The following is a 144,179-nucleotide window of genomic DNA, read 5'->3' as shown; positions in this document are numbered from 1 at the left end:
GCGCTGGACGCAGCAGAACCCAAACTGTCCTCTGTGCAGGTCAGTGACGACTGGCGTCTTGTTCTCGGAGGAGTCGGACGACGACTATTTGACGTTTGACGTCCCAGGCGCTGCAGAGCGATCAGCTGAAAACCGCCAGGACGAGCAGGGGGTTGCTGGGCGAGTGCCCGGGCCTCCAGTGGGCGGCTTCCTTCCTGAGGTCTGGGCGGACTTTTTCAGGAGCAGCCCAGATAACATCAGGCCCCTGCTGCCGTGGCTGCGACAGGAGATCAGGGTGCTCTTCGAGGACCAGTGGTGGGAGGTGGCTGCAGTGGAGGGCAACACTGTGCTCCACCTGTGCCTCTGGGGCCTGGACAAGGAGGTGTTGGTGCAGCAGCTGCAGGGCTACCTACAAGAACACACACGGACATTTGTCACCTGGCTCATCATGACCGTCATGCGCTTGTGCGGCAGGAAAATCCGCTGGCACGTGGAGCAGCAGGGCACCCGCGCTGCCGTGGGGGAGGACAACAGACCAGCAGCCCCCACCAGCCCCACCACCTCCCGGGGACGGACTCCCGCCCCCCACGCGGCCTCCTCCAGCAGCTCTGCAGGCTCCGACAGGGAGGACCAAGCCGGCACGTCGGAGGCCGCCATCCGTGGGGGTCCCGGCCACCCCCCATCTGCGCCCGTCCCTGCAGAGCAGGGGCCGCCCCAGGAGGAGCCGGGGGAGGCGGTGGCAGCAGGTCCCTCTGCCCAGGGCTGCAGCCGCAGCCCCTCCGCTCCCGGCCCGGGCAGGGACCGCTCACCCACGGGGCCCCGGCGTCCCCCAAAGAGGAAGGCCCCCGATCCCCAGGACTCTGCCCAGCCCTGCAAGAGGCCGCCCCGGCGGCAGCACTAGTGGGGCTCCAGCTTCCATTAGTTGAAGAAAGGGGAAAAAAGAAAAAGGGCCCCCGAAGAAAATTCCCTGCCAGCGCTAGCTGTTCTTGCTGTCCTTCACATGCTCTGCTTCCTCCAAGGTGCACTGTGATCCCAGCTGTAGAACGGGTCTCATCTAGGAAATTGAGGCAGTTCGAGGAGGGCATAATTTGCAGAGGACTGCTGCAAAAGAATGATGTTTTACTTACAGAGCACCAGGGATCTGGCTGTCCTTGTGAATGCCTTGCCTTTGTGGAAGGGCTCGGATTAAAATCGTTCTCTTTCCCTGGAAATAAGGTGAGCTAGCAGCAGGCTACAAGCTCTCAGCCTTGTAAAAAGAAATGCTGAGGAGCAATATAGCCACGGCGTCTGGCAAACGCAGGTTGGAACAGGTTGAGCAAGAAAAGGCTACGATCTCTCGGTGATGAAGCCTGAATGCATCGTGCTAAACACTCACGCTCTCCACTCTGCATCCTGGAGGAGAAGATGCTGCCCTACAAGACAGCTGGGCGAAAGGGAGTCTAGGGTCACTGTTCAGCCACTGCTTCCCTCCCTCTACTTGGCCTTATGATAACCGCTAGACTTCACAGGAAGGTGATGCTGACTTTTGTTGATGGAAATGAAGCCCCTGAATACTTGTGTGTGTTCAGTCCTTAAATGCTGCGTTTGTCTTCCTGCCTGCACACTGGGTACGAGTGTGCCTTCTTGCCATCCTCTATTTTATCCCGGTTAGACTGCAGGTTCTTTACCACACTCCCCCTCGCAGGAGACCTCTGCAAGGCATCAGGAGTGGTAACAAGATACACAGCCACGGGCACGTGTTGCAGGCGACCAAGCTAGAGCGGCAGGGAAATGTAGCATATGAAAACAAGAAATGATATGTTCTTTTTGCTCCTGATGCTGTGTGCCTGCAGGGCTGCAAGGCCCGCTGTTGCATCACCGAGTGGTGGAAGGTGACGTCACCAAGCAGTGGGCGGTGATGGCACCAAGCGGCGGACTGTGACATCAGTGAGCGATGGACTGTGACCTCACATCCCTTGCCGCTTATCTTGGGCCACCGGCAGAGCCTGGCCCAGCCTGGCTCGTGCCTGGACTCCCTCCGAGCGTGCCTGCGAGGTCTGGAGGGTCGAGCGAGGCTTCTGGTGCTGGGTGGTGCTTTGGGGGCTGCCCTCGGCAGCTCTCGGTGCCCGTGCCGGAGCCATCCCCTGTGTCTCCCCGGCCCTGCCTGGTTCAGGCAGCCGGGCACCGCAGGGTGCACTTGCAGCAGCACAGGTGAGCTGTGTGGGGAAACGTCACCGCGGGGAGGGCGATGGGGCTCAGGAGCCGGGAGGGTGTCCTTCTCGAGGGGCCTGGGCATTTCTTCCTCCCCTCCACTCCCTGGGACAGCGAGTGACCACGGCCTCTCTCCGTTTTGCAGCGCACGCCTCCCACTGCTGCGGTGCCAGCGAGAGGGAGCAGCTCCTCATCCTCAGCGCTCCCCAGCCCACCACAGCGTGCAGAGAGCATGGCGGCTGAGAGCGAGTGGATCTGCCCCGTCTGCCACGACAATGAAGAGGACATCGTCTACATGTCACCTTGCCTCCACCAATTTTGCTTAGGCTGTGCACTGCGCTGGACGCAGCAGAACCCAAACTGTCCTCTGTGCAGGTCAGTGACGACTGGCGTCTTGTTCTCGGAGGAGTCGGACGACGACTATTTGACGTTTGACGTCCCAGGCGCTGCAGAGCGATCAGCTGAAAACCGCCAGGACGAGCAGGGGGTTGCTGGGCGAGTGCCCGGGCCTCCAGTGGGCGGCTTCCTTCCTGAGGTCTGGGCGGACTTTTTCAGGAGCAGCCCAGATAACATCAGGCCCCTGCTGCCGTGGCTGCGACAGGAGATCAGGGTGCTCTTCGAGGACCAGTGGTGGGAGGTGGCTGCAGTGGAGGGGCAACACTGTGCTCCACCTGTGCCTCTGGGGCCTGGACAAGGAGGTGTTGGTGCAGCAGCTGCAGGGCTACCTACAAGAACACACACGGACATTTGTCACCTGGCTCATCATGACCGTCATGCGCTTGTGCGGCAGGAAAATCCGCTGGCACGTGGAGCAGCAGGGCACCCGCGCTGCCGTGGGGGAGGACAACAGACCAGCAGCCCCCACCAGCCCCACCACCTCCCGGGGACGGACTCCCGCCCCCCACGCGGCCTCCTCCAGCAGCTCTGCAGGCTCCGACAGGGAGGACCAAGCCGGCACGTCGGAGGCCGCCATCCGTGGGGGTCCCGGCCGCCCCCCATCTGCGCCCGTCCCTGCAGAGCAGGGGCCGCCCCAGGAGGAGCCGGGGGAGGCGGTGGCAGCAGGTCCCTCTGCCCAGGGCTGCAGCCGCAGCCCCTCCGCTCCCGGCCCGGGCAGGGACCGCTCACCCGGGGGGCCCCGGCGTCCCCCAAAGAGGAAGGCCCCCGATCCCCAGGACTCTGCCCAGCCCTGCAAGAGGCCGCCCCGGCGGCAGCACTAGTGGGGCTCCAGCTTCCATTAGTTGAAGAAAGGGGAAAAAAGAAAAAGGGCCCCCGAAGAAAATTCCCTGCCAGCGCTAGCTGTTCTTGCTGTCCTTCACATGCTCTGCTTCCTCCAAGGTGCACTGTGATCCCAGCTGTAGAACGGGTCTCATCTAGGAAATTGAGGCAGTTCGAGGAGGGCATAATTTGCAGAGGACTGCTGCAAAAGAATGATGTTTTACTTACAGAGCACCAGGGATCTGGCTGTCCTTGTGAATGCCTTGCCTTTGTGGAAGGGCTCGGATTAAAATCGTTCTCTTTCCCTGGAAATAAGGTGAGCTAGCAGCAGGCTACAAGCTCTCAGCCTTGTAAAAAGAAATGCTGAGGAGCAATATAGCCACGGCGTCTGGCAAACGCAGGTTGGAACAGGTTGAGCAAGAAAAGGCTACGATCTCTCGGTGATGAAGCCTGAATGCATCGTGCTAAACACTCACGCTCTCCACTCTGCATCCTGGAGGAGAAGATGCTGCCCTACAAGACAGCTGGGCGAAAGGGAGTCTAGGGTCACTGTTCAGCCACTGCTTCCCTCCCTCTACTTGGCCTTATGATAACCGCTAGACTTCACAGGAAGGTGATGCTGACTTTTGTTGATGGAAATGAAGCCCCTGAATACTTGTGTGTGTTCAGTCCTTAAATGCTGCGTTTGTCTTCCTGCCTGCACACTGGGTACGAGTGTGCCTTCTTGCCATCCTCTATTTTATCCCGGTTAGACTGCAGGTTCTTTACCACACTCCCCCTCGCAGGAGACCTCTGCAAGGCATCAGGAGTGGTAACAAGATACACAGCCACGGGCACGTGTTGCAGGCGACCAAGCTAGAGCGGCAGGGAAATGTAGCATATGAAAACAAGAAATGATATGTTCTTTTTGCTCCTGATGCTGTGTGCCTGCAGGGCTGCAAGGCCCGCTGTTGCATCACCGAGTGGTGGAAGGTGACGTCATCAAGCAGTGGGCGGTGATGGCACCAAGCGGCGGACTGTGACATCAGTGAGCGATGGACTGTGACCTCACATCCCTTGCCGCTTATCTTGGGCCACCGGCAGAGCCTGGCCCAGCCTGGCTCGTGCCTGGACTCCCTCCGAGCGTGCCTGCGAGGTCTGGAGGGTCGAGCGAGGCTTCTGGTGCTGGGTGGTGCTTTGGGGGCTGCCCTCGGCAGCTCTCGGTGCCCGTGCCGGAGCCATCCCCTGTGTCTCCCCGGCCCTGCCTGGTTCAGGCAGCCGGGCACCGCAGGGTGCACTTGCAGCAGCACAGGTGAGCTGTGTGGGGAAACGTCACCGCGGGGAGGGCGATGGGGCTCAGGAGCCGGGAGGGTGTCCTTCTCGAGGGGCCTGGGCATTTCTTCCTCCCCTCCACTCCCTGGGACAGCGAGTGACCACGGCCTCTCTCCGTTTTGCAGCGCACGCCTCCCACTGCTGCGGTGCCAGCGAGAGGGAGCAGCTCCTCATCCTCAGCGCTCCCCAGCCCACCACAGCGTGCAGAGAGCATGGCGGCTGAGAGCGAGTGGATCTGCCCCGTCTGCCACGACAATGAAGAGGACATCGTCTACATGTCACCTTGCCTCCACCAATTTTGCTTAGGCTGTGCACTGCGCTGGACGCAGCAGAACCCAAACTGTCCTCTGTGCAGGTCAGTGACGACTGGCGTCTTGTTCTCGGAGGAGTCGGACGACGACTATTTGACGTTTGACGTCCCAGGCGCTGCAGAGCGATCGGCTGAAAACCGCCAGGACGAGCAGGGGGTTGCTGGGCGAGTGCCCGGGCCTCCAGTGGGCGGCTTCCTTCCTGAGGTCTGGGCAGACTTTTTCAGGAGCAGCCCAGATAACATCAGGCCCCTGCTGCCGTGGCTGCGACAGGAGATCAGGGTGCTCTTCGAGGACCAGTGGTGGGAGGTGGCTGCAGTGGAGGGCAACACTGTGCTCCACCTGTGCCTCTGGGGCCTGGACGAGGAGGTGTTGGTGCAGCAGCTGCAGGGCTACCTACAAGAACACACACGGACATTTGTCACCTGGCTCATCATGACCGTCATGCGCTTGTGCGGCAGGAAAATCCGCTGGCACATGGAGCAGCAGGGCACCCGCGCTGCCGTGGGGGAGGACAACAGACCAGCAGCCCCCACCAGCCCCACCACCTCCCGGGGACGGACTCCCGCCCCCCACGCGGCCTCCTCCAGCAGCTCTGCAGGCTCCGACAGGGAGGACCAAGCCGGCACGTCGGAGGCCGCCATCCGTGGGGGTCCCGGCCGCCCCCCATCTGCGCCCGTCCCTGCAGAGCAGGGGCCGCCCCAGGAGGAGCCGGGGGAGGCGGTGGCAGCAGGTCCCTCTGCCCAGGGCTGCAGCCGCAGCCCCTCCGCTCCCGGCCCGGGCAGGGACCGCTCACCCGGGGGGCCCCGGCGTCCCCCAAAGAGGAAGGCCCCCGATCCCCAGGACTCTGCCCAGCCCTGCAAGAGGCCGCCCCGGCGGCAGCACTAGTGGGGCTCCAGCTTCCATTAGTTGAAGAAAGGGGAAAAAAGAAAAAGGGCCCCCGAAGAAAATTCCCTGCCAGCGCTAGCTGTTCTTGCTGTCCTTCACATGCTCTGCTTCCTCCAAGGTGCACTGTGATCCCAGCTGTAGAACGGGTCTCATCTAGGAAATTGAGGCAGTTCGAGGAGGGCATAATTTGCAGAGGACTGCTGCAAAAGAATGATGTTTTACTTACAGAGCACCAGGGATCTGGCTGTCCTTGTGAATGCCTTGCCTTTGTGGAAGGGCTCGGATTAAAATCGTTCTCTTTCCCTGGAAATAAGGTGAGCTAGCAGCAGGCTACAAGCTCTCAGCCTTGTAAAAAGAAATGCTGAGGAGCAATATAGCCACGGCGTCTGGCAAACGCAGGTTGGAACAGGTTGAGCAAGAAAAGGCTACGATCTCTCGGTGATGAAGCCTGAATGCATCGTGCTAAACACTCACGCTCTCCACTCTGCATCCTGGAGGAGAAGATGCTGCCCTACAAGACAGCTGGGCGAAAGGGAGTCTAGGGTCACTGTTCAGCCACTGCTTCCCTCCCTCTACTTGGCCTTATGATAACCGCTAGACTTCACAGGAAGGTGATGCTGACTTTTGTTGATGGAAATGAAGCCCCTGAATACTTGTGTGTGTTCAGTCCTTAAATGCTGCGTTTGTCTTCCTGCCTGCACACTGGGTACGAGTGTGCCTTCTTGCCATCCTCTATTTTATCCCGGTTAGAATCACAGAATCACAGAATCAGTACGGTTGGAAAAGACCTGTAAGATCATCGAGTCCAACCTGAAAAAAAAAAAAAAAAAACCCAACAAAACCCACGCCACACAACAACAAGCCACAACCCACCCAACACCACACAGCACCATGTCCATCAAGCTACATCCCACAATGCCACGTCCACACGCTCCTTGAATACCTCCAGGGAGGGTGACTCTACCACCTCCCTGGGCAGCCTATTCCAATGTTTCACTACTCTCTCAGTAAAGAACTTTTTCCTAATATCTAGCCTGAACCTCCCCTGGCGCAACTTGAGGCCATTTCCTCTAGTCCTGTCACTAGTCACTTGGGAGAAGAGACCAGCACCCACCTCTCTGCAACCCCCTTTCAGGTAGTTGTAGAGAGCGATAAGGTCTCCCCTCAGCCTCCTCTTCTCCAGACTGAACAACCCCAGCTCCCTCAGCCGCTCCTCATAAGACTTGTGTTCCAGACCCCTCACCAGCTTCGTCGCCCTTCTCTGGACACGCTCCAGCACCTCAACGTCCTTCTTGTAGTGAGGGGCCCAAAACTGAACACAGTATTTGAGGTGCGGCCTCACCAGAGCCGAGTACAGAGGCACGATCACCTCCCTGCTCCTGCTGGCCACACCATTTCTGATACAAGCCAGGATGCCGTTGGCCTTCTTGGCCACCTGGGCACACTGCTGGCTCATATTCAGCCGGCTGTCGATCAACACCCCCAGGTCCTTTTCTGCGGGGGAACTTTCCAGCCACTCATCCCCAAGCCTGTAGTGTTGCCTGGGGTTGTTGTGGCCGAAGTGTAGAACCCGGCACTTGGCCTTATTGAACTTCATCCGGTTGGCCTCAGCCCATCGATCCAGCCTGTCCAGATCCCTCTGCAGAGCCTTCCGACCCTCAACCAGATCAACACTCCCGCCCAACTTGGTGTCGTCTGCAAACTTGCTGAGGGAGCACTCTATCCCCTCATCCAGATCATCAATGAAGACATTAAACAAGACCGGTCCCAAAACTGAGCCCTGGGGAACTCCGCTTGTGACCGGCCGCCAGCTGGATTTCACCCCATTCACCACAACTCTCTGGGCTCGGCCATCCAGCCAGTTTTTTACCCAGCGAAGAGTGTACCTGTCTAAACCACGGGCCGCCAGCTTCTCAAGGAGAATACTGTGGGGAACAGTGTCAAAGGCTTTGCTGAAGTCCAGATAGACAACATCAACAGCCTTCCCCTCATCCACTAGGCGGGTCACCTGGTCATAGAAGGAGATCAGGTTGGTCAAGCAGGACCTGCCCTTCATGAACCCGTGCTGGCTTGGCCTGATCCCTTGAGTATCCTGCACGTGTTCCGTGAGCACCCTCAAGATGAGCCTCTCCATAACCTTCCCCGGCACCGAGGTCAGGCTGACAGGCCTGTAGTTCCCCGGATCCTCCTTCTGACCCTTCTTGTGGATGGGCGTCACGTTGGCAAGCCTCCAGTCATCCGGGACCTCCCCCATTGACCAGGACTGTTGATAAATGATGGAGAGCGGCTTGGCTAGCTCCTCCGCCAGCTCCCTCAGCACCCTTGGGTGGATGCCATCAGGCCCCATAGACTTATGAGTGTCCAGGTGGCATAGCAGGTCGTTAACTGCTTCCTCCTGGATCATGGGGAGCCTATTTTGCCCTCCATCCCTGTCATCCAGCTCAGGGAGACGGATACCCTGAGGATACCTGGTGTGGCTGTTAAAGACTGAGGCAAAGAAGGCATTAAGTACCTCAGCCTTTTCCTCATCCTTCGTGACAATGTTCCCCGCCCCATCCAGTAGAGGATGGAGATCCTCCTTGGCCCTCTTTTTGTTGTTAATGTATTTATAGAAGCTTTTTTTGTTGTCCCTCACGACCGTGGCCAGGTTGAGCTCTAGCTGGGCTTTCGCCTTCCTAATTCCCTCCCTGCATGACCTAACGAGGTCCTTGTATTCTTCTTCACTTGCCTGCCCCTTTTTCCAGAGGTGGTAAGTTCTCTTTTTTTCCCCAAGCCTCAGCATAAGCTCCTTGTTCAGCCAGGCCGGCCGTCTTCCCCGCCGGCTCTTCTTACGGCACATGGGCACTGCCTGCTCCTGCGCCTTCAAGATTTCCTTCTTGAAGAGGGTCCAGCCTTCCTGGGCCCCTTTGCCCTTCAGGACCATCTCCCAAGGGACCCTCCCGACCAGTGTCCTGATCAGGGCAAAGTCTGCCCTCCGGAAGTCCATGGTAGCGGTATTGCTCACCCGCCTCCTTACTTGGCTAAATATTGAAAACTCTATCATTTCATGGTCGCTAAGCCCAAGACGGCCTCCGACCTTCACTTCTCCCACCAGACCCTCTCTGTTTGTAAACAGCAGGTCAAGCAGGGCACCTTCCCTTGTAAGCTCGCTTACCAGCTGCATCAGGAAGTTATCTTCGACACACTCGAGGAACCTCCGGGACTGTTTCCTCTTAGCTGTGTTGTACTTCCAGCAGACATCTGGTAAGTTGAAGTCCCCCACAAGAACAAGGGCTTGCGACTGCGAGACTTCTGCCAGTCGCTTGAAGAACGCTTCATCAGCTTCTACGCCCTGGTCGGGTGGTCTATAACAGACCCCCAGCAGGATATCCGGCTTGTTGGCCCTCCCCCTCATCCTTGCCCATAAGCATTCAACCCCGTCGTGACAATCATCCAGCTCTATACAATCAAAGCACTCCTTGACGTACAGAGCCACCCCAACGCCTCTCCTTCCTTGCCTGTCCCTCCTGAAGAGCTTATAGCCCTCCATCGCAGCACTCCAGCTATGCGAGTCGTCCCACCATGTTTCTGTGATGGCGACCACGTCATAGCTGCCCCGCCGCACGATGGCTTCCAGCTCCTCCTGTTTGCTGCCCATGCTGCGTGCATTGGAGTAGATGCACTTGAGCTGGGCTATCGGTCTTGCCCCCGGCAATGGCATGCCACCCCTAGGCTCACCTCTGGGTAGCCTGGCTTCATCCCCTTCCCCCTTCGAGTCTAGTTTAAAGCCCTCCTGATGAGGTTTGCCAACTTACGGGCAAGGATTCTTTTCCCCCTTGGGGACAGCTGGACACCGTCCGCACTCAGCAGGCCCGGTGCCACGGAGACCACCCCATGGTCAAAGAATCCAAAATTCCTCTGGTGGCACCAGTCTCTGAGCCACGCGTTGACCATGTTTGCTTTCTTATTCCTTTCAGTGTTCCTCCCCGCCACTGAAGGGATTGCAGAAAACACCACCTGCGCACCCGATCCGTCAATCAGTCTCCCCAGCGCCTTAAAGTCCTTCTTCATCCCTTTCACGCTTCTTTGCTCTATCTCCTCGCTGCCAACCTGCAAAACTACCAGCGGGTAGTAATCGGTGGGCCGTACCAGACTGGGGAGTTTCCTCATGACCTCCCTCACCCGGGCCCCAGGGAGGCAGCAGACTTCCCTGTGGGTTGGGTCAGGCCGGCATATTGGGCCCTCCGTTCCCCTCAGGAGGGAATCACCTACAACAACCACCCTCCTTTTTGCCTTGGTAGAGGTGGTTGTGATGCGTGGGGCAGGCTGTCTCGCCCTAGGCAGCCCCGCAGATGGACTTTCGTCCATGTCCTCGTTAGCCTGGCCCTCAAGTTCCAGAGCCCCATATCTGTTGTGTAGGGGCAGCTGAGAAGGTGAGGGAGGCTGGGAGGGGATTCGCCTGCTGCCCCGAGCAGGGACCTTTTTCCATTCCCCTTCGCCTCCTAGGTCCCCTCCTTCTGCCTGGTGGCAAGAGGGTAAGGGAGTCTCTGCTTCTCGTGGAGCCTCCATCTGCTGCCTTTGCCTCAGGGACGGTAGGGCACGGCTCCACCAGTCTATCTCCCTCTCGCACTCCCTGATACTCCTCAGCCTCTCCACCTCCTCCTTCAGCTCTGCCACCAGGCCAAGCAGATCGTTCACCTGGTCGCACCGCACGCAGGCGTTGTCTCTCTGGTCCTCCGGCGCCAGCAACAGGCTCAGGCACTCTGGGCAGCCGGAGACCTGGACAGCCGCGTGCTTGGGCGGGAGCTCCGTCTGGGTCGCCGCATTCCTTCTGGCAATGGCTTTCGGCCGAGTGGAGACCATGGCTGGTCCTCTTCTGGGGGGGCAGTGACCACTCGTCCGGAGAGCCTTCAGAGCCAGGAGGGCAGGACTGCGCCCTGCCCGCTCGCCTACCCTGCTCGCCCTGCCTGCGCGAACTGACGCGCAAACTGACGCGCCACGCTCTTCTGACGCGCCACGTCCTGTTTGCCCGCCCTGGTCGCCGCGCTCCGGGTCGCCGCGCTCCCTGGGGGCTGCTCTTGTACCCGAGGGCATTGGAACGCCGCCCCTCTAGTCCCCGCCCACGCTGAGTCAGAGCTGCCGCTCGTCAGGAGCTCGCGCTGCCGGCTCGGGGGGGCGGTGTGGGGGCGGGCTGGGGCACCCTCTCTCTCCCTGAGCTTTCGCCTTCGCCGTTAGCCGCCCTAGGAAGGGTCCCCCGTCGCGATCCTCTGCTCCGGAGCCCTTCGCCTCGGTGGCTTCGCCGAAATGGCGGGCACTCTGGGTTTTAAACTGCCGCCGCCCCTCTAGTCCCCGCCCACGCTGAGTCAGAGCTGCCGCTCGTCAGGAGCTCGCGCTGCCGGCTCGGGGGGCGGTGTGGGGGCGGGCTGGGGCACCCTCTCTCTCCCTGAGCTTTCGCCTTCGCCGTTAGCCGCCCTAGGAAGGGTCCCCCGTCGCGATCCTCTGCTCCGGAGCCCTTCGCCTCGGTGGCTTCGCCGAAATGGCGGGCACTCTGGGTTTTAAACTGCCGCCGCCCCTCTAGTCCCCGCCCACGCTGAGTCAGAGCTGCCGCTCGTCAGGAGCTCGCGCTGCCGGCTCGGGGGGCGGTGTGGGGGCGGGCTGGGGCACCCTCTCTCTCCCTGAGCTTTCGCCTTCGCCGTTAGCCGCCCTAGGAAGGGTCCCCCGTCGCGATCCTCTGCTCCGGAGCCCTTCGCCTCGGTGGCTTCGCCGAAATGGCGGGCACTCTGGGTTTTAAACTGCCGCCGCCCCTCTAGTCCCCGCCCACGCTGAGTCAGAGCTGCCGCTCGTCAGGAGCTCGCGCTGCCGGCTCGGGGGGGCGGTGGGGGGGCGGTGTGGGGGCGGGCTGGGGCACCCTCTCTCTCCCTGAGCTTTCGCCTTCGCCGTTAGCCGCCCTAGGAAGGGTCCCCCGTCGCGATCCTCTGCTCCGGAGCCCTTCGCCTCGGTGGCTTCGCCGAAATGGCGGGCACTCTGGGTTTTAAACTGCCGCCGCCCCTCTAGTCCCCGCCCACGCTGAGTCAGAGCTGCCGCTCGTCAGGAGCTCGCGCTGCCGGCTCGGGGGGGCGGTGTGGGGGCGGTGTGGGGGCGGGCTGGGGCACCCTCTCTCTCCCTGAGCTTTCGCCTTCGCCGTTAGCCGCCCTAGGAAGGGTCCCCCGTCGCGATCCTCTGCTCCGGAGCCCTTCGCCTCGGTGGCTTCGACTGCAGGTTCTTCACCACACTCCCCCTCGCAGGAGACCTCTGCAAGGCATCAGGAGTGGTGACGAGACACACAGCCACGGGCATGTGCTGCAGGCGACCAAGCTAGAGCGGCAGGGAAATGTAGCATATGAAAACAAGAAACGATATGTTCTTTTTTGTCCTGATGCCGTGCCCCTACGGGGGCGCAAGGCCCACTGTCCGGGCAGTGCAAGGTGCGCTTGCAGCAGCAGCACAGGTGAGCTGTGTGGGGAAATGTCGCCCCAGGGTGGGCAATGGGGCTCAGCAGCCAGGAGGGTGTCCTTCTCGAGGGGCCTGGGCATTTCTTCCTCCCCTCCACTCCCTGGGACAGTGAGTGTCCATGGCCTCTCTCCGTTTTGCAGCGCACGCCTCCCACTGCTGCGGTGCCAGCGAGAGGGAGCAGCTCCTCATCCTCAGCGCTCCCCAGCCCACCACAGCGTGCAGAGAGCATGGCGGCTGAGAGCGAGTGGATCTGCCCCGTCTGCCACGACAATGAAGAGGACATCGTCTACATGTCACCTTGCCTCCAAGGCTGGAGGCTGGAGGCAAGGCTCCACAGTGGGTACGAGTGTGCCTTCTTGCCATCCTCTATTTTATCCCGGTTAGACTGCAGGTTCTTTACCACACTCCCCCTCGCAGGAGACCTCTGCAAGGCATCAGGAGTGGTAACAAGATACACAGCCACGGGCACGTGTTGCAGGCGACCAAGCTAGAGCGGCAGGGAAATGTAGCATATGAAAACAAGAAATGATATGTTCTTTTTGCTCCTGATGCTGTGTGCCTGCAGGGCTGCAAGGCCCGCTGTTGCATCACCGAGTGGTGGAAGGTGACGTCACCAAGCAGTGGGCGGTGATGGCACCAAGCGGTGGACTGTGACATCAGTGAGCGATGGACTGTGACCTCACATCCCTTGCCGCTTATCTTGGGCCACCGGCAGAGCCTGGCCCAGCCTGGCTCGTGCCTGGACTCCCTCCGAGCGTGCCTGCGAGGTCTGGAGGGTCGAGCGAGGCTTCTGGTGCTGGGTGGTGCTTTGGGGGCTGCCCTTGGCAGCTCTCGGTGCCCGTGCCGGAGCCATCCCCTGTGTCTCCCCGGCCCTGCCTGGTTCAGGCAGCCGGGCACCGCAGGGTGCACTTGCAGCAGCACAGGTGAGCTGTGTGGGGAAACGTCACCGCGGGGAGGGCGATGGGGCTCAGGAGCCGGGAGGGTGTCCTTCTCGAGGGGCCTGGGCATTTCTTCCTCCCCTCCACTCCCTGGGACAGCGAGTGACCACGGCCTCTCTCCGTTTTGCAGCGCACGCCTCCCACTGCTGCGGTGCCAGCGAGAGGGAGCAGCTCCTCATCCTCAGCGCTCCCCAGCCCACCACAGCGTGCAGAGAGCATGGCGGCTGAGAGCGAGTGGATCTGCCCCGTCTGCCACGACAATGAAGAGGACATCGTCTTCATGTCACCTTGCCTCCACCAATTTTGCTTAGGCTGTGCACTGCGCTGGACGCAGCAGAACCCAAACTGTCCTCTGTGCAGGTCAGTGACGACTGGCGTCTTGTTCTCGGTGCAGTCGGAGGATGGATATTTGACATTTGACGTCCAGGCCCAGCAGAGCCACCAGCTGAAGACCACCAGGACGAGCAGGGGGCTGCAGGGCCAGTGCCCGGGGCTCTGGTGGGCATCTTCCATCCTGAGGTCCGGCTGGACTTTCTCAAGAGCAGCCCAGATAACATCAGGCCCCTGCTGCCGTGGCTGCGAAGGGAGCTCAGGGTGCTCTTCGGGGACCAGTGGTGGGAGGTGGCTGCGGCGGACGGCACCGTGCTGGCCTACCTGTGCCTCTGGGGCCTGGACGAGGAGATGTTGGTGCAGTAGCTTCAGGGCTACCTACAAGAAGACACACAGACATCGTCCTCCGGCTCATCATCGCCGCTGTGCACTTGTGCAGCAGGGAGATCCGCTGGCACGTGGAGCAGCAGGGCACCCGCGCTGCCGTGGGGGAGGACAACAGACCGGCAGCCCCCACCAGCCCCACCACCTCCCGGGGACGGACTCCCGCCCCCCACGCGGCCTCCTCCAGCAGCTCTGCAGGCTCCGACAGGGAGGACCAAGCCGGCACGTCGGAGGCCGCCATCCGTGGGGGTCCCGGCCGCCCCCCATCTGCGCCCGTCCCTGCAGAGCAGGGGCCGCCCCAGGAGGAGCCGGGGGAGGCGGTGGCAGCAGGTCCCTCTGCCCAGGGCTGCAGCCGCAGCCCCTCCGCTCCCGGCCCGGGCAGGGACCGCTCGCCTGGGGGGCCCCGGCGTCCCCCAAAGAGGAAGGCCCCTGATCCCCAGGACTCTGCCCAGCCCTGCAAGAGGCCGCCCCGACAGCAGCGCTAGCGGGACTCCAGCTTCCATTAACTGAAGAAAAAGCAAATAAATTCCTACTTCCCTGACACAGTCTGTGGGTGCTGTTTTCTGCCCCTTCTCCTGGTGCCTCTCCCTGCCCCCTGCGCCTCACCCTGGGTGGCACCAGCCTGCTGGAGAGCTCATCCATCGGCCCCCAAGTCATGTCCGTGGTGCCTCATCCCGCAGGAAATCCTGCTGCTGTCGCACACCCGCAGCGCAGCAGATGCCTCTGGCAGAGTGGGCAGAAGGGGAAGCTGGTTTTGCCTCCGGTCCGATGGGGACCCAACTGGGCACCACCCCCGGACTCCGCTGGCACTCAGTAATTAAGGAGTTGGAATGCAATGTAACCTTGTCACCTCCAGCACTTATCTCCGCACCCCACAGAGTGTGACAAAGAAGGAACCTCTCCAAGTTGGGTCGATGGTTTTTTTGCTGGAGGTGTCTGTGCCTGTGCTGAGGCAGTTCATGTATGTGCATGCAGAGCTCAGTTCCAAGCGTCTTTGGAAACAGTGAAGAAGCCAGCTGTGGAAAGGAGTGACCTGCCGAGGAACGGGGTGAATAATACAGCGGGTTCCCCTGTTTCTAACGCTTCTCGGGTTCAACAGCTGATGACAGCACCAGGTCTTCAGCGCTCGCATCTCACGTGCTGGCACATTGGAGGTGTGACTGGCACAGCAATTTTCCCTGCCACATATGGCCTGTGGATTTGTGACGGTGTCATTGTGGAGAACTTTCACAAGAGGGTGCAGAGAGCAGATCTTTCTACTGCTGCTAGCAGTCACAACAGGGACACAGACGCAGAAAGCACTGGCATCACCAGCAGCCAGCGTAAATCACCCCCTATTTCCAGGCTGCAGGGCGTCACTGTTTCCATACTCTTAATTCCTTCCTGAGACACTTCCAGCTCACGGTGGGTGCCTTTGCCAAACCATCGCTGCCTCGATCACTGTCAGGTTAGGGATTTTTTCCGTATAAAATGTCTCATCCATCTAAAATGAATCTTTTCCTAAGATTAGTCTTACAAACAGTGTTGATGCTAGAGCGGTACACTCCAGACAGGTCCCCGGTAACATTTCAGAATACCAGGATCTCGGGGAACGGTTTCTGCACGCCCCTGCTCTTCTCTTGGTTGCACGGCAGAGGGAAGCACAAGGCCCATGGTGTGATGAACATGCCCTTCCCTCGTCCTTGAGAAACCACTGTGAAAACAGAAAAGAGGTCTGTTTATTAAGGACAGAACATTCTTCCACCGTACCACGCAGAGCCCCTGAAAACGGGTGGCAAAATCAAATATGTGAGGCAGAATATATGTGTCATAAAAGTATGGCGAATTTGAATCACTGACAGTAATGCCCCTTGACACCCAGGGGTATTGTGTTCTCCAAACACCAGAACAAAAGGCTGTGCCGTGCCAAATGCTCTTGTCTCGTATCAATACGTTAACATTCCCAAAGCCTTTTCCCTTATGTTTGATTTCTTCCAGAAAGAAAACGCTGGTCCTCAGTTCTTGATATCCTGCATATCAAAAATGCCAACATACTTTCTTTTTGGTAATTTATAAAGAATATTCATTTGCAGTAAGGAATGAACAAATCTGCTGTCCTTGGCATCAGGGAAATCTGTATACATAAATTTAGGAAAGAATAGTCAAGACAAGGATAGGAACTGATCACATCTCTAGTAAAAGGTTCTTGCTTAAACCAAGAATACTCCATGTGGAGACCTCTCACATACACAGCTGATCACTGACCATGCCCTGTCATACATGGCTTGCGGGAGGTTGTGACAACCTTCCTGTGGGAGCACACCAAGAAAACGCATTCAGCTGTGAAACATGTACCTGAACAATGCAGGCTGTTGAAGGAATGGCATCCTGCTCTTTCATGTCTCATTCGCTGCACTCCAATCTGGACAGTGTCTCAATAAGAGGTACAGGCTATGAGAAGATTTAGGAAGTCCTGTTCAATGGCCTCTATTGATAACCAAACGCATAACTAACAGCAGTGAAATTGAGGAATGTGGTGTTCCTATCAAGATTAATTTCTGCACTCTGATAAAACCACAATGCACATGACTCATCAGATGACTCTACATCTTGAAAACAGGAGGAATGCAACAAGGCTACAGCACACCCCATTGTCACTCCTTTTCCTCTTAGCCTGCCAGCAAAACAGCCTGTAATGCTAAGAAACATAAAACACAGATGCAGAAGGCAGTGGAATTGCTTAAAATCGCTGTGTGGAACACCGGTACTGACCAGGCCACTTGCATGTCCCAGTTCTTGGCACCAGGTTGGGGAAGAAAGCATGATGGGTCAAATCAATCTGCCTAGAAGTATCGCAAAGTAAAGTCAACTTACGCTTGCATAAGATCTTGCCCTGAGGTTTGTAACATGGACTTCTTAATACAAATAAGGAACCTTTTGAGAGCTACTGCTGTTGGGTAACCGGAGTATTTCCTAAGCTGAGGTGAGTCACCGCTTCCCCTCACATCTCACAATGCTTACTCAGTCAAGATCAGTAGCATCCTCAGTATGGACACACCGTAACTTCGCTTTTCTGCAACTTGATTTGACAGCTACAGATGTCAAGGGGAGGAATGTGAGAGAAAGACTTTGCATGTCTCATTTAAGGCCTGTGTTAAACTCTTGGTTTCATTTCACCCCTGGAGGACCGCTCCTCCACTGAGCTGTACAGAAAAAAAGAGTTGAATCTGTTTTTAACAATGAGAAATCACGCAATGTTGGAAGATTTTGATCACTTCAAGGAACATGTCCATGGTCTTACTGACAAGCAGAATTAGCACTCATCAGCTGTAATGCATAGAGACTACCTCAGTGGCTGAGGGAAGTAACTCAGTAATGCTAATGAGGATTGCCAGGACTTAGTTTTAAATAATCACTAACATTAGATGATTATGACGGAGAGAAAGACTTCACTATCAGGTTCAAATTAACAATTTATTTGAACTTCACTCACAGGTCCAATACGCGACTATTGCAGGTTCTTTTATGGATACAATGGAGGAATGCAGTATTGCAATTAAATACACAATTCACAAGCGCGCTAGATATTAATACCTTACAAAAAAGAGTGCGCTAATCACGATCTTAAAGCATGCCAAATACCATACGTATGTTTCTTAATCACTTACCCTCTCTCTCAGGTAAGGCCTCTTAATCCCTGGGAAGTTACCTTGTACAGCGTCCTGGACAAGGGGGAAAGAATCTCCTGCATGCCAGCTGTATCCTTGGAAAAAAGACTCTCTCCATTTTTCTGCCCAAACCTTACAGTTTTTATTCCCTGATTTGATGGGTGGGGGCAGGCTTATGCACGAATGTCTATCTCTGGTGCCTTTGTGGCTCACCTCCTTAGTCTGTATGGTAATTTAGTGATGTCTAGCACACAAAGTTACTGAATAGTGGTGGAATGGTACTCAGGGCATTTTGTTTGTTAAGGGATCATTCATGGCTCCATGCGGGTTTTGGCAGTGTTCAGGCAACCCTGGGCTGAGCCGTTTCCGCAGCTCCCCCCAGGTCATCTCTGCATAGATGAGGATTTGTCAAGGTGAGACAAAGCTGAGTCGAATCACAACTCCCTGCATCTCGCCTTTGTGCTCCGAAACAGATTTAGCCAGGTGATCCCATACCATGATCCCCTTACCAGTGGATTTCTCCATGAGTATTAGTATGGCTTCTTCCTGTGAAGAGCCCAATTAAGCAGAAAGCAAAGGCATGAAACTTAGCACATCAAGAATAATAATTAGGAAACACACTTCGATGGCACCTGAAGGTAAATTCACACAAAAGCCTTTGAAGTCAACAGCAACGACTCCACAGTTGTGTTCGACAATGTAAATCCAAGTTCTTGGTAATATGCAGTAAGCTTACTCTCCTTTAGCGTTGCAGAATACAACTATAAGCTGCAAAAAACCCACATTACTTAGGAAACTGGATTTGCATCACATGATGAACTTCATCCACATACCACGCACAGAACCTCTCCTAGAGTAACCTGGTGCAGTATACCAGCTTTCTGCACACTGATGTGTCACTCTAACTCCCCTCTCAACCGCAGGGTCAGGCTTTAAAAATTTCTTTAAATAATTGCTGCCATTGCTAAGTCATACAAAATCCAGATTGCGGTTCCCCTGCTGCTGTTGTGCCCTCAGGCAGTCTGGCAGTCCAAGAAACTGTTTAAAATGTGCTCTGGACCATTGCAACCCATTTCTACTTACTCCTTGATAAAAGCCTTCATCATCATACAAGTCAGCTGATCCGATGACATTCTTTTCACTTTGTCTAAGTTTTTTTTTTCCTGTAAGAGGATCAGCTTTCAGTGGAAAAGTGCTTCAGACTACAAGTTATCTTAAGCTACTTTCAAATCCTAAAAAAACCCCAGACAAGTACCAGACCATAACAGTAACACATCACTGAAAGAGCAGAACTTACCCATACTTCTAGACAAAAGCTTTTTTTAATCCAAGTACTGTGAATATTCTTGAAAATTCCTGAATGTACAGCAACAAACATACAAGAAAACACAAACAGGAAGAAAAAGCCATTTTGGAACATACCCACAGAAAGCAATGATGCCTGCTTTATCTGTTTTTTAAAACTTCACTGGTATGTGCTAAGATTTGGCAAGAAGCTCCACAGCATAAAATATCCCAAATCACACCTTCAGTTACTACATAGTATTTGAAGTTTACATCCTATCATTAGACAACACTAATTGGATGCACCTGTCTAGCTCATCCCACATGAACCTTGTATCTACAGAATTAGTGTGAAAAGATACAGTAGGTCCCAAATCATTCCTGGCATCTGTAGTCAAATACTTTGAATTCCACTCCAACAGGAACAGATTTATGAATATAACTGCCTGCACTGCTAACATGCTGAGCAAAGAGCCAGTAACCACACTATCTTGCTGAAACTTGAGTTTTTCCAGTGACCCAAAAGCACAGCTAATTATGAACGGCAATGATCCAGTACACTTCTTGATGTACAGCAACAGAAGTAATGAACAAGTGTCAAGTGGTTGATTAACTGTAATGTGTTAAAATACAAGTTGACTACTCAAATAGTTATTCAAAGCCTTTTTGAAGAATAATGCTCCCCCACATGCAAACAAAACAATCAGACCACATTCATATATTAATTTTTATTTTCCCATACAATATTCACAGGGTCTGCTTTTTGTCTTATTCAAACTAAACTTTTTTTTTCCCCCTGAACTAAAACAAGAACTGACATTTCAGGACATGAAAAGAAGTTCTGTAAACATAAAACATCCAAGGAATAGCTGAAACCCAGGGCCTTTAGCAATTAAATACAGTTATATCCCCTTTAACGCAGGGCATTTACTTGTGTATCACACCATTAACCAAACTGTTCTTTTCATATATTAAAAAGATGCAGCTTCAATCAAAAGTCAATGCATTTCTTCACCCACTGCGTGTTAGCATGTGTTTTATTATACCCTATTCAGTCACTTATTTTAAAAACTATATACAGCTATGTTTAAACATGTGTATTTGTGCCATGTTTTTAGTAACACAAAAATAAAGGCATTTTTAAGCTACTGCTGCATATTACGCAGCAGGATACCAGAGGATTGGTTCGGATACCTAACTTCAATGCAGAAGTCAAGTCCACTAAACCTCTGCAGTGGGAGTAATATTGAGCTGAACAGTCCCACTTCACACATTCAAACATTATGAAAGAATAGAGAGACATGTACATGATGGCCGACCATTATCTGTTTTACCCCATTGTTTACCAATTTTGACAGCACACAGAACAACTCAGTGGAAAAAACCCAATGTTTCGATCTTTAAAACAAATGCTTTTGTCGTGATTAAAGTTACACAAGTGATATTCAAACTCCAGAAGATAATAGTGGACACAATCAAAATTAAATCATGTTTTCATACCACACTTGCACCGAAGTGTACCACTTGCTTCATTATTGTGTGCAATGCAGCACAAGAAGTACAGAACATCAGTTGCTGAAACACAAGAATAAAGCATATAGGTACAGTCAAGAATATTGTGTGCAGGCACAGATTTGTATCTTAAGAAGAAAGCACTAGTTTTTTTGCTTTCTGATGTGAGTCTAACTATTTCCGGGAAGCTTGTATCCCAAAATGGGACTGCAGTTTTTAAAATTCATTACAGGATAGAAAAACATTGCATATAATCCTGCATTTTATATATATTAATTTTTTTTAATATCCCTGTGACCTTTTAAATAATTTTTGAGGTGTTTGAGGTTTTTCTTCAGTTTCCTAAGGAGCAGTCGTTCAGTTCACAAGAGAGAGTAGGTGCACTTCTGTTTATTTTTTTCAGCCATCACAAGATTTTAAAATAAAGTCATTTTAGATCAATTTGTCAGACTGCTCAAGTGTCACCAGTACATGTAATTTCAAATTTTTGCTAGAAATAATACAGGCAATTAATAAGGGTTTAGCAGTCTTTCTCTGCTTGCTGAGAACTTGTTTATAGAGCATCTTTTGAATTAGCCAGTAATATATGACACATTTTTTCACCTTAGTTTAGTTTGTGTGCACTTAAGAATTGGTCAGTCTACTTATTCCTCCAGAGCCATTTGAAGGAGTTTAGCCTTATTATGACCAGCTCAATTCAAGCTACTTGTAGGTACATACATTTACTACCTTCCACATCCAAATAAAACAAGACTTTACAGTACATAAGCTACTAAAGACATGAGCAGTGGAAACAATGTAACTATAACTCTACCAAAACAATAACCTGAAATATTTAAAACATTTCCTGACCACTAGCAAAACAGAGTGGCAATTAGATGCACAAGGCCATCAAGTATCAGTGCACCACACACAGGAAAGTAAAATTTACAGCACTCGTGCAATGCAGTATCAATATCAAATTGGCCTCTTAATAGGAAAACAATTTAGTAAAAAGCTTCGTATGTGCCTAACACATAATATAACCTCGTCCAGTGCTGGTGCTGTGCTGCTTAACAAACCAAGCTAATTCTGGTCTTAAATCCAAAAAGCAGCAGCAACGTATAGCAAATATAGAAACTGTACAATTTCAGCAACAAAGTTACAAGATTCCCTATTTTATTGCATGTTTTTAAAATAAACTTGGAGATTTGGATTTTTGAATACAGAAAGTGGATTTCCTGAGTAGTGTCAGCTTATAATTTGTTCAGTGAAACAAACATTGTAAAAGAGGAAACGCATTTATTTTAATGTAGAAGAATGTATGTTTAAGCAAACATACTCAAGTATAAAATTTCATGAGTTTTGAAGGTGAAGACTTACCAGGCTGATAGAGAATTTACACCACGATGTAGTGTCAAGCTTGCAACAATTTTACAAATAAGCGAGGGGTATCATCAGATTATTTTTTTAACAGCAAATCAAAACAGTGCGCTACAGTTCATCACATTTGCCTTTTTATAATCCAATACATTCAGCCTGAAAATTAAAATAAAATCAAATTTTCATATATATTGGCTCTCATATCAGACACTAGACCGTTGGGTTATTTTAAAGTGTTATACTGCAGATGGCTAATCTTACTGGTAAAAATCAAACTCAGTTTGGATTGAAATCAGGAGAAATGGATTAAAATCAGTAAAAATGAAGATAGGCTGGTCACTGCCAGACACTGAGTACAGGAATCAGAAAAAACTTAAGTTCCGAAGTATTTTAAAATATTTCAAATCATGTGACCCTTTCATAACATTTTGGGTCTCTTTTGTGATTTTTAAGGGATGACGGGTAGACACATTTGAATGTTGCTTATATTCAGATCCTTTGTACCTGCAATTAATTGGAGAACAGTAATTTTTACAGATGAGTAGCACACAATGACCTGAAGCACTACCACTACTACCAGTTATGATCCAACACGGGTTGTTGTGGTTCTCTTATCTGAGAAGAAGCTTTTGAGAAGAAATACCTGCCCGATACTAACGACAAGAAGAATGATTGCCTCCCCTATTGACCAGTAGGCCACCCTTGTGTTTAAATCCTCTGCTCTGCTGCGGCCCTGCGCTTCCCTCAGGCGGAAGTGAGTCTGATAATCGATGACAGACTTCAAAGCTTCATGAATTGAAACACACGCAGACTCCATCTAGAGAAGCAAACAAATACACACCACTGAATTAAGAACCCTTCTAGTGCTTTTTCTGCAAAGTTTTGTGGTTTGATAGTTAATAGTAGGATCATGTAACTTTGCAAGCTAAGGATTAACTCACTCCATTGTCAGACTGAAATACTGTAAACGCAGTAAAATTTAACTTACATTGATCAAACTCTATATACCGGAATGCGACAGACTATTAAACACAGAAGCATGTAAAACTGCAGATCTAATAAAAAGCAACAGGATCTGAGAGCAACTGAAAAAATCTTAAACTCATGTATATTTGGATTCAAAATTAACATTAGAAACACTTTCGAAATGTCGGTGATCTCCCAGTTGTTAATTCCACACATATGAGGAAAACAAACAGTTGCTTATAACATTAAGATGCACAGTGTATATTAAATGCTTCTGTGTTTCACAAGTACAACATTGTTCATTGCATAATTCTCACTCAAGTTGTACAACAACCTAAAGATCTACATTACTGAACTCAACATGTTGTTTTGGCAAGAGACCCTTCTCAGCCATCTACATGTAGAATGGGTTAGAGAAATAAAAATTCTGTTACCTTTCAGTGTTCCTGAATGCTCATAAACATATAACAAATACTTAACAAATTGCCCAACTTCATTGTAATTTTTCATTAAAAAGAAGTATTACCAGTTTTTAAGCCCTAAATCATTTTTCACATAAACTTCTTCCACTTCCAGCTTATCTTCTGTAAGTAAAAGTCAGTATCCCTCACTCTGTTTTCATCACCAAGAGATTAATCAGTAGATCTTCAAAATACTTAATTTCTAATCAGTTTGTTTTTCTGTTTTATGGCTTAAAATTAGTATTTCCTGAAGATCAAACAGCACAACCTATAATAAAAGGAAATGTTTAACACCCTGATAGGGCCACTCTCAGTTACTTACATCTCTGTCTAACCATCTTTTCAAGTTGATGACTTTCAAGATGGGTGTCTGAACATATCTAAGGTACTGTTCTCAAGAAAATTCAGGGAGATGTTTTCCAAACTAGGTTCTGCCATTTGTCTCACTGAAAAATTATAGAGCTGTCCTGGTCTGCACAAGGGATTCAAACACAGTCACTCTGGTTTTAGGGGTTTACCTTTTACTCTCCCTGTGAAAGGCTACCCAAATTTGGTCATGCTACAAGCCTCAAGAAAACTGCAACAAGTACCTTCTTGCCAAAGATGTGTTGTACTCTGAAAATTAACCTTCCCTTTCCCAAATACCTTATTTGCATTTTGTATGCTACAACCCAGTGATAAACTTATTTTTTTACATATCTTCTCCCACAGGCTGCAATGGGCTGCAGAGATGCTACACCCAGGAACGGCATGTTCTGCGTTCTCAAAATCCCTCTGCAGATGCCAAGATAGCAAAAGAAAAAACAGACGTAACAGAACACGCAGACTGAACAGAATGAAGACTAAAGGAAAAGAGATGGAAAGATACAGGATCAAGAATCAGAATACAAAATAAAAGCAGAGCAGAAGAGTGACAAGAAGAAAGAGGTGAGAGCTGTAGTTGAATTCACAGCAAGTCATCTAGTCATTACATATCTCAGCTAAAGCAGACTTATGTGAATTCAAGTGAGACTGGCATTTTTGAAGTGGTATTTATACCGTTGAGTCCAGACTAGCAAAATAGCGACCACATCCAGCATTCTTTAATGGTTGTTTAAAGTGAGGTTTGGTGATGGTTATGATATAAAAACATTAGTGGGAATTCATGAAGCAAGTGTTCCAAGGGAATTTTTGATGGATTTAGATTGGGTAGAGGTGGTCCAAAACTGTAAAATCCTGAGAATATAATAATAATGGTCTTACACTTCACAGAGTCTTATAAAGGACACGTATCTAGAAGACACCTAAATATGGCTGATTTTGTTAATTTATTTTGCTAGAATTTTCTTCTCCATTTTAAAAAATGCAGTTACATGAGAGTTCAACTGAAGTCCTCAAACCCCCAAAAGCCTCTACCATTTTAAATATAAAAAAAATTCTCAAAGTTTCTCCAAAGTTTGGAAATTTTTAAAACCCTGATCCACCGATATTTACGGTTTGTGAAATCGACACTTCAAGAGGCATTAAAAAGAAGTTCCCTTAACAAAAAAAAAAACAAACCCAAAAGAAGATAGTGGCCTAAAGTTTCAGCTTTAAGTTACTACCCTAATTTTCTCTCACACACTTGATGATTCCTTCTCAGCTATGCTCTGTGTTCTATACATCGTATCTTCAGATTGAAACCTTATTTGTAGTAAATCAGATTATTTTAAAAGCTTCAATCCATTGATTCTTCAAAAGTGACAGACATTTAATCCAGCTGAATTTGAAAAAACATCGCCTCCACCTAACAGCTGCTGTCAATCACAACAGCATTTTACCTGGGTAAGTGCAGTTACTCTGTTCTCACTAGGAAACAGTGGGGGATCTTCTCCAACCTGGAAATCAAAGTACACAGTTTTGTGTGTGAAAGTAGAGAATTCGTTGCTGAAGCAGAATTTATATGTTCCATTTCTGGATGCAGTAAACGTGAAGCTATCGTATTGTTTCTTCATTTCTTTGTATAATACAATGCCATCAGGATCTTCCAACCGACAGTCAACATCATAATGACCTCCAGTGATCACCTGAAAACAAAAAAACCCAATAAATTGTCTTTTTAACAAAACAGACATTTATAGACATCTTCTAAGAAGTACGATTTGTCAAGCGGCACTGCAAAATTTTTTGCTTTAACAAATATTTTAAAATATAATGCATTAATTTGAAAAATCTTTCAAAGCAAGTCTGCAAAATTATTTTCTTATGGAAGACATTCAAAATACTTTTGGTTCAGAATATGTAATCTCAACTGTATTTTCAAATCGTTCACAAGAGCAATTTTAGTCACTTTGTTATAAATAATTTTAAAACAGCAAAGGCTAGAGTGGATGAAACCCGATGGGGCAGCAAAGACATTACTGTAAAAAAATCAACCTTTTGCTGTATCCACAAGTCCTCCATCGGAACTGATTCAGCTGGAGGAGATTGCTAACATGCAGTAAGCGGCTCCTCTCTGTACAGCCGAAAGAATAACTACCCTATTAGCTCAAGCTGCTTTAGGCTGCAAGAATGTCATTCAAGCAGTAGAACAGGTATTTCAGCCTGGCTCATCTTCAGGTGTGCCTGTGAACAGAGCAATGTTCTGGGGGGTCTGCTGCCTCCCTCCTGCACAGTTAGCCACAACATTTCTTCTGAAAACCAGCTCATCTGGATAATGCTTACAAGTGACTCAAAACTTCACATGATTGTCTCAAGGGTTTTTTTTCAGACTTTGATTATTGTTGGTCTACAGCATATTGCTCTGTCCCACCTCTACAGAAAGACTAATCGGTAGCTTAGGTATTCATAACTTGGGTGTTCTAATGACTCTGAGGCTAGTAGTTTTACACTTAATCCTTGCTCCAACCTTTTTGCTTTTAAGAAAAAGCATGCTGAAGGAGGAAGAAACATATCTAAAGGCATGTCCCTAGTATGTGTGCAGAAATCACAGAAATATTTTAGTATCTGAGTATCTGCACTTCAGTTCACATAGTATTATTTGAACTTACATCAGTTTATTTAGGTATCAAGTTATTAAAACGATAACATTAATGGTACAACCGAAATAACAAGAGATCTGAGCAGTACGGTTTCCAAAAATGTGATGACAGGATACAAAGAGCAAAAAAATTTTTTGACGTCTGGATCTCTGGATGTCTCTCCCTAGAGGTCTGCATCTGCTTGGGATTTTCATATAAAAATGCTTACCTGGTTGGAAGGAAAAACAAAAATGAGCCATTACAGAAAATCTTATTTTTGAAGTATGATCTCAAATTTGACAGGGGTGTGCTTTTTATCAATTGCATGAAAGTCGCTCACATTCAGCTGTATCACACATCCTGAAAGGGTCAGTTTAGATATACATGGTAAAGATTTGCCAGAGCTTTAAAGTTCCCCTAGAATTCCTTCCCACAGAGCTTGCTTGAGACTCCTCTCAGCTCTTGAGGCATACTGCAAAAGGACATGCACACAGCACTTCAGTCTACCGGTGGTTGGTCAAATCCAGACTGTACTTTTAACAATGCTAATCCTGTTCTGATCACCAACAAAAGTGACAACAGCAGGCTTATCTGTCCAGCAACCTCCAATGATATCCACTTCAAAACAGGGAGGGAAAGTACTGCACAGAAAAAGTCTTTATGAAAGTAACAGGCAGGGACAAAAAACATCTAGGTAGGGAAAAAGATACATCTAAGAAACAAGTAAAACATGTAGGACAGAGTAACAAGGGCTGGTATTGGAAGCAACACTCCCCAAAATACAAAGGGCAGGCCAGCAGCCGGGAAAGAAAAAAACATGGGAATCAACAAGAAAAGTTGGACCATAGAAGTACGTAGCCCCTTCAGAAGCTCCCACAGGTAACTGTGATTCCCATCATCAAGGATAACTTCTCTCTCATACTGCTGCTGTACTGTCAGTGAGTTCACCAGCTGAAGTGACAGACTGAAAGGTTCAAACTCTGCTGATGCACTCAAAGGCACCAAAACTGTCAGGGCTGTTTGCCCAATACATCTGAAAGCTGCACATGCTCATTAGTGATTGGGTGCATGTTCAAACTGCTGGAAACTGGGAAAAGCAAGAACTGTGCAGCCTCACTTAATACATGCATGTTAACCAGTCTTCAATAAGATGTCAGTTGCCTGCATGTTTTGTTTTTTGTGAGACTCGTGTCTTGCTATATGCTTGGGACACTTTGCTAGTACCGCATACCTATTTCATCACTTTCTTACTGTTTGCTACGTGACCCCCATTTTGAACCACACTCTGAAATAAGATGCATTAGCTCCTGAAGTTGTCATGCTCATCATCCAAATGCTTCACAAACCACAAGGAAATTACTTCCACAGCATCTGATTGGGCAGGGGCACTTTGGACATTCTCCACACTGTTCAGATGGGACACGGCATGACAGCAGTCAGGGTGAAAGACACCACCAATTTTCAGGGCCAACTTTATAAGCCTCGCTCAGCTCTGAACGAAAACTCATGCCTCCCTGCCGCTCCCGCAGAGTATAGGGCTGCCTGCGCTACTTCCTTAGCTGAGCTGGAAACGCTACATTGGCTTCAACTGCTGCTCCGGTGCCAGGCACTTCTCGTCAGTATTCAGAGACGCCCAGTAGCGCGCAGTAAGTGAACGAACTTGAAAGGCTCCCCCCACGAGCACAAGCCCCTCAGCCACCGCTGCCCGGCGGCGGGCCGGGCTCCGGGCTGGGGTCCAGCTCCGCCAGCGCGGCGCGGCGCGCTCAGGCCCGGGGCGGCGCTTCCCCGTGAGGCCGCCCCCGGCCGCCCGGCTACCTGGAACTCGAGGGTGCACTTGGTGCCCTGGGCGATCTCCTCGTAGAAACACTGCTTGGCGTTGTCGGGCAGCTCGAAGGTGATCTCGGAGGCCCGCGCGGCGCAGGCCGCCAGCACCACCAGAAGCAACGGCGGCAGCCGCCCCCACGGCCCCGCGGCTCGGGAACTCCGCAGCGGCATCGCCCGGCGCAGAGAGTGGCGATGGGGGACACAGAGCGAACCGGGGGGCGGGGGGAGCGGGCGGCCCGGCGGGAGGCGGCGGCGCCGGCGTGGCGGACAGGCCGAGCAGGGAAGCGCGCTACCACCCGGAAGCAACCGCGCGGGGCGGCGCCACCCTCCGGGAGCGCTTCCGGGTGAGCACACACACCCCACCCCACCCCCCCCCCCCGGGTGGTTTTGCAGACGTGGAAAGGGGCGGGAATGGGGCGGGGCGAAGCGGTGCTCCCCGCCCCTCCCGCGCGCGGCCGCCGAGGCGTGGGGCGGATGCGCGCAGAGCGCGGCCGCGGGCGCAGGCGCAGGCGCGGTGTGTTGCCGTCGGGGACGCGCGGTGGGCGGTGGTTTGTCGCGCGGAGCGTGGCACAGCCCAGGTTCGCCATCCTGGGGAGACTTTGGGCTCTGTGTCCTCTGCCTGCAGGTAGCCGGGGGTTACGTTGTCGTCAGGGTCCCTTGAGGCGTGATCCAGAGCTGAAACAGCGGGCTCGCGTCGCCGAAGGCGAGTGAAAAGCGACCTCAGTGCTCTCCACCTTCACGAAGTTGGATGCACAGGAATGAGTCTGAAGAGATCTGCTTCACGGGTCGTTAAACATTCATTGCTCCAGAGAGAGAAAATACCGATTAAAGGGCTCCCACTGACTCCAGGAATGTCAGCTTTAAGTTCTACTCCAGTAAATACGCGGTTACTTTTACAAAGTAAAACAGATTGAAAAGAAGGAATCACAGATACCCTCCATCCTTACATCCATTTTAAGTTCTGTGGTAAATCAGGCAGAGCAGGAAAAAGAAAACTCGGCTCCACTCTCCCAACTTGCAGCGGGGTAGGTCTGACCTCCCATTTCGCACCTCTGAGCAAGGGGCTAACCTGCACCAAGTACCTAATGCCAAAAGAGGCACCACGCCGGGATGCCGCTGGGTGATCCTCTGGCCTCCACAGGTGACTCCTGCATTAGCTCGCGGAGCCTGTGCAATTCATTCTCAGCGCTGTGCGAGTAGCCTGGGCATCTGTTTGAGGACTGTGGCTTTCACAGGACAGAGGTACCCAAAATTCACACCTTGAAGGCTCTGATAGATTTTGCAGTTGTGGATTAAAGTGAGTGGCAGATGCTTTACCAAGTGTACACCCCACCTCTGAGGCAGATGTTATCCACCTACAACTAACGCTGTTTTCATTTAAACACGCTGGGTTTATTTCAGATTGCATTTAAGTGTTGGCCGATAGTTGAGACAGCTCAAAAGCCGATTACGTATCTGTGCCGTAGGCAGCAGCTTCAGCCATTTTACTTAAATCGGTGACTACAGGCTTGTAGGACCTGTATGCCTGTGCAGAGTGCTCCCAATCATCTTCTTCATGTGGCAAGAAATACATTTCAGGAAGACTCACTCTCTTGATTTTTCACAGCAGCTGAAGTGATCCTGTACAGCTTACAGTTTCCTAGTTCACTGTTTCCAGCTATTTTCTTGAAGCCTCACTGAATAGGCAAAATCAAGCTTACCTAAGAAACGGCAATTGGAAACCTGTCACCAAATAACCAAACAGCAAAGCACAAGGGAAAAGATGCCTGGTAAAACCAAGATAATCCTGCAGAGCAGGCAAGAAGTGTGTCTGGTGGCACCTGCAGAATAAGCAAACCCCAGAACATGCCCTGATCCCCAAAATAAGTCATCAAGAGCAGATGAGATCACTGCCTTTTCTTTTGGATTGAGGACAGAGAGTATAAAACATCAACCAAGAAGAAGGATGGCAAACAGCCTGCAAAGAGCTCTAAAGCCTGATCACCTTGGCCCTAGTGACTGAGGACCACCAAGGAGCATAGCCATCAGCACTAGCTGCATAGCATCAGCACCACTGTGTTATGTGCTCACAGCTCATCTGGGATAGATTTGTTATGGGCTAATGGTTTTGTATATGTAGCGATAATGGTTGATAACAATTAAGAACTGTTAGCAACATGAACTGCTTATGAACATCAGTACTTCTTTTGAAGCTTGAAACTGGTTTGATTTGTCCATTTCCTAAGTATGCCTGTCACCATGATACGCAATTCCCTAAATGATATATGGAACTATATATTAATTTGTAACAGTAAGGTTCTGAGCTTGCCTCTTTTAGAAGAATATTGCATATGCCTTTGTACTTGTTGATTTCATTGTAATTTTCCTTGAGTTAGCCAGTTACTAATTGGTAATCCTTACAAGGAATAAAAAAAACTAATCAGGTTGCTGGTTTTCCAGGTTGCTGGTGCTGCTGTTACTGTTACCAGATTCTTCCCAGTTTCCATTGTTCTGTCTCCATGTGTAACCATTCTGCTTGTGAATTTCACATGTTGTCTTTATTTTATCTTACTGCACAAATAATATTTGACTGTTAAACCCAACATAAGTTCAATAAATATATTTTGGAGGCAGTCATATGAAAAGGCTTTTCTTTCCTACTGGACAATTTATTTCACTAGGGTGAGACTCAGTTTCAGATGCTTTTCAGCATAGTTCTTGCTTGAGAAAATTTCTTTTTTTTTTTTGGTCTATCATGACAGAATATTTGCAAGCAGAATTCTGAATTACAACCTTCCCCAACCGTGCATGCATAGCTAGATAATTTTATTAATGTGCTTTTTTACCGTATGTGTAAAATCAGAACATAGTTCTCAGTCAAAGACTAGAAAAAACAAGGATTCATTTTACTGTTAGATTAGTTTGACTTCAAGTTTGTAAATGTATGGTGTCACTTTCTGTCTGTGGGAAATGAAAATTGTGAAACAGCAAGCGTGTCTTGCGCAGGCATTAATTAAAACATGCTTTCCTGAAGAATGCTAATGAACCATAGTGGTACAAGCAGTTAATTTCTTTAGAAATACACAAGGAAGCAGCTACAAAAAGATTGAAGAAACCTGGAAAGTAGAGGAAACTCAGGTGTCTGTATTTCTTCTCTGCTTAGTAGCTGAGACAAGTTTCAAATCTTTTCTCCTGAGGTAGTTAGAGACCTTCTGCCCATATTAGAGGCTGTACATATGGATGTGATTTCAGGCAGATAAAATGAGATCTTATGGCTGAAATAACATTTCCTGTTATTTGAGTAGTAAAACAGAAAAAGCTGTTCTTCACCTTTACAGTCCTTCAATATGCAGTCCTCCCCACTGGAGGTTTTGAAAGGTGTTTTCATAGAATTCCTTTGTCTGTGTACCCATCATACCTGTCTAGAAATCTAGTTGTGTGTAACAGTTAAAAAAAAAAAAAATCCGCTTTACTGTTGTCATTTAATTCTCACTTAAAAGTACATTCCATGATATGCTTTATCTTGCTGCTCAAACTCACCTAACATGGTGAAGCTTCACCATTTTAAGTACCTCATCTTTAAAAATCTCTGCTTTGGGCTTGCTTTGACAGATTTTACATATATATAAAAATAGTGATAGCCAGATATTAATTCCTGCTTACTTGCCAGTACAGTGCTCAATTTTTGATAGATTGAAATGACTAAAATAAACTGGTCAGGTTATAATACAAATTAATGATAATTTTCACTGACCTTCATACTTGAAGAACCAGTCCTGAACAACTTTGGCACCTGCAAAACACTTGAAAGGCAGTCAAGTATGCTAACTACTAACACAGTTTCAGCCCACAGTTTCAGTGTGATTTGTGCAAAGTCATGCTGTGGAGGAAAAAACCACCAGACCTTAAAACTACTTGATTTTATCCTTTCTTTTAAGGTTCAGTGCATTTTCTAACCTCTGTTCTCATGTTTTCAAAATTGCAGTGAACAAGAAATGAGCTTGTTTATGTCTAAAAAGTCAGCGCGCTACTGCCTATGCACGCAATAGCTGATTACATAGAAGCCAAAACTCATCCAGACAGGACACCCCAAGAAAATAACACATTTAAATAAATGTTTTGGATGAAAAGCAAATTTAGCTGCAACAAAAATTAAGCATTTATTCTATTTCCACATGTACAGCTTGACAGAGGAAGAGGTTGAGAGCTGCTGCAGGACGAGGAGTTGGCCATTGTGGAGTCAGAAGAAGAAGGGAGATTATTGGGAAAGTTGTGACCCTTGTTACCTTCTGAAATAGCCCACATGCAGACTTGCAGAGTCTCAAGTCTTACTGACAAGAAGAATTTGTGAACCTATATTCGTGAAAACATAGTACTTTGATTTTTCAGCATTTTCTTAAAATACATATTTAAGTGAGCGGTTCAAATGGATAAGAATTTTTTTCAAAATGTCAGTTCTGTGGGAGTTTTTCCTTCTTTTTTTTAAGACAAATTACTGAAAAAAACATGACTGCAAATGTTGCGAAAAGTTTTTACGTTACAGAAGCGTACTTCCACCCGGCCACCACAAAGCTCAGGCACGGACCTCCTGCTCTTTCTGTGATACACAAGAGGGAGCTCTTGGTCAAAACAACTTCCCTTCCCCCGCCTCAGTTTTTGTTTAAAGTCTGTTCCGTGCCTTTAGCTTTTCTTACTTTCAAATTGGCTCTTTCAGTCCAGTAATAAATGGATATTGGAAAGCCAAAAAAAAAAAAAAAAAGTTGCAATCTTGGCCATACGTACTGTAGGCATAGCTCTAAGGAACGGGGTACAACACCCCAGGCTTACGCATGGGTCAGGCTTCCAGTTCAGCAGCGAAAGCCACACGTCCCTTCAGGTACCAAGACTCCCTTTACGTAACATACAGAGGTCTCCAGCTGTGAGGCTCACCAGCACCCACATCCCGAGCAGGGAGCTGCAAAACCTGCCCATGGGAAATGTCAGTGTGTTCTGACATCCGTGGCAAATGTGGCCTGCTCTCGGCAATAGGCAGGAATTCATCTCCGATTAACATTTGTAGTTCCCAGTCCTCTCCAGGGACAGGTGCCCACACATTTTGAAACATTTTGAAACAAATTCTTATCCATTTGAACTGCTTACTTAGAAATATATTTAAAAAAAATGCTGAAAATCAGCCCTGTTACAGAGCACGTAGCACTGGGGTGAGGCAGTAGGGACCATCCCCATTAATTCAATTTCTTTAGGACTTGGAGGGCTCAGGATGTGCGGAAGGCCAGTTCCCATCTGTTCTCTGGCTGAACCTGGATTTCAGTGGACAGATCTGGAGAAGGGCTGAAAAACCTCAGAAGGAGACAGACAATGAAAGGTTGGCTGCACTGAAGTAGATAGGATTCCCAAACAGTGCCCTGGCCAGATTTTCAGTGAAGACTCTGAAGAATCCAGGGATCCGTCCCACAGCACTCCTCCCAGTGGCTCACCTTTTGTTTTGTTTTGTTTATTCTCCCAGTCATGGCTGAATTTTGATAATGCTGTTACACTTACCTAATGAAAGACTGAGTTGTTCTTTCATATGTGCACTTTCATCCACCCAGATTTAAGGCACCTACAATATGCTATAAAACACTTAATAAAAATAGTCCACTCTTTACAACTATGTGTAGTTGGTCTAATAAAAAATATCATTCTCTCTACAGAAACTGTTTCAATTAAAGCATTTTAAGCAATGTTGTGGCTTCATAATTAATGGACAGGTTTTAAAAGATCAAGAACACCTTTACGCAAAAATAGTTCTATATATTTTTCTTTTATGTTACATACCTAAATGGTTCTTCCCCATTCGTAGTAATCCCAGCTATTCACGCTTAGGCTGTAGTTATGCATTGAAAAAGGAATATGTTGGTCTGTTACCTTCTGTCATGCGGTAATTGCTGCTTATAAGCAACAGTCAATTGAACAAATAAAGCCTTTAGCGTGACTGGCTCCCTAACACATATGCCACTCTTAGTATTTCCTGAGCAAAGCAATACAGAATTTCATATAATAAGGATACCTATCTGTTACACTATCTGGCTACCCAAGTGTAGTCTGTTGATTCAAAAAACATCTTTCTTAATCTTGGGTAAAAGAACACAAGATACTGTGTATTTAAAAGATAACAGATAAGCATTATTATCTTAAGTATCGTCAGTATTGTAAGCCAAAGGGAGTTTCCACATTTCATCTTAGACATAACCAACATAGCAACAGCTTGTTAATATCTTGGAAAGCAAAATAATCAGGTATGCTCTGAATTAGCTGGCATTTTGTTTTGTGGCTTTTCTCATTTGTTCTGTATGTTCTGTCGCTTTTAAGGTATTTGACATATTGGTACATTCAGGTATTCTTTCAGAAAATAGAAACATCAGGAAAAGCAATATATTATCAAGGTGTTTAAAAATAGGAGCCCAAGCCTGGATGTGGCAATTTGTAACAGATGAAGTCTAGGCAAAGATCATCCATCCATTAAATAAGTCTAGGAAAAAACCCATGTAACAGTGTCATGTGTAGATAACAGAGAAGAGAGAATCAAATGCGTTGTTTGAGGTGGAATGAGAATGGGGAAAACAAGATTGAGGGGAAAAGCAAGCATCTTAGGTGGGATTGAAAATAAGAACAACAAAGCTGCCACGCAGGAGTGCATAGCTGCTGTAAAATTGCCTTGCCATTATGCAGACAGGTGAATGTGCATTTTGGGACTTACTGTTAGATGAAGAAACATGGGAACTCTTTATAGTCCTCATTCTTCTCTCTTCTAGCTGCAAAAGAAGTGCGGGTCTGTAAAGTGCATATTGCAGCGGAAGTCACACTTACACAATTTTTATATGATTCACCAAAGCATTCAACAAAAATAGGTGGCAGGTGAAGACTGGCTAGAAATGCTCAGAACTTGTGTGACAGGGGATGACGACTTCTAACTGATAGACAGGAGGGGTTGTCTACCATCGTCACTAAGAAAGTGAGAGAGGTATGTTCTTTGAACAGTTGCACAAAATGCTTCACAAACATTACTCTGATATGAGTGTGTCCAAAAAATCTTGGTTCTAGAAAGGGCCTCAGTTTGGAAACTTCTGCAAACACCTTACAGGCACCATCTTCTGGAATTGGTAACAAGAGGAAAAAGCGGAAAATGAGCAGGAAAACCCACAAAATTATTTGGCCTCTTGCATGTCCACAAAAAGATGAGTAACATGCTGACTATTTTAGAGCACCGAGCAACCTTGGATTTCATGCGATGAAATCATGGTTGTGAGAGAAAATAAGCTGTTGAATCATATGTTCCTTTTTCAGAAAGAAAAATTTATGTGCACACCATCTCTTTCACCTATTTATATAGAAAAAGCAAAGGATTAATTAATAGGAAAGAGGTACAAGAACACAGTGTACCCCTCTGATTTGTTCCATAACTAGTCTGCATAAACAAATACAGACATAGAAACCTAAGAATGATCTTATCTGCGTCTAAATCCAAACCTAATTCGATGGAAATCTCAGAGAATATGCAAGTACAAGACTGATAATAAAGATCCTCTGCCCAGCACAGTGTCTTTCAGAAAATGGTTCTCTTTACTACAAATTGGCTCAGTCTAGGAGCCTGTAAAAAAAAAGCCTTACCACAGACGCATAAAGTTTTCTCAGTGCAGATTGCTCAAGACTTTGGGCTGGGAGCCTGGAGTCAAAACTGAACAAAAGCCTGTCTGCTTAAGAAGAATTTACTTCCAGCAACCTCTGTTCCACAATGGCAGAGCTCTGTCAGCCACATGAGGCACAGCAGGAGGAAGAAGACAATCCAAGAGGAAACTTGGCTTTGTACCTATTGCAGCTTTAGTCATCCTTTTTGAACAAAATTCAGCTGTCAGCCATGTGGAAGACAAACACCTGCAAGGAAGTACAGAAACAGCTGGTATTAGAGGTGATATTGCAACCAGCGTGTGCTGTGCTCTTTGCCAAGTCCCGCTGTTCTGCTAGATGAAAACAGTAATGCAAGTCCTGTCATAAGAACTAATGCATTGGGATGAATGACGACATCCAACAGGCAACTGGGGGGGAATTTTCTTTGAAAGAAAGAAAGAACAAGGATGATGCCATGTTTCTATGGCTTGATCGTTGTTGTTGCAGTTCTTTACTGTATCTTGAGCACAGGGAAATAGTAACATTGATGGATGATAAAACCTGCTCATTTTCTTCCTTTTAAGGCTTCTATTCCATACTCATAGTTTCTGTTTCAACATCCTGTAATTTCTCCGGTAATCATCTCATTTGGCCCTTGAAACGATATTTTCAAAGTATTTGCTTAGATAATCCACCTAAACTTGAGTTGTTTATTGTTTGTCTTTATAATGGACACTATAAAGTTCATGGGACGTATCACAATGATGTAAAACAGGTAGCTATCACTAGTTTAATAGATAACCACAGTTTACACCAGTACTGACTATGAAACCAGAGAGATCTCCATGCTTGTGTTTTGAATTGCATGTCGAAAGCTTTGATGTTGTATTAAATGTATACCCACGGCTGCCTTCAAAAGATCCTTCCAGTGACTTCTGTTGGCAGTTTTGCAACATACTTGCTCTCCCAGGAACTCACAGGTTCTTTCAGTACAAAGAGTTAATCTGTTTTGTTAGAGAAAGTGGCAAGCAGAGAATCTGACAAACCTGGTCTGGTGTGATACAGGCATTTTAAAGCAGATGGGGGAGAATTTTAAAGTGGCTGTGGAAGGGAAGCAAGACCAAGAACATAAGAGTTTGCTTCGACAGTTAGGTTTGCTTATGGGCAGAAGAAGAAAGGTGAGTTCACCACCTATTAAAGATGAGTGAGAGGCTGTAGCAAAAGTCAGTCTGCTAGGACAGGTATTTATTCTACATTCTTGAGTGCTTGAGATCTTCTTGGAGCCAGGAACTGCAGTTGTTCGTTTTTCAACTTCTTTTTACAACTTCTGATACTGTTACACATTTTCAGTAAAAAACCAAGATAGACTGAAAGCTGACTATGGTGTAAAAGTATGTAATAATTAAAGTTGTATATAGAAATAAAAAATGATTCTGGCTTAATGTTATAATATGTTTTTAATTTGCTTAATAACTTACCAAGGTACAGTCAGGATTTTGACAAGAACTTTTTCAAGTTAGTTGAAACAGAAAGCTGACATGAAGAAAAACTGCAGAGAAAATAAAGTTTCAAGGGATTCAGGGGCTTAACTTAGAATACTGATTCCATTTTTGAAAGTCACATGAGCCTGCATTTTAATTCCAGAGGACTTTAAAAATTGTACCTGTTATTACATTGCAAAATATTGATGTTGGTGTTAACGAACTTTGTAGAACGAGGCTGTATGGAGGTTGCAAAGAGTTCATGCTTTTTTCTGGAACTTACATGCTCAGAGTATACATTCTGCTCATTTGTTCAAGTTAGAATTTATGTCTCTGGGTTGACAGTATTAGTAACTAGTGAGGACTTTAAATTGTAGGGCTGCATCTGCAAAAAATATAGTAATCATCATTACTGCAGCCTGAAAGTCTGGACACCAATACATGTGGTTTTGGTGACAAAGAGAATAGGTAGTTTCTTTCATTCACAGATACCCTTTGTGTGTGCACATTTTTAATATACTAAAGGTTGCAAAAAAGTGGGAGAACATGTGAAAATAAAAATACTCTGGTTCCTTCCTGGAATAGTAGGCATGTTGTGTATTTGCATTCTTGAAGCAACTTTGGGCTTGGACAAGTGATTAGAACTGAGACTATGAGTAATGCTTTTCGTAAGAATAAGTTCACAAATTGGAGGAGGAACCTTTATAAAATTACTGCATTTTTTTTCCAATATATACTTCCTTTTCCTTTTTAAGCATATTGCTACGTCTCTGCAGATTATCACTAGTTGTTGATCATTTGTTAACTCTCTGTGTGTGTCAAAGGACATATATGCATTTCTTCCTTGTGTTCGTCTATTCAGAATATTAGCTGTAACTTAAGGAGAAGAGGAATCCAGCATAGCTTTCTTCAACAAGACTTTTCTATTTTATCAGTGTTACATAAAGAGTAGAGGAAACTCTTGAGTCCTGACTCATGTATCCAAGACAACAAAGGAATACAAGCAGGGAAAATAAACATATTATTTTTTCTTTCTCTAGCAATAGCTAATTCTTTCACTGTGAGATCATTTCTTCCCAGTCCAAAAGGATCACCTACCTGCGTGCGGAGGTATCCAAAGTTTACCATGGATCAATACATAATACCTCTAATGCAGCCACCTGATCACCTGTGCACCTGCACCTACAGGTCACCCAGCTGAGGGCATCACATTTTGTTCTCTGTTACTTCTACAGTAGAACACGAATGTTACAACTCAGCACATTTCTTAGAGAGTAAAAAGGTGAACCAGCTAACTGGGTAGAGTGTCATTACGGACAAGAACTATAGCACTGAACATGATATATTCAGCCAGAGGGTAGCGGCCTCTCAAAAATGAAGGTGTTCTCTGTCTTGTTTTCATATCAGTAGTTTTTTAAGTTGCACATTTATTCAATAAGTCATTTGCCACACTGACTGAAATAGGAAGCATACACGGTTATATAATGGGACATACGTGGTTGCAATTGCTAAATCATTTGCACCTGTGCAAAGGGAATGCAAAATAGAGCAGGTTTATGCTTGCTTTGCAAAATGGAAATACTAATAAAAGATTGGGAAATAGATGTAATCAGAAACGGTGAGTTTGGGCAAAGGAGGATCCAGCATTGCTCATTTCTAATAAAACTAAGTGGCTGGGAGCAGTGATTTTATAGACTGGTGTGCCTAAAGAAGGTTTGTCTCTTAATTTGTGCTGTAACATACTAATATGTTTGCTTCTAATGTTAAGAAAGTATTCCCCCTCACCCTCCCTCCACAAAAAGAGAGAAAGAACCACTGTTTATTTGGACAACAGAAATCGGTAGCACAGCTAGAAAACGGTGTGATTATTTACTTTAATGGAAAAACACAGAAGGACATTTGTTCCAAAACTCACTTAAGTAAATCAGTTTCCCCTGTGAAGAGATGCATTTCACAGGAAGATAGATTTGAATATGTAAGGTTAACATTTACCTTCCTGAAATTCCTCCATAGTTTAGCTATATCATTCAGGTACTCTTCCAACGTATCAAGTGTAAGGTCTCTGAGGTTTAGATGCTCATCTTCCTGAAATGATGCTCTTCTGTCCTGTTGATACAATTTTTGCAATTGTTGCTCCATACCTAGAAAAGACATACAAAGCTTTCTTTCAAAACTTTAAAAACCTTGTTCTCCTCCCCTTTTTTTAGATCCATTTAGGCAGATCAACAGAGATGTTTAATTCAGAAAAAGCAATAGCGCTGAAAATAGACTACGAAGGTTATCTAGTATCATATAGTTTGGAAAACTCAGTAAAAAAACCCCCAATGATTCATCAAGTTGTGGGTGAAATCCAGGCTGTAAATTAAGTCAGTGGCAAAATTCCCATTGACACCCTTAGGCCAGATTTTCTCCCTAAACACCCAGTAGGAAACTTGAGACATAATCCTTTTAGATATTCACTGCAGTAACAAAGCAGTAGTTACAGATTGGAGCACAGCACCAAGACTCAGGTTAGTTAAGAGCCTTAACTCAAACTTTGATTTTATCTGCTTGTCAAGCAAAGAATCACCTGTCCTGCACATCTGCCAGCCAATTAAGGTCAAAGAAAAGGGTTTTGTAGTGCTTTAGATTAGATTGCTTACCTTCCATTTAAGGAAATACACAAGTAATATGTATGTAAAATTAAAGAGAGTCTTTCCTTTCTTCTTGTCCCTGCTTCTTTCTCCTGTAAGTGAAGAAAAACACTAGGTCCTTGTGTCCTACGGCACCAGGCTTGAGAGAAGTGACAAAGTCTGTTTATAAATTAGCCTAACATCCACATTATTTCACTTCAGAAATTAAGATCCTTTTTACTTTGTGAGTCCTGAGCATGAAGAACAAAGGCAACAGTGATTCCACAACAGAGAATAGCAAAAATTGATTTAGGAATAGAAAAATTATCTTTGTTAGGTTATGTAAAATGTTGGGGGTTTTTGTTTGTTTGTTTGTTTTACTAATTTGTCTTCCATAACAAACTATCATCATGAAAATTTCAGGAGGGGACTTACAACATTATGTCTGTACTTAAGAACTCGTGGCGATATCCTTTTTTATTCTGAGTAATTGTTGAGCAAGCTCCCAAGTCTAGTATTTGTATCTTACACTTTTCATAGTGGAATAAGAGACATCCTTCCATTCCCATTTAAAACCTCTCTAACAATTAATTTTCTGACCCCCTCTGCAGCAATACGTATGCAATATCAGCCAACACTCATTGCCTTTTAGTACTCCATGTGTAGCTAATGCATCCACACAAAAACAACCTTCCAAATTGCTGGTGATCTGGACAACAGTAATTTTCCCCAGCTAAAATTGCAATCTGTTTCCAACGAAACACCATACTTTCGCACACAAAGCATGCATTTATGCTGATTAAGCACCGTTTTTTATCAGCAGGGTGTGCACAATCAAGCGTATTTGACTCAAATACAGACACATAGATTGGCTTGCTCAGTTAAAAGCTTTGATCTGGCAACTACAGATATTAGGCAGACCTAAAGAAATCCATAGTGCTTATGGATCCTGATTTACTTTTAGCCTCTAAAGCAGAATGATAAGGGTAGGCAGGAATTTCTTCACTGGCACCAACAGAGCATTGAGTTCCTGAAAGAAAGACATGCGTTCTTCCTCCTAATAACTTTGCTTCTTCATATGACCTTCCCTGGCTAGCCTGACACAAATAGGCTTCTAAGTTATCATTATGCCACATGTTACTACAAAATTGACAATCATCCCTGGTTGCCTCAATTCAAGACAAAACACTAGCTGCAAGCTGTAGGAGCTTCAGTGAGACATACTCAGAGAAGGAATCCTGCCTTTGTTCAAAGGCATAAAATTTACTTTCGGATTTCATTCATTTCAGTGGATGAATGAAGCCAAAAGAGGTATTTATCAAAAAGGGTACATATATTTTTTAAATATTCCTTTAGTACGTGCCTGCCATCCTAAGAATTGGAAAGAGTCAAAATACTGTGTTTTGTCCAAAGAACTGCTACAAAGGTAATATGAATTTTTTATGACCATTAACTTGAAACTAGTGCAATGATTTAACTATAATCCTCAAAATTACTGATCAACTTTTTTCACCTAGTCAGCTATTTGCTGTGACGTGAAATGAGGAAACGGTTGCTTGGATGAGATAAACAAGCAACTTCTTATCATTGCAAAATCGAAGCATGCAACTGCACAAGCAAAATAGCTTTTTACGTTCTGTTCTTAACAGTTACCACTTGTTGTCTTATTGTTAAACTCCATCTTACCATTTCTGTATTCCTGCTCTGTGTTACCTTAAAAAACCAAAGCAATTATCCTTCCTGCCCACTTTTTTTTTTTAAAGCATTTGCCACATTCCCAGCTGTTACAAGAAATTTAAGCATGCAGATGGGTTTACTCAGGTGTTTTGGCTAACAAAGGTCAAGAGGATTGGGTTATAAATATGTAAATCATTAATTGTAGCGTGTGTTCCTTTTACTGTGTTGCTGAGAATTGCACAGGAGAACAGAGATCAAATACTTTCCTATAGGCTGTGATTGTTTTCGCTCCGTGCTGGAGTTAACTCTGCCCTGGTGCAAGAAGGTGTCTGCTCAGTTGTATTGGTTCCGTCTGCCAGCCACTTGAACATCCACAAAGAAATAACGTTATGTAGAGTTTTCTATTATTGGAGTCCTTGCTTTTCCCGGAGAACAGAGCCTTAGTTTAAAGTGCTATAACATCAAATATGGTAAGGGTGTCAATCTGCTGTTTTGTCAGGTGCTTCAATACGCATACATGTTTATAACAGCAAGGCACTTCAAGCAGATCTGGGAGCTCCTAGCCTCAGGTGACTGATCCCAGAGCATTTAACATGTGAATACTCCCACAGAGTTCAGTGGGAACATTTCCGAGCTTAAAGTGAAGTTTGTGATTTATTAGTTGTATATTGGTGCCTGTCTGAGCACATGGTAAATAAGAGCCTATGTCCCAAAAATATGCTTGCAAGTTATGGGTCAAATCTACTTCTGTTCCACTGTGGTACCCTATGAGGGTAGACATTAGTTGTGGGGTAAAGACCAGGGATCTATGGCAGATCCCAGCTGGTGCAGCCTGCGACTTTTCAAATTGTGGTGATGAGTCGCTGAGTGCATTCATACAGTGTTAATGAGGGTCAGGCTTGGGGTACCACTGACAGGGAAGTATTGCACTCAAGCTTAACATGCTCCATTTCTGAGTGGAAGTTTGGACTCTATACTTTGGGGCTCTATGAAAGGGCAGGTTGTCTCCCTCCGAACATGTCTGCAGAGCTTGGGCTGAGGCAACCTCTCAGGGGGGCTTTGGGGTTGGCAGTGTGGCTGACTGGCAAATCCAGACAAAAAAGCAGGCTTGAACTACACTGAACTGATACTGCAGACGTATCCAGGGCATGCAACACTTGATGCATGTGCTTCCCATTGCAGAAGAGGTACCACTATCAACAGCTACCACTGAAGAGGAAACATTTAGTGTGCAAGATGCTTTCTTACCAGCAGCAAGATTAGTGCTCAAGAAAAACTTGGAAAAGAAAGCAATGAAAGCTTATAGAAGAGGCAAAAATTGCGAAGTATCTAGCTTTGAAAAAGGATGTGTAAGAGCCAGTAGTGAAAGCTGTACTAATGTTTTGGCATCCAAATACAACTAGCAACCTTTGACTTTATGCCAGTTTAGCACTGGATGTGAAAGTCTTGGCAGTTTGCCTCGACTTCACAGCATTTTTAGGTCTGGAGACAGAGAGGGAGAGCAGAGAGAGGGAGAGCAGAGACCTGATTATTCAGAAGATTTTATAAGTCTTGTTTCTGATTCTCTTTTCTACTGACAAGAAAGTATTCATGCCTTTTGGGACTGTGGAGGATCAGGTTAGGAAAATAAACCACATCCCCCATTTCTTTAAAAGTGGTATTTAGAAGTATTAAACTGTTTTTTGTGCTGCCTTTACACACAAAATATTTCTTGTCAAGGAAAGATATTATCAGATGTGATTTTCACGAAGTGAGCTATCTTTCCAGCTTGAAACACCAAGCTTCCTTGTTAAGAGACAGGAATGTTAACACCTTCCCCGCTCCCAGAAATGTCAGAACTGCTTAATGTATCTGGAAACAAATGGTCACAGCTCCTAAAAAATCAGAAAAAGTGGAAATATAAGAATGTTTGTTTAATTATTTAATTTGTGTTTGCACAACAAATGCACTACATCATGGTGCTTAACCTGGTGCTTCAACCAAAGTTATTTTAGATTCAAGAGGTGCTTTTCCGATTCAGTGGAATAATTTTCCTTGTGCTTGCAGGTGTGAGTTTATCCAAGTCAGATGAAAATACTATATATCTCCTCTCTAATGTATGGTATAAAATGAGAAGACCTCTCACTAATTAAATAACCCTGTTTCTGAAAGTTTAACAGGAGCAAAAGTATCTTTGAGATTCCGATAATTACAGATTTTGCTCAGAGGTCTTTTGCCTGTCTGCTGTTGAAGGCAGTAGTCCTCCTCTCACTCCGAACTGTGCGTGGAAGGAGAGGGAGGGCAGGTTGTGCTTCCCAGCATTGCTGCCGCAAACCTTTGCTGCAGAAAGCCCTGTCAGGCAGAGGGGGTGATCTAGAAGCAGGAGGGTTAGCAGAGGCAAAGCCTGCTAACCTCCGGTCACCAGCGTGTGGAAGGATTCCACTGGTCCTTTCCTTCTTTGCTTGTATTACCATACCGTCAGGTACACTGATTTTGGTGCATGTAGTACCAGCTTTTATTGCCATCACCTTCTTCTACGGGCAGCACAACCCACAGATTTTCTACTTTGGTTATTCCAGCATCACTTTTGGAATCTCAATGCCAAGCATGACCGTGCTACTTCAAAGCAGCGATCCTGAAGGAAGATACTGTGGCAACTCTTACAGGCATTACTGAGGGTGGTAGTGTATCCCACAGTCTGCCAATACACATGCCTGTTTTTTCCCACGCTGGCTTGGAGAAGGAGGCAGAGCAGCAGGGACATTCATTTCTCCACGTTGGCAAATCCTATATATCCTGTTTTGTGTTATTCCCACTGTTTCGTTCCCCTGCATGTCTTGAATAGGATTAACAAATAGAGTTTTTCCTTTAAGCTCCAGTGAACTTTACTAAGATACTCGGAAACTGCGTCAGAAGTTTCAAATAGTTTTTCTCACTGGTGGTTGTCTTGGCACCATAATTTCTTGTCTTAATAGAGGCACTGCCACTTTGTCAGTGACAGTTCTTGTTCTGTATCATCATCAGAGTGTGTGACATATTAACTTTCAAGCAACCTCGAGGTTTTATTTGCTGTCACAGATCTCTTTAAATATTGACCTCTTTAAACATTTCAGACAAACACCCAGAATTGATGATGCAGAGATTGCAAAATAAATTACTGTTTAAACCGTGGAATGTGCAGCATGACAATTCAGAGCAGCTGTCAGGGCCACCTCCGGCTGCCCTCTGGAAAGTGCTCTGACCAGACGCGATATTGGTGCTAACAGTGGTTTCAGACATTTCAGGAAGCATTATCATCAAATAAGCATACTGATGAATTGCTTTAATGACTCCAAATCAATCTCTTATTGTCTGTCCTCTGATCTGTGGTGTTATTACTTTGTGAAAAATGAAGTGTTGTTGGTCATTTGGGCACACCAAAAATGAAAGTATATAACTCAAGAGGTTTAAAACTTCAGTAGTGAGACTCATATCTCAGTAATTTCCTCTCCAGGTAAAAATTTATTGGTCAGATCTTTGGTTGTTGAAATCACTTTGGCATTTGTGTCTGTATTGCCTCAGGGAGCTTGCCTAGGTCCAGTTTCAAGTTCTTTGAGTCAAACACCTTGCCCAGAGAAGGGAGCGCAAATTCTAAGTCATTATCACCCCCTATCTGAGTTTTCCTGCTGGATCCGTCTCCTTTACACCACACTTCAAAAATAAGAAACAGCTGTTCTCTGGTAAGCCTCAGAAGGGTGTAGACAATGCTGTAGTTATATGCTATACACCAGATATGTTTTACTTCAGCTCAGAAATAATCCTTTTGCAAGCAAGCTTAACGCTAATCCAGTTGGAAGACTTTTAACAAGGGAAGAATTCCCAAGACCATACCCAGACTGTGCACTTATTGCAGGATGTACAACTGATGACCTGTCTTCAGGACAGAGTGAAAAACCATGCTTCTACGTTGCATCTTAAGTGAGACCAAGAGTGCAACTTTGAAGCAAACCTCCTGATTTTTCCCATGTACCACTCTGCAGAGAGGTCTTAAAGCATATTATCTGGATTTCTTGCAGATAACACTAACCCAGAAGATGTGCCCCTGGAGTGCCTCAAACACTAATGACTTTTCCATTCACAGGGCAGACCAGAACCAGTCTGAAGTAAAACCTACGGAAATTAATATATTGTGGAATATCCAGTTCTCAGCACCAAATGTTTTACTGTACAGATCCACTCCTCCTGTGTTACCCTACTTTGTCAATATATGCACAGCCCAAATGATCTGATATTCATTTACCATCCATTAGGTTTTCAACTGGAGTATCACCTTTGGTAGGTGTTGACTAATTCATAAATAAACTAACAAATGAAAAAAAAACCCCAAAGCAAAACAAAGTAAATGGTCTCTGGTTCAAAACAGAAATGTCACGTCTCTCTAATGCTTTTTCTTCTGCTACTGCAAAGCACGAGAGGGAAACACCAAGAGCCAGGGCTTCCAGCCACAGGCAGGATTAAGGCTCAGATGATTTAGGTCGCTGTTACTTCATTGCCTTCCATGGATAAAATAACTGTACATCCCACACGAGGTTCTAGACAAAAAGTATTTTGCTATAAGCACTGACTGCAAATTCAAAACTCAAGGGTAGATTTTCATAACTACAATAAGGATACTACGCCAGGACAAATCACAAGATCCCACCCAGCTATTTTCTGCTCTTCATTCCAAGCCTTCAGTTTTATTACATTAGCGAGGACCAGCTGGAAGGATCCCTGGTGCCAAGGTGAGAGCCATGGGAAACAACAGCTCCATCCCACACAGCTCCACAGAATGTGAGCCAAAACCCTACACTTTAGGCTTTCTTTTGAGTGATAGATGTTTCTGTATGTATCCCTCCATCTATCCACATGCATATATTCTCAGCTCAGGCAGTATTTAGAAATTATTTCTGCCTCAGAAGTTTACATTTGTTTCCTCCTGCTTGAGCAATCCTGTGTTGATCCGCTTTAAATTAACAACATGGGTTATACCTCATAATTTTAAGGAGGTTTATCCCAGCCTGCATTCTAGCTAGTGGTATTACCCTCAGCAGAAGCTGCAGGCTAGTTCTCCACCTGTATCTTAAATTTCCAGATCCTATTTCTAAATGAAGATTGATACACTGAAAAAGAATCTACCTAGAAGACCCTCTTTCTATTTGGGAAAGAGATCCCTCCTTGGCACCTGCAGTTACTTAGATGCCTTCCCCATTCACAGTTTTTCAAAGATACTGGGGTTCCATCCATCTCCTGCATTTCCAGTGCTCTAGGTCTTGGCGTTTCAGAGAATTTCTTTCTTTTCCCAGTGACCAGAGAATTGCAGACATTCCTACCAAGTGCACCTGGAGGTAGGCAACATGACTGCTATAAAGGGAATGTTGAGTGTACGTAAACTGGAATTTTACTGGGGCTAGTTGAATTTTAAAATCCAAGTAGAAGGTTGCAGTCAGCTGAACTGACCTTAGAGGACCTCCAGATAAAAGACACAGGTTAATTCAGCTGTAAATCTGTGCAGAATGGCATAGCAAAGGGATGACTGTCCAAAGGGGAACTGTTGATGTAACTTTAGGTAGCTGCTGAAAATTATTTTCCTGAAAACATAACAATTCTCGAATAGATTTATGCCCTTCCAAAGGGGATTAACCGGTATGCAAAAGATGCCAGATGACAAAAAAACAAAAGAACCACCAAAATTGTTGTATATGAGCATGAAGCAGTTCATCTTGTAAAAAAGCAACTTTCCCACAAACACAGGGCCTAGGACACAAAGTCTTGGGTTTAATTTTCATAAGAGAATTTGGACTCCCGGCCACCTCTGAGCAGACTGACAGCAGTGGTGCTGCTCTTGAGTCTGCTAGATATTGGATGAGGTACTAACAATTCTCCTGCCATCTCTGGTGGAAATTAAAATCCAAGACAAGTTACAATAAAAGCAGCAGATAAATTGGCAGCTCTAGCCAATGTGCCCTTTAATCCAAACAAGTTTGAATATTCAATTTTGCAAGCGTGATTGTGCAACTCAAGATAACTGCCCCACTTCTGTCCCACTGCTCTTTAGTTAGTCACCACCTGCAATGTTTTCTGCAATGCACGCCATTGAGACTATCCTATACAGATGATTATAAACTTATACATGTGAAAAATATTTTCTTTGTGTATGTGAGGCTCTTCTTTTCCTACCTCCTCTTGAAAAAACTCCTCCTCTTTCTTTGCCTCCATCACTGCCATCTGCACTTCACATTCAGAAATACTTTACTGTAGGAGTAACAGCCTCAGTGGAGCTACTCCTGGAGGACAAGCAAAACATCTCAGAAGCTGGCCAGCAGTTCAGCAATTTGTTTTTCTCTCTTTAAACCTGTGAATAGTTCCAATCATCCCTGTATTTAAAGTCGGGGATACGCTTATAAGACTCAACTGAATTGGGACATTACACAAAAAAAGACTTTCTCTAAGCCTGACTTACCTACTGCTTTTTGCTGATGCTACCAAAGAGTCAGGCTGAGCCTGTGACACCAAGTGCAATCAGCATTTAAAAAAGGAAACAACACAAACTCAAATCCTGATTCTTCCAGGTAAGGAAATCACTCAACTTGGGGATTTATTTCGCAGAACTTACAATATATCAGATCTGATGGAAGATCTGGAAGCTGCTTAGTGTCTTGCTAATGCCTTTAAAAGGGAAACTCACTCAAGATTAATACAATGACGACTGCAAATGCTTCATGAATTTGAATAAAAATGCAACCAACTAACTCACACAGCTAAGACAAGCTTTTCTAAGGCATGCAGCTGCACTGTTGGGCTGCCTGATGGTCAAATCTCAGGACTCAAGCTTTTTTCCACCTGACAAAGGGCATTAAATTTTAAAGAGTTTATATGGCCAGCTTTTTAGCTGTGAAAGGCTGTTGAGGCATTCCAGTTTTGTTTTTCACACACTGTCAAAAGATTTTTTGTCTTGGCTTGTGTGCTTTCAAAGGCACAACAGAAATATTTACAAAGGCACTATTCATGTCAATATTTAACTGTTGATTGACAACAATCCTTCTGCATGCTGGTGAAAGCTTGCTGAATTGTAGCTTTGGCTGGAAGGAGCTGACAGTGAAATTGAACTCTTCTTCGTCAATCCCAAATGATTTGTGTGAGATTTTGTTTTCTGAGTGCCTAATACTTTTGGCACACTCCTATGTGTGTAAACTCTGAAAAAGAGTCACCTTTGTCTCAAAAATTTTCACCTATTCAGGTATTCCTCCATTACTTGACACAGAACAGACTTTCTTGCTCTTCACATTTTTTTAAGATTCAAAACACGTCAGAGAGAAGAAGATTGTGGCAGTCAGGCAGAGGAGCTTTACGTCAGCTTTTCACATATAAGTCTTGTACCTGCATATCTAAATACTTAGATGTGTGCATAGGCATCAACATTCTTTCAATTTCAATTTTCCCTAAAATTTTTTGAAATTCAGCCTATTCGGAAACTTGACTCCCATGTTGCTGCAAGAAAGGACTATTCTAACATCAGAAGCACACTGCCAAATTCAGTACAAGAGCCTTAAAAATTCATAGTAAATCACACAAAATGGCTTCAGAAATGCATGCCTGTTTTATCAGCATAACATAGGCTCTGTCACAAGCATTAGAGTATTTTAAATAGTCCTATTCTGTGGTGCTTTCACCCCAGCAGTAGCTGTGGTCAGGTGAGCAAGGCTGTCTTAACTTCATCTAAACCCTCATAGCCTCTTTTTACCAGTAAAATTCACAGAATTACAGAATCACCACCATGCCCACTAAACCATGTCCCACAATGCCTCGTCCACACGTTCCTTGAACACCTCCAGTGATGGTGACTCCACCACTTCCCTAGGCAGCTTATTCCAGTGTTTCACCACTCTCTCAGTAAAGAAATTTTTCCTAATATCCAGTCTAAACTTCCCCTGGCGTAACTTGAGGCCATTTCCTCTAGTTCTATTGCTAGTTACATGGGAGAAGAGACCAAATTGATTCCCCTCTTCCCCATCTCTGTCCCAGTTCTGCTTCTAGAACTACATAAAAGTTTGGCGCAGGTTATCCTTTTGGACAGCTTTTTTCACCTGCATTATGGGAGACCTAGACACACTATGTGTAGACATAAACCACCAGCTGATCTGAACTACTTTGATTTGTTATTATGTGTATTTATACTCTGCTATGCACAATGTTAAATATTACCCCAAAGAGCAAAACGGAGTGGAAAAATACTCTTGTGCCTCGTCCAGGAGCAGTGAGTGCAGTTCCTCAGAACACCACAACCTCTGGTAGCTTTGAGCAAATCATTCTTCTTTCTTTGCCTTTTGTCTCAGAAACTGTGTAGTAATACTTCCTTTCCCCCAAAACTTTTCCTATTTTTATCTTCAGACACTGTGAGCTCCTGGTGCAGTAAACTTCTTGCTGTGTCTTTGACTGGAACCAGAATGAGAAAACTCTGTCTCGCCTTCAACTTTTTGTGCACTTTGTTGGCATGACACTAACGTAAGTGCTAAAAACATTAGGCCAGTCCTTTTGAGGCCATTCAAACTAACATTACTTTTGGCTGTTTTCAGCTTTTCCTCATTGTGCAAGATGGTAGTTTTAAATATGTTATTGCTAAATTAGTTTAACAGTTCCTGTAGAAACATAATTGGTTACCATCTAAACAGCTAAAACACAGTTTTTCACAAGGTGCCTGGCTAGGGGGAATTTCCAACAAGAACTGACGTAATACTTCTGCTTGTGAAATACACAGGCAGGGTCACCTGTGTCATCCCTGGGCTGCGCTGCAAGGGCATATCTTTCTTTGTGTCAACAGGTCAATATGACCTGTCCTCATCATTGATGCAAAAGTACTGGCAAATTTGGAGAACTACAGCTGGCAAAGTCAGAAGTTAGCTTTGTGACTTTCACTTGGGGTCGGATGACGGAAACAGACACCTCACTTTAGACAAGCAAAAGAAAATATAAACAAGTTTAAAATGGACAATGTTTTTGACATATCCTCTACATCTAGAGAAAAGCAAAAACTAATACATATTCTGACCAAAGGCCAAATGCTGAGCCTTGGCTACATTTGCTTGGCTCTCATTGTAATCAGCAGGAACACTATGTGAGTATATTGAAGGTCAGAACTGAACCCTGATTTGAGCTCAGATCAATATAACCACATGATTTCACCAGCTAAACCTAAGTGTAATAAAGTAGAACTTAAGCCATCACATCACTGATTAATGCATTGCATGATTAAGTAAAGATATAGAACTTCATTTAAATAAACAGCAGCCAAAGGAAATGGAAGTCGGTGTAAACCGAATTAATGCCTTGCTGTACAAAATGTAAAAAACCCAGTCATTTATCAGAGTGTAGCTTAATTATTCTGAGTGCACGACAGTAAATCTGAAGGAATAAGAGAGGTGCTAGGAAACCAGACATTAAAGCTGCAGAAGGAGAAGCAACAGATGGGTGGGTTTAAGTCAAACATGTCACCTCAACTACAGCGCACAAGTTTAAAGTACAGCAGGGCAATCTTTAAGTGCTGATGAGAACTGGACACTTCCAGTTGGATCCAAGAGCAAAATACACAAACTGTTGTCTAGTCCTTCTGCCAGTAAAGAGAGGTGTATTTTCCCTTTTGAGACTCCTACTGCCTTGAATTAGCTTTGCATCATCTGTTTTGTCTGTGCCCACCATGGCATCAGACTGCAATGAATCTTCTCCTTCCAGAACAGCTCAGTTTTCATTCCACCCCCTGTCTTGGCTGTCTCTTAGGAATATGGCTGTATGAAGCACAGGCTCTGACATACAGCATGAGTTAAACCCCCAGGCTGTCTGCTCTTAGCAATGCAGGGTCTGAAGTACGGGACAGTTCTAACTCCATTCCAGCAGAAGCCGTGCAGGACACCTGATCTAGCTCTGATCACACTTCTGTGCATCCTATGAAGGCAGCCAGGCAGGAATTGTTATTTAAATTTAGTTCCTGAATAAATAATCCCTATTTCCTTGTTTATAAACAGGCATATATACAATTCGTACATACAGATATAGATACAGTCGTTTAGAGTTGATTGGTTATATACACATAGATACAGTTGGTTGCATATAACAACCAGTCCTAAATGGGCACATCTCCCATTGTAATTGTTTTGATTAAAAAAACCTTTTGGCAAAGAATCTTCCCTATCCATTTGGGATGCACTATTCAATTTACATTCTTAGAACAGGAAAAATTACCCCCCAGAACCCTCCCAATTTTCTTTTCTGTGAATACTCAGTTTAGCTGAGTTTATATATTTAGAAAGTAGATTATATTTAGAAGGTAGAAAATTAGTACAGCCAAGGAAAGTGTAAAATGTTAAATAAATCTGAAGTGTTTGCATATTATGAAACAGTTTTTAAGTTTTGGTCTTCCCAAGTGAACGTGGAGATTGTGTATGATGGCGTGACATAATATGTGCTCCACTTTAAACTGTGTTATGATTTAAAATATTTTACTACTAAAGGAGAAGTCCTAAATGGGCACATCTCCCATTGTAATTGTTTTGATTAAAAAAACCTTTTGGCAAAGAATCTTCCCTATCCATTTGGGATGCACTATTCAATTTACATTCTTAGAACAGGAAAAATTACCCCCCAGAACCCTCCCAATTTTCTTTTCTGTGAATACTCAGTTTAGCTGAGTTTATATATTTAGAAAGTAGATTATATTTAGAAGGTAGAAAATTAGTACAGCCAAGGAAAGTGTAAAATGTTAAATAAATCTGAAGTGTTTGCATATTATGAAACAGTTTTTAAGTTTTGGTCTTCCCAAGTGAACGTGGAGATTGTGTATGATGGCGTGACATAATATGTGCTCCACTTTAAACTGTGTTATGATTTAAAATATTTTACTACTAAAGGAGAAGCACTCAGATCTTAACCAAGCCAGGCTTAGAGTAAGAGCCAGAAGTAATAAAACTGTCTTCCAGCTGCTACTGTGCAACATACCAGCAGAGCCTTTCCTGTTGGCTGCTGGCGTTTATGTTACATTTAACCTTGAGCTGTTCTGGTAACGTGGGGCGTGGAGCCACTTCCCTACTCTATCTTGCTCACGCTAGTGTGATGATGCATCATCAACACGGCACAGCAATGAAGATGTCTACCAGGGCTTGCCCAGAAGGTACCGAGCATTTTGTTTGCACAGACAGCAGATCTAGCTCTTGAATTCTCTCTTCTTGCTTCCATTAGCCATATACAACCTTTGAGAGTTTGGTCTTAAGCATTAAAAGGACTCCCAAGAAAAGGTCTTGCAGATTATGGTGACTCTTCCTTCTGAAACAACAATTTCTTTGTTATTTCAATATCCTCCTCCTTCAATACCCCAGCTGTAATGGCAGCATGCTATCTATTTGACTTAAAGCAGGAAGCCTTAATGCTAGCAAGTATGAGGTACCTAAGGAAGCCTGTTAGCCTTGATATAACCACCACGGACTAGAAGGGAGAGAGGCAAGACAGAGAATCCTGTCAGTTCGGTACATTTATGTAGCAGGTTCAAGCCCTGAAATAAGATATAGTTTGAAGATGTTTGAAAAAAATATGGTAGAAGAGTGGAAGAAAAATATATACCTCTTCCACACTAGATGTGTTGCTTTGCCTATCCATTTAAACCGTCCACTTTGCTTTGTCAGAGCTTCTCCACATAATCAAATTCCCTATCCTGGAGGTAGCCCGTGATGCATGCAAAATAAGATGGGGGGAAGAAACTAGGATAGAAAGTCAGGAGGAAAAAGGAGAGAAAACAAGATGGAAAGAAGAAAAAAGGAGGAAATAAAAACAGATTGTGAGCTACTACTACATTCCCACAGACCCAAGATAGTGAAAAATAAGGTGCAAACCCCATCAAGACTGCGCTTTAAAATGACTGGCTTATTTTTACTGCTTTTACTCCAGTGAAGTATTACTGGTCAGTATCCAGCAAAGAAGACACCCCCTTAACTTGAGAATACCTTCATCCATACTGAAAAATAGCTGCAGACGAACCAATGTTCCTCAGTGAGCAGTCATGCTACTTAGCAGAGCAGGGCAAAGAGTGGAAAAAAGAAAGTATCTAATTGGAACTGTAGGGGAAAAAATGTGTCTTGTGGAAAAAGGTAATTTCCGATTTGAAAACTGACCAGGAAAGAGGCTTGAAATAGTGGGAAACAGTAAACAAATTCCTGTGAGATGAACTAACATTGTGCCCTGCAATGAAAAGTAATTGCAAAGTAAAGAAAACAAGGGGTTTGGTGCCAGAACATGACAAAAACCATCACGGAATCTTAGATCCCAGCTAGCCCAGGCTCTGCTGGTGCTAGGCACCTCTTGGAAGAACAGTCTGTCTCCTTCGACCGAGGAGAGTTCACAGGAAGTTGTAAATGATAGCTGCCTCTGCTGAAGGGGAACTAACAGGTATAAAGAACATTACTGCGTTGGTGCTGCCCTTTCCAATCCCACAACTGCAAAAACTCATCATTATATCATTAGGATAGAGATCACCAGCACTGAATCCAGTTCTCCTTCTGTGGGAGTCAATGGTAAAACTCAAGATTTATTACAAAAGCACTTGTCTGAAAAGCTTTTCTAAACTTAGCCATTGTCTTTATTTTGCAAATCACATTGTATTGCCTTTTTTTTGGCGGGGGGGGGGCTGATACTACCCTTCTATAAAAGAATTCCAATTCCATCAGGAACCTTCCTGCAAGCCAGTGGATTGCCATCTTAGACATAAAATTCTTCTGAGATTAAATCATATGTGCTCATTATCCCCATGCAAGAAAAGGTTGTATGTGCCTGAATCTTGTCCATCTTTCCTAATTCTACTAGCTGATCTAATGACACTTGTGGAAAAAAGTAATGTTTTATTTTGTATAGGTCTCTGGAGAATTATCCTTACTAATTTATTAATTATAAAAATGAGTTACAAGGCCCACCCTATTGCAAAGACCCCCCCATCATGATCATCTGTAAGTCAGTTACCTTCCTTGTGCCTTATCCAGAAATGCGATGCTGAAAGGTGAGTGCATGGAAACTACTGACAAATCTGGAATAGCCAGTGGTAACCTGAGAAGTTACCTGAGAAGGAACCTGAGAAAGAACCTGAGAAGGCAGCTGGCCTGTGAGGTCCTGTGTCAACACATAGGTAGCTGTGCTTAGGAGAAATGCCAACAGAGCTGCAGCATCCCAAAAGCATTTAAGAGGCCAGTGTGTACCACAGAACAGTGGTCCAGTGAGTGTGCTGCAGCAGATCTCTATCAATCAGCAAAAAAGAACAAGTCCAGATATACCCATAATTCATTCAAACGAGATGGTGATACTGCTTCCTATAACCCATGATGTCCCCACCCTTGTAGATAAGGCCAGGTACTTTGGCCCCTAATAGGAGCTTCATGTACTTACTGAACAAAAATAAATCTCTTCTCAGCACTCATAATGTTTGGTATAACCTACTTGCATCACAATAACATGAGTAGCAATAACATTGAAAAATCAGCACTGCTTGTAACTGCTAAGTCATTGCCCTTTCACCAATCAATAATTCCAGATCTTTTCTAAGGGAACGTTTTCCCCAGAGTCCTCAAGGGAATCATGCAAGGGGACATCTTATGTGATCTTAGGAAGCAAAGACTGTGAGTCGATTGAAGTCTTCTATAAAAAATTCATTTGAGATTTGGTTTGTGTAGGCAACTCTGGTCTTAGAACCTCATGATTACTACCAGTACAACTACTGGGTCCAAGGTCATCATCTTTCCTTCTTTGCTGCATGGTTCCTCATGCATGGCTGTTTAAATTCTGTTTATTTGAACATGGGATCACTTCCATGAACCCAGACCCTGGGCTAAAATGTAGGTGTATCTGTGTGCTAACTTAATGTGCTGCTGCTTTTCAGTAGTTCCATGAGAAAGAGCAAGCTGAAGCTCTTTCAGGCCACTGTATTCCTTTAAGAAAAAGATTAGAGCATCTGTGTAGCGGGTTAAAGGAACCGCTAGTAGTTCCAAGTTGTCATGTTGGAGAGTAGACCTGGTACAACACCAAAATGTTGTCTTTCTTCCCATCCTAAATGTGAAGGAGGTAGCTGACGGTTGAAGTGGTTGCTGCTTCACTGTTTATTGAATGTGACCTGACCGCCACACTTTGCTTCCCACCTTGCACCAAGGACAGCGAAAAGTATGTGTAACTCCTCATGAATTCTGGTGATTTACTGCTCCACATGTAACGAATCTGGCACCAGTTTCAGTGTGTCTTAACGTGCAAAGCTGCAGACTGTGGTGGCCCAGAAGCAGCTTCAGCCTGCTGTAAGGCTCCAGCCTTTGGAAAATAGATGGGTGGATAGATAGCTGGAAGTAGCAGCTGCTTGGCCTGTCCATTTTAAATCACTGGTGAGTCTTGGTCCTGAGTGTTCCTCACTGAACTGTACAAATGTCTTCACACAGTTAATCCCAGGGAGCCTGCAGTCCATGGCAAAGCCTGAGCTTTGGAATCTCTTTGTCATACGGTATAGCTGGCTCTCAACAGGGGTTGCAAGCCCAGGCTAGTGGTGCTGTGAGCATGCAGTCATTTGCAATCACTTTGTTTTTCTCAAGTGACAGTGAGATATCCCTTACAGCTATTCAAATAATAGAGAGAAGCAACTGTTTCAAAGAAACGACTTATAATTATGGTAAGCATTTAATGTTGCAGTGACTCATTTGCTTGGGATCCTCTTACTAGCTGTTCTGCAGGTGGAAATAAGGGAATTCCAAAGGCAAGTCAATATTTGGGTCTTGTTTTGTTTAGAATTAAGTGGTTCCCAAAACCCCACCTTTATTTTACCATGAGTCTATGGAAAGAATTTTCCATTTGTTTTGAATCATTTTCAGCTCTGTGGAAAAGACCTGCACAAGTGTTTGGGACTTTTTGATTATGAAAGATGCCTTTATTGAATGTTATGATTGTGACTTCAGAGTCAAAGACTACTACAAAATATCTAGTGTTATTTCCTTTGGGAGTGGGCTTTCCCTGTAAAGGAGCATTTGATATTTCTAGGTCTTAGTTCAGCTTTTTATTCTTACAACAGAAGTGCAAGGTAAGTGAATTATAGATGCTCTATAAGAACATTTACTTTCCTTATATTTTAGCTCTCCATAGAAGATGATTTTTTTTTTTTAGGCAGCAACAGAAATAGAGACTAGCTAAATGGATTGGAAACTAGCATGGGGTTTGCAACACTTTTGTAGAGCTATCTGCCCTCTCTGACAGAAGGTCACCAATTTCACTGTGCCTCAATTCCCTTATTATTAAAGAACTTAATATTACTCACCTGCCACAGGCTTGATACAGTAGGAATAAATATTTTTAGGAGCTCAGATGCTGCAGCAGTTGAGGCTATACAAGTTGCTTAGGCATAATTTAGCTCATTTGGTGCATCAGAGTCTAATTCTCTAATACCTATAACATACTTCCACGATCCATGGACGAATGTCACTAGTGATATCACATTGCATGTAAGAAGGCAACAATAATTTACATTCTTGTGCCTTATGCATTTCATTTTCATTGAGAACCTTGAGTACTTTTCCTGCCTGATTTAAGAAAGTTCACAATTGGAATATTGCACTGCTCTGCAAAATGCCCTAACCACTGTGTTAACAAAAACTCTTAAGTCTGGGGAGTCTGCAGATGACTTAAGCTGTTTTTTCAAGTGCTTTGTGCCAACAGAGCAGGGGCCAGAATTCAGACCATAAACCTTAACCCAAGGGTTTTATTTTTCCAAGATATCAGAACCCCAAAGTAGGTACTACAAATAAAAGGACCTCCTTAATCTGAGTTTATGAAGCAATGAAGCAATGAAGTGAAGTGCAAAAGCAGAGAGGTTTGCTATTTGTTTTAACTGATGCAATGATGTGGGAAGAGGCTTTTCCTCTCACGCTTGCCTTTTGTCCGGAGACTCTATTTCTGAATACTCCTAGCCAACATGAAACACTGGATGTTAAAGCTTTTCTCAAGAAGTGAGGGAATACCCTTTCACTCGTAAGTAACCATGTTCAGGGAGGGCCACAGTTCGAAGTCTCAGGTAATAAATGTAACCAGAATTAAGCACTCGGTCCCAGTACAGGCTTAAAATAAGAGCCATTGTTTCAACGAATGTAAAACATTGTAAGCTGGTTGATGACAGCATTGCTATTCCAATGTATCTTGAATAAAGATCTAGCCCAAAAAGGTGATAAGGCTTCCTCCAGCCTCTGAGTTTCAACAGGGCTATTTTGCACTTTTCCTTTGAAGCAAGCTTTTACAAATGCTGTTTCTTTCCCTATGAATATGCTGGGTAAATATTCTCATACCAGCAATCCCAGCCCCATTCAGAGCCCTAGTTATGACAGAGGAATAGCTATATGCCACAGGTCCAAGTGCCTCTGGGCAGGGTTTTCAATATTTCAGTGTAAGTTTCAAACCAGGGCTTCTATAACCAGACCTCAAATGAACTTGGTCTTTGCAGTAGCAACAGACCCTCAGCATTTACAGCGTAGTTCTCTAATCTCCAAAGCTATTCCTGCTCCTCAGAATTGCCTGTTCTTATGCTTAGGACATGCATTTTCAGGGCCATCCTCTAAGTGAGGGATGGACAGGTCTCTGCACCTAGCATCAAGCACTCACAGGGCTGTTTTGCGGTTCTCTTAAGGGCAAGATAGAAACAATGGAAGAAACATTTTTCAGCACGCTTATTTGATCAGAGTGCTGATTGCAAACAGGTGATGTGTTGCAGGGGCATCTTTTTCAGCTAGGGAGTGAAAAGGAGGTTCATTTTTCCTGCTGCTGCTCTCAGAGCTTCCTGACACAGTGACTTCCAAAGAAAATCAAACACTTTGCATTCACGATGTGATTTAAAAAACAAAAAAAACAAAAAATCAGAGATCCTGAGGGTCTGAATCTGAATTCTGAGTGGGAGCAGAGTGCAGGATGTAGCTGTCTTTTGAAGCAGAAGTTTTGTTTTCTGGTGAGGGAACCTGTTTTGCTCATGGTAGCTTTGTGATTCGTGTGGATCTCAGGGACACTGGCCAGATCAGAGTAGCATGTGCCACACAACCCTGTTATGTCATTTCTCTAATTATTATGAATTAAGGAAGCAGGCTAATGAAGTTTCATCCCCTAAGAAATAAATTAATTCACATTTAATCATCATGTTTTAAAATGTTCTTCACCACCGTTGACCATAGGTCAGCCAGCTAGCTAAACTAAACCTGGGAGAGCACAGAGCCCTGAAAGAATATAAATCGAAAACCAAGAGCAGGATGGGCATGAAAAATAAGCCAAAGCATGAGCCAGTGAACAGCATATACACTTCATCTTTGTGATTCAGAAAAGGATTTTTTTTCCTACTGGGAAATGAAGTACAAATAGAATTTTGATATTATGTGTTCCTCTGAACCTACAATGCAACAGGAAGGAGGAACACCTCAGATGTCAAGAAGTTAGGCTTTAAAAGAAAATAATGTACTCATCTATCTTTACCAAAGGTTTTTAGTGAACTGGAGAGCAAAAGCAAAGAGGAAGCAGGTCTGGAAAAGACATAAAACCCCAAACATTTCTTGTGTAGCATGCAGGAATGATCAATTAGGTTAGAAGAGTTTGTCTATCCCTATTTTGGGGGTCTTTCATTGCTGAAGAAATACAATGTAGTGTAAAGTACCCACAGAATTCAAAGATTTGAGATCTAATTATTGAATAAAGCTTCATATGAGCTACAAGGGTCAGAACTAGTCTTGAAGGCCTGCAAAATTAGTCCATGGTGGTTTTGCTTCCTTTACCACTCAGAAAGGCTGGAGCTACTGTCCGTGCCTGGAACATGAGACTGTCTGACACTTAAGGACAGCAAAGTCTTTCATGAGCTAAACCGGCAGGAGCAGAATATATAGTATGGTTGAAAAGTACTGAGCTTCACGTCATTTTGCTTGTCTCTGCAAACAGAGTCACTGTAGGCAGGTCACCTCTTTTAACCTGGGGAAGGCTATATTCTTGCAACACAGCTTTCTCTTGGCCATGAGAGGAGTGTGAAAAAATAACTATAAGGATTAGCTGGTGAATAGCACATCTTGTATCTTTGTGGTTTAGGGAAAAAACTTTGTAATGGACGCAGTGTTACATATAGGGTGGATTTTGATTCTGTGGTGTTCCTCTATACATCAACAATGGAAGAAGATGAATAACAGTCAAACATCAACAGAATTAACTAAGTGTCACCCAGGCTTAAATATCAAATTTAACGAATTCGTGTATGCTAAGATTTTGTAGTGAGTTAGACAGGAAGTAACTCTAGGCTCAATTATCCACAAGAACATTAAGAAACTGTGTTTACGCAGCAAGGGACCCTCTCCCAGCAACAATTCCTTTTGGAGGCTTCAGGGTTCCTACACCTCAGCAGAGGAAGAAAAAGTGCTGCTCACCTGCTGGTTATACATAGATGGAAACCCCCACAACACATGTCCTGAGCTTTTGTGAATATAGTCCTCATCAGCCACAGTCACACAGACAGGGATAGCATTTCCATTGCTGTTGTCAGCTTTTCCCTCGCATATGGCATATGCCTTCCCAGGCACTCTTTGCTACAGAGCCTTCCCATGTAAAATGTGTTTGTTAAACAACTTCTCTTCTTGCAAAATTTCTAATAATGACTCTCCAAAACAACAACAAAACCACCAAACCCTTGCAATTTGCTGAATTCATGTAAATAATGCACTTTATTCCACTCCTGACATTACTTTCCCTCCCTATATCTTTCTGTTGAAGCTCCTTCACTGAAATCTTAATTAATGCATCAAACCATAGTTAGACTGAGTTCCTCCAGCTGTTGCCAGCCTGAATGATTTAGTAGTACTAATGATGTAGGGCAGTATCTCTTACCACTTACTTAAGGATCTTAGCTGTAACTGAGGTAAATGTTAAACTCTCTTCAATTTACAGTGACACTGCATAATAGCACCTTCCCAGACAAAATGCTAAACATCTGTTCGTTGCCCAGTGAAAGCTAACTGTCAGGCCACAGCATATTGCTACCTCATCAACTGGCCAGTTAGCACTACTCCAAAGCTGAAGTACTTTCATATGCTAGAAGGTTTAATACCTTGGCTGTTCAGCCATAATAATGTGCAAATACTATTTTGTTATTACTGGTTTCTATGTTTTAAGCCAGCACAGGTTATGTGAACATATTTGTGTAAGTGAAAAGGTGACTCTATTTCTCATTATATTGCTTGATATTTATTGATTAAATATTGCTTTCGATAGGTATTAGCTTTATGTTTGTGCCATATAGAGCACAAGATGCATAGCTAGTACTTAGGAAGTAGCAAAGGTGGTGGCTATGGTATGTGTTTTAAGGACTCTGGACCCAATTAATCATTTCTCTTGAGGTTTCCTGTATTAGTGCCCTTTATGTTGGATAGGCTACACCTTTATGTTTCTGGTATGGTGGGCATTAGTGCCTGGTAAGTACCTTGTTCTGAAGCACTGAAATTCCTGTATTATTCTGTGCAATGTATGATACCATGTTTACCATGGCTAAACAGTGTTTGGGACAACTTGGGTAGATAGTTGTTATCTTTTCTGCTTATATTTATTTCCTCTGTCTCACTTGCTAGGCATGTGTGTGGAGTACTGCCCAAGATTCTATATCAATGGATCTTGGTAAAGCTTGCTGCTGTCATTGCTGCTGTGCTTCTTGGTGCTCTCTCTGATCTTTCCAGTTCCCCTGACCTGACTGAGCCTGTGATCTACAAGCTGTTGGGTTTGTCCTTTAATTTTATCTAGTAAGCAAAAGCATGATGAATACACTATATTTGAAGTTAGTTAAGTGAAACTGCTCATGTCCTGTGAGAAGGGGGAGGAGGACAAGAGGCAGTGGGTGCAAAAGGAAATACAAGACATTTTTTCTAAACATAAGTCTGGTTTACAGTGGTCAAACACTGGAAGAGTTTGCCCAGAGAGGAGTTTGCCCAGAGAGGCTGTGGTGCCTCCATCCTTGGAGATACTCAAAACCCAACTGGATGTAGTCCTGAGCTACCTGCTGTAGGTGACCCTGCATGAGCAGGGCAGCTGGGCTGCCTGCCTCAGCTCATCTCTGGTGCTGTGATACTCTCACAAGTTGAGCCATGCCAAACTGGGATGCTCAAGCCCGACATCTGGCTTGACAAGTTTTTTCAGGAACTGGTTCATAGTGAATGAGAAAAAAACATGCTAAACTCTGGGGTACACTGGAGCCCAGGAAAAGCACAAGGGGTTCTTTACACCTGTGGTGTCATTGCTTCTAATGCTTCTTCCAGTTTTGGGCTGCACGTTCCATTGACTCCTCTTCGGCACAGCCTCCAGGTCCACCTCATGCAGACAGTCCCCACTTACTGCTGATGCTTATCCCTGTTCTTTTGACTTTAGGCCTACTTTATATTTTAATTTTTTTCTTCTCCTTTCACGCCCCCTTTCTTCCTCCTCCTCGCCCCCCCCCCCAAAAAAAAAAAAAAAAAAAAGAAAAGAAAAAGGAAAATAATTTTGCGAAGTACCTACTGCTTTCCCACTGGCCCTCAGGGAGTAATTGCAGCCCAAGGTCATAGGTTGGTTTAAAAATTGTTACACTGCTCAAACATTTTTTGAAAATTTGACACAGCCTCCCTGGAAACAGGGTCTCATAAAGTAAACATTTTCTGGGTTTGTCAATATGGAGGGAAATATGTAACTCATCTAAAAAGTATACTGTTAAAACTTAAACTGCTGCCTGAGTAACCAGAAATCACCTACGAGACTAGGAGACTTGCTAGACATTCTCTACTTGTGTTATGTACTAGCTGCATTAAATGAATGGGATAGCCTCTGTGCCAGCAGCTTTGCTGATTTTGATGTGTTTAATTAGAGTTAACTTTTTTCAAGATGGTTCTTTCCTTGTAACTAAATCTGGAGGATAAAACTAAGCATCAGTGAAGTCAATGGCAGAACTCCCACCAGCTTAATTGGGATCAGGATTCTTCGCACGTTTGAAATACTTTCAACTTTTTAAGCCTTTTCTAATAGTGTATTGCTTGGAAAAGACTTAGATGTTCATAAGGAATGTGGATTTTGGTAGAGTGTGATGAATATTTTAGTTACCAGGAGAAAAAGACTGAAAACTTTGAAATCTGTGCACAAATCCAGTTTTATTTCATTTTCCTTCTTCAGTAGCTATACAGAATACTTTGGAAACTGGACCTTAGCTGCATTAAGTATGATTAGTCTTGTTAAAAACCCAAATCTCTGCCCAATCGCTTTTGAAAGTCATTGTGCATGAAGCATTTTGCTCCTCCTATTTAAAACAAGATCTGACAAATGAAATTGTAAAAAATAAAAAGTAAAAAATGCACAAAACTATCAAAATGGCCTAGAGCATTAAAACCTAAAGGACTTAATTAAAAAAAAAAAAAAAAAGCTGCTGTTAGTTGTATCTAGTGTGCTACCCATAGGTACAAGTGACTGGAAGCTTAGAAGTTTATATAGGTATTAATTACATTGAGAGCAAACATACATGTAGGCCTGTTAAGTAGTGTCAGATGATGTTTAAGAGCCCTATTTCTGATATTCTCAGTGTGGTATCAGAAGTGTAATTAAAAGGAGGCTAGAATCAGAAAACAAACTACTTAATTCTGACAGGAGCCCAAGAAAAGGCATCTAACCTCTGAAGTAGTTTATGGCACTAGTTAGCTTAGTGTCCCATAATCGGCATTCACTCAGAGAAACCGCGGGTGGCCTGGAAGCTGCCCTAGTGTACTCCTGTGTACAAGGTATAGAAATATAGCTGGCTGTCGACCTTAGCCATGCAAGTCTTCTGTCCCTGGTTAAACGTTCAGCAGGTCTTACACAAATGCGTGCTGGTGCTTCTCAGTTGTTCTCCTGCGGCACTGCTGTTGCCTAAAAGGAAAGAGGAGAGGTTGCTGTTTTAAGGAAAGAGACAGTCACCACCTACTTCATGTTCTCAGCATGGGCCTTTATTCCTGGAGTCATGCAGCACCTTAAAATACTTAGTGTATTTATTTTCGGTACTCCTTGCCGGAGTTTTACAGAGGGCACTGTGCACCTGACAAAATCATCCTGTCCATTGGCTCTGTGCGACCACGAGCAAGCCCACAGCCGAAGGGACAGCTGAGGAGTGCTTCCTCCTTCAGGCTAGCTTTTCTCCCCAGTACTCTGCTCTACTTCGTTTTAACAGGAACTGCTTGAGTGTCCAGCTTGGAAGACAGGCTGCAAAGAGAAACCACCTCCCCCGGCAAAATTCCTGGCAGCAGGAACTGATGTGCTGTGACACCCAAGACAAAATCAGTTTTCCCTCAGTGAACTTTCGCATCGGTATTCTCATGGTTTGTACCTGAACTGTGTAAGCAGTTACTTCCCCAGACAAGTCCTTGGACATACTACATACTATTTTAATTATTAGGCCAATGTAACTTACTATGTATTTACTGGAGATTTAGTTAATTAAGACTTCATCATGGCCAGAACCACTAGGAATTTACCCGTGTGTTTCACCTGCAGAAAAATTTAAGACAAAGAGGAAGCACTGAATGTGCTTTAGCTAGGCAGATCTTCTCACTCATAACAGATACACAAGTATACTTTACATTACTCTCTTGGTGTTTTTAAGTTATAGCTCTCTGTCTTCCTACGTCCTTTCGAGATCTGGTAAATAGAAGAAAGTTTGATTTTCCAGTCACCTTTCCAGAAACCCTCACTGAGACCAGAAGGTTTTTGTAGTATGAAGTCATTTCAGGCAGCTGGATGGCCCAAACTCACTACCACTTTCCCCCTCACTGGAATTCCATTTACAGGAATTCATGAAAGAGACCCAATGATTAAGATTTACCTCTTCCCTGTAAGCCAGATTCAGTTTCGCACAAAAAGTACAAACACTGCCAGATGGTTACAGATCAAGGGTAGGAAAACAGTCCAAGTCAAAACATCTAGTCTCATTTGTTATCTTACATACTTCTTATTCAATAAATACTTAAAAAGAAAGCAAGCAAACACTGAATTCTTGCATGAATTTTGTTCCTCATTTTTCCATGTTTATTTCCCCTTAAAGTCTAAATTATAAGTCTGAGTTTAATTTCTCAAGGACCTTTCAAACTCAGGAAGGTCAAAGTTTGTGTTTCAGCTGTTTGGTAAAGTTTGTAATCACTTAATGTGACAAGCTTCAAAGAAATAATTTACATGGTACTTGTTGATGATATAAAACTTTAACTGGATCTTACTAAAGGCTCATTGTGCCTGAGCACTGAATTTCTGGCTTCGGTGAAAGGTGAAACAGTTCTGTATCTAACAAAACCAGTCTTTGAACCTCTGTGGCTGAACATCAAGAATCTGTCTTTTCTTCCCATATAAGTAGTTATGTTTCCCAATGCATGGAAGAGCGCTGAAAGGAACCCTAGTAAACTCTCCCAGATGTCCTAGCTTGGTCCCCCAAAGCTGATCTTTAGATTTCTTTTCTATCCAAATAAAATCTCATGCCATTGCTCAAGAATGCAGACAACAGCCAACCAGCCTACTCTCACTCTAAGAGCAAGTCCTTCTGTGTCAAAGTTCTGATTTTAAAGAATGAAATTAACTTCATTAAAGAATTCTTTACTTTACAGTAAGCTACATGGCTTAAAGCAGCTGACTTGAAATGTGATGCTTTTTGGCAGAACAGTTTAGGCAGGAAACGTTACACCTGACTTCAGTTGCCCAAAACAATGCAGCTGCTTCAGTTTTCCATTGACTAGGTTGCATTTACCATCATTTGCTGCGTGAAGACACCTAGCTAGTAGCAAAATCCTCATTAATCCTCCTCTCTGCTCAGAACTGATCTCCTGCTGATGAGTGGGAGGCAAGCTACAAAGCAGGGAAGTCCACATGAGGGAAGTGCAAATCAGCAAATCGAGTAGTACTTGGGAACAGGTTTTATGCTGGTCCTAGACAGGGATGCCCTGGGAGAGGTGGCGCTGCTGGACCTCCTGCCTGTCCTGGGGCACGGGTGCTCTGCACAGAGCCCAGGGCCGGGCAGGGAGCGTGTTATCTCATACTTACGCAGAGAGTCCTTTCTCCAAACTGGCTGTAGAAGGTCATCTTGACTTTGTGCTTGTGTCCAGTCCTCTGATCAAAGGTGTTACAACTGTCGAACGGCGGGCTGTACAAATGCAGGCTAACAGCAGACTCTGTGTGGCTTATGTTCTCCACACGGTGCAGGCCAATGGAGTCTACACCCGCGAGGGCATGAAATGAGAGGTTGTGTCAGCGGGAAGATTTAACAAGATCTCAGATGCCTGGAAAAATGCTTTCTAAACAGAAACTCATGAGCAAGCCAGTTATGCATGCCTGCATTTTTATGGGCAACAAGTAACTCCGTACGGGGAATTTGACTGCTGTTCTCTAGCAGAGATTCCTAAATACACTGGTAATTCAAAATACCTCATTGCCTTCCACACTTCATGTAACTTCTGGATAATCTGCTACAGGATAAAGGACAATAGAAATGCAGAGAAACTTAAAGAAGGCCATGCTGCCAGGAATTTTCTAGCTATCATTCCCCAAGGACTTCAAGGTTATTTACTTTCCTAGGAGATGCTGTTATTATAGATGCTCCAGAAGCAGGAAGGTTTGTGTTTCTAAAAGTGAGCAAGACATTTTATGGGAAAAAGTTTTTGTATTGCTAATTCTCAGCCCAGTAACAAGGATATCAGTCACATTAAAGGTCAGCTACATGTATTTGGGACATGGATTTATGGACAGAGATATAGTTGTCTACTACTGCAGGCATCTGTTTCCTAATTAATCCTTCCAATTTATTAGTATGGAGAACAGGCTTTTCATTTGTCTCCTGTTTTGACTACGGTGACAAATTAGTAGTGACTGACATACTTCCAACCTTAACTGAATAGTAAGCATAATTGAACACCTAATGAAACAAGGCACTGTCTGTTGTGTGGTTACTAGTGAAGTAATGGCACTTTCTGCGAGGTGGAGTAGAAATCAAGCTATTACGTAAAAATGTAAGGTATGAAGAATCACATCCACAAAACAAACCATTTCCATTCTACACTAAAGTGTGGGTTTTGAGTTACTTAAAAGAGACCTTGAATTTAAATTTATGACCCTGCTGTAAAAACAACTCAGGCCTTTGTACTTGAATTAGTATTTTATATAATACCTAGACCTATATTGTGCAACGTAGGCATGATACCCTGAGAATCATGAGTACACTCTTAACTCTGATACATTTGAAGTGTAAGCCCGAAGTGTTGTTAACACAGTTTATCTAAATAGAGGATGTAGGGGAAAAAAGTCCTAAATTCTGAGCTCATCTAATGGGAGACTCAAATAAACTCTGTTTAGTGGGTTCTAACCTTAAAAATAAAGTACAAGAGCATCCAAGAAGTACGCAATATAAACATGAAGGTCACTCACTATTGAGTGTTAGGGCAATCAACACATCGTCAGTGTTTTCCTTCTGCCTGTTTTACCTGTTTCTTTTAAACGAAAACATCTGTTATGAAACATGGCAGAGATCCAAACTGCCTCAGAGAATTGGATACCAAATTTGTTTAAAACAACCAAGGAAGCTTTGGATCAGATGCACACAGGGTGCAACTGCTTGCATCAAAAAGAACCGCATAGGTAGGAAAACCTGACTGGGCCTGAGAACCCACATCCCTGACATGGGAGCATCAGCAGACATGTCAAGCTCCTTTTTGCATTTCCTGTCCTATGGATTTTGTGTTTTCACTTAATGTGGCATACCTTCAACAGAGGGCTGCAGAGCACTAGTCTTTCTTCCCCAATGTCCTCACCCTGGCTTAGTCCATAACCCAACACAAGGCTCCCTCCAACTCGGGACTTCCCAAGCTCAGCCCCACAAGGCATGTGCTCCAGTTTTTAACTTGTCATGTACAAGGCAGATGGCCCCCTTCTCTGATGCTTTGCCTTTGTTCTGCTGAATTCAATGCTGTTCAGCATGATGTGCAATGTCTTTCACAGCATCAGAATATGTTACACCTAGCTGGCCACTCCAGGATGGTCTCCAGCATAGCACAAGATGGTGATAGTTACAGATGTGTGCAATGGCATGGATTTAGGTACCTAGGGAGCCTTACTGGTGGAGACTTAGTCATCTCCCAGCATCTGTGCAGTCAGGCAATTTTTTTGGTAGATTGGGTAGACTTAAGCATTTCAACTCTGCTGACGCTGCACTTCAGAACTACAGTCTTTTGTTGATTTGGACAAAAAGTAGCACTGAGGATGGGGGCCTCTGCTCCTGGCTGGTCAATTTGTTCCACAGACAGCTTTTTCATTTTTGACCTAGGATTTCCATGACTGATCAAAAGGATTATTTCTCTGAAAAACAAGTCAAGGTGATTAAGCTATCTAAATCTTGGTTCACTTATTTCTCACAAAATACTATTTAAGATCTATGTTTATAAGCAATATTTCAGATAGTCATTAGGGACACAGGGCTGAAAGCTGCTTGGTCTAGAGGAGATACCCAGCACATTTAAGTATCAAGCAATTTCTGCAATGTCTTAAGAGTGAGTTAAAATTACATTTTTCTGTTGTTTGTTTTACTGAATCTAAATATAGCTTTGTGCAGAATCTAGAGAGCCACATTCTTAAACTGTGCATAAAGCCATTAGTATTATACTGTTAAAGGTAGGAGACTAGACAGCAGATGAACTCTTCTATTAGGAATAATACTCATGGATAGGTAGTTGTCAAAACAAGCTTAATAGCTTACCATTAATGTAGGCACACTGATTTTCCCTCAAAACTCGTTCTGATTTCTTAATCATTTCACCATTCCCTTTTTTCTCAGGCCATTCAAACAGGGTCTCCTTTAGATTTCCCTGGAGGATCTTCATAAAGCAGTGTGAATCAGTGTGATCATGGATGCTGCTATATATGTAAAAATAATAACCAAACTCAGTGTGATATACATATTTAATTTCAGTACAGCAAGCAGGACAGATGGCATAGCATATTATATCTGGACATAGCCCTAGAATGAAATGCCATTGCACAAATATCTTAGGAAAAAACGATTCACAGTGACTAAGGTATGCCTACTTAAAACTGCTACTTTAGAAATGTATTGGGATACATCCTGATCACATACAGCAGGATTTGGAGAAGAGTTAGATATTGTTCAACCTATGGCTTTGCCATAGGTTTGCCAAAGAAGTCTGGAGGAAGGAGGACAGAAAAATTCTTCAGAACCCAAAAACTCTTGTGGGCCACGAAACAAAACAACGCTTTCCACAGTGACCCCAGGCAGGGCTGGTATAAACTTGCAAGTGTACCTGATACTTGCAGATCCACCACGCTCGCTCTCAAAACACGGGAGAAATGAGCTACTTCTGCTTAATTTCTATGGTCTCTTTACTGCTGGGGTGCACAGGCATTTGTTGAGGAAAAAATGCTGTACCTCTCACTCTGATAGTGCTAAGTACAACCAGTTACAGTAGCTGTTAATTTCACTAGTTTGGCAAAACATGAACAAACCAGCAGGATCTGGTATGATTTGTCTGCTTGCTAGATCTGTCTCCTTGCTCCGAAGTATGTTTTAATTGCTACATTTAGAGACATGAGAGCTAGATATGTAGTTTAGTTGTTTGTTTAAATAGAGGACTAACTGTTACAAAAGTCAATGGGATTAGGACAAAGGGAGAGTTCTCCACTCATGGGGGGCGAGGGGGAAGGGGGAATTTGACCGTCCCAGAAGTACAGTGCTAATGAGTTTCAATCAAAAACTTGGTACTTGTATGTTACTGTTTTCAGTAAACAAAAGTCAGGGTTTCTTACTAACTGAGATGCCAAGAGAGCAGAGCTTGCTTCAGGCACAGAACAGTTCACAAATGCCACGTTGTCACGCTCCTTCCACAAGCCATGAGAACAATCTGATCCTCCTCATGTAGGAAGCAAAAACAACTTGTGGTCTCAGCCTAGCTCTAGCAAATGCTCATCCAACTCAAACACAGTTTGACATAAATTACAGGCTTTGTGGGAATAGTCTGGAAGGAGTAGAGGTGGTGGGCTTGGTTCCTACATCCCTCTGAGTATAACACCACAGCATCCCCTAGAGAATACTGTAATGTTCAATTGCACGCTCAATTAAAACAAACAAAACCCTAGCTCTGACATCTCCTTAGGTTTTCTATTTGTATGTGAGAATAACCAGTCAAAACCTGCAAGTTTTGTTACTCCATATTTTGTTTTAGCCAACATTTTGTGAAAGACCCTCCAAGGGACAGGTCCTGCCCTCACGTTTGTAGGACTACACAACCCAGTGTACAGTCTGTGTACACAACTGCAGAGGCCACATCAGCAGTGTGGTCCATTTTGAGGGAGGAGATGGGATGCGTGAACCTAAAGAAAGCCAAGTCCTCCTGGAAAGGGGATTCCTCCTCACAGCCCACAGTCCTAACCCAAGCCTACTTTTCTCATCTTGTCACAGAGGTGGGATTTAAACACTATGAGAGAACAAAGAATATTCAAACTGCACCAAGTCCTGCTTCTGCAACCAAGTGTTATATGGGTCTGTTGTATTGTCCTGCCCACAGGACCTGCCGTATCTCTGGGACTAAAAACTTCCTCTGACAGAAGGGAAGCTTAGATTTGGTAGAAAACCAGAGCATTTTTAAAAAAGAGTGCTCTAAAAATGTCCATGAGGTACAAACTTGCAAAAGATACAGCAAATATTCAGGACTACTGTACCAATAGGAACTCTGCATTGCTTAGTTTCCAGACACTTTCTGATGGCTCACATAGGGCTGATTATTTGTGTCTTTTTGTATGACAGTGAAAGATACAGTGGCTTTGTATCTCTGCTGAAACCATAGTCTTTGGATACGAACCTGCCATGCCCTTCACCCCAGCACAAGATCATCAAGTTGAACTTTCCATTTCCATTGTCCACAAGATTTCTCGTATACCTGAAATACAAAGTGTTTGCTTTTTACTTTACTGATGTGCCTATAAAAGACAGAATTATACAAACATGCTTATGAAGGAAGGTTGTGACATATAAAAATCCTTTTACTTGAAAGCCAAGTCTTACTCGGAAAAAAATGAAATTGTATTTTTAAGCTTTTATTTTTGGTAAGAGTTCTTTTTCTGGGGAAAAAAAATGGTCATTTAATATTTTATAATCATATTGCTTTTGAATTACATAGATGATTGGAGTTTGGGAACTGTGAGTCTGAGACTAACGTGGTAGACAGGATCAAATCAAAATAGTTATTGAATGAAATCACTTCAGCAGCTGGCTTATAATTGGAAACAGAGGACTGCAATGAAACAAGAAAAATACATGGTTACATTCTTCCGCAGCTCCATTTCAGATATTCTTGGCTTTCCTTCTGTTACGCAGCACTCATTTGTACAAAGCCAAGAAACCAAAGAAATAAGATGTCAGGCTTTCTGTACATGGTCCTCCTACGCTGTTCCTGAAAGTTCTACATCTTGTGCTGTAGCATTCATGTGTGGATAAAACACCTATGGGGTAATTTCTGCCAGCATCTACTTCTAAACAAAGTTTATCAGAGCAAGATTTCTTAAAAAAGGTTTTTTTCATGTGCTAATTTACAGGTGGCACAGAATAAGCTTGCTCCTTAAGGCTTTTTAATCCATGTGTGTGTTCTAGACTGTGATTTGCTCTCAGGGCTTGAAAACATCTTTAATAGCAACATCTTTCCTTGTAGTCTCCTGCAAGCCACCCCAAACTGCCGCTCGTCTTGTCCTATTGAAAAGTTCACTAGAGAAGGGACTCGGATTTTGCTCTATGCATTACTTTACTTTCCATAGTGGGGCTCTTCTGAGCTGGGGCTAGTGCTTCTAGTTGTTACGGTGCAAGTAACCCAGTGGGACCTTCTGGTTTCATTTAGCTTTAGTCACGACTATTCGCACTTTACCAAGTAAAGCAAATATTTATGCCGATGACAGGATGCCTCACTCTCACCTAAAAGATGCAAGCAGAGGCACACAGAAAGTGCACTGATGTCAACTGAATGTCAAATTAAATGTTAGTTTCCCCATCAGACCACTGTATTTTAATCAAGATAGGATGCTCATAACAAATTACTTTCAAAGCATAACACCTATATCTATACGCTGCCTCTCACTGCATCCACAATTTGTGCGTATATTAGGTAGACATATTTTTCCTATGATGTCAGAACATAAGCAATCAATGCTGGCATTTGACTGAACTTTTCAAGTGCTGTTATTTCTGTACAGCAGGTCTGGCTGGCCAAAAAAAAAAAAAAAAAGGCTGCCATACATACTTCTAATGTTAGCACACTTTGTTTTTCTGATTCTTAGTTTCCTAGGCTCTGTTACAGATTTTGTAATTTGTTCTGAATGGAGGATAGTCACTGTGAGGTGAAAGAAAGCTAAAAAAAGTCAAGCCAGAGTGATGCTTTCATAGTAGCAAGGTTAAAAGGAAAAGTTTTGGGGTTTTTTTGTTTGTTTGTTTTTTAAAGGAAGCGCTTAAAATGTATTTATATTGAAATTTATGACAGGGAAGCCACCAAAGGCAGGAAAAAATTAGTTGTTAGCAAAGTAGGAGCGACTCAAAACCCTCACAGGTATTTTCCTTCCTCCTGGCGAGCAGCAAAAAGCCTCGACCTGCACTACCCCGCAGGAGAAAGGGACTGAAGCGTGAGGGGCAGACGGCTCCAGACCCACCGGTAAGGCCGGGAGTACACGCACCGGCTCCTCTACAGAAACCAAACACCCATTTTGCAGCGGTCCGCTCCCCCACGCTGCGCAACCCCCGCGCAACCCCCGCGCGGCGGTTTCTGCTGCCGACATGCTTCTCTTGGGCTTTTTTTTGGTTTTTAACTTTCAAAACGAATTTTTTTGGTTGCTTCAGCGCGTTCCCGTCTCCTCCGCGGGTTATCCCCGCGGGCCGGAGCGGCACCGCGCCCCGGCGGTCCCGCGGCTGCCGTCCGGCGGTCCGGCCCCACCGGGAGGGGACCCCCCCGCCGCCGGCGGGGCCGGCCCGCAGCCGGGGGACCGCCGGAACCGGGCAGCCGCCCGCCCGTGCCCGCCGGTGCCGCCATTGGCCGCCGCCGCCCCGCCCGCTCCCCGCCCCCGCCCGGCCCCGCCGCGGGGGACCGCGGAGCGGCGCGGCCCCCCCGTCGCCCCCCCCCATCGCCCCCCCCGGGGGCCTTTGCTCTTCGCCCCCCTCGGCGCGCTGCCGGAGGGGCTGTCGGCCGGGTCGGGGAAGGGGGGGCACCCGCCCCGCGTCCCGGCGGTCTCCGCTGCCCTTCCGCCGCTCTGCCCCGCCGCCGGCCCCGCTGGCACGGTGAGGGGCGCGGCGCCGGGGGCTCCCTTACCCCGGGGTGTGTATGCGGGGAGGGGTTGTACCTGTACTGGTCGAATTTGGCGTACTGCAGCCACTCCTCGGGGTTGCTCTCGTAGGACTCCATCAGCGCTTGCACTTCCTCCACGCTGACTTTGTCCTCGGCGAATATCCGATGGAGGATGCGGACCAGCTCCTCCAGGCTCCGCGCTTTCCACGTCTCCGTCTGCACCGGCTGCTCCATCATCGCCGGCTGCTCCATCATCGCCGGCCGCTCCACCGCCGCCAGCCGCTGCCCCCGGCCAGCCCCCGCCGCCTCCCTTTATGCGCCGGGAGGCACGGCGGGAGCCTACCACCGCCCCGGCGGGCGGAGGGGCCGGGCGGCGGCGGGCGGGCCTGCGGCCAGCCGTGCCCGTCCCCGGGAGCGGGGCCACCGACCCCGGCGGGCGGGGGCAGCCAGCGCGGGCGGCCAGGGCGCACCTCGCACCGCCTGCTCCTGCCTCCCCTCCGGCCGCCCTCAGTCCGTCCAGCCAGCCGGGGCGGTGCGGGGCAGGTCCCGCTTTGCCCCCTCGGGCAGGCAGGCGTTCGGCTCTCTGATATCCCCGGTGGAGGGAGTACGAAGAGAAGACGTGTCTGTCGCTGCCGGGCGGAAAGCATCTCTCCCGGCAGCAGCCTCCACGCAGCTCTCCCTCCCCCTGCCAGGCCTCTTTCTGTGCGCATCTTCACCCCCTTTGGACAAGGTCTGGGGCTTGCCGAGCGTGGCCTGCCAGGTTACCTCTATCACAGAGGAAGAAACTTCCAGGCAGATAGACAAGCTGCAGCAAAGAAATGTTAATTTGAGGCTGGCCTCACAAAAATGCATCTAGAAGCTCTATTTAAAAGCAAAGCAAAACACCCGGCTACCTAATTCACACAGAAAACTGCTGCTGGAGGTTACGTTAATACAGCCTGCCTGATGAAAGTGCTGTTCCTTGAAAAGCATGCGCTCTGCAGTCACATTTAGGGCTGCTCTGAACATTAGCACTCAGCATGACACCTAGAAATGTAATGAATGGGACAAAGGAGGCCAGGCTAAGGTGACAGACCATCCTTGCGCTCCTCAGTCTGTCAAACCTATATATTGGCTGCAGAGCAGGCAGATGCCATGCCAGCTGTCTTCATTCCCGGTTAAACTGTTAACAGGATGTTTATCAGTCATGAATTCTGGCAATGGAATTCACTATATGTCATAGAATTGTGTTTTAAAAGTCCATCTTTTCTTTCCAAAAAAGAGAGTTCAGCTGTTTAGGTCTGCCTGGTGATTGTGGGGCTGGAAGTAAGCAGATGGGTGTTGTGGTCTGCTGCATCTCTGAGGCTTGAAGGCACTCACAATACTGGCAGCTTGTGATTTCCCTTAGAGAGAGTTACAACTGAGGGATTTCTAGCGTGCCTGTTTTCTCTTCCCTCCTCCTGACCCGGGCATCAAGGAGGTGTGAGAAGAAGAAGCACCATTACTACAGTAGCTACAGCTTGAAAGGATGGATGAATTTCTTGCTCCACTACAGTCAGGAATACTTTCCCGTAGATTTAAATGGGGCTGGGATCTAGTGCATCAGAGTGAAATATGAATGCATGTACTGAATAGGTATCTTGTGAGGCATCAGTCCAGAACCTCTCCTAGCGCACAGAAAGCAGACCCAACCTTATTGCCACTTTTTTAACAAGTTGTGTTTGTGTCTGCATGTGTGAGAGAGAACTGTGATGATTTCAAATAGACTTCTTAAGGTCTGAAAGAACCTAAGACCATCCTGAATCTCTGAAACGCAGCCAGGATGCCCCAGCACTGATATCAACAGCCATTGTGTGGTTAAAGAAGAAAACATTCAGTCTTCCTGGGAGAGGTGCAGGTAATGTACGAACACATCACTTCCCTTGGTAACTTGTTCAAACTCACAGTTAAGAACGAGTGCCTTATTTCTTAATGAAATTTGCCTCAGGTCCATTTCAGCTATTGGTTGGTGTCAAAAGATTGTACGGGCAAGTAGCACTTCTTTTCAGTACTTGCTTGAGTATTCCCATATGGGCACCATTAAAACTGCTGTAGGTTGCAAAGAGAATTAGTGTGAAACACCCTATGCCATCTATTCCAAAGCCAGAATTCACATTTTAGAGGTTGTGGGAAACGCTGCCCAAAAGAATAAAATATCTTGCAAGAATAAGTTGTTATAAGGATCACCAAAATGGGTTGTGAAATGAACAGTGAGGTAAGCTTTCAAACATTTTTTTGTTTTATTCTGATATTTCCAGGATCTGATTTAAATTATTTTCCAGCGGTTATAATGTCTCTCTGCTTATTTGTACACCTATGTGTTTGGTAATGTTCTGATATTTAAATCCAGAAAAAAATTGAATTATGCTTCTGCTGTTAATCCCAGAAGCCTCAGAACTTTGATTCCTTTGCCACAATGTTGATGGGATCATTAGTGATGCCTTTAAATACTGCTACTAAAAGCAAAAGTCTGTTTTATACCTTCCTCTGTTACAACTAAGGGATCAGGCTGGATCTACCTATTGCAGTTTCAAACTGCTGCTGTTGTTTATGAGAGACCACCTACATTGCTGTACCAATTTGTCACAGTTTTTTTTTCCTTGATTACCAAAAACTTAAATTTCTCTAGTAGTAATAGAAAATCTTAGACTTTTATCTACTCCCATTCAAAAGTCTTTACACAGATTTTCATTTTGAATCTTTCAACATTACCTGTTGATCCTGAAAACTATAGGAGTTGATTACTTCATTGCATGAAAATCACTAGGAACAATATTTACGGCTCTCCAGCTTGTGGTTTTGCTAATACCCCATTGACAGAAATGTCCAAGGGTATGAGCACGTACAGTAGTTAACAGATCCTAGCCTCAGTCACTGAGGGTCTCTGCCACTGAAAATTAAAAGAGAGCATTGCAATCCACACAGCATGGGAATTGTCTTCACATTCTCATTGTGTTTCTTATAAAGGAGTGTGCATACAGCATTTTACCCATTTATTTTTATTTCTGAAAATCATATATTCATACCCCTGTAAAAATTAACTATTGCACATATTTCTCAACTGTTCTATTATTACAGAATAATACTCAGTCTGTGGGAGGCTTTATAAGGGATGTTGTAATTTTCAATTTTATAGCAAAAAGCTTAGGTCCCTTTCAGGACCAACTACTTAAAGCTTATTTGAAAAATAGTTCTGAAGTTGAGGCAAATGGCACAGTGATTCACATCTAGGTATCTCACAATACAGGATACAACACTGCAGCTGGTGTTCAGTTCCTCAGGAGCTGGACTGCACACTGGTAATGGTATCACAGATAGTCACAAATCAATGAAGGTTAAAAACCTACAGAAACAATCCTTTTTGATCAGAGCTCTACTGTACCAACATGCCTCACAAATTAGATCTCTCACCCTGAATTTGGGCAGCACCAGTTCTCTCAGTCCTTGGCTTTTCGTGACTAGCAGGTACTTATATTATATTCCCATTAAATAATTCTGCAAGAATTACACTTGTTAGTTCCTGTAATCAGGGTCTCATATCTTGTTTCTCTGATAAATGAGCTATTGAACTTTGCTTAATGATGGCACACCTTGGTGTTTCTTGGAGGAGATACGTAATCACATTTGGTTCTCCTGAATCTGTATGATGCTATGACATCCGTAGGATGACACATAAGTACTTCATACTTCCTAAAGTGGATACATATTCTTTGGGCTACAGAGAAAGAGCAAGCATGTAGATTCAGGGAAGAAGCATAAAGGTCTAAGGTCTTTTCCTGTATTTCACATTGTGCAGCACTTGTGAACAGCACAGAACCTCAGAGCGTTCACACAGAAACTGAATCATTCTTGCATTCTTCATGACATAACTTCATTGAGAGGCAGAGAGTAAACCAATAAACCATTCCTGCTGATACCCTAACAGCTAAAACCTTGTCTTGGAAAATGGGAGTCTGGGCTTTAACCACAGAAACTTTGCTTTATGGACAAATGCCCCACCAGTCAACTATTATCCAAAAGACAGGTGTAAGCTCTTCAACAATCATTGGACATGATGTCTAACTCCAAGCAAGACTTACCAGCTGAAGTGCCCTAGCATGTACTGGCACCTCATTATCTACTGGGGTGCAGCTCACAAGGTTTTTCTCCTGACTTACTGAGAAAAATCTTCAATTAAGATTGATGGAATTAATGAACTCCAGTGTTAGACACTTTGCACCATATATTGGGCATGTAGCTTGGGACTGAAGATTGTATGATCCATCTTGTCATTCCAAATAAAAATTGTGGGCAAGTTGAAAGTGGGATCCAAGGTGTCTGAATCCTCAGACTGTTGTGGCAAACAACTATACTGTGTCTCTTTGGTCTGTTAGCCTGGACAGATAATAGCATTTCAACCCAATAATGAGCATTTACATCTCCTTCTCCAGATGCTATGACTTTCACCCCTTTACCAATGGTATTAAGTCTCTGTTCACTAAGCTTCATGTTTGTAGAGAGGGCATTTTTAAGAGAAAATCTAGATCTGCAGCTGTAGTGCAAGTTTTGGAGCTACATGACTCAATGGCAATACCCCTCTGAGGTGGCTTAAGAGAAGAGAACATTTTGTCACACAGATCATAATACAGATAAAAGGTTAATAAGCTGTGCCAAGGAAACTCACCTTATGAAAAGTCCCAAAGCGTTACAAAAGGGTTACTGCCTTTTCCCTTAAGCTTTGTATGATTTAAGAAGGACTGCATCCTCCATCTGAAAACCTGAAGTACGTCAGACTATGACGCCTAGAGTTCTGTCCCTTTTCTTTTACGTGAAGGTCTTTGAACTCTTGGAAGGATACCAATTGCACAGAAGAGACCTTTCGGGTTACAATCAGGAGGAAATTTAAGTAAATAAAATAAACTCCCCATGATCCAGGAGGAAGCAGTTAATGACCTGCTAGGCCACCTGGACACTCACAAGTCCATGGCATCTGATGGGATGCACCCCAAGGGTGCTGAGGGAGCTGTCAGAGGAGTTTGCCAAGCCACTCTCCATCATTTATAACAGTCCTGGTTAACGGGGGAGGTCCCAGACAACTGGAGGCTTGCCAACGTGACGCTCATCTACAAGAAGGGCCGGAAGGAGGATCCTGGGAACTACAGGCCTGTCAGCCTGACCTCGGTGCCGGGGAAGGTAATGGAGAGGTTCATCCTGAGGGCGCTCCCAGGGCACATACAGGACAACCAAGGGATCAGGCCCAGCCAGCACGGGTTCATGAAGGGCAGGTCCTGCTTGACCAACCTGATCTCCTTCTATGACCAGGTGACCTGCCTAGTGGGTGAGGGAAAGGCTGTGGATGTTGTCTACCTGGTCTTCAGCAAACCCTACGACACTGTCTCCCACAGGATTCTCCTGGAGAAGCTGGCAACTCATGGCTTAGACAGGTGCACTCTTCACTGGGTAAAGAACTGTCTGGATGGCCGAGCCCAGAGAGTCGTGGTGAATGGAGTTAAATCCAGTTGGCGGCCGGTCACAAGCGGAGTCCCCCAGGGCTCAGTTTTGGGACCGGTCTTGTTTAGTATCTTTATCGATGATCTGGATGAGGGCATTGAGTGCTCCCTCAGCAAGTTTGCAGACGACACCAAGTTGGGCGGGAGTGTTGATCTGGTTGAGGGTCGGAAGGCTCTGCAGAGAGATCTGGACAGGCTGGATCGATGGGCCCAGGCCAATTGGATGAGGTTCAACAAGGCCAAGTGCCGGGTCCTGCACTTGGGTCACAACCACTCCATGCAACGCTACAGGCTTGGGGATGAGTGGCTGGAAAGCTGCCCCGCAGAAAAGGACCTGGGGGTGTTGGTCAACAGCCGGCTGAAGATGAGCCAGCAGTGTGCCCAGGTGGCCAAGAAGGCCAACGGCATCCTGGCCTGTATCAGAAATGGTGTGGCCAGCAGGAGCAGGGAGGTGATCGTGCCCCTGTACTCGGCTCTGGTGAGGCCGCACCTCGAATCCTGTGTTCAGTTTTGGGCCCCTCACTACAAGAAGGCCATTGAGGTGCTGGAGCGTGTCCAGAGAAGGGCGACGAAGCTGGTGAGGGGTCCAGAGCACAAGTCTCATGAGGAGCGGCTGAGGGAACTGGGGTTGTTCAGGCTGGAGAAGAGGAGGCTGAGGGGAGACCTCATCACTCTCTACAATTGCCTGAAAGGGGGTTGCAGAGAGGTGGGTGTTGGTCTCTTCTCCCAAGTGACGACTGACAGGACTAGAGGAAATGGCCTCAAGTTGCACCAGGGGAGGTTCAGGCTGGATATTAGGAAAAAGTTCTTTACTGAGAGAGTGGTGAGACACTGGAATAAGCTGCCCAGGGAAGTGGTGGAGTCACCATCCCTGGAGGTGTTCGAGGAACATGTGGACGTGGCATTGTGGGACATGCTTTAATGGACATGGTGGTGTTGGGTTGATGGTTGGACTTGATGATCTTACAGGTCTTTTCCAACCATAGTGATTCTGTGATTCTGTGAAATGTTTGCTGCAGATGTCACTCAGATTGCTATTTGGAAGCTATGCACCATCTAAAGCAGCAGTTCCCAACCTCTGATCTGGAAGACCAAGCTAAATGATTATGGAGCCCTACATCCAAGTGGGATGACTCCTTCTAGGGCTGTGGAACAGCACTGCAGCTGTTCCTCAGTCATATAACCTGGAAAGTGAGACTGATCCTTCAGTTCACAACAGATTTTGCACGAGAACCTGCTGCTTGCACTGTGATTCACAAAAAAAGCCTGAGTACAAATCGTATCAAACATAGGTCATGCAGTGAAACATCATCAGACTACAAAATGCAGTAATCAGTGAGTGAAACGGGGGCACCACATACAAAGCCATGTCATACATTGGAAACGCTAACAACTACTAAACAGCATGTGTACTGCTGAAGGAAAAAAATAAACCGCATTGAAGAGCTGTGAGGCATTAAACCACATAGCACAGAAAGGACTCTTGGAAGCAATCAGTTTGATCCACTTTTGGTGGCAAATTAGTACACTATGCATGTGTTATAAATAAAATAGAAAATGTTGACATTTCTTTCTGTGAGAAAAACACTTGAAAATAAGCTTCTGTTTCTTTCAATTTGTGGTATTTATATGAGAAAGCTGAAGTGCTAGCTAGTCTTCTCTGCACTGACAATATTTACTGTGTAGTTTTCTGTTTGGAGCCCTTCTCTTCCTTGAGGTTTCCTGTTTCAGAGCTGAAGAGCTCTTACTGCATTTTAGTTCCCAAGAGTTGCTAGGGTTATTAGTTCTGTCCAAAAAGAAAGACATTTTCATCTGTTTTAATGTCATATACTGATTTTTGCAATTGGAACATGTAACTCCAACCTCTTTTTATGCTTAAGCCCTCCATACAATTATAGTTTAACACTATATTCACTCAGTCCAGTTGATATATATTTAAATAGATATATATAAAAATAATTTTCATGTGGAATTCTTCCATGAGAAGATACAGAGCAAGGACACTGAGACTTCTGTACTTTTCCCTGAATCTTACTAATTAATGTTTGTCATTTACTTCTAATAGGGAAAGGTATGAGTGAATTGAGATGTATAAGTAGTACTTCCTCACCATCTATAATCTGTATCCTTAAGAAAAAAATGTTGCAAAATCTAGCTATTGGTAGGCATTTAGAGCAAGCATATATGTGCTGATTACATGGAGGGAAAGCTGGAGAATCATTTAAAAAAATTTCTGAGATTGCTCCTGAACTTCAAAGAGGGACAATGTTTTTCTCGCTAAAGTTTCATTCTTCTCAATGTGCATACAAGGGATCAAATCTCACCTGAAATTGGGACTGTGTATCCACTAACAAAAATCTCAAGGACTGCCCTCTGGCACAGGGGCCAACTTGCAAAGAACAGTTTGCATCCACATTATTTACCTTTTAACCTCCAGAACAGGCTGCTCACGTCCAAAGTGCCCACCAGAAATGGTGCCTTGCCAACTCCTGAATTGTGCACAGGCCAAAATCTGTGCCAGCACCTACTGTTCCACCAACTAACTGTACAGATGACTGAGCTACAGTGCCCCAGAAAATTTCCTGCCACTACTGAGTCTAGTAATATAGATGTAGTGTGACTGGCTTAATGTTAAGCTTTTAACGTACTTATTTTGGTCTCTCTTCAGTCAATAACGTGATTCATTCAACCTTTCTTAGCCACCTGTTTTAGGATGAAACAACGTCTAAATGAGATTTTGTCTCTCTAGATATTTTGGCATCAAATCAAAAGTTTTCTGACAAAAATGCAGTGAGATGCACCTGACATGGCATTATGGCTACTGAAGCAAATGCAAAGCAGGGACAAGAAAAATATATAAAATTTTGTAAGGTTTAGCCTTGGGAAGCATATTAAGTATGATGTTAGCAAAGCTGATGCATGGTATCTGCAAATAAGAAAAAACAGATTACCATGCTTTCTTGTCAAATGTTGTTGTTCTCTTGCTGATGCAATACAAAACAAGGCTGAAAACATTTTGTTTTTAAATGCACATACCATCTTACACAAGCTTGTAATAGAGTCATAATCATCATGAAAAACCCGTAGTTAAAGGCATTTTCCCCACTTTTTTTGTCTCATCTCCAAGTATGAGGATCTTGTAGTATGATAATGCTTTGAGTAACCTTTGTACAACATCCCTGAAGAATAATTAAGACTTCAGGATACTCAAGAACAGTAAGCCAAAAGCTTATGCAACTAAAAGCAGAATTTGATCTGCAAAATGAGCATGAACAGCAGCAATGGATAACTAGAAGCTGCTTTAGAGTTGAGGAGGAGGTTGCAGAACGCATGTGTCAATTTCCACCCCCCTCCTGCTTGATTTTACTGTAGATCAGTACATTCAAGATTTATGTTGTGGGGATAATTAACACAGACACATCTTCTGTTAATACCTTCGCAGTAATTCTTCAAGACTTGAATATCTTCAAGCTGACATTTGCTCAATATGTACACAGGCGACATGACTACATATTTTGTCATTTCGCTCTTGAGGTAACTTTAGTTTCACTTAGCTCCTTCATGCTTTCCATGTGCTTTTAAGAATAGTTCAAGCTACAAATTAGAAATTTGTAATTTATGCTAGTCTCTAAACCATTATCTGAATAATAATTCATATAAATAATGCCTCCCAGTTTAGAAGGTTTGAACTTGGTGATTGTTACCTTGGAAATAGAATAACTGAATTTTGTATAGCACTATTTTTTTAGTATCACGATGTTATGAAGTACTAAGCCTTTCATAAAACCAGTATAATATTTTTCCTTTCCAATAATTTTATTTATTTCTGAATCTTTAAGAATTAGTTTATTTACTGAATTTTTCCAATTTGCCTATTCTGTTAATTCAATTATATAAAATCAAGTGAATTAAATTATATTACAAATATTGGTAGCAACTTTGGGTGGAACACAGTACTTTAAGTCTACACTTTTTTTTTCTCTTGTGCCACTCTCACAGACTTGCTCAAAAATTAAACCCTTTCATTTCCTTTTCCTCCCACTGAAGCAACTGAGGTCACTTAAACTATACAGTCAACACTTTCGCTCACGGCATACTGAATACAGAAAACATACTTCATGTTCTACCTAAGCTTCTGATGTTTCCGATTTACTGGAATTATTCTTTTTAAAGAGATAAGTATATACTTTTTAAAGCATTTCATGATCATCTATGATTTTAGATGCTATTACTGTCACCTTTTAAAATACGAGATTTAACATGTCTTTTGCAAGCTTTGTCTTTTGCAAATTCTACAAGCAATGTGCTGCTGCTAATTTATTTATTCACCCGACACATTATCTACTTGACATTTTCGCAGTCTAGTCTATTATTTAAAAATATGCACAAGGAAAAGTTTCTGCCACTTAAAACAGCCACATCCTGACTCCAGACAGAGAGAATCCATGGTCCTTAAAGAGTTACCAGAGATAAACAAGCACAAGATGATTAGGGGACTGGAACATCTTTCTTATGAGGAAAGGCTGAGGGACTTGGGTCTTTTTAGTCTGGAGAAGAGAAGACTGAGGGGGGATCTTATTAATGCTTACAAGTACTTACGGGGTGGGTGCCAGGAAGAGGGGGCCAGTCTTTTTTCAGTGGTGCCCAGTGACAGGACAAGAGGTAATGGACACAAACTTGGTCATAGGAAGTTCCATCTAAACATGAGGAGGAACTTTTTTCCTTTAAGGGTGGCAGAGCACTGGAACAGGCTGCCCAGCGAGGTTGTGGAGTCTCCTTCTCTGGAATATATTCAAAACCTGCCTGGATGCATTCCTGTGCAATCTGCTCTAGGTGAACCTGCTCTGGGGGGGGGTGGGGGGGGGTGGGGGGGGTGTGTTGTACTAGATGATCTCCAGAGGTCCCTTCCAACCCCCATCATTTTGTGATTCTGTGACTACCTCCCCTGATGCGAGAAGGTAGAGAACTACAGGGCAAAGTGGCAAAAAGGAGAAGTCTCTCCATAAAGAAGGTACAGAAGCTACAGGGGGGAATTAGTAGAATTCGAACTGGCAGTCATTAAAAGGAAAAGAACAGAATAAAAGCAGCCACTTAGAGCATTCAGGAAACCTAAAGCAAGGGCTGGATCAGGTGAGTAGTCACTGTATACTGGTCAACTAGGGGCCAGGAAATAATTAATTGGGGTTGGAGAAAAATTAAAAGCAGAAAAATGCTGGAGCAAACAGTAATAAATAAACATTGTTCAAGGAACAAGCTGAATCTTAAATAAGTGAATAATTCAAATCCGCATTCCAAGTTCAAAAACGTGTGCGGTGAATAAAAGAAATCCAAACCATTACTGTGGGTTTTATGCTACAGACTATTACCTTTGAAGGGATTGAGGCAAACAATTTTTTTTTTCAACTCCAGAGGATAACAATTATGTATAGATTCAAGATGAAGGACAATCTTCTACCATTAGCTGGCAAGATACAATGACCTACAGTCCTCCTTCACCTCAAGATCCTAGTGGGTTTTTATTTGTTATTTTTAAAAAAAAAAGAAAACCCACAGCCCCCCCCAAAAAACAGACATGCACACAAACCAACCCTCTTGCATCACTGCTAAAGAACACATCTGCAGTATATCAGTAGTTTCATTTGATAAGATCACATGAGGTGAAAGGCACCAACAGAACATTCTTTAAAGAGAGCTAGACTAGTAGCTTATCTTAGGTAAACATACTGCCACACAGGAGAACAAACTACTTATATTTGTAAGGCCAGCAAGTGGACATATTACGAAAAAGACTGGAAAAAAAATCTAGGAAAAATTCTGCAAATACCTTTGTCCTTGTGTACCCTCTAGTGGCTGCGCAAAGTTATGCTGACATCATAGTAACTGAGCAGGCAATTTCCTCAAGAAGTCAGAATCAGTGTGCTTACCTCTGCAATAGTTCTCTTAAATAAGTTCTGATCAGGCACAAGTATGGATTATTTGAAGGGTTTAAGTTTACAACCAATTGTGCCTTGTTAGCTTAAGCCAATGAATCCAGGTTTTCCACTTAAAAAGTGGCAAAACATATTGAGCTGTTCAGACAGCAAGCATTCAGGGCACGTGCCCGTGTTACTGTGCCATATATGCAGGCTGCATGCAAACTGCAGCAACATTATTAAGTTAAGCTGAGTATTAGTTCTCCAGAAGTCCTCTAAGGGTGGAAACAATCTGATAGACAGGTTGCACAGACCACGTAAGAGGCACTTATACATGAAACAGCAACGAACAGCTCAAGAGTATTGTACAAGCGTGCTTTAAACTACAACAGGCTGTTTTGCCTGTATGTGCTGAAGAAGTGGATTATGTCATGGACCAAAACTGCCATCCAGCATAAGAACACTCTGCATGCAAACAGCTGACATTTAATTTAGTACAGTTTAAACAGACACAAAAGATTGTACAACAGACATTTAAAATAAACCCACATAAAACACACACTCCCCCAAACCCTCCAATAAATAAAAACAAAGTTCGTTACCCTAGTCAAGGTACCAAGTCCTCTCCAGGATGAAAAAAAAAAATCCTCATTGTTATGACTTAGCAAAAGGATATAAAGTGCATTCTATATTGTTGATGGAACATGCAGCCGGTGAAACAGAAAAATAACAGCAGCCAAAAGGAGAATATATAGACTTGTTTTTTAGCACCTGCTGTCTATTTCTTCATTAACTGAAAGATGCAACAGCTAGTTGCATCATTCAACTAATGATGCTAGTCATTAAACAGTGCCAGAAGAAACACCTTGGCAACTGCTGAAGTGTTCAGCCTTCAACAAATCACTACACAATGTGGGTGGGAGGAAAGTATTTCTGAGGCCTATCATTATGTTGTGCCATATAAATGAGGTACTTCACTACCAACACGATGAAGGCACAGGGTGAAGTAATGAGATTATATACCAATACCTACATATTAACTGTGAGAAAAAAAATCAAAAAACTGTCTGGAAATGACATGAGATAATGCATGTTCAAGATGAAGCATTCACAAAGAATTGAATGCACGTAACAGATGTACAACATGTCAGAAGTAAACTGAATCCCAGGCTACACGTACAATAAACATACCTTTTAATAAAAAGGAACTTTTATCTTCAGTACAGCGTATAGAGTGACAGAGCTGCCCAGTCCTCCAGACAACTATGAAATAGTTCCCCTTCAGATATAGCATTGAGAACTCAGCAGCAAGACAGCTGGCTCTACTCTATAGATGGCAGATACGGATTTTTTTTCTGTACCCCAGATGCACATCAGAAAAAAGCTACATGATCAGATAGCCTAGGTAGCTCTTCTTTTATGCTATTCATCTGCATCTTTTTTATAAATGTACAGTCATAAGGAGAAATGCAAAAATCCTTCTTTCTGTGTGTTTACAGGTTGAGTTTAAGAAAGTTAGTCCCTTTTCCATTTTTGAAGACGACACCTAAACAACTGTATCGCTTGTCATTCATCCCCATGCCTGAGTTTTGCAATAATGCAGTACAAGCTTGCCATCACTTCCAAAACACTGCAAGAAAAAAACAAAACAAAAGCCATTAGCTTATTCATGCGCTAGCATATACATGAAGCAAAACAGACAAAAATACCCCCCACCAAATAACTGTGTCACGGAATACTGTTGCTGATAACAAAGCTCTCCATCATGGGAGGCACGACAACATACTGCATAAGAAGGAATGCATTTCTAGAGGTTGTATGAAGTCATGTCTCTAAATTGTATTCATACAGGTCTGTGAATATCAACTATATTACATTAAATGCAAGATATTACCAGCACAGCTAGGGCAGTAACAGATTTCAAGTGCCAGAAGTGTATTGACAAATTCTGCTAAGCACAATTGGAAAGGGTATTTAAGATGAAAGTCACCTCATAGAGGGTCCCAACTTCTTGGTCTGGAGATGGAGCAAAAGACTGGTTGACATATATGAACTGTAAGAAAAGAAAACAGAAGATGGAGGCCTCCCACAGATCTTATAGATCACATAGAAGAAACATGCTACAGCCAGAGGTGGGTAAATCTGTCCTCTGTTCACCATTTACTTTATAGTCCAGACCAAACACCAAGAATTAGTATTTTCACTTCAGTGTCGAGGGGCAACATGACTTCCAGGAGTCACCTCTGACTGGCCAACCAGACCCAAGCCAAAGCAAGCATGCTGCCTGCCTTCTCCTGCAAGCTGACCCATTAGTCTCCCATACAGCAGCACACAGTGAACTCCCTGGTTTGGCTTTTGCTCTTATTTCAAGTATCCAAACCATTCCCACTATTCCAAAGTTGCTCAGTTAGAACAGCAGTCACAGAAATCAGAATTATTTTGCTCTTTTTTAAAGTCATCCTTCCCACTTCCGGCTCCAAATGTATATACTCATATAGTAGCTAGTCCATAATGTCAAAGAGGGCCTTGGGATCTGCAGTGTGAGATGGCAATGTGTAGTGGGGTATCATGTTCTATTTCCAAAGAAGAGTCATAAAATTCCTAGGGCTTTGTTCCTAAAGTATAGCCTTAAGCTTAAGCCACACCAGAAGACTCCATGCTCCTATATATTTTTCCTGAGACAAAGAGGCAGCAGTTAATGAATTAAACTGTTGAGAACATCCATGAACAGTAAATACCGGAACTATTACTCTTCTTTGAGGTATTAAGCCTTGGGAAAAAGAAACCTTTCATGACTTTCAAGTAAAAAAGAAGACTAGTGAAACTGTTTACACCTACATGCTTAAATAAGAGCCTTCAGACCAAGAACAGAGTTATTTCATTTATACTTTAGCTACACATTTGACTAGTTTAATGAGTCGAGTTTTAACTTTATATCTTAAATGAAAACTTTGAAGTGTATGGATGTTCGGAGTTTATTGCTAATCGCAAAATTTGTACAATCATATTTCTGAATCTGTTCCAGCTCTTCCAATGTTGTCAGAAGGCCGCTTGGGCTTCACAGAAAGGAACACATAAACAGTACTGGTAACGTGCTGCCAAACTGCAAACATTTCCAAGCTACCCATTTTAAAAGAGAAATCAGTCCTATGACAGTAATTAAACTGTTTGAGAAGTAAGTTCTGAAGGAAACAGACACTAATATTCAGAAAGTCAACCCCAAGCACTTTAGATTTTTTCCCAAATACTCCTTTGGCATACCCGACTTTGACAGTTACACTGTGCATATGAACCTTTCACTGAAATACGTCACTGCACAACATGCGCACAAGCTCTGCATGTCAGCATCAGACAAGAAGACACGGAGACACTGCAAAAAGCCCAAAGGTTGGATCAGAGGACCTGAGCACATCCAAACTGCACTGCTACAGGTCATCTCAATGTTACACTGTGGTGTGTACTCTGAAGAGTTCTACTGACGCCCCTATGCCAAGTTCCCTCATAAAAGCCGTAGCCTAAATTCAAACAGTCTCCCTGCAAGGGGCGACAGCTCGGACCCAGGGTGAGGGGAGCTCCCTGCCATGGCCGGCTCCCGGCCGGCCCCGCGACGCACAGGGCACCCCGGGCCGGGCCAGGCCGCGGGTACGCCTGCTCCTACCAGCTGCTCGGAGGCCATCAGCTTGAGAAACTTCTTGATGAAGTCCACGAGGCCCTGGATGGTCCGGGTCCGCTCCACAGCCCACTTCTTGGTCTTCATGATGGGGGTGTCGCCCACGGCCTTCAGCAGGATGTCAACTGCGGGGGAGGGCCGTGCGTTAACGCCGCCAGTCGCGGACCTGCCCCCTACCCCCTTATTGGCCGGAACCACCCGCTCCCACCGCCGATTGGCCAGCGCACCTGCCCGTCACCGCACAAGCCCGCCCGCCCGCCCCGATGGTGCTTTCTCGCCCCACTACTTTTCTTTTTCGTGTCGCCGGCGGGCTCCTCGGTGCCCGGCGAGCCGGCCGGAGGGGGGGCCGAGTCGGCAGCCCCCGCTGCAGCTCCGCCTTCCGGGCCTTCCTCCCCGCCTTCGCTTCGGCCCTCGCTCTGAGGCGAGGCAGGCGGCTGCTCCTCCGCTTCCGCCATGCTGCTCCCAGGGCGGCGGAAGTTACGCCACGCGAGGCTGCCCCGCAAGGCGTCCTGTCCCTCGCGGTACGCCGCCTTCCCGTCAGGTGACGGGGAGGGGCGCGTCACGTGCGGCAGGAGCCGTTCCGCCGCTAACGGCTGCGGGTCGCCGGTGACGTGCTGCGCACGAGCCGCCGCCGCCGCCCCGAGAGCGGGGGAGGGCTGCGCGTGAGAAGAGCGGGGAGGAGGAGGAAGAGCACGAGGAGGAGGAAGAGGGGCGCAGCGAAGCGACCCCGGCGGCCGCCGCCGCCCCCTGCCCCACCATGATCAAAGCCATCCTCATCTTCAACAACCACGGCAAGCCGCGGCTCTCCAAGTTCTACCAGCGCTATGTACGGGCGGGCCGGGGCTGCGCGGGGCCTGGTTCCGGGGCGGGGAAGGGCGGCCGTCCTCCTGAGGTGGCGGGTGTTCCCCGCCGTGCGGCCGCCGGGTTTCCTCAGGACCGCCGGCCCCGGGGTGCGGCGGTGCGGGGTGGGCCGCCAGCCCGGTGCTGCCCCGGCGCCTTCGGCAGGTCGTGCCGCCTGCTGCTCTGTGCTTCAGGCAGCGGCGTGGGCCGAGGGCGGGGGAAAATGGGGGGTGCTGGGACCTTGTAAGAGCCGTCGGTAAGGGACGTGAGGTTTCGAAGAAAGCGGTTTTCCCAGCCAGTGTGCTTTTCACGGGAACTTGTCCTTCGGTGATACTGGAGGTGAAGGAAGGGAGGCTCGTTCATTGGCAGACTCGGTTCTCTGAGCTTATTTGTGGAAGCGCTATTCCAAGCTCTGCCATGCTTTTTAGCCTGACTTTCGGCGTCTCTGATGTGGTGCTGCCTGTCTCCGTGCTGTGGCAGAGAACTGGGAGGATGAGTTTCATGGGACTCATAGGGTCAGTAAGCGGAGTCTTTTCCTTTGGGAGCTTTGAGAGTACTATAAAAGTACAGTTGACATGAAAAAGAAATGTAATTAAATAGAAAGGTGTATTCTTTTACATGGGAGAAGGCAAGCAGCAAAGCAGCTCTGAAAATGCAGCACAGGCACTTGATGTGAATGAAAAGAAAGTGCAGCCACAGGGAATTAAGAAACAATGTGGAAACTGTTGATTTAATTCAAGGGTAAGAGATTTTAAGGTAATGTTTTAAACATGTACTGAACTCCCTAGCAAATAGGCTAAGCTCTGCTTGGGCTGGCCTTGGACATGAAAACACTAGAAAACAACTGATGCTTCCCAGAATTTTGTAAACAAAATATTCTTTTTGAGTAGTGCTATTACTTATTTGCATTTGTGGCCACTTACTTGCAATTCTAGCTATTACAGAAGTCATATTTACCTGTTGAAAGGGATGTATCTTACTTCTACATCTCAGAGCAGAAATGATGACTGTGACACCTTGCACTGTCAGGCTTTTAATTAAGGGATGTAACTGATACGGGTCATTGCTATGGATGACTGAATTTGATCCCTTCTCCTTAGAAAGGCAATATTGGGAAATTCTAATACATGTCTATGAACCCATTTTCTTCTTTCTCATAAATTCCGGGTTACCAAGCAGATGTCTTTCATTTACCATTTCCAATTTAAAAATTAAAATGGAATATTCTCACCTACAGATCTTGATAAGCATTCCCCTTGTATGCATCCCCACTCTCTTCTTGATAACTTCCATTGCAGAGCTACAGTAACTTACTAAAGAAGCTTTTTTTGTTTCTTTTCTTTTTTTCCTGTCAATATGGAGGTAACAATTAAATAGGTAGATGAAAGACTTTGGAAAGGTATACAAAACTTTCATTAACATGGAACAGTTAACTTCCATTCTTAATTTCCATTCAAATGTATTTATCTTTTTGTGTTTTCTGTTGCTGTTGTGTGGTCAAAATCCTGAGAGGGAGAAGAAGCAGGAGTGGGAGAGGAGTGAATGGCAGGAGGATACCAGATTTTTCTTGTAAACTCCACTCTGCTTTATTATTTTCATAACTGGAATTGGAACAAATCCTCAATGCTTTAAGTAGGGTAATATGTCTCTATAAACAGAACACCTTGAAATTTTGGAAATGTGAGTAGCAAATGAAACTAACAAATTATGTGGTTAGGCGATTTCCCTAAAGCTTTGTGGTGCACAGGAACAGGTGCAATTGTCTTGATTAGCTTTTTGTGTGTGACTTCAGTAAGACAGGTTTATTAATGGACTTTTTGAAACTTAAGTGTACTTTAATATCGATTGAACCAGTAGTGGAGGCAAGTTTCAGGTTTTTTCTACAAGTGGAAGCATCTCCTGCTTTCTAGAGAGATTAATGTGGTCAGATCTGTGAAGGAGATACTTGTTTGCTTCGTGATACCGAAACTTATAAAATGTGTGTAACTTTTTTCCCTGATATATACGAGAATGGAAAGAGTTTATACTGTGTAAAGTGAAGTTAATAAACTTTTGCAATTAGGCAGCAAAATAATAATTCATGGCAATTAAATAGGAAGATGTATGCCGTAGTTTTATGTTTCAGAATATAAACCTGTGGCCATAATTTCAAAGTTAAAAATAAGTTTCTGAACAACTTTGTGAATAAGGGCAGATTCTGAAAACAAAAGTTATTTTAAATACTCAGTATCTCAGTTTCTTATGGGGAAGAAAGACACATTGTCTCTTTCCTCCTACCATAGAAAATATGGGGGAAGTAACTGAGATAACTGCAGCGGAGTAAGGCAGGCACAATTTAAGGAACACAAACTATAGAAGTAGAGGAACCTGCACTTTCTTGTTCTGTGTTTTATGGAGCAGTTTACTTCTGCTGGAGCTTTTTGCTGATGTCTTTGTGGATTCTAGAGGTTGTTTCTAAAACAGCACATGAATTTAAGGTGGTGAATGCAAACCACACCTATGCCAAGCTTTGTTTGCTTAGCAGTCATGCAGGATACTGCACTGGTCTAGCTGAAATAACTTTTAAGATACAAGCACCAGTTTTGCTTAGAGTGTTTGTTCATATAATGGTTTAAAATGCTGACTTACATGCTTGGGCAGGGATGGGGTCTATCTGTGCTTGATAACTTTAGGGTTTTGTGCTGTAAAACAAATGCAGTAATTTAGGAATTGTATCTAAATTTTTTGACTATGGAAGTAGAGACTTGTTAAAAATAAGTCCATTCTTACAGAAGGGTAGCAAAAGGAAGTGTGCAGGAATGATGGAGTCACAGTGGGGACTCAGGAAGAGTCAAGTGAATTCAAACTTGGAAGTGATGTTTCTGATCTGCTAGAAGGAAAGTTAATGGCTTAGGAGAAGCTACTGCTCATGATGCTGTTGTAAAGAGTTATGTATTGTGGGATTTTTGCCTTCTCACCCCCCCCTTCAAGCTTTTGAGAGTTTGTTTTCCCCCTTGCTCATGGGTCAGAGTAGTTTCAAAGCATGTCTGTAGCTGTTCAGGCTACGGTGGAGATATAGAAAATTCAGAATACTTGAGAACATTTCCTGTTTACTTGAAAAAACTATTTTTAGATAGGCTTTTTTTTAGAAGTTTCATAAAACAGCCACTTTTTTTACAGTTGTTTCTCAGTAATGTATTCTTCTGCAACTTGTAAAAATGTCTTTTTGTGTTGAAATGACAAACAATATGCAGCTTGTTAATTGGCAAATTTAAGGCTTCAGAAGTAGATAGTTTGAGGGTGCTGATACACTTTGTATTCTGTTTATTAGCTGTGTGTGCTGTGCATTGTTAATTAATCCATTTTAGCTTGATAGCAAAATATGTTTTCTTTCATAGAGTGAAGATACGCAGCAACAAATTATCAGAGAAACTTTCCATTTAGTATCAAAACGTGATGAAAATGTCTGTAATTTCTTAGAAGGAGGATTGTAAGTATCACGTTTGAAATAAATGCACAATACTTATTGGCTAGCGAATATTATTACTGTGGATTGTAATATAACTTTTTACAGTTATAATGTAAATGCCATGTCACTTCAGATATTTTAATACACAACAAATAATACCATATTGCACCAGGTATATATATTCTTTACTAACTGAAGCATGCATATATATATCAAAATGAGTTAGGCAATAAAACTAAATTTTTCTAGTGCTGTAGCTGACACAGTGAAATATCTAGTGCTATAATTGTTTCAGACACAAGATGGGGAAGAAACGGGCAGATGATACCTAAGCAGTTTACTTACAATCAAGCTAAAGATTTCTGGACTCATTTTAAGAGGCACTGGCATTTGCCATACCTATTGAGAAAATTAAAATATTTTGTAGCTGGTGGTTTACCTTGAGCTCCTAAAATTTGAGTGGACAGCCTCTGCTGGTAGGATTCCTCAGCTTTTTTATCAGGGTTCAGGCTTGCTATATAAACTAGGACAAAAAAAAATAGGTTTTAAATGTGCTAACTAATGCAGTTTCAACCAAGATTTTTTTATTAACATAGGTAGAGCAAGGTAGGAGGAAACCCAAACTTATGTCCTCTGTCTGTAGCAGACACGCACAAAATATTCTTTCTTGAATCATCTTGGCTGGTTTTTTAATGTGGTCTTGCTTTAGTTGAAGAGAAGAAATTCTGAAATGGAAAAGTGTTTTATTTTGAGGTACTAGTCATCAAGAATAAATTGTTGCAAAGCCACCTTCTAGGAAAAGGGGTCATAATTGATGGAGTAAGCTCATGATCTCCAGTCTAAACATAGAGATTGTCATAACTTGTTAAATATTGTAGTTATGGAAGTTTCTAATTACTGAAAGTTAGTATGTTAATGCCTAAATTTTCTGTGTGCAGAGTCAGTTAAATGTTTAGCTGTACCATGTCAGCTATGATATCTTTTTCCTGGTCAAGATGATTCCTCATTTTATAATTTTATTATTTTTTAAACTAAAATTATTCTCTTCCAGCTACTCAACTGGTGATTCTATCGTTAGGTTCTTAGAGATGATTTCAAGCTGGAAACACGCTGGCTTGAATTCTGTAAGTGAAAGACAGGAGCCATTTGGAGCGTTTTAAAAAAATCACAGCTGTGCAATAAAAAGAAACTAAGACAGAGGGCACAATTCTGGCTTTCCTCCTACTGCTCAATTCTGGAGTTACCGTTTTGATATATTTTTTCAGTATTTTTTTTCAGGACAGGGATCACTTTATAGTTTGCAGTTTACCCAAAGGCCTCAACAGTTCATATATACTAACTCTGTGTGCTGATGTATTTGAAAGAATTGGGTAAATAAAGCATGAAAGAGGACAATTTAATTGCTATTTCTTTCCACTTCCACATTTGTTTGTAGTATTTTTGTCTGATACTTCTTAAGTGTAGTCTCTGCTCTTCGGGAACAAAGGGTTCCCCCTCCCCCCACCCTAGTGTTAATGCAAAGCAATGTGCTTAAGCAAAAGTGACCTAAAAGATTTCTTGTTCTTTTTATTTATTTACGTATTCTCTCCCTATGATAAAGGCAGAAACTAAAGGAATGAGTTATGATACATTGAATGTGTGATTCAGTTCTGGTACAGAATTACGATTTTCATAGCTGTGCAGGTTCAGGCTACAAAATATTTTCATTTCTATTTGAGTGGGCCTCCTACTGCTCAAAGCAGATGTCAGTGATCTGAAGAACATATCTTATGATTTATGTACCTTCTTTGGGAAGGCTGTAGCGGAAGAGTGGAAGGAAATACCTGTTTAGACCTCTTCTCGTGATGGTTAGTGAGTCCATAAAAATATAATTGTTTCTGTGACTTTAACATTGCATCACAAACTATTGGTTGTAGTACAGTCTTATTTCTCAAGATACCAAACATTTTGTAGCACAAGAGTGTTACATGTTCTTGGTTATTAAGTAAACCATAAACCTGATTTAAGGCTTTTTCTGTAATCCAAATGCCAATCTGCATTATAGTTTTCTTTTTCTGTTGATGCCTCTCTGAGGAGGGCAGGGAAGGATTCATAGGCATGTACTCTGTTACTCTGCAGAGCAGATGAATCCCTGTACAGTGCCCACTAGTGTGTAATGGAAGTATGTTTAATACCCATTTTTTGATGAAACTGCATGATCTGTTTGAATGGATTTTAATAAAAAGGTGCATATATTGATATAATTATTATCCATATGCGTAACAATGACTGTGCTTGTGTGGTGAATGTAACTTGGGCTGTCTTGGTACTTAATATTCTTCCACTGTAATTATATCACAAAATAAAAGTTGTGATATAGTTGGATTTGGGAAAGCTCCAGCCAGCCATTAACAGTAGGTCTCCTATTAACTGAAATAACTGTGAGGATTTGCTCAGCTTATCCTGAGATGCTAACTAAGCTTTCCTGTTTTCTTTCCTGTTTAGATTAATAGGTGGATCTGATAACAAACTAATTTACCGACACTATGCCACCTTGTATTTTGTGTTCTGTGTGGATTCTTCAGAAAGTGAGCTTGGCATTTTGGACCTCATACAAGTAAGTTTTTTTTGCTGCTTTGTTTTTTTAATAAGTGGAAATCTACTTCTGACTATCTGAGAACTTTAATATTTAGCTGTGTCTTTTTCTGTAATATTTGGAAGTGAAGGTGGCTTTCATATTGTGAACAAACCCAAAGTGCTGAATATTACTTTTAGATTGTTTGCAGTTTACTGGGCTGTGTTAGAAAAAGCTGTTTCTGAAGTGGATGAGAAAGTAAGGAAACAGTTGTTTGGAGCCTACAGAACAATCAGCAGCTATTTTTTGCTGCAGCTTTTCAAGGCTTAAGCCTTATTTTGGCTGCAGGTAAAGATGATGCAGTTCAAACATTCACTAGACAGGGTTAGATTATGAGAACCTTCATCTAGAAAGCTCAGTGTGTGGACACTCACCCGGACACAGACACACCCACACCCACCCTCCCCCAACACACACATCCACACACCGCACTGGACACACACCCACACACCCCCGGACACACAGACACACCACCCCCCCACCCTCCCCAGACACACCCGGCCATACCCACCCACCCAGAGGCATGCACAGACACACACACACACATATTCACTACAAAGATATAGTGGATTAACAGATCCAAAACCTCTTTGCATGAAACTTTCCGTGTGGCTTATGAGCCAGATGCACCTTAGAAAATGAGTGCAAATGCTGCCTTAGGTGTGTGTTCTGCACCGGTGTGGGGATGGGGAGAGGTCGGGAGAAAGAGAGCTGCTACAAGTTCTTTCTGGATCTCAATAAGGAAGGCTTGACAACAAAATGGCTTAATGAGATAACTGTTTAATAAAATAGAACAAGAGGAGGAATGTAGGTAGTAAATCTTACACCCCTTCAGATGCTGGGCATCCGGTGTTCATGCAGCATCCAATGGACCCCACGTGGATTTTCCCATGGTGCGTTGTGCAGAGCAGATCCTGTCCACGGAGAGAAGCTCTCCCTTTTTTGGACCTTTGAGCTATTATATAATTTCCTCACAAGGCTGGATATCAGGAAAAATTTCTTTACTGAGAGAGTGGTGAGACACTGGAATAAGCTGCCCAGGGAGGTGGTGGAGTCACCATCACTGGAGGTGTTCAAGGAACGTGTGGACGAAGCATTGTGGGACATGGTTTAGTGGGCATGGTGGTGTTCGTTGATGGTTGGACTTGATGATCTTACAGGTCTTTTCCAACCTCAGTAATTCTGTGAAAACAGCTCTATTCCTAAAGGATGTTCTCATGAGAAATTCTTGCTGCATTTCGAGGTCTGGGCAATGCCATGCAAGTGGCATAATCACTGGTACCAACTGGGAGCTGCCTGCAGGCTCCTGTGTTACAGTCAGCCAGTTGAGTCATCCTGCAGCCAAGGAATTTGTGCAGCACAGCAGAGGCCTGTGCCTACTCAGGTTAAGCATTATGTGGGTCACTAACTCCTAAACCTGCAACTGTCTCTTGATCAGGATCAATACATAGAATTGTAGAATCATTTAGGTTGGAAAATACCTTCAAGATCATCAAGTCCAACCATAAACCTAACACTGCTAAGTTCACCACTAAACCATGTCCCTAAGCGCCTCATCCACACATCTTTTAAAAACCTCCAGGGATGGTGACTCAACCACAGCTCTGGGCAGCCTGTTTCAGTGTCTTGACAACCCTTTCCGTGAAGAAGTTTATAGTGTCCCCCCCTGCCCTTTTTCACTGGGCTGCTTTACAGTCTCAGGAATTCCAGCTAGGCCTTGGCCTTTGCACAATGAGTTTGGTGGTTAAGCATCCCTTGACCGCATTCCACTCCTTGATCTATGTATAGTTTACCTTTCCCAAAGACATTATAAGGTATGATTACATTAATAAGATGCAGGCTTCTCAAGCCCAGTAGAGCAGACACGGCCTGTTCAAGATCACTAACTCCTCGAAGACAATGTCTTCTGCATGGCTTCTAATGCAGCATGTCTGATTTAAACCGTTAAATACGTCTGTATCAACTCAGCAACAAAAATAATGTCTGGTAATATGAAGATTCTTATGTCAAGAGAACTCTGATTACACCAGTTATTTTTCAACTTAAAGTTTGCACATAAACAATTTCATTGATGATTGTTAGTGTAGTCAGATGTGGCAAAAAATAGTTGCACACCATGAAGTAATGTATGTCATTACATAAAATGGGTCTCAGATATATATATATGTGTGTATGATTCACTTACTGTTAAGCCTTTCGAAAGCTTGCATATCAAGAGAATTGATTTATTACATAAGTAAAAACCGGTGGTATCCTGAGACATGGGTCTGTATCTTGATTATTTCACTGCAGCAAGCACTGTGGGCCTTAAAGGCCTCACAATTCCCTGCAGACCTTTCTTGGAGCTGAATAGCTTCTCATAGTCACCTGTTAAGTGTTCAGAACAGCTCTTCAGTCTTTAGTGCTCTTCTGGACAGTAGATCCAAATTATCTTTCCAAGTGGCTGTGTGGGTAGTGGGGAAGGAAACTCTCTTTCTAGATTCTTACATCATCTTTGGTCATAAAAACATTCTGCAATATCTGAACACTGCAAGTTACTGAGTGAGGTATACAGTAGCCTTACCTGTTCTTAGCAGTTTGCTGTACTGAGTTGCTTAGTTGCTTGTTGCATAGTGTGTCTTCTTACTTGGAAGTGCTAAAATGTTTATGAACAGAGAAAAGGAGCATATTAATATTTCAAGTGACTTAGGGATATTTTCTTAGATAAAGTGTATATTATAAATATCTTATATTTAATCAGATAATAAGGATAGGAAAGACTATCTAGGTCAATCAGTCTGACCAGTTATATTTTGCAGGGCCACTATGCAAGTTCAACTAAGATTTTATTCATTATGGTATATTAAAAATGTCACATCAGTAGCTTCCAGTTATTTCCAGTTACACAGTATAACCTAAATTTTACTTTAAGGTGTTGAAGCAAATTTCTTGAGCTTACTACTACCTGTATTTGTATAGCCCTCAAACTCTCTGAATTAGGGAGTTCTTAAACTTTTCTCTAAATTGTGTTACTTCTTGTGCCTGAAGTACTTTGATGGATTTCAATCCCTCTGTCTTTATATTTCACATCTTTTCCATTACGCCCCGGTGTTTAATTACATGCCACTATAATTAGTAGAAGAAATAGAAATAATAGAAATGCTATTTCTATTTATAGAAATAACTTACTTTATTCTGACATGTATGATTTTGTTTAGATATGCAGTCTCACCACAGTACCTGCAGCTGTTCAGTATTCCCATTTCTCTAGAGCATTGTAATTCAACCATTTGATTATAGTAGAAAGTATACAGACATTGATTAAACATTTTTAATTTCCAGTCTGGCTCATAAGAAGGATCTGTTTAATTCTCTTAGCAATAGCAATCAGAATTAAATGTATCTTACACTGGAAAACACCCTCAGAAAGTTTATTATTACATGTCAACCCCACGTGCAATGCAGACTGGCAGTATATACAGGTACACATCTACTCAAGCAAGTAAGCTTTGTCTGTTTTTTGGTGAGAAGTGTTGAACCATTTTCATACATCTTTTTTTACTATAGTTCAGAGACAACACAGGTAAGAGTAAACCATGTGGAGTTTGTTATGAATCATGCATATACTGAATCGTTTAAGTAAGTAGTTATGTAGAGGGCCAGTTTATGATCTCATGAAAACAAACTGGTGAAATGAACCTAGAGCTCAGTCTAGCACTTCAGGGTTTCCTGTCTTGTAAACTGAATAAGTCTGTAGTAGATTAGATCACATATGGCAGTCTGCAGTTCTTTTCAGCGTAAAGTTTTTGTTGTAATACTTAAGATAGATAGCCATTTATATCACCATTAGGTCACAGATGGCTCAGGCTTAATAAATGCACTGTATATGTTACAAGTCATAGACTCTGCCTCAGATTTTATACTGTGTTCAAACTAGATGTGTTTGAACACCTCAGGCAAATTCATACTGTTAATTTTTGTCCATTTTATTTTTTTAATACCAACACAAGATTCTGTTTATTGTTTTTGATTAATTGGATGGGAGATAGGTCAGCATCTGTGCTATGCTTGGTAGGTTTTGCAGTCTTTTGGATTCAGAGTAAATTATGTCATGAGTTGTAGCTATTTCAGACTCTTCTCGTTAGCCTGTGAAGTGTGAGGTTATAGCGCATGGAAATGAAGTACATAAGAAAATATAACTAGCTGTAGATTGCCATGAGGAAAAACCAAGTGACACTTACAATGGTACCTAACTTTCTTATGGACCTAAAAGCCTATGTCAGCTCTAAGCGTTTTTGAGGATTTTAGCACATTGCTGTACTTCCAAGACGTGTTGACTCAGTAAGCAGCTAAATCTGTGAGATCAGTCTTCCATGAAAAGTTGTATATAGCCTTGCAAGATAATGTTTTTCAGTAAGATGCCTATGGGAAGTGTAGTGCAGTTCATGAAGGATGTTTTCCTCAGTTCCTAGAGAGAAATCATCCTGACCGGAGATGCTTTTATGCTAATTAAATAAAAAAGGGAGAGACATATGACTGGGATACCTATTTTGGCAGAAAAATTCCTAACTAGGTCTCAGTTGACACTATTAGTTTATTTTAGAGTTGGGTGGAAAGTAAAGTGCAGGAATTAAGAACAAAAAGAACATTTTAACATAAAAAGCCTTATTGTTAATGCATTAAGTCTATTGGTAGGTCAGCTTGAAAAACCTAACACACTTCTGTTTTGACTAATCAGCAGGACTTGTACAGTCTTTCCCTTACACTGTAATCTTGGCATCCTCTGTACAATCTATGAGTAGTTTCAAAAAAAAAAACATATTGAAAGAAAACTGGGATGTCAGTGTAAGTGTGGGAAAATGCAGCGGCTGCTCCAAGGATTTCCCAACTAGAAAGGTTGTGGAAACACTGTAGTTGATTTCATATGCTTGCAATGATACGTGAATGATGACTTTTTAAAGGTCACTCTTAAAACAGAAGAGAAACCAGTCTTGTCTATGGGGAACTGTCGATATGATCAGACTACTATGTTCTAAACTAGTTGGAGTCTCAGCATTTGAACAGTCAAAAGCAGTGAAGGAGAGGACTTTCCATGGACAGATTGAACTAATTCTGTCTTAAGGTTTACCATTGCTGTTTAGTCTAGAAGGAAGGATGGGATGTTCTTGATATGAATTACTGCTGTTGGTTTTACTTCATTTTTTTGTGCCTGCTTTTGTTAGTGTTTGACATTATCTAGCATCAGATGCATTTAATTGATTAGGTGTTCTGATTTTTCTGCAAGCCTTGTTATCTTCCCAATATTAGTGTATGTTTTATTCCTTTGTTGTCTGATTTGCCTAATTAAAAATGAGCCCTTCATGGTAAAGGTGGTGGTTTATGTTTTGACATATTGCTGAGTATTGGGAGCTCCTGGCTTGTATATATTCAATAACAAAAGAAAGGCGTGGGTTTTTCCTTTTTTTTCCTTTTTTGTGTTTACTTGCATGGAAATGTGCATGGGTTTTTCTTTGAACTGTAAAAGATTATGATTGCAGAAGTGAAGCACAAGGGGGAGCTGGTAATTCATTGTGCATAAACCCTTATTTTCCTGCTATTTGACTCATGTATTTATGTTGCTTTTTCAATAACATCACAAGGTGCATTTGAACTGATGTGTGGTGTGTTCCCCTGTCCCAAAACAAATGGTGTTTTTTCTCTTCTGGTTATTTTGATCTACAAGTCTGCAGCATCTGGAGTATTACTGAAGTACTTAAAGTCTAGCACTGCTTGCCTTAGTGAGCAATTCATTTGACTCAACTAAAATTATGATGACAGTGGCTCTAATTTTAGTTACCATACTGATTATTTGAAGGTGTCTTAAAATAGGTCAAGGAATGTTAGTGTAAAAAATCTGGTCTACCTTGTAGACTAATGCTTTTAAAGACCATTTACTTGTAATAGATGTATACCTTGTCAGCGTAGGTGTTACTCTGAGTGAACTCTCCACCATGAATGGAAGATTGAGGAAGTTTTCAAAATTTCTGTGATAAATCCTTAGTTGGTGAAAAATCTCACTGAAGAATACTCAGTACCAGCTGATTTCCCTTAGGTTAAAAAATGTTTGGCGTGCTTTACTGGTCATACATAGCAAGCAGAGATCTGTGAGTTCATTCAGTGTGTGGTGTTGTCATTATGTAATGGGTAAAGGTTTAGAAGTAACCATTGTTAACTATGAATCAAGTGTTGTTACAGGTGAAGCCCTAGTTACTGGAAGAAGGTCACAAAAATATAACTCCTGTGTTGTCAATGTGTGGGCATACATATGGCTACTAAATATACATATCTGTGGGGGCCTTTTTTGAGGATTTTCCAGTCGTTTTTGGTTTTGATGAGTTCCTTTGACATACATCTAGTTCCTTGGGAAACACAGAGTATGTAAATTCATGTGCAAACTTGGTGATGTGTATGAGGAATAGTTCTTTTCTTTCAAAAATAGTGTCAAACTGTTCTCTCTTGTAACTAAAACCTTTGGATGAAGGTTACGTTTACACTCTGTTTCCAATCTTCTTCCTGCAGCTAATATCAAACAGCACTGTCCTTGTAATCACATTCTTCTAAGGTACAAGGAAAGTAAGAGAACATCTCTGGTCATTTGTCTTGCTGCACATAGTTGTGAACTGTGTAGTTTGTTTTCCTTAACATATAAGTTTTTTGTTTGCTCACATACCTTCTATAAAGAAGACTGTTGTTGTCACAACAAATTAACAACTACTTGAAGGAAAAAAAGAAATACTTGCTTAGCTTCAGTATAATTTAACAGAAGCATCTTCATTTACTTAACTGTTGTCAGTGAACCTTACTGTCTTGAGTCTGCCTGTGAAAATGCTTTGTGTTCCTAGTTTAAGTTATTAATTGGTATTTTGGTATTAAAGAATAATCCTTGTTCTAAATGCATGGAACATCAATTAGATATAGTTTGACTTTAATATGGAGATTGATAATAGTAGTAATAGCAACAGCAGAGTGTGAACCTCTTCTCTTTGATAGTGTAAGCAGGGTCTGAGACTGAGGATTCAGATGTAAAAGTAATCTTTCTTGATATGCAAGGTAGACAAATGGAAAAGGCTGATGTCAAGTAGACCTGTTTCTCTGGATCTGTAGACATAAATATGCATCTATAGAAGCAGGCCTTTTACCCACTTAATTTTTGTCAGCAAAACATGGTTTCTCACTCCTATCTCTCTGGGCCCAGGCAGTTTGAAATCTGGTTCCTCTCAAAGACTGAGATGGGATTAATTAACTGTGTTGAAAAGAGAATCAAAACCAGGTGTTTAACTTCTTCCATATTGCTGCTTTAGGGTTTGAGTTCAGAATTTAAAAAAAAAAAATTACGTACAGTGACAACTTTAATATTAAACTCATATCTTGACAAAATGACCTTGAAACATATAAAACTGAGACTAAAATTTCCCACAAGTTGCAACTTATTTACCAGTCATTAATAAATTATCTGTAAGTTTTTACAGAATTTCTTTTTAATTTTGAGGACCCTAAGCTCTCAAACTCAAGCATATGTTTACCCTTATAGGTGTTGACACATCTCACGTAAGTCAGTAGGAGTTATCTCTTGCATACAGGGAACTGTGCTTATGCCTCTGTAAGACTGGAGTCTTTGTCAGCACGCACCACAAGCACATGGTGACCGGCATTCAGGAGCTTTGGGAGTGCAAGTACAGTAATCTTTTCATTATCTGGCCTAATTGGGGACTGGGATGCTGTTAGTGTACCAAAACTGGCTACATGACACCAAGTAATCTGTTACAGAAGTACCCAGAGCAGGGTAACGTGCAGTCCATACCCGGCAGAGATCATCAGTGGCTGGATTTCAGCAGCTGCTTTGATTTTTCTGCTTTGTGCACTTCGTTATAGATTCTGGGAGGGGTTATTTGCCTGGGTACAAACTGCTGGACTTTTGTAAACTTATGTGGTGGTGTGCCTGACAGGATCAGCAGGTGTGACATTGAGGCAGCTACCTTTTTCCTTAGTCCATCCTGAATTCAGCAGGTCTAAACCAGGTGGAAGCTGTTGTACTGTTGCTGGAAGCTGTAATGCTGACAAACTTGCATGATGCTGACAGTTTGCATTGCACATGTGTTTCTGTGTGGCAAGGTTAACAGTAGTCTGGTTAACTGGGAGATGCCTGCAATGTAGTAGTTGTTAGAAATAATAATAATACTAATGAAAAAAACTAGCTGATTTTTGCTTAATAATTGGGTTCTAATGAAATGGGAAGGAACACTTTGAATGGCAGCTGAGAAGATTGTAGCACAGATGATGTTACTGTTTTTTCAAGATGCAACTATTGTTTAAAACTGTGTGACTTTTAGCAGAGTTATAAGGTCAACTGATTTTGTGCATACAGTTTTGCCCTCTACAGGTAACATACTGTTGACATAATAATGTTAACCACTTAATTTCTATAGATGCTTTTAATGTCTTAAAATCTGCCCACTGCTTATTTTCTGTATTTGCTTTTGTTAAACCTCACACCTAAAGGAACTATTGAGTTTCTGTTAAAGCTTGACCTCTGGCTTTTTTTCCCTCTTTACAGGTATTCGTGGAAACACTAGACAAGTGTTTTGAAAATGTCTGTGAACTGGATTTAATTTTCCATGTAGACAAGGTACTGTGGTGAGCTCCTGTAATATTTCTTGTCAGGTAAAATGTTTGGTTCAACTGATGCTTCGCATTAAAGTCTGCACTGATTCTACTTTTATTGTCAGTGAAATCTAGACAGTTTCTATCAACATGTTATTTTTAAGACTTGAAAGCTATGGTGGAACATGTCTTTCTGAGGAAAAACAAAATAATGTGGGAGATTTGCATAGTGTTATTGCATATATAATTGTCAGATGGGAGACATCTGAATATTCTCAGAGTAGGGCTTGGTTTCAAGAAATAATCTGTTTTATTTTGTTTATGATTAGGTGTTATATTACTCGGAATTGAAATTGTTACAGGGTTTTCCAGTTAAGGCTGGCAGTTGCCTTTCAAATGCTATGATTATGTAATTTAAATGCTGTGTGGAACTTTCTCTTCTAAATTTCAAAACGACGTTATGACCTCTTTTCAAACATTTAGAAACAAGCTTGTTTGAATATTCCCAGCTATCGGGAACAAGGGTTTTATTTATTAATCTAGTTTTGAGAAATGCTATTACTATAGTAATCTTTCATTTAAAAGGACACTGGCACCTTTTAGTGTAATACCGAAAATGCTGAGAATTTAATAAACAGAATTTATTCCTTCAATTGCATTTTGTGCCTACTATTGCTTTCTGTGCAGTTGCCTTTCGTCATCTGTAAACATCTTTTTGCATCAACAGCAAAAGACATGAGAGGGAAATAAGACAAAAATCACTAAAAGTGGAGTAAAAATAGTAACAAGTTAACTATTTGAAATAACCATTTGGAACTGACTCTGTTTCTTTCAAAATCAGGAAGTTCTTTTGGAAGAAACACTTGTAACTTGACCAGACAGTGAAATGCAAATCACCTTGAGTAGGTGTTTGAAGTGATACCATGCTCATGACGAACCATTAGGATTTCTATCCTGGCTGGAACAAGTTGGGTCTTTCAAAAATGGCAGACTAAAGTACAAAAGAATTTGAGTGGTTTATATATTGGCTTCTGAGCTTAAAGAACCCAAATACCGCAATTGCTTTGTGTCAAGGAGTTTGATCTTTATCTTTAGCTGCAGAATACTTTGGCTGCTTTGCAGTCCAAGCTGTTGCTCTGTAGCATGTTTCATTCAGTGGCATTCTTTCACATAAGTAGTCTTTTACACTATATAGGAGAGACATCTTTCTAATAAAATGTAGAGAGCTTAGGTGCTTCAAAATGTTAAATTTCTTGAAGAACATTTTACTTTGCATTGGATATGAGATGATATTTTCTCCTTGAAAACTATTTGCCAAAGGGAAGCTAAAATGTAAGTGTTTCATTTGAATTACTAAAAAACTGCATGAGAATCTCATTAAATGTTTAGGCTAGAGTTTTCAAACTCTGAGGAAAATGTTAACGCTAAATACTAATTAGATGTTTTAGCAAAAGTAGCCCATTTCCAAAATAAAAGATAAGTGAAACCTTGAGTTAAAATTTTTTTTGAACATGGCATTAACCAGTGCAGTGATTTTTAACTTGAGCATAAGTTGACAAAAGAATGCAATGCAGAAAGCTGAACTTCTGCAGTAATGCAAGGCTACTACCAGCGGTACAGTAGTATTAGTTGTGCTGTTGTGACTAATTTGATGTCATCTCCATTATTTTTTTTCTCTCCAGTGTAATTGGTTTGTAAGAGTTAATTTATACCATAACATAGGGTGAAAACATTTAATGTTTTACTTCATGAAAATTGATGATACTTAATGTTCATTAAGTTCATTAGTATTTTTGTAGATCTGTAAGAAAAAAACAGGAAGATGTATCTGTGGGAATGAAATCACAGCATTAAATTATCTTTGAACTGCTGATAAGGTTGCCTTGTCAAGAAGCAAAATGCATTGAGTTTTCTGAGTTACAACACATTAACTTTCTCTTGTTAGATATTTGTGGCCTGGCTTGTTAATAGATTTCAAATGTGCAATAGGGAAAAACAGCAACTGCTGCTGGATATTTGGTCTGGACAGAGTCTTAGTTATAGTGGATACTTACATGTGGGAGCTGTTTGGGGAGAAACATTTCAAATATTTGTATTTTGAGTGGGCTGGTGTTGAGATCAAGTGAAGATTGACTAATTGATTTGGTTGAGAGTCGATTTGTGCCTTCAGTTCTTGATGGAATTGTGGAAGGTGACTTTCTTCCAATCCTCTTGCTAGAATTCCCTAAAAACTAAGAAATACCTGTCTTGTAAAAATTAGTGTAGCATGTAAAAAAGTTAAACTAAGTGATTTCAACAGCTGTTACCTCTTCAGTAGCATTTTCTGTGGCATTTCTATAAGCAAACATTTACTTTCATCAGGCAGCCATCATTATACAGGACCTAGTGATGGCTTACAGTAACCTGGAGCCAGGAGAGATGCCTATTGAAGAAGAATATTGGCATAGTACTAGAAATTCATTTGGAGAGTGGAATATAGGTGGGAATGAGATAGTGTTTCTTATGTGCTGTAGCAGATGAAGACTTGGGGTGTCAGGGAGTGTAGTTTGTACAGGAGAGAATTGGGCTTCTCTTTTATAGATAAGCTGTATTAAAAACAAACAGACAAACTTGCTATAGCTGGAGCAAAATGTTTTCCAGCGGGGGAGGTTTATTTCAGTCCTGTACTGATTACTACACTGAGTCCAGGAGTGTAACGCTTTCTGATGTAAAAGACATCATAGAAAGCTAACATAAGCATCTTCTAAAACTAAATACTAGAATACTTTCAGTTAGGGATGTAAGGCAATACTTTTATTTTTCCACAGGTTTTTGGCACTTATTGACATATCCTTGGGAGTATCACGATTTCTTCCAAGAGTTTATTATCTGACCGGAACAGTGAACCCTCCAGAATCAGATTGCAGCTTGAAGACAAGAAAATGTGTTTGCCAGATTTTCCTGGGAGAGTTTTTTCTTGATGCATTCCTCCCCCACATTTGTTAAAGCACACATTCATGCTTTTAGAGAGCACATGGAACAGAAGCAGGAAGCACTCTTGATTTTTGTAAAAACACCTCAAAATTATTATTACAAAATGGCAGTTTCAGGTTTTGAAAAGTTGATGTTCTCAACAGTCTGATCTCTTTCAGAATACAAATGTAAGAGGTGTATTCCATGTGCCTTCAGTCTTTCACTTAAACACTATTTTGAATACACTTTTGAAGTGCACTTCATTGCACTTCATTGCCACTTAATGCTTTTTCAATTCAGAAATTTTTTTGTTTCTTTAGGAAAAGAATTAGTGAAATTTTTAATTAGAAAAGTAGGGAAAATAATGTGTATTTGTTAATATGTATTTGCAATGAAAAAGAAATTAAAAATACTTAATATTAAAAATGTGTATCCTGCTACTGCTCATATCTGGGCAAACTTTTCCTGTACTGTTTTATTCTAATAGTGTATGTAAGAGAAGGGAGAAAACGGATTACAATATTTACATAATATTATTGGTCATAGTCATGATTTCCTTTCATTACAGATTAACAAGTAAAATTAATTATAAACTATTATTTAGAAAATCATCCCTTAGGAGAAAAATGGGACAAGACAAAAAAATGGTTAAGCTACTGCATCAATCTAGCTTTATAAACATTTTTAAATACTACGTGTTAGACTTGCATATTGCATACTAAAAGTAGGAAAAAAAAATATACAGAGAAAGGTAGGAAGCATGATCCAAGGTATGGAACAGCTTGCATGGAAGAAGTAGTTAAATATTGCAGATACTGGAGGCAGAGAAGAAGTAGTATACAAAAAAAGCTGTTGAAGGCCTGAAGGAAATGAACAACTGTGTTTCTCAGAAATTAAGAACAGTGGGTTATCAGATAAAATTTCAGGAAGTAAGTTTGGAACAAAGAAAATGTATTTTTCATGATTGATAATTAAATTATGGAATGCCATTGTCCCACTTTATCATAGATACCAAGAATATTATAAATAGGTTCAAAAGTGATTAGACATACTAGCCAATGGAAAATCTGACAGGGGCTATAAAATACTATAATAGAGTGGGAAACAGCAAACAGTCTGTGTTTCAGGAATCCTTAAGTTGAAGATATTTGGAAGCACAGAATTTACATCAGGATAAATAGTACTGTTAAGATTTCTTGCATAATTTTTTTAAGTGTCAACTGGTGAATTTTTGAAACTAGATATTGAACTAGGTCGATTTTGCCTTTGACTTAACAGCATGCTTGAGCATAAGTAGAAATTTTAACTTTCTTGTTTTTTAAAGCAACTTGCATGATGGAAGGGTAAGTGTTATGATGTACATCTTCTGTGACGTGAGACACTGAACATGAAATACTGAAACAACTGCTCAGCAGTAATTCATGGTGCATTAATTTGTACTGTACACTTACTAGAGGACTTTCTGAGAGCAAAATGATAAAAAAGTAATCGTTTAAAACACCTACAAGTAGAGTAATGAAATAATTTCTTTATGACTAAAAAAAATAAGGAAACTATTTTCTTAATATTTTGATGTAGAATAGTTAAGACTTCCTCTGTGGACTAGCATGCTTTAGAACAAAAAAAAATCTCTGCCGTTCTTTCTGTCTGTAAAGCTTATTGCAATAGTTGTAAATCTGCATATACAGTCTCAATTACGAGCAATTTTTTTGTGAGAAGCTGCATCCAGAATTGTATTCATTCTCCATCTCCATCATCATAAGCATAATGGCAATAACAGCCAAAGGCTGGATATTAATGCCGGTCATACAAGCATACTGCTATCCCTATACTATACAAGTATACTGCTGCTCTGTACAGTTATGGCATCAGTGCTGTGGCTGGCCAGAAACCTGAAGTTTGCCTTTTGCTCTTTTTTAGCTGCAGACGGTGCTCCCTTGTCAATTACTTCTTAATCTGTGGTTTGCTTGCATGTCGCAGGCTTCTTTCAGAACTTACACCAAGGGGAATTGATGCCTTGGTGAGATGCATTCTTTGAACCTGTAAATCAAATTCTTTCTCTCTGTATCATGCAGTGGTTGCCTTGTTTTGTTGTTGCGGTTGGCCTACAACCTTACTTTAATGTGCTCAAGAAGCCTTTTTTTTTTTCTTTTTAATTTATAAAGTAGTGAAACAGTTCAGCTTCTTTGTTCTTAGAAGCACAGAATGGTTTATGCTGGAAGGGACCTCTGGAGGCCACACAATCTAGTTCCACTGCTCAAACTTGGCCACTTCTTGAATTTATGTTTGTCTTCATATTATACAAAATGCATCAGATGGGTCATATAATAGAGTTGGTCGTATCATAGAGTTGTTCCCTGAACTGTCATGCATAATGTGCACTTATTGTAGAGGCCTTGCACCACCACTGTGATGGTGATGTTACCAACTGGGCCTCTTACTGGCATCTATTAAGCGGTATCTCTGCATCTTCTACCAGGTTGGAAAAAAAACCCAAACCAAAACCAACCAACCAAACACAACCCCCCAAAACCAAACGTGGTCCACAGGCATTTGTTCATGCTTTCAGTATTTTAAAACCATATGCAAAGACACTACTGCATGTGCTGTGAATTCATAGTTGAAGGCATGTGTCATTAAGCAAAATGTTCAGTGATGTCTAGTATCTCTTTCAATCCACATGATGAGAGAGAACACAATGATACTGTTTTCTAAAACTTCTCGAGACTTGTTTGGACACCTGTATAACTGGCTGTAATCCTTCCACAGTTATTCTTTAAAGCATTTCCTACACTTGAGAAGTAGTAAGTGTTAGTATGTTCCTGAACAATTTTATTATCTGGTTTTATGAGGTTGGCTGATGCAATTAGATATGCAATGAATTGCTCTTTCCTAATTTCGTATATGTATGTACATGAATTTTTTTCTTTCCTGTTCATATGTGTGTGTATATATACACACATACAGACACTTTTGATACAATTAATATTGCTGACACATGTATTAAACTTAAATTGTCCCTAATTCTCTGCATCTAGCTTTTTCCAGAAATGTGGGTTTCCTGCCTGCAATGGATAGCCAGCAAGTTTCTGGCTCCGAAGCATTTGTTTTTACTGGTGAAACTCTCCACATCATGAAGTAGCCTGTTTTTATCACAAAATCCTAAGATAATTCAGTCATAGACCTCAGGAGGTGCCTGGTACAAGATGTTGCTCCCAGCAGGGTCAGCCATGGGGTTAGACTGTGCTGCTGAGGGAGGGAGGGAGCCTGCACAGCCGCTGGGCAACCTGTGCTACCACTTGCCTGTCCTCCTGCGGAAAGGTTTCCTTGTGGTCCGTCTCAGCCTCTCCTGTCTCTTGCCCTCCTGCCACGCCCCACTGAGAAGACCCCAGCTCCCTGACAGCCCCTTGTAGGCACTGGAGGCTGCTGTTAGGTATCTCCAAGCCATGCCTTGACCAAGCTGAACCAGCCCTGGTGCTCCAGCCTCTCTGCCCTCTGCTGAACTCACTCCAATTTATTGGTGTCTTTCTTGTACTTGTAGGCCCCAAACTGGACACAGTGTTCTAGATGGAGTCTAATACATTATATATTTACCATGTCAGTAGCACTCTAGAGGAAAAAATGGTTTCTGTTGAGGGGTGTTGACAGGACTGTAAGTGCTTACCTTTACCTATTGGGAGGGAAAAAAACCCTACCAAAACTGTCATAATTTAATTACATTTCTTTTTAAATACACCTTGTAATCTGTTTCAGAGAAACCAAGACACTTGTGAAGACCTAATCAAATGCTCAATCTCTTCAGTCATTTTGGTGTAGGTTTCATGTGGAGTTCAGCCTGTTATCTTTAGAGCTTTAGTGTCTCAGAATTTCATATCAGTAAGCTGTTAGAAAGTGATTACCTGAGAAAAGAGGTCTTTTTTTTTTTGTAATAACATCACTCATTATTTTTTGTTTTATTTTAAAACAGAAATGAATAAACTGTAAAGATCAAGACTTGCTCTTTTATGTTCTTTTGTTCTGTCCTACTAGACTTCCATGGCTTGTTCTGTGAAGTTCTCCGCTGAATAAGAGCAAAGTAAGCAGGAACTTCCTGCGACGTCATTTCATGCCTCTTCAGTCAGAAATATATACGAATTATTCCTGTGCTTTAAAAGAAAGGCCAAGTTCTAGAACCTAGAACTTACCAAGTTTTCAAGAAGAGGAAATTGAATTAAATTTCCTTTCTTCTCCAGGATATAGGCTGGAATTTATTCTCTCATGTACTTATCAATGCAGTTTCAGGTATCTTCCACGAATTAAAATGTATTCGTCAATAATGGAAATATTCTTTTGTCTTTAAAGTGAGTGGTTTCTGAACTTTGGGGCTATTAGTTGAGGCTAAAGTTATAGCTGGAATTTCTTCCTTGACATCATCCGCTCTGCCAAAAAGAGCAAAATGAGAAATACCCCCCTAAAATGTGGAGGTGATGACTGTGGTTGCTGTCTTGGAGCCAGATGCATTTTTAAAAAGAAAATAAAATCCAATTCTATAATCTGCAGTAGCAAGTGATGGTATTTGCACTGTTATACTCTACTGAGACGTGGAGAAGAACCACTTCATACTAAATGCTCAGATTAGATAAGACTAGCCAGAAAATTTTCCACTTGTGTAGGGAGGCATGAATTATTTATTAGTCCTTCTATAAGTTTGTATCTTTCTATATTCTGAGGAGAATCCCGTATGGCTTAGAAGTTGTGGAGTAGTTAAGAAGACTGGATAAATCTGTGCAGAAGCTTCAAAACATCACTGATCTTGGAATGCAGTGCGATTGTGATTGAAGCTGAAAATCTGTCTGCTTCTAAAACACATCTCTTGTACCATCTTCTCCCTAAGGAACTATCAAACCTAATATTGTGTTGATCGGCTTAAACTCTGATTCTATAACATCTTTAGCCAGATCTCTTTAAAGTGGCAATCTTTACGACCATCACCAGTGGTAGAGATGTGTTGTCTTCTAAATGCCATTAGTGGCTGTTATTAACTTTCTGGTAAAGGAAAAAAAACTATGCCATTTTTGTGTCTATTTTAGTATTCTTTTTTTTATAATAACTTCCATATTAACATCTTTGATATTTTCTTTTTGATACTAACAACATCTTAAGTCAACTTTTTGCATCATCAGCTTATATTATCAAGCTTTCCATATGAGTAAAATTGAGAAGAGCCTGAAAAATCAGTATTTTTTTCAGTTGATTCTGTGGAATAAATTGTGTGTTTCATCAGGTGTCTGAAATAATTCTTTGCAAATTTGTAACCAAATGCAAATTTATATAAGTTTTTTGGTTTTAGTATTTCAGGTAGTCCATACAATGTGTTTACTAACTCCTATTTGTGTACAGCTATAAACTGTTTCCTTATGCTATGAGTGAAAATAAGTTGTCAGTAAAAAGAAGTAAATATCGGTGACATCGTTCAAGGCATTGGGGTTGTCAGTGTAGAGTAAATTAATGTTAGATTACTGTGTTTTTATCTTTTTTTCTGATTGTGATGTTAAAAAGCTTTTAAATTCACCTGATAACAAGCCAGGAGAATTAATTCTTTGGCGCCACTTTCATATTACGCTTTTTAGCTTGGTATGTTACAAGGGACGTACATATAAGCCTGGAGTAAGAGAGTGGCTCAGTAAGGATTGTTGATCTTTCTCATAAGTATTTGATTCTTAAAGTTCCACTCAGCAGCAATAGGCAGAGAAGAAGAGCTGTGTTTAGCCTCTCTAAATTCATTTTAAGTTTCTACTGAAATATACTAATGATTTGTCAGGGAAACAACTCTTCGATTTTGTTTTTGAGGTACAGCACAAAAATGGGAAGCGTGCCATTGATACACTACTTGCAACTCATCTTTAGAGTTGATTGATTTAGAGATTTACTTCTATCCTTGATCCACAGGGAAATTGCAAGAATTTCCAAAATAATAGCAGAATTATGCTTTGAAGTATCAGATTGTACAATGTGTTTATTTCAGAAAATTAATAAAATGTTCCTTATTTTCAGCATTATAATGTGATTAAAATATTATACATTACTTTCTAGTAAAGATCCAGATTTAATATGTGTGTGGAAGCATGCCCTTTTAAAAAAAATCATTCTTTAGATAAAAGTGCAAATACAGACTCTGAAGCAGAGATTCGTGAACCAGGGCTCGCATCCCCAAATCAGGGTTGCAGGGAAGAGGGATATTTAGACATACCCATTTCATTAATGTCCCTAGCTGGCTTATGTAGTCCTTCAGTTTGAGTCCTAGCTGTCAATCTTAGTCCTAGATGCTGAAGACTCCCTGTTTATGGTGTAGCTCAGGTATTTTAATTCTTCTTCTAAGCCTAGTCTTGGTACCCATGGTGAGTGAGCATCATTATGTCTCTCTTCCTTCATAGATGTAGCCCAAAGTAGTTTTTACACATCTATTTTTGAGAAATTTGTTTAATCTGGTAGAACCTGCTCCTTAGAGGTATTACTACTACTGATGCTAATTAGAACTCTTGTCCATAGTCCTTGGATAGAAAACAGTTACTGAAAGAAAGATGAATGTGGAAGTTTCTTCTAACATTGATAACTAAAGTGATGTGGCTGATGAGTTTGTAGCAGAACTATGAGCAAAGAAGATACTGGAGCAATGAACATCAAGTTATGAGCTTTGTTCCCGCATGGTTTTACATAAACTGCTAACATTAATTAAGTGACTTAGAGAATATTTGTGTTCCTGTATTGAGGAATCTGCATATCATCTGTCCAGATGCGTGTAGGACACTTTGCATTTTTAAATTTTCTTTTGGTCTTTTTTAGGTCCATAATATATTGGCCGAAATGGTCATGGGTGGAATGGTTTTGGAGACCAACATGAATGAAATTGTCACTCAGATTGATGCTCAAAATAAACTGGAGAAATCTGAGGTAAGAGTAACATACTGTGTAGTTTCTAAACTAAAACCATGGCTGTAGTAAATGCATGCTATATAATGCTGTTTGTCCTTCAGTAGCAAACTATATATAGCTGTTTGCTTATAATGCTAAAAATTGACAATATATCGTTAGGTTGGGATGTCGTACCTGTCATTATAAGTAATAATTGCTTCGAGTTGCTGCGGATTAGTTTTTGCTACTTGTATCCAATAGCATTGTGCGCCATTGCTATTGAGATACTTCTGTAGTTCTCTAAGTTTCTCTTGCAGAAAGCATTTTATTTCCAGTGTATTTATTATGCTGGACTAGTGACTATAACAGTTAAATGAAATCAGATAAAGAACCGAAGTGTGTACACAAAGACTACATATTCCTGTCTAATAGTATGTTTCTAGCACCTGAAATAAACGGCAGCATATTTAGTGTCACAATAATACTGCAACACAAAATAATAAATGGGACTGAAATGGACTAGATAGAATTTAAAGCCCAGTTTTAGACCCTTTACAGTCAATATGAATTCTGCCATTTTGGTAATCTGAACCTTTGGTCATCAGCTGAGTAGATTCGAATGAGAAAATAATATTCTATATATGCCTGTAACAGTCTGAGCGAGGGATACTCACGTAAGTTGTGGGAATCTCTTCAATTCAACAATTGTTGAATTTGTGTTTAGGAAAGAAACTTAGACTAAGAAAGGATTTTAGAATTACTTTATCTGTGACACAGATTATTACTGTTCCTTTAACATCACGAAACATGCCTTGTAAGCCAAAATATTACTAATACATCTTAGCTAGGTCTGTGATTGATTCTTATTGATGAGAGTAATTCCACAGAAGAACACATCATCTGATCTTCAAAGTGTAATATTCAAATTTCTAAACAAACCTTTGCTTGAATTGGAGACTGTTTCTAAAGTTGAAGTCAGCTGAGTAGATTGAAATGTTGCGGGTGGCATAAATATGAACTAAATGACATTTTAGGAGAAGACCCAGAGAACTTTCTAGTTTTCAGTTAAGTGCAACAAAGAGAGAAATTAATTCTTCAGCTTTTTTGTGATACAACATATACTGTTCTCCTAATTCTGCGATCTCACACTGCACCACCTCAAGTCTTTTAATACATTTAATTGTCTGTTTTGCACAACTTCCAAACTGTATCCAGGAACAGGGTAAGGTAACACTGTGTGAAAAACAGGAAGAAGCTAGGTATGATAGGATACATCGCATAGCAATATACATCCAGAAGGATTGTATTGTAGATTATGAAATTGTCCAAAATGTTCATTTTAACGTTTTTCTCAAACTCAGAATGGGCCACTGATCATAGAGATGAATATTTGGAATTATTCTCATAAATTTTTACTATATTTTAATAACTTCTGTGTACATATATTTTTCTGTATTTGATGGAAAAGTAACACAATGTCCCAAAAGCTGACCTTACTGAGCAGCTATGTTCTACCGTGTATTATGTGCATATCAGTTTTACCTAAAAACATTTAATTAAGGTATTTATTCTTTATTATGTGAACTCTGTTACCAAATCAACTGTAGACCAGTCTCTGACTAGTCATCTGAAACACATTGATTCAGTGCAGCCAGCTGCAATACTTGCTGTTTTCCATTATTCATCAGTAAGTCATTCTTTCTTTTAAGATGTTTTTAATATAAAAATAGGTGGTAGAAGATATTAAAAAAAACATGTAGAGCTCAGAGCATATGCAAGGCAAATAGCAACTTGTTCTTCTACATTCAGCAATGAATTATAGAAGGTAAAGAAGTAGCAGTGATAAATTAAAACACTTGGTGACTGGGATGGAGTAGAACATTTCACAGTCTACTCACCACAAATGCTTTTTTTTTTTTTTTGTTAGTTCAGTGACTAATTGTTTTCAAATTTAACAGTTACTGTAATGCTGAGATACTTCACAATACCTGGTAACTGTTTCCTCAGATCATTAATCATTTGTTTCATGTATATCCACAGAAGTTTCCTGATTGCTATTTCTTTTCCTTTTGTCTTTTTGATCAAGATTGTAAATCTTTCAACATGTCTTTCCTGAACATGTATTTTCAAGATAAAAGCAAATCCAGTTCATGCAAATCAAAATCAGTAATAACTTAATAATATTTTTGAATGCTGGTCACTAAGAAATCAAAACTAGTGGATATTCTTAGTTTTCTTTAATTTAAATAATAATTAATTTTTAAATTTAGAAATTATTGATACAGTCTGTAGTTCATAGGACTGCCACCTATGCCACAGCACTCTTGCTTTAGTCTGTTTGGCTTGTTAGACCTCCATCATACATAGTTCTTGCATCCATAAAATAGCTGCTTTAAGGTTAAATTGCCTTTTCTTTTATAGCTGAAATGATAAAGCTAATAAAGTTGTAACTGAGCTACATTTTCAGAAATATTTTAAAAGTTGTATTGTGCCCACCTGGCTTCCCTTAATGTACAAAATCTAGCTGTTTGACATCAGGTATTTGATTAGTTACGTATTAGGCTTCTAAACAGGCTTTCAGTTAGAATTTAGCGAAGAAGATTGAATGTATTTATTAAATTCACAAATGTTTGAGCAAAGTTATCAACGCAAAGGATTTGTTAATGCTTTCAACAGAGATTAATTATTTCAACCACTATGAGGGAGTCCCTAGCTTTGATTTCTGATTCAGCTCTTATATTGCTTAGATGGGCTACAAAGGAAATTCTATTTCTACCCTGAGAAATGTTGTCTTAAATGCATTTCCCTACCTTTCAGTTCAGTGTTTATCTGTGAATGGATTTCTGGTCCGTCCTCCTACAGCCAAAGGATCACTGTGATTGAGGGAGGGAATTTTTGGGAGAGGGGTCATTGGGATTTTATCCAGAGACTCTGGAAGTATTGTAGGTAAACCTGGGCTACCTCTTCTCTATTTGGAGTGTTCAACTGCGTGTGATTTAGACTTTTAAGTTGGACCTCATTTTTTCCGAACCTCCTGATCTTTCTAGCTCTTTCCATTCTTCTCTCTTACAGACCTTTATCTTTCAGTCTCCCAGACAGGACAGGTAGACAAAGGTATTGCTGACTTTTAGAAAAAAATGTACTTTTAACAAAAAGGGAAAGCAAAATGATGTCAAAGGCAATAAATTATGTAGGCCAGACTCAAAAATTATGTGTAAAAATACCCATACTAGTCCTTGTAGCCTACTTTTTGTGCTAGTTTCTTGTAGTTCCCTCATCATTTTATTGGCTATAGTGTATTTTACTAGCTTTCCATTGACATCATATTTTTTATTTTATTTCTCTTCTGCATTTTAGAATTTAAATTTTATTTGTATCATTGTTTAAGAAACAAAGGAATATGAACTGTATGAATATTAACAAAAAAACCTGCAAAACTAATCTGAATAAAAATTGAACACACAGATAACAAAATATGATATGATGATGTAATAGAAATAGCTTCCGTATTGGGAGAATTTTGTACCTGATAATCTAAAATAGGTAATATGAAATCTTTTGCTTCACCATTTAGTATTTCCAAATGAAAACAAAGAACTTTTACCTGCTTGCAAAGAGAAGTTTCAGAATAAGTTTCGGGTGAACAAAACTCTAAAAAAACCCCACCAAACCCAACAAACCAGCAAACTACAATAGTAGTAGTTTGTAGTAAACTACAGAATTAAATTAGCAGTGCACTTTGTAAAGATGATGCAGAAATACCGAAGTTGATCTTTCAACCTTAAGTATGTCAAACATAAAATGAGAAGGGCTGTCAGCATGTACACAACTTCAGATGTACATTTGCTGCGCCTGCAATCTGAATCACTGGATTTTGCTTTAAGATATCTTGGTAACTGCAGTCACTGAATGTGAATATTAACAAGGAACTTAAAAAGGAGGAGGAAAATGTAAGTTTGAAGTTCAGTTTATGGCCATTGTCCCCTGTCATTTGCTATTTGAAACATTTAGTTCAGCCCAACACTTTGAATGTCAGTAAATATTAATTGCAGTACTTCAAAATTCATTTCCACTCGTTTTAAGTATCTGTGTATTCAAACTGCAGGTATTTTAAATAGCTGAAATCTTAAGCAGATGAAGTTTATTTAATTCATGAATAGTTTTGCTCTTTACTTTTTACATTATCTTTCTAGCATAAAGTAATGTAATACCTTTAATATTTAAGAAATATAATTTGTAATTGGATTTAGTACCACTAAGTTGTAAAGCATTAGTTAAAAATATTTTTGGGTAGTATGATACATTTACCTAAATTTGAAGTATGCTATAGCACATGAAGAAAATCAAGCAAATGACCTTCCTCTGCCTAATATGTCAACACTTGTAACATATAATCTGTATTTCATTGTAACAGTAGGGAGCTTGATTTCAGATTTTTTTTTTTTAGTTTTATTTGTGCAAAGCTACTTTTCTTTTTCTCTGTTCTGCTCACACATATTCTATTTTTATTTTTGGGTCTGGCAATGAAAAACAAACAAACAAATAGTTAATCATTCCCATCCATTATTCTCTTTGTGATTCAAGTGCTTAAAATTTCTAAGAGTATGTCTTAAGTCTTCTTATCTGTTTGGCCTCATTTTGATATACTTGCAGACTTCATTTTGTTTTTTCTCTAATTATGTTCATTTATTTAACTTCATAAGCAGGGGACATGATCATTCCTTTATATTATGTATTGCATCCTTTCATGATTTCATAACCCTGCTGCTTTGAAGTCATACTTGTTCTGGAAAGAAGCATTGGTATGAAACACCAGCAGCAGAGAGGTCCTAGTACCTCCAAAATATCTGGAAAAGGGTGGCTTATTTTGCAAAGCATTAGCCTTCATTATTTTGTTTTCCAGTAGGCTGTATATTTTTATATGTTTATTTTAGTGATAGCTAGTTCTGTGTAGAGTTGTTTGGGATGGTGGTTTGAATCTCTTTTTTTTTTTTCTATTTGTATATGCATATTAACTACATTTGTGATGTGCAATACTTTTTCCAAATGATCTGAATTTTGTTTTAAAGAGTAGAACAGTGTTTCTGGGATTGCTTTCATACAAAGTTATCAGTGGGGCATTATGAGAAAGGGTGATCATAATAATGAAGAAAATTGAAACTAACAACAGCTTATATTTCTCACATACTGGACTAGGACCAGTAGAATAAAAGTTCTATTATTAATGTGTCTATTTCAATCTTTAAAGTAGCATTATTGTTTTGCATATGTGGCATTGCTCTTTCACTGTAAAAGTATATTAACATGTTTACAAGAATTTTTTGCAGTAACTGAACCTAGAATTTTAATAAACAGCGTTTCAACATTAAAGTACAACCTTCAATAAGAAACGAAATTGAGAATACAAAGCAGCTGTGGCAAAAATGTGGTGTATTGGCTTATTGTAATACCAGCTGTATGCAATTTGTACTGTATTTCTGAAATTTCATTAATATGTCTTAAGAAGTTTCATTTTCACTTGCTTAAGTCATTTGCTCGCTGTGACAGACAACTCATCATTCACTGCATGTTTAAAGCTTGCTACGTGTTTTGGGTTTTTTTCAAGTGAAAGAGTTTTTTCTTTGCACCTCACCAACTTACCTGCTGAATTATTTGATAAAAAAGGCAGTTGAAACTTGTCCAGTTCAATGTTACAGTGATGGCTCTTTTAATCAGGTATCTCTATAAAACTCCTTAAAAGCACACTGGGCTGGAAGTACTTCTTGTAGTACCTTTGTGTTTGTAAATACAGTTGACTTTCTGTAAAAGAAATGATAAATAAATGGAAGAACTGCATACTAGTTCACCATTTGACATGCTAAAAAGGAATGCTAAGCATTCGGATATAATAGCATTTGAAATAATACATTAGTTATCCAGTTTGGGGAGTTTAAGTACTTTTCAGTCATTTGATCCATTAGACATTTTTTATGAACTGTTTGCTCTCTCTTAGAAATACTGTATGACTGTATTGTGCTTGATAGGGTTGACATTAATTGTGATAAATGGCATTCTGCTATGCATATCATGTATACATTGAATTACAAACCCACTTAATAAAGAGAATTACAGGAGAAGAGAATGTAATAGTTTGAAAATCTCTACTCCAGCATATGATAGTGAAAGACAATCTTGCTGGCAAGAAAAGAGATAATCAGAAATTCATAGTACTTTTGCCAGCGATCTTCGCTGATCCTGATCCAGATTGGTCCTCATGAAACGTGACTGTTGGAAGTCATGACTGTATAGGGGGGTGGAAGGGCAATGGTCATGTCAATTGTGGTATTTTAAATAATTCTAAATTGTGTCTCCATTGTATCCTATGCCATTGGGGCGGGAGGCAGGGACTGTAAGTCTGTGTAAGGAGGATAGCTGCAGGTAGGTAAAAATAATGACCAGTTGCACTAAAACTTTTATTTGTCCATTAAGAATAATTAACTTTCATTAAATTAGGGTAAGGAATCTCCATCCTAGTCACCTAGAAAGCATCTCTCTTTTGAATTGCCAGCCATGCCTGTTTGTGTGGCCCATGTCCATCACTTAAGATATTTTTCTCGTTTCCCATTGTTTCAGTTACAAATTGTATAATTCATTGCTTTTGTTACTACTTTACTAGTATTTTCATCTTCTCTATGGAAAACAGTTTACATTACATACAAAACCCACTTTTGCTTAAAGAATTTTTCTGCAGTTAGTGAATATAGAATTTGACAGATAGAACCAAATAAAAAGGAAGTGCATTTATTGTTTTATCTGATAAAACTTCACTGGTAGTTACCTCTTGATGTCAAATTAGTGTTTCCAAGTTCTCAAATATAAAAGGACAGTGTTGAGTGGCTTCATATCTTCTGCATTGTGTTTTAATAAATAGGAGGAAATTCCAGTATCTAATACTGTTCCTTTGAGATATTGCAGATTCAGGGATGCAGATTTTGCATGCTTGCATTTCTTAACACGACTAGTGTTAGGTCCAGATTTTCCCCTTCATGAAGGTACTGTAATAGCCTCTGAAGTGAATGACCTGATAGATTTGGTGGTGTTGAGGGAAACCAAGGAAGAAGAGGCTTTGAAAATACTTTTTTGCACCTGTTTAGTTTTACTTAGTCTGTTCTTCTGAGAACCGATAATTTGGATTATGTCAGGGCCAAAGTGAGCAAATTATTTGGTTGCATTAGAGATTTAAGATTTCCCGAGCTTTCTCCTCTACCCCACATGCCTTTCCCAACTTTGGTGTGTCTCATATATGAGTGTTTGGCATGGGGGATGTTATAACAGATGATGCATGGCTTTCTGGTCTCTGTTCCTGGTACTGGGAATCTGGGAATCCTCCCGTGACTGAAATATAGGGATTTATGATGCTTTAGCCTTTCCACATGATATAAAAGGTTTGGTTCAAAATCAGAGACATTAATCAGTTTTATTTTTACTATGTGTTATACTTTAGAAGGGACAAGGAGAACAGTAGGTAGGATTTTAAGTGGAAACCTTACGTTAATTTGACCTTACATTTATTTCTTATGAAAAAGTAGTAAAAGGGAGAAATTTTACTTTTGGACAGCCTTCAAAAAGTAGAGTTGTTGTCTGAGGAGTATATGGGGTGTCAGTCTCCTTTTGTGCAGTAGTGGAGGTGGACACCCCAAAAGTCAGGTGTACTTCTCAGTAATTATACCCTGTAATTGCCATGAATTTCAGTGAAAATCAAGAATCTGAAAAGGTTATACTTTCAGCAGTAGTCACCTACCAACACTGTTTAATAATCAAATGACACAAACTTTTCCAGAAGTTTTTCTTCTTTTGCTTTGCTGTATTTCTTGCTCAGAATTATTTTATCTGCAAATGCACTGGTTTCTTCAGTCTTTGACACTCTTATAATGAAAGACCTTCCTTTTCTACAGGTTTAGTCTTTTGTTTAACCAGTTCTTAGCATGTTGCTTTGTTTCTTGTGGATTGCTCCTTTTTACTGGGCCTGCAAGATGCCACACTCTATAACTGTAGTAGTTCTGAAAATCACTTTGTGGTTTTTATTCTTTTTGAATATTTTTAATCCTACTTTTAAAACATCAAAATACAAACTTAGTTTTTTTACATATTCACAGAATTTGGCATATGATGTCTTTTTCTGCAAATAAGAGCTCTGTTTTAAAAATCTTCCAGGCTTTTTTTTTTTTCGCAGCAAGAACAAAAATGATTTTTACATTTCTGTGGCAAACCTGAAGTAAAACCACACAGCTAATTCTAAATATACATAGAGAATCTGAACTTTTAGGAGAAACATTTCTGTACTTAAAATGAATTGTACCTTTTCTACACAGCATCAAATACAGTAACAACTTAATTATTGGCCTTTTTAAAATAGTCCTTAAAATAACAAGGTTTTGGAGAGCCGTTCTTCAGAAGCAATACGGAAAGATCATGTCTGTATGTCTTCAGACCTCTGAGCTGTAAACCATCTTTGTTAGCATTTCAGTAATATACCCTAGTGTGTAAACTTGGCAGTTATTTTATCTAAAAAACAGAACTGAATGGAACTCAGTGAAGAACCTATTCCTATATTGTAAAATTTGCATATTTATACAGAAAGGCTCTGGCTTTAAATGAAGAGAGACTACGTACAGTAGAGGACTTTAATACAAAATAGATACTTCAGTGTTTAATTTGACATAACCAGGTTATTATAGAATGTTCTAGCGTGCCTGGGGGCTGCAGATACGTTAGCATGTAATTAGATACTGTGGGACTACAGATTACTCCAGTTTGTCTAGAGAAATGATCTCTCTGCATGCTCTTTATCACCCACAAATGCAAGGTGTTTATCCTTTTCATTTTAGGCTAAGCCACCTTGAACTACCTCATATATATATTCATTTAGATAAGTAATATGGTTTAACTGACATGGAGTAGTTTGTTACTTTGAGGTTACATATTCTGAAACTGTAACCAGTGTTAGTCAGCTGTGAACCATGTGAACTTTTAGAATAGGTAAAAGGCAAAGACAGCATATTGGACTTGAAATACCTCAAGATTGTCTGTTCTATAACCTCCCCATTACACACGCTTGGATAAGCCTCCTGTTCCTCCCCCCATACTTTTCCATCAAGTTGACATTACATGTTTTACCATATAAAAAGGAATGTGTGAATTGTTTTCTCCTTCTGGTTTAATATTTCCAAATAACCCATTTCATTCCAAACACAATTACCATCTGGTCTTTCTAATTGTGTAACCATGGAAATACTTGAGAAGTTAGTTGTCTGTGTATATTGCTAGTGAATATTCTTGTGACCAACTTTGCCTGACTTGCATTTTTCCTCACTTTATACACAGGCTGGTTTAGCAGGAGCTCCAGCCCGGGCTGTTTCAGCTGTAAAGAATATGAATCTGCCAGAGATCCCAAGAAATATTAATATTGGTGACATCAGTATAAAAGTGCCAAACCTGCCCTCTTTTAAATAACATGGCTACTCCAGGTAAAACCAAGGAAGAAATGTAATAGAGATTTACCGCATAATTGTTTACTAAATAAATGACATGTCTAGCTTTTACTATTTGGATAAAACTCAAGGTACTGTATAGACATAATTTGAAAAATCAGTGTGTGGAGTTGAATGTTGCTTTTGTCTTGTTCGTGAAATTAAAGGAAATGGGTAGTTCCTGTGTGATTTATAAATTACATTCCTGTGCCCTTGTAAGGCATATCACTGTGTCTCAGCTGCTGCAGTATTTTGGGAAAGTATTTAGGATGTTCTTTACTTTGTATAACCTATAATGCTGAGTTTTTTGTATATTCACTAAGGTCTATTATTAGTGCATTCCTTAACTACTTCTGCGGTTTGTCATGGTTATTTAAGACTTAAGTGCAAATGTTGCATGAAAACATTAAACTCTTGTTTTGTTTAAATAAAATAATAACAAACTGAACTTCTGAATACCTGTTTGTCTGAAATCTACTCTTTGCAATAAATCATGTTATTTCCTATTCATGGAGCCAATTGACTATATATAAATACTGTTGTAGCAAGCATTAATGTTGTAGTTTAATCTCTGAAGGAATTACGCGGGGGGGTGTTGTGTTGACCATACTGGCCCTTTACATTTCTCACAAAAGCTGTTCATTATTATTCTGAAGGAAAAACTGCTTTTACTGAAGATATGATGACCTCTGTTTACATATAGAAGTTGAGAAGATACTTACACAATCTGACAGACTTTCCCTGACGGTCTGACTTTGTTTTGGGAAAAAGGGTCTCTGCAGTTGTGGTGTGTATTGTGAGAAGTACAGAATGGGCTGAGGAGATTGGGCAGCTCAGAACTGTAAATGTGGATGTATCAAGTAGTGTGATACAGAAAGACACTCTGGAAGGGTAAATGAGGATACTTTAATAGGACCTCTGTGCCTGGTGACATTTGTGATTCTCTACTTGGAGAATTAGATTTATGAGATACTGGTATTGTCAAGACCTCAGAAGACCTAGATGCTATCACCTCTGTGTCAGTTGCTCAGCTTTTAAACTCTTCTGTGATTTAAAAAAAATAAAGGGGGTTAGTGGCTGGTTTTTATAATTACGCTTTTAAGCTCTGTGTGATGTACAACTCTGTTTAAATGAATAATAAAAATATCATTGGGATATTTAAGAATTCCTATAAAGTTTTCTTCTCCAAAAAAGTATGCAGTTAATACTGTATATGAAAATACAATAATATTGTATCAAGGACAACACATTTTAGGACTAGTCTGAGAGGTCCTGTGTTACTTCAGAAGTTTGGATTTGATGTAAACCAAGCATTCTTTTCCTTTGAGTTGGGTGTTAAGACGTACCCCATAGGATAAACTTGGAATCACATCACATTCTGTGTTTGATCCATAGCCACTATCATTGGTGTCTTTTGAGAGCATTTGAGAGAGAAAAAGAGAAATTACTTTTGAATTAGAAAATCTGATACAGTCTAAGGAATTTTAATATATTTCTTGAGGGGGGAGAAGAAACTTCATATATATTGTTCATATTACATTTAATAAGCATCAGGTAACACTATTTTATAAATGCATTTGAAAACAGAATTACCTTCTCCATATCTCTTGAAAAGAATATTTGTTCTTCCACATTAACTTTCTTAGTTGGAGGCTTCAGGAAATTTCAGGTGGGGTTTAAGGTGGGGTCTTACCTATCAATAGCCAGGCTTTCTTTCATTTTAGTGAAATAGATCTTAGCTCTTAACAATTATATGACTATTTTGAATCCCACTGGTTGTTTTAGCTTTGTATTTTGCATTACTGTTGTTTATACTGCCTTTTTCCTACCTGACAACGTGGCTTCTGCTGGAAAGGATTCTTCTGTGGACAGCTCTTCCATAGACACCAGACTTTTCAAGAAGCTTCTCTGTTTTGTGACTGGCCAGCAAATACTTAATGCAAGACTGTGACTAACAACTGGAGCTTCCTTACTTAGAAAATCGTTGGATGGGAAGAAATTCTTTATCAGATTTTCACAGTAAAATTGCACTCCTTTCAAAGAAATTCTCACACACAGAAGATACACTGTACAGAAAGCCTGAATGGTAGTAGTTTTTTCTTAAATAAAAACAGATGGTATGGCAATGTGGGTTTCCTCAGGGTAGCTGAACCTGTCTATTTGCCACCCGTTTGCCAGAGGAGTGTCTTTAGTTTGCCAGGGGAGATACTATCCTCTTACCATGTCATTTGACACTGCCAGGCCTTAAACTAAAACCAGTCAAAGGAAGATGGGGTACTTCATTGTTAGAAATGATGGAAATGATATTTTTACTCCTGACTTTCTAAGGGCTTGCCTTGTGTTGCGGATATTCAGAAGTTTTCCAAAATGCTGATCTGCTTGTATTCATCACCTTTATGAGAATGATGTTCCTTCTGAAATCTCTCTCCGATTTCACCAGTGTTCTCTTAACTACTGCTTAGGATTTAAAATGGAAATAAGCTGTGGGCTGTAAATGATTGAGGTCTTGATTATAAATTTAAATGTTTTTAATGCTTTTGTAACCGCAAAAAAAACCTGCTTAGCATATGTGTGTGTGTGTATATAACATCATTCTTTCTCACTAGCTGTTGTTAAAAAGGAGGAGAGGTCATCTTGAGTCATCCTTTAGCTGCAGAAGCCTGGCAACTAATTTGCAATACTCCACTTCCATAGACCCCTTCCCACATAGGGAAGTGACGTTCATCAGGGTGCTAGCATGTGTAAATGAGTCACTGAAAACCATTTTTCCTAACTCTGGGCATTTCTTAGAACTGCAAATGAAACATTATTAAACAGTAGCTGAGACTATTTGGTACTTACGGTATCTGAGGCAACACCTCATGTTGGTTTCCTGCGTAGGTTTTCTTTTCTATTCAGTTTCTCTGCTAGTCAAATTCTCTGGGGAGAAAACTTTTCATGTGATCATAGCAGTTTAACTCTAGTAAGTATTATCTGTGCTACTTTTTGAGAGTACTTCATAAATCATGCACAGAGATAATTTTAAGGAGACTGTGTAACATTAATAATACAAATTAGTAGTTAAGCCTCCAGGATATCTTAACTAATCTATTTTTCCTGCATTTCCCCACACCTCCTGTTCTATTGTCAGAAGGTCCCTGTATCACAAGTGATTACTTGTCCCGATATTTCACAAGATAAGTATTTTCTACATTTGTTTCTATTCTGGGAATGCAGGGTGAAGTGCTTTCAGAAAGGAAGCTTGAGGCTTGGGTCTAGTGGCTGTTCAGATTGCTTGTCGTTGAACTGTGACTGTCTTTCTCATGAAATAGGCCTTTCGAATTCAGAGATATTTATTGTGAAACTTGGTAAAGGGGAGAAGATTAAGTGTGATGAGCCCGTGAGAGCACCTGTGAGTTCTGGCAAGTAATTTTTTTGTCTTTGAGAAGAAAAACTCTTTTCTGGGCTACAGAATCCCTCTCAAGTAGTGAGAGGAAAGGTGTTGGAAGCATTTTCCTTTCAGAAGCTAAAGACTTTCTCTGAAGGCCCATGTGGAGCAGACATGATTTTCTTCCTTCTTGCAAGATGGATTCTTCTAAACAAATGGAGACAGGGCAGAAAGGATAAAAGTTCCACAGAGGGAGTAGGCATTCCCAGCTGCCTCCGTAGTCTTGAAACAGAGCAGCTAGTTTTCCCCCTGGGCTAGGGGCAATGAGTACTGCTGAAAAAACCTTTTTACTCTTTTTTTTTGCTAAAAGAAGTATCTCATGTTAGAATCGGCTGAGGATGCTGTCTGCAGTATTGACAGCACAGACAGTACTGTGTCAATGAACTCCCCTCTCCTCTCTGAATAGTGAAGCACTGTTTTGAATATATTTTGAAAAAAGGGAATATTTTGCCACATTACAAGTGTATACAAAATTCCTCCTCCTAAACAGATCTTGCTGCTCTGATTTATTCTGCTTGACAGGAATGGGTGGAGGGAAGTGTCACTTGTTGCATAGGTGAAACTCGTTTAAGTTAGAAACTCAAACTGATGCTGTCTTCCTGTGAGCACATTTGATCTTTTCTTTCTAGTAGTATGTTCCAATAAATGCTAAAATTAGTCTTGAGTTTTACTTAGGCCTGTGCTGACAGCCAAATGGGAACTTGCTAATGTTCTAAGGGTTGCCTCATAAAGCCACTTGATACCGAATTATAGTGTATGCAGGGCATAAAATACTGAAGGAACTGTAAATTAAAATGTCACAAATAATTTTCTGTTTATAACTGTTAAAGAAAAACAGAGCCTAAGTCTTGCACAAAATACATTTCTCAACTTCTGCGCAGAGCGTTCCTAATTTTACTAGGAGCAAGGAAAGCAGCCAAGTACTGCCAAAACAGACTGAAGGTGAACAGTTAATTTCATGAAAAAAAATGTTACTTACTTTTATGATTATAACAAACTGTAAATCTCTCTTCCTCTTTTCATTTAAGGGAATGATCTGTCCTTGCAATTTTTGGTGTTCAATGTTTACCCCAAAATGCTCAATGAGCTCAGATGGTGTTATTACCTCCATTCCATGGGTGGAGATGCAAAGGTAGTCACACTGCAATGTCAGCTTAGCAGCCAGATTTCCTGTCTGTGGAAGTTTTGGCCCTGTGGTGCATTAGGAGTACTGTGAGAGTGTGGTCTGACTGGGGAGGAACCGGAGGTTGAGACGTCCCCTCTTTGCGCAGACTGAGTCTGCCTGTGGCTGGAGTGCTAGAGGCACTTGAGTTGATCCATCATCCATCCCGCAAGGAAGAGTGACATGCACACTTGTGCCGTATTCCACTGCTTTCCTGCCCAGTTTGGCTCTTCTGAAACTCAGCAGCACACACAGGCTCCAAGTGTTGCTTTCTGGGTTGGCTCTGCTGTCCAGCCAGCCAACAGGATTGCACCAGGAGTGGAGCAAATCTCCCTCCAGATTCTCTCTGAACAGGACTGTAAACGTGTCACCAGAGCCGGAGGTAGAAGCACGCCTGTAATGATGACTCTGAACTGCTTAGATGGACAAGTGTGTGGTCTCCCTGTTTTCTTTTGGCTTTCACAGTCCAATCCGTGGACCCTCTTCTGGTATGATTTTCAGCACTCAACCAGCAGAGTTGCTGTGGGACACAAGTTGGATTTCACAGCTTCAGATGTTTGCAGGGTACCTGCATGACCCATGTATATGGCAGGATACCTGCATGATCAGTACACTGTGTGTGCATCTAAAAAACTTGCTTTTGGTGTAGCCATGGTAGGCAGCACCCACGTCTTCTCCACCAAAGGCCCATCCCAGCAAATTTGACCAAGCGGTCTGCAAAAGTGCGCAGAGCGAAGCAAAACTGGAATGGACTCTGCATTCAAAATAGTCGTTACAATAATGTGTTCTGCTGATGTTTGTCAGGACAGCAAAGATATGTCATGATTCCAAGAGCCATCCCGTTCGCAAGTGAGGTGCTGTTTTACTTGATGTCAGATACTGTTTGGGTTATCCTAGGACAGAACTCATGGTTTTGTTCTTCCCTGAGACACCCTGGCATCTCGTGTGCCATAGACTAGCCTGCCTGCGTCTCTGTACAAAGTCTGCTTCACCAGGGAGGACTGGCTGGCTGGCTGGCTGTCATTCTTTTGTATCTTTTCAGGACAGGTATCGTCACAGATACCTCCAGCAAAGTCCAGCAAGGCACATCCTGGCTGCCGTCCCTCTGCAAGGTGTTGTGCACTCATTCAAGATGTGATTGCCCTGGCAATATTCTATATTCATATTCTATATGAATATGTTGCTATATAGAAATATGTTAATCCAGGCATCTGCATCCTGGTTCAGGTTTACCCCACTCGCTTAAAAACAAGGACAGGTAAATGTTGGTTAGGGACAAGCCTTTATAGAGACCTGCATGCTGGAGTCATGGTGCAGGCAAAGGAGGGAGAAGGTTAATATGAGAGCCTCTTGGCAGAGGGTAACATGTGACTTTGTAGTATAGGACTCTCATCTGAGGAAGCTTCGTGAGGTGCTACAGTTCTCCCAGGTGGTATCAGGCTACACAAAAGGCCTGAATTCCAGCTCTCCAGCAAGAGGTGCTACTGCTGAGGTGACCTTCAGGAAAAACACAAGAGCAAGTAGGAACAGCCAGAGCATTTTACAATTCAGTCACTCAGGAAATCTGTAGCAAGGTAAGAAATAGTGCTCATCTTTTTCCTCCTGGCATCAGTGCAACAGATTCCAAAAGCTTAAAAGTATCACCCCATTAAATGAGCGCCCTTGGCCCTGGGAATTTCAGTTCTTAGGAATCTGTTGCAGCCCATTTAAGTAGTTTAATGCCACTATAGTATCTTTCTAGTTTAAGTTAGATTGCAGTTTACTAAAATACTCATATCCAAGCGTTGTGGGTTAGCACAACACAAATTATAGCTGTTCCAGCTGTGTCCTCTCCCAGCTTCTTGTGCACACCCAGCCTGCTCACTTGCAGGGCAGCATGAGAAATGGCCTTGATGCTGTGTAAGCGCTGCTCAGCAATCGCTAAAACATGGGTGTGCTGTCTACAGTGTTTTGGTCACAAATCTGAAACATAGCACCATACGAGCTACGGTGAAGAAAATTATCCAAACCAAAACCAAGAAAATAGCAAGACATAGTAGGATGAGGGAAGAGAAGGTGGTAAGGTAGTAACTCAATAGGTCTTTGCATCATGCATGAAGTCATTATTTTAAATTAATTCTTTCATAAGTATGTATGACGAAGGGCTTCCTGCTAAGTCTCGCTTAGGTTTCCCAGGAGGGAAATATTAAGGAGAGGGCTTGGGTGAAAAGAAATTGGTAGTTTTTTGCAAAGCAGCTTAAAAAGAATGCTGCCCAAAAGAAAAGCCAGAAGGAAAACAAAGGATAAGGAAGATTGTAAAAGAAGAAGGAACTAAACAGATTATTTTATAATCTAGGGATGAAAGTGTGACAGAGTTGTGAAATACTTTATGTTTGTATAGGAATATATATACACACACACATAGGATATTTATGGGGAAAAGATATATATGGAAAATGGACAGGCCTTTGCAAAACCAAATCTTTTTCAGGTAAAGTCAAAGGCAGCAAGCTTTAAACTGCTTCTAAAATATGTGTGTTTTTTCTGACAGTTGCTGGTTAGTCTAATTTTACTTTTCTGACAAACATTTATCTAAAGCTGGTGTGAGTGATGAGGAAGCAGTAATAGAGAAAGACAAGAAGGAAGCAAATGCATTTGGATATAGTCAGTGCTATGTAGTTTAAAATATGTAGTATTAAAGATGTAGTATTAAATATGTAGTGTTAAAAGTGTTTGCAAACATAAGAAATTACTCATACCATGTTAGTGCACTTTCTGACACAAAAGAGGTAATAGGGCTGCTGTTGGGGTGAATATGCAAGGTGCATTCCCTCCTAGCCTCCCCTTTCCCCTAGCCCCCTCCCAGCAGTACTACCTATTAAGTAAATGGCAGACTAAAAGGAGAGGAGGCTTGGATTCCTTCAACGTGTATGTAAATTTCAGTGCCAAGAGTCTGAGATTCCCAAGTGATACTTCCTTTTAAGAAAATTTCTCTCTTCTCCACCAAAAGGATCAACAATATTCCAAAGTCACTAAGTTTGCTTGATATCCATTTTTTTCAGTTTTTAGATATTATTTAGATTTCTAAGAACTGAAATATAAAAGCATATAAGCAATGGAAAGTCTCTTGGTCAAAAATAAGAGTGACTATAACAGGTTGTTTCATACTTCAGAGGTGCATTTAGCAATTCAGCTGGTATGTGTTCCTCTCTGAGTTTGATGGTAACAGCGTATAATGTCCACTAACTGATGTGCGCTGTGCCAGTCATACTTGTTCTTAGGAGGACACGCTTGTGGAATTTCAAATGCCTCTCCTTGTCATTCCCCCTGGCTTTCCTCATCATTTTTAGCAACGAAATTTCAAATAGCAGTTCAAATATGTTGGTAAGATCACACCATTTGAAAGGGCTAGAATCGGTAATGGAGATGCGAAGGGTTATTAAGTGAGCTTTCAAACTGAAGGCACACATTCCTCCCAGGCTGATCTTGTGGATTGTATCTCCTTAGCTGGAGATGGCACCATTAGCAGCGAGCCTGGACTCTTTAGAAGAGCTAAGGAAACTGCAGCCTCTGATGAGCCCTGCAATGCACAGCATGTGCGTGTGTGTCTGCTTCTTGTGGTTCAGTCATGCAATTGCCCTTCCTTCTCCTTTCTTTCCAGTCTGGACGGGGACTGCATGCAGCCCCACGATGCTGAGAGCCCTACAAGGGCTGAGGATGTGCTTCTGTAGCTTCAGGCTGCAGACCCACCCCACGGTGGATTGCGAAAGCAGAGCTGCGTCTGGACAGCAGTAGAGAGGCTGAATGCGGGATGTTTCAAATTAGGGAGAACAGTGAAGACAAGACAGACAGTCCATCGCCTGAAGATGTGCTGCTAGTAGCTTTCCACTTATTCAGTCTTTTTAATACATTTAAACATTGTGGCAAAGGTTTGGGAATTTCTGTGACTAACGACCAAACAAAGACCTGTTTAGCACACAGAGTTTTAGCACAGGGCCAGTGCAAATACATTATAATACCATTTTATGTTGTCCCCAAGCTAATTATTACACCATATGTTTCCTTTGCCTCAACAAAATCATTCTCTTTTCCCCACCCTAGAGTTTCTGGGTTTCAGTATAAAAAAAATCTATCTACTCCTTTGGAGTTTTTGTAGAGATCTTACTCTTCTTTGTAAAGATTTAGCAGCTGAGAGTTTCAAGAGGGCAGTGCAAGTGTAGCATTGGTTTCTAGGTGGTCTGGTGGACAGCTAGGGTCACAGCTTCATGTTCAGGCAGATCCTCTAATCCACTGGCTCACAGCACACTTGGGGAGCTGCAGACCCCCCATTTAGCTGGAAAGGCAACTGTAACTCCAGTTTTTCTGGACAAGGGGTCGTTTAGCTTCCTTGCCTAGAATCAGGCAAGAGTCTGTTTTTGACAAAATGCATTAATTTAGTGGATTCAAAGGAAAGACAATGAAAACTTTGGGATGGGAGTAGAAGCGGAAAAAAGGAGTTTCTTGGCAAGGAGAGAATGGGAGTTGAGGACAGTTCGGGAAAAACAGTTTGAGAGAGAGGTGGTGGAGAAAGACATGGGAAGGAGGACAGGCACACGGAGGGCAGACGAAGAAATCTCTGAAGAAAAAACAGAAAGATGACTCATGAATGTAGGATGGGAGAGTAAGAATCAAGATACTACTGGGAGACTCTGCTGCACAGGGTGAAGTTTGCTGGAGGACTGCCAGATGAGAAAATGAGGAAGGGCTGTGGCTTTGCTGCAGAGCAAATTGTTTGACTGGATAAATAATATGGATCCTATCAAGCCACTGGGGAGGACTATGGGGGAAATTTTCCCTTCAGACTGCTCTGGAACGTCTTCTCCAGGTGTACAGCCTTTTCCACCATACGTGAAACCTTAATACCAAACCCACATTTATTCTACTTTGTGAACACAGTAATTGCTCCAGGATAAAACCAATTTTATTCATGCTAGAGAATTTGCATGAGTTATGCTAGCATATTTGCCAAAGTATATAGGTCCAAATGAGAGCTGTAAAACTTCTTGGTCTTGGAGTGAATACATAAAAGCTGTGTTGGTTTTATTAGTGCATTGTTTTAGTATAAATTTACAGTTAAATGGTATTGCATGTGCCTTTTTTTTTATGGAATTGTTTGGGCAGAGGAACTAGCACAGAGAGGAATGTGAATCAAGGAAGTGATCTAGGGGTTATTGCTGATGCTTATGGAGGAAAATGGGATCAGAGATGTACTGGAAATGCGATAACTTGTGAAATTTCTAAGCTATTATGCAGGGATGGGCTCAAGGAGGGAGATTAGGTAGATAGACAGACAGACAGATAGATAGATAAAAGTACAATGATTTCTTTTCCTACTACTTCTCTAAACTCTTTTCATAACCATGGAAAAAGTACTTTGTCCAAACTGAATAAACCATATCCTTACTTACATGACGGTTTTGCCAAGATGACTGTGCAGCGTACATATGGTCTACCGTTAGGTGGCGACTGAGGAATAATCACAACTGTCATAATTAAACTTATCATGGTGTCTCTGCAGTTTAAAACAACACCCCACCCCACGCCCCCCCCAAAAAAAAAACAAATACCCACACAAAACTTCCAATTTAGGTAACCTCTGTTCTCTTTCCTGTGTTTTCTTAATGAACAGAATCTTACAAAAGTTAAGCAATCAGGAAGATAGAGTTGTAGCTATCTAAAGTGCACTTCTAATCTGAAAAATCATACCCCCCTAATGAAGAAGTGATAGCCTGCAAAATGTTGATCCATAAGAGGTTGTGAAGACCGTCTTGAATCCCTGTTTTGAAGTTTGGGTTTTGTTTAAATGTGTTCTCTTCTCTGTCTCTTTTATTATGAGGATAGCCTTGAAAAGTAGATTTTTAAATGTTTTTGAGCTTGATGTGGTCTGAGTAGGTGTGACTGGGATATTTTCAGATCTACTTATGTAGTAGTACACTTCTTGAACTCCACCACACACAGCACTCATACCACTTGGCACAACCAGCAAAAAGGCTGTGTTACTTCCTTGTGTAATGCTTACGTAGTGACAGTATAAACGTCTCCGTATAGTGGACATCAAGGATTGTGACCTAAACTGTCCTGGCTGTGATGACAGACTAATGCTGCTTAGTGATGGGCTGTGCTTGGGGAAAGGTAGAGGGACAAGCACATTGTTTTTTGGAGAGGTTGACAGACTTCAGGCACACAAAAGTATCCTATTAATTCGCACTGTACTGTGACTCACCGATATAATTAGAAACACGTGTTTATTTGTAGCCCTAAAACTAATGAGCTTGCCTCACTCCTCCTTTAGGAATACTGAGATCCACCTTGTGTTTCAGTGGATCACAAACAAAGGCTAGCACTTTCATGCTCAGCATCACTGTTTATTTAAAAGTGTCATCATTCCCTACCACATAGTAATTCCCAAATGCAACCATTCATAAATCAATACAGAGCAGCTTGTTTATCTTGGGCGAGAGGCATCAATTCAGCAGGTTAGGAATTTTGCGAAATAAGGGTTTTTGGAAAATGATTAGTTGCGACCACAGCTGTTAATGAGTGAATCAGTTGATAGGAATTTTTTATGAGGGTGTTCACTCCATGCAATTTTTGCTTAAAACCAAAGGAGATCCCAAAGCAGCACCTGTGCATGGACTGCTGATGCCCTGCAGTCAAATAGCAGTTCCAGTAACAAAATGTTTTTCTCTACGAGCTTCTCATTCTCTGTTTCTTTGCAGGAAATCTTGAAGGATCTTGGTTTTGTCCCTGAATGGAAAGGGAACAATTTTCAAAGTTTGAAAAGATTCCAGACACTCCTCCTAAGCAGTTCTGAACTGTAATTGGCCTTTACCATCCTTTTTCAATTTTACTAGTAAATCTTACAAAATACCTGCCATGTCATATTCAATAAAGATGATGTACAATGTTTATTTTTATCATACATTTTCCTAGTGAAACACAAATATGGGAATTAAGGTAAAATACTGCATCATGAAGACCTGGATCATGAGGAGGTTAGTGCGGTTTAGCAAGGCAGGATGTTTCAGATGTAGCCATTTTGAATGACCAGTCTGAATTAGACTCATGTAAGAAAGTCAAATATGATAAACAGGTTTTCACTATTAGACCCTGGTGATATGAAGGTTTACAACACCATTCAGTGCAGGTTTTTTTCCTCCTTTGTATGTTATCATTTCGAAAATAAAGTTGCATTTTTTCAAGTTTTCACATTCCAGAACTGTTTCCAGTTTTTGTGATTGGATGTTAGTTCCTTCCCTATTTTATAAATAAGTGATTTTGAAATGCAATACATTACAGGGCTTGCTTTAGTGTAATACGACTACTCCACCATAAAAACAGTTTGTTCCCCCAAGATCCAAACAAACAAAATATGTTCTGTATTTACTTCATGGGTTCAACCACAAGAAATTTGACCTTCACTTAATTGGCATGTTTTTTCTCCGTTTGAAAACATAAAATATCCAACACATTCATCTATCTTACATTAAAACGACTATAAAAGAAAGATGATTGTTTCAGTATGTAACATCTCTAATAGAAGCGGAGCATTTTTATTTTCTGTATAATGCAACAGCAAAAATCTAATATTTTCAAAAGATAAAGAAGATTCTTAATTTCAGGTGGCAGTTAATGTTATACAGGGAGAAACGTGCCTGTGTTTATGGTTACCATTATATGTTTATATAAAACATAATATCTTTATGTCATTCTTCATATCCCTCCAACTTAATTTATGTTATGAAGGTTGTAGGGAGAGGTTACAAGCCAGACTCTTAATTGATTTTGCCGGTTTATACCATCTGCGATTTTTATTCCTCAGTCTTTAGTACCAGGAAATGGCGGGATCAGGAAATCCAGAGCACTGACCGTAGAGAATGTGGGTTTCAAAAAAATCATGCTAGTTTTAACAAAATATAGAGCTGAACTTTTCAGCAGTGCCAACCATTCAGGACTCCACACAGAATCAGTGGGAGCCATCAGTCCATACAGCTGTGCATTGGGAAGGAAACCAATAAACCTGCAATTTGCGTTTCTGACACTGAACAGCACTGATCAAACCAGCTTCTTTGACATCCTTGCTCCTCAGTGCATAGGACTATGCAGGAACAATGGGAACTGAAAGCTAGATCTTGCTGTGAAGCTAGAGTATCTTTATTTAACTGAGTATTTAACTAGATTGAGGGGTTATGCAAGTTTGATACAAGGTCTTGAAAGTAGGATGGGGGGGCTGAACCCCGTGATCAAATGTGCCAGTGTTGCTCCATGCATTTTTGTACTCTTTTGTATTCTTTTGGGACCTCTGTAATTCTGGAAGCCTCTTAGATGTTACAGTTTGCACAAACTCCTCTAAAGAGTGCAAAGATTAGCAAAGACTGGCAAAGAATGATCTAAACAAATCTGTCTGTCTCTCCAGGGTAACCTCAACGACAAGCTCAGCATCAATCTGAAACCACAGGCCATATCAAACCACAAATCATAACATTCCTAAGTGGTTCAAAATATGACTGTGTGTGCAAAGACAAGAAGGTCCATAAGGTCATGTTTAAAAGGCGTTTGAACACCTAACCACTATTGCCATAAGTCTAGGTTCATAAAGGGGCTTTGAGGCTCTGCTTTTGGTGATCTTTTTTCTAGGGAGCAGTTTCTGTTTCCAAAGAGTAAAGTCCTCAGAGAAGCAGTCTAAATTAAAGTTCTCTCTTCACACAGAAAAAATCCTGGCCTGTAATCTGCCCAGCTGTACATTAAATGTACTAACAAGAGGCTCTGCCTTAATATAAGGAATTGCAGGTCTCTGTCTACCTACTTACGTGAATTGGCTTCCAGAGTTCAGAAAAACCAAAATGTCAAACATGATTTTAAACAAGAAAAAGGGATTGGAGTCCCTTCCTGCTGCTTGGATTTCACAGCCCAGCTTCTTCTCCAGTGGATTTGGAGAGCTAGGCTTCTAGGAGTCTACCCAGCAAAGCAGGGTAATGCATGGGAAGATAATCACTACTCTGAGGAAAGAAACAAGGGTTAAGTGTTAAAAGCCCAACAACTGACGTCTGGGTGGATGTGTCTTCCTGAGCATATCATGTGGTGAAGTATACCCTTGTTAACCACTCAAGGACAAGATGCCAACGTCCATGACGCCAAAACAGTTGATTCTGGAAGGTGCTGCATACCCTGAAGCTCCCACTGACCTGGTGCTTTTCAGGGTTCACTAAGCACCAGAGCATCCTGACGGGATTTGGTCCATTGCCAAGCTGATTGGCAATTGTGAAGGCAAACAAAACAGGTGGGTTGGAGTGTCAAATGAGTACCTTGGATTTTGAGAAGAGTAAAGGTGTACTAATATTTCTAGTCCTAAATTAGTCTGAATAAATCTAAAACAATTTATTCCAGCTGCAAGGGGAATGCAGAGAGCTGCATGATATTCTCAGTTTTCCTGTTAAATAGAGGTAAACAAATGACTGCAAAAGGGAGAAATTATCTGTCTGGGTTTTTTTAAGGGTGGGGAGGCAGTTACATGTTGCAACAGGGACATCTTTCCAGTTGAAGACTTTCCTATTTGGAATTTGTAAATGTATTTGTCTCCTCCTTTCCACACAGCTGGACATGAGTGTCGTCTCCTGGAATCGGAATGATCACCCATTCTTACCCAGACAGCTTTAGCCAAGCATTACTTTTGAGCAGCAATATCCCATGACACCTTCATCTAATGCACAACAACTAGAGAAAGAGAACCTATATTAGGATTCAGTTCCTAAATATTTGCCCAGTTCAGAAGGCATTATTAGAACAGTTATGTTCCGTATGCTTGCTTAAACACAGTAAGTAAACCAGAAGGGAGGACAAATTATTCCACGAACAGCAGAACTCATGAAGCCTGACCTCCTCCTCTGTATGCTCTGTCACCCAACACCTCTCCCCGCAATAAGCCAGTTTCCCTTCCAGTATCCCATGAGATCTGCACCTCAGTAACTTGAGATCTTCCTGTGCTGGCAGTGTTTCCAGTTCAGCATTTGCCTCTATGTTCTTGTCTTTTTTTTTTTTTATCCCCTGTGTTTCTGAGGTGAGGAGAGAAACACAAGCTAGAGTTACGAATGAGCTAATGAGCTAGGCAGTGCCACATGCCGAGGGGTCAGCCAATGCACATGGGACGAATGGCCTGTCACCCCATGCCAAAGGGAATGGGGAATAGCTCTTTCCCCAGCTTTGCCCTCAGTAAGAATAACAGATTTTATTTTCTCTCTCTGTAGATATTAACATCTGGGTATTTAAATATCTTTGAGATGTCTAGTTTTGCCACACAGGCTGAAATGGATCAACAGGTTCAAAAGTATGAAGGAGGACAGACGGAAAAATCTTTCTTCCTTGGACTTGTATGCTGATAATACTAGTAAGAATAGCTGCCATTTAGCATTGATAGGCATAGCATAAGCTGTTCGAGACATTCCAATGACATGTAATGATTGTGGTATAGAAACCCAGATAAATTAAAAAAATGAGCAATCGGCTAGAGTTGGGTAATTCAATAGGTATGAAGTTTAGTGTAAAAGCCCTCTTTTGCCATTGAGCTGGAGGGTTCATTTGTAAATTAGTAAATGGACTCAGTGCCTGCTCTTAGCTCCTTAGTCTTACATGATGTATAAAGAACAAAATTCAAGCTCTACAGATCCTTTTCTTGAAGTTGTTGCCCTCTTTAACAGAGTAACCAAAACTATCCCTGACTTCCCAGATGAGTTATTATTTAGGATTGGATAAATGTATTTAGGGTTTGGAAAGTCTTATTGGTTTTCCATCCCCCAGTCATGCCAACTGTATTCTAATAAATAAACATTGGTATATGCAGCCATTTAAAAAAAAAATAATTGATATCTTGTGTTTATGGGAGTCGTGATGTCATAACGACATTGCATATGTTATTATCATGAGATCTTCATCTACAGAGGAAAAAGAGAAGAGTGCTTTAACCCTTACATGAATACTAATCCTGATTCTTCTTGTATGAATTTATTTCCTCCCATTGTCTATAATTTTTTCTGTCACTATGGATCTTCATATAAGGAAACGGTTTATTTGAAGTCCTTTCTACTATTTCTTGCTAGGGTTTAAGATTTGACTCCCATGTTTTATATAATCCACATCACCGTGAGTGATGTAACTTGATTACTCTCAAGAGCTCTTTTCATGTTGATCACATTGGGAGAGCTTTCTTCATGTGGGTAGGGCAATTATACTCAAGAAACAAAACTGTATGCTTAAAAAAGTGGCTATTTTAACTGGATCCAAAAGTATAAGCTATTTGGTACAAGTAAATACCATGTAAAGGAAACAAAAAAATAACTAAATAAAAAAATTCAAAATAATATGTGCATTTCTTACAGCTCACAAAATAACTTTTAATAATTGCTGTTACAGCCATTACAGATAAAATGTATTTCTGATTCAGTCACTGGTTCATGACAAAGTTACTTGACAGCCCTTTGCCATCAAAGGAGCTCAAAATTATAGAGAATTAAGTATCTATCTATCTATCTATCTATCCATCTATCTATTTATTGTGGAGAGAATTAAGTACCTATTTCAACTAAGACACTCAATTCATTCTCTGAATAAGACTACACCAAAATCTACTACTCTGTGCAGGTGAAAAATTCTGATTGCTTTTTCTGATGCTCAAAACCCCTATTTTCTGCCCTTCTTTTTCCTTTTGTACTAAATATTTTCTGTTTGGCAAATGGATGGATCATCCATGTCCATCATCCTTTAGTAGCTGTTGCCTCTGCTCATTATAACCGTGACTTACCTGCCTGGAGAGGGGCAGCTGCTTGCTCTGTCTATGTCGTAAGATGATCTTCAGAACTGGATAGATTTTACCATAACACATGACATTATTCCTTTATAAGGTCGCCTCCTGGGTTTCGTCATTCATGCATGACAGATTGCCAGATTGCTCATCAGTCTGAGGATCTGTGCTGCCTCGTTGTGCCAAAGTGTCTCCTGCCTCTCTTCTCCAGTCTTGAGAGGATTCAGCTTTAGCAATCCATTAAAAAGTGCAAGGGTAAGGCAGATAAGTCACAAGAAAAAGCAGAAATGAAAGGGGCTCCTGAGAGGACATGCAGAGACAGGTGCAGCATAGAAAGTGTGAAAGGGTAATTCAAGACAACAACCTTGTGCTCCTCCTCAGTTTTTTATACGACCTGGAGCACACTGATACGCCCTCAAACAGTATCTCTGCTTTTCCATGACCCCAGAGCATAGAAAAAAGTTGCTGTCCGGTGAAATACAGTGTGCCCTACAACTGGATAGCTTAGCTGTGTTTTGAGGGATTTGGCTTTATTGGTTCCTGAATAGCAATAATGGAACGTAAATCTTGGACTAAGCTTTCTCCCCAAGACTCTCTATTCCTGTGATTTCCTGTCTGCAAAACCTGCTGCTGCCTCCAACCACAGTCTTACTCTCACCTGTCAAACCCAGATGAATTAACTGCAGGATCACTGAACCCAAAGGGACCTCCTGTCTTTCCTGGTATTACAACTGAATGAGTCCGATGATTACATCAGCCATTTTACCCGATCAAGTTTTAGGTGGTTTTCTGAATCTACACATCTGTCCTGTGACATCTATTTTAAGCAACACTAAGTTAATATGTAGGGAGCCAAACGGTGGGCCTTCTTCTGATGCTCCTATGGCAGTATATGCTGTATAATCTTTCTGAGAAGTTTGGGTGTGCAGCTGGTTTATTTAAGTATATCTAAGACAAGGGTAAAGCTCTCTCTGTTAAACAGCCTAAGATGATAAATGCTAAAGTGGTAAAATGCTGAAGTGAATAGGTCTGGGACGAAGTGTCTCCAAACACATGGTAAAGTCAGAATTGTCTCTCTACCGACTGCTATGTTTTTCTTACCATGTGCTGGCAAAGAATCTGGCTGTTTCAGCATATCCTGCCTCTTGATCAAAAGCAAAAGCTTGTTATGGCCTATACATTGTGCAGAAGTCCTCCCAACCATTCCATAAATCCTTTACATTTTTTCACAGGCAGATGGTTTACATTTTCTGTTCTCTGTTATGTCTGCATTGGGATAAAGTCTTTTATCTTACAGTGACTTCAGTTGAAAAACAAACACCCATCCATTACACCACGTTTCTTCAGTTGAGAAAGATTCTGCAAAATGCTCTTTAAGCTTATTACCTTTGCCTTAGAAATCTTAGGACTATATAAACCTCTTTGACGTGAAGTATGCGTTGTAGGCTCTATAACAGCATACAGTAAGTTAAGAATCAATGATAATTTATGTGAGATTCCTACAGTGCTTCCCAGCCAAAGACCTCAAAGGTGGAGGACAGTATTTTTTCCTTGACATTTCTGGGCCCAGGAGAAATAGCAACATTGATGTGGCTGAGAAAAAGGTGATTCGATTCCTTTCCCACCTGCTCCTCTGAGAATGCTTTCTTTGTTTTAATGTTATTATAACTGAAAAGTGTCTTCTTCAGTCAATGCTGCCTAGAAGAAGTGGGTGCAACCCCCATGCAAGTCATTAATTTGTTAATTCAATAGAGTCTAAACACAAAGTTTAGGAGGCAAAGTCCTACCACTTGCACTACTTTGGCTTTATCCTAATATTCTTGATAAGAATCCAGTTTTGTTACGCTAACCCAGGGTTCGGTCTAGCTTGTCAGCCCTTGGATGTCTAGATTTTAAGTGGGAAGAGTACCATGCCAGATGGTGACTCAGAGAGTGATATTGTAGAGGCATTGATAATATTTACATAGACTTTGGAGAAGCAAATAATTCATTAAATATGAATGGAAAGGGCACAATCAACACTTCATCATTGCTTCCCTTCTTCCTCTTTCTCTGTTTCCTCTTTGAGGGGATGGGGGTGTTTCATATTCTTTCCCATTGCTCTCACAGACCATAACATTGGCTCAGCACGGGAGGGGGTGAACAGCTGCACGGGGGCAAGAATAAATAGTCAAGACTGAAGGAGGACAGGAAACTTTAAAGCCTGTGTTGCCACTAGGACGTGTAAGATGAAATTGCACCCTCCTTGATACCAGAGAGCTGAAGATTTGCTAACACACCAAAAGTCACGTGGTGACATTCTTGCCTGTATATATCACACCCCCAGAAAGCACAGAGCTGGCTGCAGCAATAAATCCAATTGGTGAAAAATTCCAGCATTTCTACGTATTTTTCATTTCACTTTAGTTGAAGTGTTTTTACTGAACTTTAAATGCTTTACTTCAGATTTAGAACTTTGTAGATACATTTTCCTTATTTTTGTAGTATATGTTTTTAAGTTATCATTTTATTATATATCTGTTCATAATTACTTTTGTTATTAGAATTACTGTAGGTATTTTGGTAATAAGTATATTAAGTTTTACTCAGTAAATGAATTACAAATGTTAGGAAATTATATTCAGCTATTTCATTGTTCACTGTGTCATAACTGATATTTAAAAAGATAACACAAAGAAAATGATTGTTTAAAAATAAAATGAGAACAATTTAAAACACACTTCAAAATGAAAATAATTTTGAAGTTATACAGTCCAATACTTTTGAAATGTTTTACTTCCTATTAACGCAAAGTGTCATTTTCATATTTTTCACTGAAATTAATTTTTCATGTTTGCTGCTGAAGATATACACATATTCTACCACTGCAATGTAGCAAGATTTGCCTCGGTAGGTGTGCTAACTAGCAGCTGTACCTACGCACTTCTGTCTACAGTTGGCAAGAGTAAAGCTAAGGATTCAACCGTCAGCATGCTATCTCAGTTTTGAGAGGCTCTTGAAGAGTAAGCAAAAAACCAATAGAATAAAAAAAAAAAAATAAAAAATAGAAGAAAAAGCTGCAATACCAGCATGCCAAATGCAAGCCCCTAGTATTATTTTGCTACTTACAGCCTGTATTGCTGGGCTATTTTGTACTTACCTATTTTGCTGGAACCTAGCAAGGTCTCCACTTGTACAGCTTTTTTTTCATTTCACCAGATGGTCCCAGTGGATTCCATGGTCAAGATCTGATTGCTGAGGCTGTTGGAGGGAGTGGTCCTTTCTGTATGATAGGATGCTTGGTTAGGTCTATGTGTGCATCTTCTGATGAGGCAGTCATTTTGTTGTGGTAATCAATTTTACACAAAAGAGAAAAGGTAGGATACTTTTGGAAGCAACCACAAAGACAAGACTTTCTAGGTGAACTAGAAAGGAGTGTGTTTGCATGAAGTTTTTAGCACGAAAGATGTAACATTAGAGCTTTACTATTTTCTCTTTTGGTTTTGAGGCAACAATCCTTCTACACAATTTAAAACATGTAATGTAAATAAGTGAGCAGATGTTCAGAATTTCCTTTCTTTTTTTTTTTCACCCCTCCTGTTGGATATCTATTGTTCCAGTTCTCTAATTGTTTGGACCATTCCTGGAATTCTTGTTTTTAACTTTAAAATTCCAGAAATAATGTCTTGCTGCTTGTCTGCCTCTTTCTTTTGCAATTGCAAACAAAAGCACTTTGCTGACAGTATTTACAATACAGGCTAAGAGAATCTTTAAATGCCTGTAACCAGCTGTGTATGTTCACATTCAATGTTTTTCTTTTAAATAACCAAGTGTGTGCAAAAGATGTGGCATTTTGTAAAGGCATCCTGAGATCTGTTTCAGGATGAGTCAGCAGAAAAGCAATAATGGATATACACTTACAGCAGTGCAAAGCTTAACTTTTAAAAAGGGGTTGTCAGAAATTTATGCTGTCTCAATTGGCAATATCTATGACATTCCTCTATTAGAGATACATGGACACCATTCTTTCACCTATACAATTCATACTTCGCAATGCCTTCATCCCATACTTCTTTCCAGTTCCCAATTTGTCACTCAGTTCCCACCACAGTACCTCTTTCCCCTTCTGTTAATTTCAGGAAAGCTTCTTTGTTTGGCACAACAGTCATGGCAATGGCAAATGTTGGTCTGGCAAATGACTACACCAACCACACCGAATACCCTCAGATTTCTGCATGGGAGGCGTTTGTATGTGGTTAGATACCATTTCTGTGGTAGGTTTGATGGTAGATGAGGCAATAGGCTCGTTTAGGTTCCTGAGTCCTGCTGGTTGCTTCAGACTGCTGGTGAGTATCATCATTCCACAACTGCTAGATAGATACTTGGATGATAAAGATTCTGAGTTGCTTTTCGGTACGGGATATATAAGCAATGCTCTAATGAGAGTTCAGGCAAGGAAAACTGATGGCTGTGCAAGTGGAAGATGTCTCCTAGATGAACTTTTAGCTTGGCCCCATCTCTATGCTGTGGTAGCAACTGGTCCATTGAACTGTGAGGTGCTGGGGTAATGGGAAACCTATATCAATCTGATAAAACCCTCTCTGATGGTAGTAAGGGATACAGCATGGCAACAGAGATGGCAACAACAGTAAACAGTTGTTGGGCAACAGTCAGCTTTGTTGCAGTTTCAGAAGAACAGTCATACTGTTAAAATGAAGTCATCATTCCCCATGGTGAAGTCTTTAGTTCTTGCCTATTATGATCACACCACTTTGTTTAGAGATGACACAATGAATTTGGGGAGAGTACTGAGATGATTCTTGGGATGCACTCCAAGCTTCGTTATTTGTACTACACAACAAGGAACCATTAAGATATTTGAAGCAATCCCAGATTGTCATTTTATGATACAACAAAATATGTTTATGCAACTGAAGTATCTATTACATGAAGGAGAAGAATGATTAAACAGTATAACAAAAGCAGCATGCTGTCAGGGATTTGGCTCACTTGTCTTTTTTAAAAATACAATTGTCTTAACTGAACT

At 42.0% G+C, this 144,179-nt stretch overlaps 4 protein-coding genes across 12 annotated transcripts; 1 reads left to right on the top strand and 3 right to left on the bottom strand.

Moving 5' to 3' along the window:
- Window positions 1-19,259: 19,259 nt before the first annotated feature.
- TMED7 (transmembrane p24 trafficking protein 7) lies at window positions 19,260-28,219 on the bottom strand. Its single transcript, XM_059833459.1, has 3 exons — window positions 28,040-28,219; window positions 25,046-25,291; window positions 19,260-22,636 (listed from the first exon to the last, which is right to left on the bottom strand). Exons 1-3 carry the CDS (start codon window positions 28,217-28,219, stop codon window positions 22,400-22,402), a joined length of 663 nt encoding a protein of 220 aa, XP_059689442.1. The 3' UTR covers window positions 19,260-22,399.
- A 34,376-nt stretch (window positions 28,220-62,595) lies between these two features.
- Window positions 62,596-73,069, bottom strand: CDO1 (cysteine dioxygenase type 1). Of its 3 annotated transcripts, XM_059833815.1 has the most exons (6): window positions 72,846-73,069; window positions 70,331-70,408; window positions 68,215-68,372; window positions 65,514-65,683; window positions 63,965-63,977; window positions 62,596-63,362 (listed from the first exon to the last, which is right to left on the bottom strand). In XM_059833815.1, the coding sequence occupies exons 1-6, from the start codon at window positions 73,043-73,045 to the stop codon at window positions 63,298-63,300; spliced, it is 684 nt and encodes a 227-aa protein (XP_059689798.1). In that variant the 5' UTR covers window positions 73,046-73,069; the 3' UTR covers window positions 62,596-63,297. The 3 variants fall into 3 exon arrangements, with proteins under 3 accessions (XP_059689798.1, XP_059689799.1, XP_059689800.1); XM_059833816.1 differs by lacking the exon at window positions 63,965-63,977 and having other exon boundaries at window positions 63,291-63,362; XM_059833817.1 differs by lacking the exon at window positions 63,965-63,977 and having other exon boundaries at window positions 63,291-63,362; window positions 68,215-68,369.
- Window positions 73,070-85,386: 12,317 nt separating this feature from the next.
- Window positions 85,387-88,334, bottom strand: ATG12 (autophagy related 12). The gene is made up of 4 exons (XM_059834100.1): window positions 88,166-88,334; window positions 87,868-88,004; window positions 86,200-86,262; window positions 85,387-85,839 (listed from the first exon to the last, which is right to left on the bottom strand). The coding sequence occupies exons 1-4, from the start codon at window positions 88,332-88,334 to the stop codon at window positions 85,780-85,782; spliced, it is 429 nt and encodes a 142-aa protein (XP_059690083.1). The 3' UTR covers window positions 85,387-85,779.
- A 265-nt stretch (window positions 88,335-88,599) lies between these two features.
- Window positions 88,600-123,248, top strand: AP3S1 (adaptor related protein complex 3 subunit sigma 1). Of its 7 annotated transcripts, none has more exons than XM_059833688.1 (6): window positions 88,600-88,705; window positions 92,097-92,188; window positions 94,652-94,763; window positions 103,354-103,425; window positions 113,175-113,282; window positions 122,607-123,248. In XM_059833688.1, the coding sequence occupies exons 1-6, from the start codon at window positions 88,637-88,639 to the stop codon at window positions 122,733-122,735; spliced, it is 582 nt and encodes a 193-aa protein (XP_059689671.1). In that variant the 5' UTR covers window positions 88,600-88,636; the 3' UTR covers window positions 122,736-123,248. The 7 variants fall into 7 exon arrangements, with proteins under 7 accessions (XP_059689671.1, XP_059689673.1, XP_059689672.1 ...); XM_059833690.1 differs by lacking the exon at window positions 122,607-123,248 and adding an exon at window positions 116,316-116,351; XM_059833689.1 differs by lacking the exon at window positions 103,354-103,425.
- Window positions 123,249-144,179: the final 20,931 nt, after the last annotated feature.

The sequence above is a fragment of the Gavia stellata genome, chromosome Z (genome assembly GCF_030936135.1).
Source record: "Gavia stellata isolate bGavSte3 chromosome Z, bGavSte3.hap2, whole genome shotgun sequence".
NCBI classification, from domain to species: Eukaryota; Metazoa; Chordata; class Aves; order Gaviiformes; family Gaviidae; genus Gavia; species Gavia stellata.
This window is presented reverse-complemented; position numbering and strand designations above follow the sequence as displayed.

Bases quoted from the DNA above. Each gene is read 5' to 3' on its own strand.
- CDO1 (XM_059833815.1), bottom strand. From the start codon at position 73,045: ATGATGGAGCAGCCGGCGATGATGGAGCAGCCGGTGCAGACGGAGACG. The intron at 70,409-72,845 runs GTACAACCCCTC...TTTGTATTTCAG, and splicing joins GCCAAATTCGACCAGTACAG to GTATACGAGAAATCTTGTGG. The intron at 65,684-68,214 runs GTAAGCTATTAA...TCGCGGGTGTAG, and splicing joins TCAGTGTGCCTACATTAATG to ACTCCATTGGCCTGCACCGT.
- AP3S1 (XM_059833688.1), top strand. From the start codon at position 88,637: ATGATCAAAGCCATCCTCATCTTCAACAACCACGGCAAGCCGCGGCTC. The intron at 94,764-103,353 runs GTAAGTTTTTTT...CCCTCTTTACAG, and splicing joins GCATTTTGGACCTCATACAA to GTATTCGTGGAAACACTAGA. The intron at 113,283-122,606 runs GTAAGAGTAACA...CTTTATACACAG, and splicing joins ATAAACTGGAGAAATCTGAG to GCTGGTTTAGCAGGAGCTCC.
- TMED7 (XM_059833459.1), bottom strand. From the start codon at position 28,219: ATGCCGCTGCGGAGTTCCCGAGCCGCGGGGCCGTGGGGGCGGCTGCCG. The intron at 25,292-28,039 runs GTAGCCGGGCGG...TTTTGTTTTCAG, and splicing joins AGTGCACCCTCGAGTTCCAG to GTGATCACTGGAGGTCATTA. The intron at 22,637-25,045 runs GTAAAATGCTGT...TTGCTTCTCTAG, and splicing joins GAGTAACTGCACTTACCCAG to ATGGAGTCTGCGTGTGTTTC.
- ATG12 (XM_059834100.1), bottom strand. From the start codon at position 88,334: ATGGCGGAAGCGGAGGAGCAGCCGCCTGCCTCGCCTCAGAGCGAGGGC. The intron at 88,005-88,165 runs GTAGTGGGGCGA...CCTCCCCCGCAG, and splicing joins CGGCGACACGAAAAAGAAAA to TTGACATCCTGCTGAAGGCC. The intron at 86,263-87,867 runs GTAGGAGCAGGC...CTTTTCTTACAG, and splicing joins TGATGGCCTCCGAGCAGCTG to TTCATATATGTCAACCAGTC.